Source organism: Athene noctua, chromosome 4 (genome assembly GCF_965140245.1).
Source record: "Athene noctua chromosome 4, bAthNoc1.hap1.1, whole genome shotgun sequence".
Taxonomy (NCBI): domain Eukaryota; kingdom Metazoa; phylum Chordata; class Aves; order Strigiformes; family Strigidae; genus Athene; species Athene noctua.
The window spans coordinates 9,854,237-9,981,854 of NC_134040.1; the positions used below are offsets into that span (position 1 = coordinate 9,854,237).

Sequence of the window (127,618 nt, forward strand, 5' to 3'; positions counted from 1 at the left end):
CAACATTCAAGATCAGAGTCCCACCATGCCACAGTGGTACATGGACATGAAAAGATTCAAGCCCTGAGCAGATATGTATTGGTCATGCCATGCCCATGAAAATGCCAGCAAATAGCTGTGCTGTTCCATTTCTCACAGACACTGAGTTAAAGTGTTTTAAAATAGCATTTCTTCCCTACTACTCCACATGTCAAACAAAAGATTTACAGATGATCTAAGGGAAAATTCAGGCCACGAAAGACACAACTGAAATCAAACCCAAAGAAACCCAAAGAGACAAATTGGTTCAAAAGGGGTTATTACTGTGCTCAGAGAATCAATTAATGAGATTTCTGCCCACAAAAGATAACTGAAGCTACACAGAGCCAGCTATTTGTGTCTCCCCATCTATTCTACGATCTCCCACACTCATTGATCAGTACTTTAGTAGGGTTCTGTAGTTTTGTTTCTTGCTCTCCCAGTATCTCTTCATAGGTTGTGAGAAAAAGGGAATAATTTTAGAGATCAAATGGAGATTTTTAAGAATTAAAAAGGGCTCTTATGATTGCTCCTACTCCAACATACCCATGTTCTACAGTCCCTTTCACAAACAACCAAAATAACCCGAAAAGGTGGTTATTTATTATAATAAGAGTCTTGAGTTCTCCAGTGTGAAATTATTGTCCCACCCAAAAGGAATTCCTGGCAGTCATCAAATACAGAATATTTTCACCTGTATTTATTTGGGAGGAAACCTGTGGTCAGGACTGGCCTTGACTTCCTATAATGGCTCTTTAGATTCAAGCATACTGCAGGGTAGCTTGCCTAGGGTTTGGAAAAACTGCACTGCCTTGATTTTATAGTTGTACATAAAACAGCACACAGTGTGGTAAAACTGATGCCTTGTCCAGAGGACCTTGTTGGGAAATGAATTGCAAACACTACCCTATTTCAAGCAGCTTGTTCAAGGAAAACACTGCCATGCTAAAGAGATATATACTTCTGCAATTCTGTAATTTGAAAAATACAACTGTTTCTAAAACCTGTATTGCCATACAGGATGGAAGACAGTGGGAATGGATTGCAAAGTTAAAAAAAAAAAGTCCCGAAGATTCAGCACTCTTCTCAATATCTGTGATCATGTGAGTTAAAAACTGAGGAACTTTGAAGTCAAAGCACTTCAGCGAGGTCTGAGAAATCTAGTAATCCACAAGATCTATACCTTAACACAGTAGTACAGGGTAGATAGTGAAGACTAGACACTCACCTGGCTATCCAAGGTGAACAGAACCAAACAACTGGAGAACACGACCCAGTATTTGTAATTCATAGTAGAGCAGACGCTGTACATCAAAGAGTTCTGGTCTCCACCTAGCTAAGACACAAATCCATATATGATAATTCACTCACAGGCTGCAATTAGAAGAAAACACGGTTTCTTTACTGGAGAATCTGGAGCACTGGAAAGATATCCTGAGTTCATCATATGCATCCTGTAAGTTCTGGGGACACAAACTGCACCAAGTCCTGAGGTCTTGGTCATCAACAATCCTCAAAGATTATGCCAGTTTGCCTTTTGCCCTCACCCAGTGAATGCAGAATGACCCCTCAGACATGTGTGATAAAGCAGTGCCCTTATTGCTTGCTTCTCTTCCTTTTGTTAGCTGACTCTTTGGAAATTTAAAACTAAGAAGAAAAGTTGTAAAAGCAGAAGGGGCAAACCTGGTATCCACAGGCATTCCCAGTCCCTCTCTGTGACACAATGAGAACAAAATATTAACTCTGACCACTGTATGACAACCTATACAAAGTGCACACGCCTAGGGAACTGTGACTGACAGTCTTTTGTGAAAGGCTGTGTTTGAAAATTTGTTCTGTATGGTGACCTCTGCATTTCTGTAGCTTCATATTTGAACAGATGCCAATTCACAGGACAGGATCAAGCTTCTTTATGTTCTTAAGTGTGTGTGGGGGGTTTGTTAGGCTGAAGGGTATACCTAGTATTGTTCAGGTCTTGAAAAAGTACACTACTTATCTAGCTTAAAAGTATGCATCCTAAGAAACATACACAAGGTGGAAATCAGCTGGGAAATGTACAAAAAATGTTGACAACTTTAATATAGTTGTAAGGTTAGCAATGTAGCCTTAGAGAAGCAAGGCTTAATTAGTACAGGCCTCCTGAAAACAGTAGGTCTTCAAGAGGAGTGAAACAGATGAGAGAGTAGAACATTTCACACTTATTCAATGCCATTGCAAACACAGAAGGTTTGAAAATGGCAAAAAGCAGAAGAAAATTCGTGCAACCTGTTCTCTGTTGGTAAGGCAGAATCAGACTTTCTGCTCACATGACCAGACACGGTGTTACAGCAAGGCAGGCTGGATTCTCCCCCAACCAGATCTGACCCCCAATTAATATGTAGAAGGTTCTGACTTTGCTTACATGATCACTGCTAATTTTATAACTATAAGAAACAATTTTTAGAAATGACCGACTCACTTCAGCTGACAGATTATGTATGATTAATATGCAATATATTAAATGTTTAATAGTTTAATGCCTTTAAGTGCAATGAAAAATTGTTTAATGATACAAATTAAAACTGCTGCAAAATCTCTGTAACTATACACTTTAAAAATCTAAATCAATATTACTTTGATCATTTGAAGTCTGATGCTGAAAGATACTGAACATCTCTTAAAAGTTTTGTGCCTGACATCTAAATAATTAGTTGACTTTCAGAACAGTTTCATATTCCACAAGCACAGAGGCAGAATTTGACAACAAGTAATGTTATGAAACAAACTAATTTAAAGAATAAACTCTACAGAAAACCAAAATATCAATAACAAATCCAAACATTAAAGTAGAAGCCTGAATCCTAAAAAGTATAAGGCTGAATCCTAAAATTTATCTAAACAATATTTAGCATTATATCAATAATAAAACTAATAGATTGTGCAAAACTACAATACTTCCTCTAAAGTATGCTAAGGTTGCAGTCTATAAACTGAGTTTGAAATTAATTTAATTGACAACAATCTGGTTATTTTTAACGCATTTAGGCATCCAGTTTTGTTTACCTATTTTGTTCCAAAATCATAAAGTGGAGACTCTTCATTTCCAAAGAACTCTTTTTCTAAGTCTATGTAACATGACTTTTAATACGTGATACAAACCAAGCAGCTGCCTTCTACTCACAAAATATAAAATAAGCTGAACACAACAGTTAAGCACTTGCTGATGCAGTTCAAATAGTGCCAGAAGTATTTTTACACAAGCACTTCACAAAATATTTAACATTAAAGTCTAAACATCCATCTAACTCAAATATATGTCATGTTCCCAAAGGGTTAATATTGTCTTGCTTCATTTCTTACATGTAGTAATTTAGTTCTGAACAAAAGCAGCTCCCTGCTGGTTACCTTGGCTAAAGGAAACACAATGAACTGGTAAAAACCAGTTTTATCTCACTGCTGTTGCCTAGGGCTACAGACAAAATGAAGTAAAAAAATTCACATGCAGAGTATTAGGTGCTTATGAAAGATCCAGCAGCGCTGTTGCCTAGTGATTCAGTGAGGAATCAGCATAGGCCAATGAGGTGTACGGGTACTGAATAACATCCCCGATGACTGCTTTACATCTCCTGCAATTCTGTCATACACCCCCATGATTTCCCAGTGGTAAGAATCACTTTCAAGGGAACCTGTCAGAAAAAAAAGAAAAAAAATTAAACAAACAAACACATCATATATAGCAAGATTACTATTTTTGCTTTTCCCTTTGGATGTTGATACTGCTCTAGATTACACGCCTATCCAATATGAAATGTTCTTCATATCTATTAATACTTAATTATCACTACAATCTTGATTAAAATAGCTTAACAATTAAGACTAACCTTCAGTTCTGAAATTGCAAATACATGTTACTGAATTGCTAGGAATATGCTAGGGCAAAATTCATCTTATTATGCTTTTCAAAAGAGATACAGAATCGGAGTGTTTATAATCAGCAACTTTGTCAGTAATGCATAAAGGTACTAGGGGTTTTTACCATCCAGTTTTCCAATTCTGGGGCATTTTTGTTGTTGTTTTGGTTATATTTCAGTTTGTTTTGCAGTTACTGCTGCTCTGTTACACATCAGACTTTCTGACATGAAAGATGCCTCATTAGCAAAGACTGTATTTTGGAAAAGAAGCTACTTCAAAGATAAAGCATATTTTCCTCAAAGAAGAAAAATAAATCTTTCCCCATTAAGACTCTACTTTAGTGACATTTTTCCACCATATTAAAAATTAATATTCATATTAACAGAGCACATAATACATATTTAGTTGAAACAAATGTGCTGAAGGACAGCAGGAGCATTTCAGAAAAATCTTTTCATCTTTAACATCTCTAGTCCTAAAAGACATCTTCTTACTCTATAGAAGGGTAAACAGCATGAACAAAAATACAGATTTTTTTTAAAAGATCACTCGATTTCTTCTCTGAGATCAAGCTGTTGGTTCTTTATGTTTTCTATCTGGCCTCTGCCATCAATCCATTTGTGATGCTTCAGAGAAAGATGAAGTATGCATTTAGTCTACAGTGCAGTAGGAGTAGAAGTTTGTCATGACTCCTACAGTAATTTGCTCAGGAAAAGGAGACCAAAACAAGGGTAGTAAAACGTATCTTCAAATACTTCTACTGCCTATTAAAAAGTCGTAATCTTTGAAAATCCCAGAGAACTACCTAATATCCAAGATTGTGGTTTTTCTCACCTATTAAAATGTAGTTGTTGTTTAACAGAGAATTACTGTTCTCATAGGAACAACATGTTGAATCCATTTGTTAACACACTGAGATGAGTTTGTCATAGTAGACACCTTAGACAGAGGTGAAAGAAACTGTGTTCTAAGAGGGTGTGTCCCATTTTGTCCATAGGATATTAAAGCCTTCAGACAGTTAATGGTTAGTCTGAAATATATAACACTAAAACGATATTCTGCCCATGTAACTATGAACACTCTCATTAACCATGTAAACATTTGTCTTTCTTAGAAACCTATTAAAGTGCTCATATTTTATCTCATGGCAATGTCTTCCTCAGGCAAAGTATGAACAATGTTGTCTCTGACAGTTGCCAAAAGGAGTCTCCTAAAACTATCAAGGAGGATTATAGTGTTGTTATTCACTTTATATACCATCAATAATACTATATTTGATTATTTTACTGAACCTTACAGCAGCATGAGTGCCATGGGTCTAATACTGTGATTAAAAATATTTGCATGTAGTATACCTTGAAAAACAGTCTTGCTTCTTTTTTCAAGGAATTTCTAACAAAAGGAGCTAGGCAAGCACAGGTGTATACTGTAATCAACCTACAGAAATGCAGTTTATAAAGCTTGGGAGTATCAGTGCAAGAAACGTATAACCCAGTATGGCCAAAAGGTCTCCCTTGACCAAATCTGGTAAAGAGCAGTGCAAGTTCTTACAAGGGTTAAGTGAGCAGCAAGGGGGTGATTCCAGCACAGGAAGGAGAAAGCGTAATTTAGATCTCAGATACTCCTCATTATGTTCTTTCAGCTTCTGTGAGAAAGATGGGCTCCATAAGGACCCAGAAATATATAACTGCAAGACCTCCAGAGAAGGAGCTCACAAAGAGCTGAGATGCTGAAATAGACATAGAAGATCTGGAGAATGAAATGCAAGCTAGAATTTATCTAGTAGTTTTCTTTTCCAACAGTTTCCATTAGTGCAACTCTGTATGTTGTAACCACTTCTGAAATAAGCAGAATAGACTTTTTTCTGTTCCCCAATCTTGTTCAGTAATACTGCTGAATGAGTTGTCTGGCAACGCCAAGTACTCCATTCCTCAGGAAACTGGAAACCCTTGGACTGCTGCTCACTTAATAAGTTTGGGTATTCCCAGGAACTATGGTCCTTTATTAAGCAACAAAAGTTGAGCGGTAGTTAGAGTGAAGGGTGTCAATCTTGTAGAGAGAAAAATATAATTATTTTATAAAATAATTATAATTAGGTCCAATATAGATAGGTACAATAGCTGTATAGCTATCTACTCAGTTTTTACAAATGTTCAGTCAGATTACGTCCTATACTTTAAACAGTGACCAATGATTTTGTCTGCTTTATATATTAGGCATCCACACAGAAATGTTAAGAAGACCAATTTTCTAAGTGAAAATTACTGAAGAAAGATCTTTTGCAACAATTTTTCAGCAGTAATGAATGCTTGGCACATTTAGAAAGCCTATTAAAGGCACATGTTTCTCACTCTACCACACCCAACAGAAATTTCATGGCAATGAACAAAATAGATTTTGAAATTATCATACTGCATTGCTAAGACAAAGAGTAGATGACAATCACACTTTCCAAAATGGAGGTTGAGTTTCTTTCAGTTATTTTCCTTTAGAATTTTTATAGTAATTTAAAAAGCGATTACCTGCAAATATGAAAACGAAACTATTGAAGTGAAAGTCAAAATAGTTGTCTCTAGATTCTTAATATGATGATGACAACATACAAAGCTAAGTATGCCTGAGACAGTAATGGAAATTCAGAATTGTCCCTACCTTTAGTGGCACTTCCAAGGATGTGGTTTGCTGCAGGGATTCCATTGTTCTTTTCACCAGCACTGTAAGGTAAATGTGAAAACTTACAGTTTTGTATTCCATGCTAGAATTGTTATATATATTAAAAAAACCCACATGCTTCATATTCTGTTATATAACACCTGTATTTCTACATTTTAAAAAATTAACCATTTACAATGGTTTCAGATTTTTCTTTTAAGTTAAATTTTAATCTCTTGTGGAAGGTTCAATTCCTTATTTTAAGTTGAATTATTGACTTTTAGGGTGAAACTTGGAGAATTATTTAACTTATATATCCCATAAATAAAGAAGTACAGCACTAATGTATTTTATATAGAGGTACAGCATGTCTGAGTGCTGTGTTTCTCAGCTTTCAAGTACTCTTAACTATATGCTGGTGACATTTTATATAATTTAATTTTCTTGTGCAGAAAAAAAAATCTTTAAAAAAAGCTAAGAAAAAAATACTGAACTGTCTAAAATATATTATCCTTCAAAGTAAAAAGATCAGAGCCAAATTTTAAAAAAAATCTTCCCTGTGGGATAGTGGAACTATGAAGAATCTAAACAATTAAAACTTCAGTATGATTTATGTAACTTAACAACTCATCATGTCATAACACTATGCTCACTATTACTGTGAAAATGCATCTATAATTATTCCAAATCAATCATTTGGGATCAGATTTGTCATCCTTGGTTATGCCAATTAGTGTTTTGCTTGACAAAGATTGCTGCTGCAACACCATATTGTTCTAATAAAACTCAAAGAGAGATTCAATGGATAAATGGCTTTTAAAAAAGAAGTAACTTCTGGTTAGTGAAAGTGAAATAGGAATACCAGGCAGCCCCAGTACAAAAAATATTGAGCAACCTTCAATGCTTTGACAGGATCGCTGACTAAATAATGTATGTCATCATGTGCCTCACAGAATTGAGAAATATCAGGGTACATAAGATGTGGTGATAACTGCTAGACCGAAAACCACATGATTACTTAGAAGTTTTCTTTGAAGTTACCCCTTGAGGCACATCACTGTTCTTTTGCAGCTGAGGTTAGATGCAAAGGAGCGACAAGAACTCTAAGAAGCTGCGTATGGTTGTTGCTCTGGCTGCTTCCAAAACCTTTTCTAATGATGCCAGCAATGAAGAGTAGTATGTAATGTTTTGTGTCACATCTGTGACACTGAGGCTGGCTTGATAATAATGATGAGGATAACTAGCTTCTGCCTGAACAGAAGTGGAGTGCTCAGACTGTGCTGGCTCACTCAGACTTGCGTGCTAATGAGCTGTCAGAAGATTTTCCATGAAGTCCAAATTATGCAGGAACTCAGAAGATCAGCAGCTGAAGTGCCAAGGCTGAGTGAACTGAGACATTTGTTGACACTTCTATGTACAGCTACACCTATGTATTTGCTTCATGTTAGATTTGAGGCAGTTTATGGTTCAGTGTAGGACATAGCATCATTTTTGGAGAGCAGAAACAAACATTGCAATGACAGATTGTGAAAGAGGAAGCACTGGCTTAAATAATTACCCACTTAAAATCCCGTCCAAGTCAACATGGCTATTAACAGAGGAGTGCTGGACTGCCTCTGTCCTGAGAAGCCCACTCTGAATTTCAACAAGCTGCCAGCCCCAGGAGGTCAGCAATGCAGCAGACGTTGGGGCACTCCAACCAGGTGGCATGCTTTCAGAAGGCTAAGTGCTTTGCCAGTCAGTCCCTGGGTAAACATTTCTTCCATTGGTAAGCTCCTTACCAGGCTATGACTGCACAAAGCTTTTGTGCAAGAGTAACATCTGGATTCTGCACTTCTCATGCAGAATCACTCTGCTCTCTATGTTCCACCAAAGCACTCATAAAGGGCAGACTCAACTCTGTGCAACTTAAAACTTTTTGAGCTGTTAGACAAAAAAACAGCAATAGAGCATCAGGGCAATGGGAAGAATAGGTCTTTTTGACAAAAAGAGCTCCAACGGACAAAAAAAGATGGAGTGTAAGTCAACAGCATCAATTCATGGGTTGAAAGATAGGAGTGGTATGATAAAGGGTGCTGTCTGCATATGCACTGAGTTAGACCAGTTTTTCCCTAGTTCTCCAGACCTCTGAATTTGACTAGTTCTCTCCCATGAAACTATTATCCCCAAAAGGAGATTCATGATGGCAGCAATGATTGCAACATCTTTCTCTGTTGGTTCACATAGTTTTCGCTTAAATGCATCTGGCACATTCAGAATTCTGCTGCATTCTTAACTGCTCTAAATTTTAAAAAGCACAGATTAAAGTGGCCACATCAGTGAACAAACCTAATGGTTCCTCATTCACTCTGACAACCCATTAAAAACCTCTCCATGGGTTTGCTCCATTTTCTTCATTGTTTTTTTCTGTGTCAGTTTGGCTCCCTGTTCTCTTTCTCATATCACACTGACTTTTCCATCTCTTCCCAGAGTTTAGTGAGTGGCAGAGTAAAACCATTCATTTCAAGCAATCTGAAGTTTGCTTGCACTTCAGCCTTTTGAAATCATACCTCTGCAAGTATCTGAAAGATTTGCCTACATGTACTTTACAACAGATTTTGAATGAAATAATAACTATATAATGAAAACAGAAATACCGAGAAAAATCAGCTGGGTTACCATTCCTGTTCAGTAGTCTGCTAAGACAGTAAACAGTGAAGGAAGCATTTAAACTTAACGACAGTTTTTGCGTAGAAATAAATAGGTAAACTGGCTGAATACATCTAGGCTGGAAATGTAAAGCTCTAGATTTTGGTGAGATTAAATTCTGGAACAGTCTCCCAGTGGAAGTAATTTTTCATATGGAGATGTCTATTTATAAGAGGCCTTATGGCATGGTGGCATGTAATTGCAGGAGAGGTCCCCTTTAGTCCTATGTATACAATATCTGATTCTCCCACTACTCTCTCAAATCTCCTTAAAAACTCTCTCAAGGCTCAAAATAAACAATCCAGACATAAACAACTGTATCTTCTTTACCTCATACACATTATAGAGTGTGGTCCCTAACAAAAGCGACCACAGTATTTAAATAGATCTGTCTCTACCACTTTTTTTTTTTTTTCCTAAGATTGAATTTGGAGGCATTTGGGATAATGATTATTTCTGTTCAGTCAAGAATCTAGTATATCTAGGGCACATAAATTATTAATTTTAAAACGTTCCTTTGCAGCCAGCCATATACTGCAATGGCATGTGTTAAATGCTGTCCTCCCAACCTTTGCAACTTATCTCTCAAAACACATAGTCAGCAATTACGAGATTTGTTGATTATACCCATCCTGGAATGCTTTGTATGTGCTAAGTATGTCATGCTAAAATACTATGTATGAAAAAAAAGACAGCAAAGTGAAGAGGACACAGGGAACTGAAATTTTAACATATGTTTGAACATATATGAGATTTTCTTGATACTGACCAGAATAAATATGAAAGTTTTGGGAATAGGAGCAAAGAAAAGACATGCATGCCTGCTGTGGAACAAAAGCTTATTTGTCCCTATTGAACTGAAGACATTTTTCATGCTCACTCACCTATGAAATTATGACTTCAGAAACATGTCAAAGCTGGCCAGACATATGATCTATGGAATAGGGAATTTTGCAAATTGAAAGCTATCTGGAGGCATCTTTAGTTTATGCACCAGTGTTTTTCATGTAAGGAAAAAGCAGCTCTGAGGACAGAAAATGTCACTAACTTGTGATGACCAGTTCATTCTTTTGTTCTTCTGTTACTTGAGTCCCCTTTTGAACATGTGCACATTTTTATGCAGCTGCCTTAGTACTCATTAAGTGAGAAGTTGTATCAGAATAAAATGCAATTTCACGGAATTTGTACATGAGTCAAAAATTTGTATTGGCAGATTTAAAACAAAAGACTAAGATAAAGTTGTTTAGGTAGTAATAATCTTAGTTGATCTTAATATCAAAATAAATAGGCTTGATTTATTCTGATTTTATTTCTTAGACTGGTCCTTTTTATCTTCTTACATTTAAAGTATTTCAGCTGAAATATTTTATACCTGGTAAAATATCAGAAAAATTGTTTTAAACTGTATGTTTTACATGTATCAAATGTAAGAATGGATGCAGAAATTAACTTATTTAATTCTATCAATAATGTATGATTATAAATGACTTCTAAAAAAAAACCTTCTAAAAATTACCCTAATGCACTGTGATATTGAACACAAAGTACTGGAATACACATATTTCTACAAAAATATGTTATTTCAAGTACCAAGTGCCTGTCATTTAATTATGCTTCTCACTAATGGATGCAATTAAGCAAGCATAGTGACAAGGAACAATCCACAGTAATCACCACCGGCAAAGTTCACCTTTCAAATCCAGCAGGTATATATGGAATACACATAAGAAGCCAGATCTTACAGTTGTAACGACAGGTATCCCTGTAGTTTTTGTAAAAAAAAAAAAAAATTCTTCTGCATTTCTTCACCCCAAAGTGTATTACCCCTTTTAGCAGCTATATATTCAGAGTAATCCAAGGGCAAAGAGGCATTTCAAACAGCATGGAGAGGTAGTCTCAGAAATAGTCTCCACAAAATGAAAAATTGGGTTCTGCAATTCCTGAATACTCTTCCAGAGTCCCTAGAGAGACTCACAGTTTGATTTGGGGACAGTCTGTCTACCTGATTACACAGACTTCAGAACTCAGAGATGCTGAGCTCTTTCAGATCCAAGAGCCCAGTTTTTGGCATTCCCAAAATATCATCTGCTTTTCTGCTTCCTGGGCTGCTGGAGGGCTCAGGATGAGAGGAAGCCAGGCAGGCAAACTGGCTAGAAACCAGGCAGATTATTGGTGGTAAAGCTGACAGTCTTCTGCCAAAACCAAACCAATTTCTGCCAAATGTTTTGATTTGATCTTTCCAGGCAGCCTCTGATAGAAAATGAGGATTTAAAAAAAAGCTCTTTTGCTGTCTTGTTCTTGTCCTAACCAGAGAATTGAGGCAAATAATATGCCATTATTTGTTGAAAATTACACAGTTCAAAGTAGTTGCTTTATTGTATTTCAAAGTATGTCAAAATTTGTACACTCAAAGTCTTTTGTAAATAAATTATGTTTTGCCTTGTCCATTCAGAGTGAACCGTATGCATACTATAAACCTACGGGTGATGGATTCTGAAGAAGGTATTCTTCACAGATAACATCTACAGTTACGTGCAGTATTTGGTGCGAAAGTAGGTATTAGAAAAAAAGAACACCTTATTGCTTGCCCCTTGTTTATCAAATTCAAAAGATTCAAAAACATCTGTTGGGCATAGGTTATTAGGTGCACTATAAATTGGATTTCTGTATACTGAAAAGTACGGAAAATTCTTATTGTGGCCTATGAAGTTCTAAGCAGGAATAGAGAAAGCACCAGCATTATGATTGCCTTGTGGCAATTCTCAGTCTCTACTCAGGAGAGTCTTAGAAGCAAATAGACATTTTAATGTTGTAAAACAATACAAAAGAGACAATTCCATAAGGGAAATGCTGCTGAGAAGGCTTATGTTCTGCACTATGATCTAATTGAAATAATGTTATTTACCTTTATGTTCTTCATATATAAATCTTACAAGTATTTTAAGATTTCATATCCATTTGCAAAAAAACCCAACAAACTGTCACACATATATTTGTTGTTAGTTTCCTTAGAAAGTAGATCAGAAACATGACTGGAATCAGAATGCAAACACACTGAATAATAGGCCAGTGCTTCTTGGATCACACTAAATGCAGGAGAGTAACACAGCACTGAACTGTAGTCCATTAAAGCCATCAAAGTCCACTCTCCCCTTACTGAGCTTTGTGACTGTACGACTGAGATTTCTCTCTGGATCATTAAGCTGCAGGCTGGAAACTGCAAGTCAGCAGATTCTGTAAATTAGTTTCTGAATGGACAAAAGCTCATTAGATATGTAAAGACAAAGCTGACAGCTAAAGAATGTCAGCAAATAAAAGTAAGAAGTGTAACGGCTTAAAAAAAATGTAAGAAAGAAGTTTGAGTAAAGAAGGGATGAAAACCCTATTTGGAGTTTCAAAGCACTAAAGTGAATTAGGAGCACACATCCTACTGACACTCCTTTGGTTTAAAACTCACATACCTAATTTGTTACCTCAGTTAGCAGCTCCTGAAATAATTTGAAAAGGTTAGGAGAAAAGAGTCTTCCTATTTAGTTTCATCTGAAAGGAATCTAGGTCAACTGCTCTCAGACTGCTCTGTGATATGAACCAAAACTGTTCACACCATGGACTGGGGACAACAGGGAGATCTGTTTCATCATCACACTTCTGACTGGAAGTTACATGCTAGTGCAGATGCACTCTTTCTCTGCCTATTCAGACCAAGCAAAATCCTCATTAATGACACTGAAGGAAGAGCCAGCTTCAGTCACTTTTAAGACAACTTGGATTAGTTCTTTTACCAGTGGCAAAACACAGAATGGCTGAAGTTGGAAGGGACCTCTGGAGGTCATCTGGTCCAACCCTGCTGCTCAACAGGGTCATCTAGAACCAGCTGCCCAGGACTGTGTCCAGATGGCTTTTGAGTATCTCCAGGGATGGAGACTCCACAACCTCTCTGAGCAACCTGTGCCAGTGCTTAGTCACACTCATAGTAAAAAAGTGTCTCCCGATGTTTACAGGGAACCTCCTGTGTTACAGTTAGTGCCCATTGCCTCTAGTCCTGTCAGTAGGCACCACTGGAAAGATCCTGGCTCTGTCCTCTGTGCCTCATCCCTTCAGGTATGCATATATATTAATGAGATCCCCCTGAGCCTTCTCTTCTCCCAGCTGAACAGTCCCTTCACAGGGGACTCAGGCTCTCTCAGCCTTTCTTCACAGGAGAAGTGCTCCAGTCCCTTCATCATCTTTGTGGCCCTTAGTTGGACTTTCTCCAGTTTGTCCATATCTCTCTTGTACTGGGGAGCCCAGAACTGGATGCAGTACCCCACGTGTGGCCTCACCAGTGATGAATAAAGGGGAAGGAAATGAATGAATGAAGAAGTGAATAAGGAAATTAATGTCTTAGGTTGGTCTTTAGAGTTAAGAAAAAGATATTTCATCACTCTTCTATTCTGAGGTAAGTGAGTATATCTGAAAGTTACTGTAATGCAGAATTTTCTTTTTTTCTTTGCCTCCTAGGGCAAAGTAGAGACAAAACTAAAAATCAGTCTTCAATCAGGAGAATGAAACAAACTTCCACCTTGAACACTCAAGCTTGGCAGCCTCTGTTAAGTGCAATGACAATTTCCAAGTTATCTCAGACCTCTTGAGTGCCCAGGTTCATTTCCTAAAGATCATTTTAGCAACTTCAATTACACGGTGATAACTTTGAAGCAGAGAAAGGAATTTACAGGTATGTTTGTTCTGCACACTGCAGCTAGATGTGGAGATATGCAAACTAGTTACACTGTTGTGTGTAGAACAGACACATCTTGAGGATTTGAACTGGACTCTTTGTTTTCAGAAGAAAGCCTCTAGCCACCATGTTTCTATACTGGGATAATTTATTACTGTCATTTATACAATGGCTAGAGGTGTTTTCTGTTATACTGGAAAAGTACTGATTTTGCTGAATTTACTACAAATTCATACTAGTAACAGAGATCAGAATTTCACCCAGTGAGGGCAGAATCTGTGATTTTCTATGTGTATAAGCTACCATGAATAATTTTTACCTTTTGGGTATAATATTAGCTCTGTACTTAATGCAAATTGACGTAAAACAAGATAATAAAAAACCTTCTATGTTGTTTTACAGATCTCAGTCAATATCCTATGTTTTCTGACTGAAACTATGGCTCTTTTAGACATTGGCCTTTTCTGAGTAGATACTTCAATCTTTGGTAAATTGTATGGCATTTTTAAAATTTAAGCCAGATTTGAACTCCTGTATTTAGAAATCAAGTGTTAATACATTAGCCTAATTCATTACAATGCTCCTAATATACTGAACTTAAATATTTCCCAGGTTCTTTATTTTGATTAGATGGAGGTTTAATGTTCTCATTATGAACTAATACTCACAAGAGGGATCAGTGATGAAAGGAGACTAATACAGCGAATTGTACTGTTTAAATGAACGCAATGCAGGAAAGTGAAATTTTTTTTCTTAGATGCTTAGCTTATACTAGAAGATATTTCTTGTACTGGTTCATTTAAAATATTTGCAACACTATGCTAATTGTTTTAGCCAAAGGTATTGTTGAGCTTCAACTAGACCAAAGTTTGTGAACAAATGTTTGGTGCCTACAGGAATAAATCCACTACTTACTGGAGAAGAGACCCAACAGCCTCCTATGTGCCCTTGTTTGCTAGCTAAATTTGTACCAGATGCTGAGCCACAAACGCTGGAAGGAAATAAAGTCTGGAAGTAATTCAGACAGAGGATAAAAATGTAGGCAGGAACTTTTACTAACCCTTAACCTTGAAAGTTCCATCATAAAGTTCTCTTAATATAAAAAAAGCAGTTAACTAACCTAGAAATTACAGTACATTATATTCTTACATAAAGAATTTCATCCTTTATGTAACAGGATCCAATCATAAGTATTTAGGAAGCTACTTTCCAAGCCATTATTTTTAAGCTGGTTTATTTCCCTCTAAACCCTTTGAAACCTTGGAGAAAGTATTACTATTTAGCTTTACAGAATTTGCACACTGGATGAGGGAATCTTGATGAGAAAACTTAACACAAATAAGCATGTTGATGAACTCCAGATGAGGAGTGTATCACATTTTATCTACATAAGAGCCAGTGGTTTAAAACACTCAGAAAAATCTGCTTAGTATACATTTTCTTAATCATGAGAATCAATGTGCTGCTTCTTGTTATATTAATTATTTATCATATGAGAAATCACAGGTTATATGGAGAAAAAAGGGAGTGGGGGAGAAAGAGCATGAGAAATTATATTTACCTGAAAATTCCTGGATTTGAGAATCTTCTACTTCAAACAACAACTCGTCATGAATCTGGGCAATTAACCTAAAAAATTTCAGAGACTTTAGGTAACATATGTAAGAAATTTCTAACAGTGGTTTCCATTCATATCATCAACTCATTGTCACATGCACAATGGATATGTTAAAGTGAAAATAAACAACCTAAGAAAATGAAAAAATCATTAACGGAGTTAAAAGGATTGCCATTCCACATATTCTCAAAACATAAAGGCAATGGTCATAAACCCAAACTGCTTGCTCTCTTATAAATGTCATCCAGGGATTTGATGATGTGACGAGGTATTACTTAAAACCAATGTAATTTGCAGAAAATTGCAAGAAATTATAGACAGGACATATTTTGTTAATATAGCTTGTTTTATGCAAGTTGAGCTGGAATAAATGTGGTTGCAAATGGGAGGTTTTACTAGTGCAAATTAGTTCAATACTAAGAGTATTTGGCTCACTGGTAGACCAACATCCACTCCTAGTTGGCCAGTGGCTTGAGTCCTTTCCAGGAAATAATCTTTTAAAGTAGGTGTTCTCATGCTGACAAACAAGCGGGTTGCAGAATGAAAATGTAGTCAGAGATACACAATCTGATCTGTTGCCTCTGCAATCGGGACAGCTGCCTTTGTAAGGACAGAGTGTACAGCTGAAAGCAGTCGCATCTTGAAAGCCATGCAACTACGTGTACCTGAGCTCTTCAGTTAGAGCTGTTATGTAATGAATTTATATGCTGCTTTGTTTTTCTCTTTGTCTGTATTATTTCTATATCGATAGGTCTGTTGCATATGGACTGTGACTTAGTTGTTCAGTGCTTACAGGACTAGCAGTCTAAATTGTTGGTTTGGGTGCAAAAGTACTTTCACAATGGAAATGACAAATGTATTTGATTGAATGAAGTCCATGGCAGAATAAACATAATCTACCACATATAATCCCTGAGTGTGGTTCTCACTCAGAAGGAAAAATACTGCAAATCTGATCAGACTGCATTCCTACTAGGTTTATTTTATTACTTCTTTAATTATTGTAGCTGGGATTCTAAGTCATGAAACTGTACCACTTGTTTCCAAATTGTTTTGCAATTTGTATATGATGTTTAAATTAAATGCCCACTGTAGACTTTTCTTAATACCTAGCAGTTATTCAAGTAAATAATTCTTTACAAATGACTGAAACATCAGTATGGTTACTACTTATAACTTTTCACAGCTTTCAGGAAAATATCCTAAGATAGTTTCACACTGCCTTAAATTACAATGTGACATTGACTAACAGTGTGGTAAGCTCTAATAATAGATCTTAAATTATTAGTCACTTACAACACAGTCAGAAGCAGAGTGAAACAGATTAACATATTTCTAACAGGAAATTGGAACACAGGATACAAAAAGAAATAGATAAAAAGACCACAATCATCTGTAGCAAGAGAATACACTTACATGAAAAGTTATAATATCCAATGCAAGTAAAATAATTAAAGCAAGAGATTTCTTACAATCATTGAAATGACAAGTAAAAAGATATAAATCAGAACGAACTGTGAACATTAAATATGAATATACTGTGAATCAATGGAATAAGAGAAAATAATCTCATTGATTAAACTAGTGCAATAAAAATACGACAGACTGGTTATTACTTGTACCAGAGTAGTGTCTCATGCCTTCAGCCAGGATTAGAGCAAATTCTGAATATTTAGTAGGAAAAGTCCTTCCTTAGAAGAACTTACAATATACATTTAAAAATTTATAATAAATTTATCAGGATTTAGGAATGGAGGAAAAATAACTGGATTTTCAAAACCACTCAGCATTCGATCAAATGATCACCTCATCTTCATGCTAAAAGTAAAGCTGAGTTCAGGAGGAGCAGGGTTGGACCAGAGATGTGTCAGACCACCTTATGTGTCAGAAAACCTGTGGAAGTAATGTGAACTGAACTCAAAATTTCTGTCTGGACAGCACAATAGACTTGACACAACTCTACATGCTCCAGTTCAGCTACTGAAAGCAGCACAGCGATTTCAGCTCAGTTCTCCATCCTCTTTCTCACTGCTTATCATCCTGAATAGCACTGCCTATCAGCTCAGTTATATTGCCAGTTAACTGAGGAACAGCACGGAGTTGCAGAATTACATCTACTCCATCTTAAACATCTAGTGGTTAATTTGAAGCTCAGAATATTCTGTCTGCTAAAATAGAGAACTATAAGTTAGCATTGCTGGTTCTCTGTCTAGCCCTGATGCTCTCCTTCTAAGCAATGCACAATTAGAAAATGTGGACAATATTTAACTCAGAGATGCGAGGTCTAAGAAATAAGTATTTCTAATGCACTCCTATTTTCGAGTAAAAGATATTAAGTAAGTTTTAATTAATGCTAAACATGACTTCCTATCTTGACGCCAAGAAGTAGACTGGTATAGTCTATTTCCTTCATAATGTTCATCAAACAAGCTATATTTTTTTTTATGATCTCTTATCTCTTTTTCTTATTCACCTCACATCAACCTAATGGATTCTACTCTTACAGGTTTACAGTACAAGGTCACCTGTATTTTTTCAGGGTTGTTAAAGTAATAATACTTGCATGCAATATGCTGTTCCAAAGAAGGAAGAACTCAATTTGACATCAATGCAGATGAAAGAAAAAATCAAAGCAATTTTTACATTCAAAATTCATAGCTTTCACCATGCCAGTGCATGCACCCACCCACTCTTGAGTGAAAGAAGTTTGAAAAAAACCCTATACTTTTGCTTAATAGCTTAATTGAAGCATCTTCACTTTGAAGGAATATTGAAATTGCAAGTTCCTCTCATTATCTCTTGCTAAAAGGTATGGTAAACTAGATTAGAAACTGAAAACTAGGCAGAGACTAGTATTTTTCTTGTTATACAGCTGATAAGAATGCCTTTGATTTACAAGCTAATATTTTATTAACTATTTTCTTGATTGCCTGCAGATTAGGCATAATTTTTGACGAATACACACTTGATTTCTTTTACTGAGAAACATAACCTGCGTCTGACTGTGGTGTGGAATGGAGATACTGCTACAACCTGCACCTCCAAATGCAGAATTATTTCTGTAATTGCCAGTCTGAACGTGGCTTTTGACATCATTTTTTTGACACCATATCTTTCTTAAACTATTACGCTACACTATAGAATTTAAAAAAGAAAATCTTTTTTATTCTCTTCAACACTACATTCATCATTCTTCCCGTTTCCTATGAAACAATACAGAGACTTCCCAGGCCTTCAATGGATCCAGGCAGTTATCAATTACTATATCATAATCATTGACATATATGCCAAAACAAATTAAACTATCAAGATATTTTTTTTCATAGTTTTCTATTTATGAGGCCATATTGCCTCCTTATATAATAGTATATTTTTTTCCTAGTACCAGGCCAGTTTGTCTAATATAAGAATAAATGGCGATTTTGTTTGTTACTGTAAAGCAATAGATTCCCAATCTGGACCTCTGTGTTCTAAAGTACAGAATGGCAAGTTTTTCCATCACTACTTCAAATGTATTGCCTAGAAGTAAGTACACTATTGAACTGACTTCAACAAAACAGCTATTACCTTATTGGCAAGCAATTGTATTTCTTTACCATTAAAGGAAACAACATTTGTCTGAACTGCAAATGAGAGCACTGTGGCATGACATGCTGCAGACTCTATTGTAGGAATACTCCGTAGAAGAGGACAGTGCAGGACAAGGAAAAAAAGACAAGATCGTCATAGTAGTCTTTCTCAGAAGCTGTTTTTTAACAGCCATGTGCAGTGTTTCAGGCGATTACAGTGTGCCAAGAGATGCTCAGACTAATTAATTAAATTTATGCTCCTATAGTCAAGGGATGAAGGTAGGTTCTGACTTAGATGTTTTGAACTGACATCTGGAAAACTCCAACTATGTATTGGCTTTGTGGGGGTACCACCTCCTAAAACAGCTACCTACATTGGACACCTGAAATTAGACTAAGAATAATCCTCTGTACATTTTTGTGATACATTTTTGTACCAACGGGGAAATTTTTGCTGCTGTTAACACAACCAAAGCATATCATGGTCTTGTCTTCCAGACTGGTCTGCATGAAGATAATACAAAATATAAATCACCAATGAATTTCTACAGACCAAGTGTTGGTTAATTTACTCCATCATTTGGTAGCAGGCAAGCTAAACCCACCACATGCCATTTCAGACCCCTCAAGACTCACCTCAGTCTCAGAGACTCACCTCAACCTCAGTTGCTGTCTGTATCCCTCACCACAGCCCCTGACACTCCCATGGGAGGTCTAACTAAGAGCAAACAGCATGAAGGCAGGGCTAAGGCATATGTGTAAGATGCCAAGTATATTGCTTTAAAAATGTCTGAGAGTAGCTCACATATTATATTTAACTGGCTGGTTTAAGCATATGAACAGAAAATAAATTAAAATAAGGTTTAAAATTAGCTAACTGGGAAAGCTTTAAGTAAGAGGATAATACAGTTGCACTCGATGATCTTAAGGGTCTTTTCCAATCTAATTGATTCTATGATTCTATAAGGAATTAAGGGCACCTTATTCTGACTAAGAATGGGACGGAGAGCCCAGACTAAAATAGTTTAAGATGCTTTCTCTTGGCTAACTCTACCAGGAGGTTTCTAGAATGAACTGATGATAACTTCCTTCTCCAAGTGATAGAGGACCCAACACAGAGAGGTGCTGTGCCGGACCTTGTTCTCACCAACAAGGAGGGGCTGGTGGGGAATGTGAAGCTCAAGGGCAGCCTTGGCTGCAGTGACCATGAAATGGTGGAGTTCAAGATCCTTGGGGCAGCGAGGAGGGTGCACAAGCAAGCTCACTACCCTGGACTTCAGGAGAGCAAACTTTGGCCTCTTCAGGAATCTGCTTGGCAGAGTAGCACAGGATAAAGCCCTGGAGGGAAGAGGGATCCAAAAAACCTGGTTAATGTTCAAGGATCATCTCCTCCAAGCTCAGGAGCAATGCATCCCGACAAAGAGTAAGTGAGCTAAGAATGCCAGGAGGCCTGCATGGATGAACAGGGAACTCCTGGATAAACTCAAGTACAAACCAGAAACCTGTAGAAGGTGGAAGCAAGGGCAGATAGCCTGTGAGGAATACAGAGAAACTGTCCAAGCAGCCAGCGATCAGCTTAGGAAAGCTAAAGCCCTGATAGAATTAAATCTGGCCAGGGATGTCAAGGGCAACAAGAAAAGCTTCTATAGGTACATCAGTGATAAAAGGAAGACTAGGGAAAAGGAAGACTAGGGAAAAAGACTAGGGAACACTGTGGAAGGAAATGGTAGACTTGGTTACCTGGCATATGGTGAAGGTTGATATACTCAATTACTTTTTTTGCCTCAGTCTGCACCAGCAAGTGCTTCAGCCACACCACCCAAGACACACAAGGTAAAGGCAGGCACTGGGAGAATGAAGAACTGCCCACTGTAAGAGAAGAGCAGGTCTGAGATCATCTAAGGAACCTGAAGGTGCACAAGTCCATGGGACCTAATGAGATGCATCTGTGGGTCCTGAGGGAAGTGGCAGATGAAGTGGCTAAACCACTATCCATCATATATGAGAAGTTGTGGCAGTCTGGTGAGGTTCCCACTGACTGGAAAAGGGGAAACATAACCCCCATTTTTAAAAACAGAAAAAAGGAAGACCCAGAGAAGTTCAGTCAGTGTCACCTCTGTGCCTGGCAAGATCATAAAGTGGATCCTCCTGGAAACTATGCTGGGGACTTGGAAAATCAGGAGGTCACTGGTGATAGTCAGCGTGGCTTCACTAAGGGCAAACTGTGCCTGACAAATTTGGTGGCCTTCTATGATGGGGTTACACTATTGGTGGATAAAGGAAGAGCAAACTGACATAATCTACCTGGACTTGTGTAAAGCATATGACAGTGTTCTGTATGACACCCTTGCCTCTAAATTGAAGAGACATGGATCTGATGGATGGACCACTCGGTGGATGAGGAATTGGCTGGATGGTCACACTCAAAGAGTCGTGGTCAATGGCTCGATGTCCAAGTGGAGACCAGTGACGAGTGGCATCCCTCAGGGGTTGGTACTGGGGCCAGTGCTGTTTAACATCTTTGTTAATGACATGGACAGTGGGACTGAGTGCACCCTCAGCGAGCTTGCTGATGGCAGCAAGCTGTGTGGTGCAGTCGACATGCTGGAGAGAATGGATGACATCCAGAGGGACATGGACAAGACGGAGAGGCCCATGAAAATCTCATTAAATTTAATAAGACCAAGTGCAAGATCCTGCACATGGGTTGGGGCAATCCCAGGCACAAATACAGACTGAGTGATGAGTGGATTGAGAGCAGCCCTGCAGAGAAGGACTTGGGGTATTGGTGGGTAAAGAACTGAATACGAGCCAGAAATGTGCACTCACGTTTCTCACAGCCCGGAAAGCCAACTATATCCTGAGCTGCTTCAAGAGAAGTGTGGCCAGCAGGTCCCTGGCCTCTACTCCACTCTCATGAGACCCCACCTGCAGTGCTGTGTTCAGCTCTGGGTCCCCCAACAACAGAAGGACATGGAGCTGCTCAAGCAGGTCCAGAGGAGGTCACAAAGATGCTCAGGGGCTGGAGCACCTCCCCTGTGAGGACAGGCTGAGAGAGTTGGGGTTGTTCAGCCTGGAGAAGAGAAGGCTCTAGAGAGACCTCATAGCAGCCTTCCAGTACTTAAAGGGGCTACAGGAAGGATGGGGAGGGACTCTTGATCAAGGAGGGTAGTGATAGGATGAGGGGTAATGGTTTTAAACTGAAAGAGGGTATATGTAGATCTGATGTAAGGAAGAAATCTTCACTGTGAGCGTGGTGAGGCCCTGGCCCAGGTTGCCCAGAGAAGCTGTGGCTGCCCCCTCCCTGGCAGTGCTCAAGGCCAGGTTGGACGGGGCTTTGGGCAACCTGGGCTAGTGGAAGGTGTCCCTGCCCAGGGCAGGAGGGTGGGACTAGATGAGCTTTAAGATTCCTTCCAACCCAAACCATTGTACGATTCTATGATCTTCAGAAAGAAAATGGTGTGGCACCAACAGGTTGTCTAATTCTGAGCTAGAGTATCAAATTTAAAATTTCCATGCAAAATTACCCATTTTATTTCTAATTTGAAGTCATGATGAAAATTAAATCATAACTGAACAAGAGATTTCCTGAAGGCAAAGGATTATCTTTGGAGAAGGTGCAAAAAAGGTGAGTTATTTGAAATCCATCATACTTACTTGTTTGTGTAAAAATTCTAGTTAAAATTAAAAACCTATAATCCATTACTTAAGAACATAAGACAATGTTAATAGTTAAGGTTTTATATGGGTACAATAAAAAATTCATAAACATAAAAAAAGTTACTAAAAACACACTATTTTTAAAAGGGTATTAATGATCACTTGGTAGCACAATAAACATTTAGAGATACTTTTAAAAATTAGTCCTTATCTGTTCACACGGTTTTTTTTTCTCATTTAAAAAAGCACTATTTCACTGATAATTGAAATTAATACCATTTTCTGATGCAACAGTATCAGATTTTATATCCCAAATATTAATATCCTTGTCTGTTATCCTATGTTATCTCATTTTTTGATTAAAAGAATAATCACTCAACTAGTAACATTACATTTTTTCATTTTGCATTTGAAACCTCTAAATGCATAACGGGAGACGTCGAAGTTGTAGATAGGAGGGTACATGGTTAAAAGCTCTGTATATAATGGTCAGTTTAAAAAAATTCCCAAAAGAGCATAAAAGCTGTTAAGTGGTTAGAAAAAAAAACAGTAAGAAGAATAAGATATTTTGAAATTAGATAAATGGGCAATATGAAAAAAATAATAACAAATGAAAAGAGGTTTTATGTTCTGTAACTGAAAAACAAGAACTTAATGACTTGAAAATTTGAGAAATTCCTACTTAATAATATTGGTTTAAAAGGAATGTAATGAAACACATTGCCAGAAAAAGCCAGAATAGTTGCTTATGTAACACACACTTGTATGGATTTTAAGAACATTTAGAGATTATGACATACAATGATTTGGGGTGAAGACTTTTAAATCTTCTGTTTCAGAACTTAGACTCATCCCCACAATCAGAGCAAGTTGAAAATCTGCAGGCAGACAGGCTATCCTACTACAAATTTTACACCTTCCTCCTGAAGCATCTGCTACTGGCCACACTCAGCAATAATGGACCAGATGGATGCTGGATCCGATTCTTCTTAGAAATTTCTATGTTCCCTACACTGAAATGGTATTAATTTTTTTCTGATACTACCTGTTAATTAATTGTGTCAGTTTCCCCACAATGCACACAGATTCCGGTGGAAAGAATGCCTATTAAGTTGTCATGTAACTAAGGAACAAGGTTATGATAATTTTGTAACATTTTGTAGATTTTTCAAATTTCTCGTGAAGGATTCCTAATGCCATAGTATAAAAGCTATAGCTTAAGATATATCATGTCTCCATAGACGTTACCTTCATTAACTTTAAGCCACCTCTTTCAGTGTTTCCATAATAAAGACTAAGATATTTTGACATTTTAACATTTTAACTATAAAAATTTACCTAACTTGTGAAATTTGTTTTTTTACCATCTACATCATGAAGAGCAGGAAGCTGAACAGATGGTTAATTAAAGAGAATAGAGTTTTTGCATGTACTCAAAAGTGTTTTAAAACATACCAGTCTAAAAGGTGACCTACAAAAGATTTTTATAAATGCAAAGTATTTACTTCTGTTGAAAGAACCATATAAAGTAACATTGAAAAACCTGATACATCATGAATGTCCTCTTTGGCTGTGATATTTAGGCATATTAAATACATTTAGCTCTTTCTATAAAGAATAAATCATTCTGACTTGTTCTGGCTCACTGTGCATGAAGTGTTCAGGTAACAGTTCACCATCTTGTGGATATGAGTGAAATACTGCTTTGAATGCTTGAGGAGAGTTAAGATTTTGTTAAATCACACCACACCTAGAAATACAATGTTATTTTGCCACTTTGGGAAGCAAAGAACTACATACTGGATTGGGACAGCAGCTATGGAAAGCTCACAGTAACTTCTGACATAGCAATATGATCTAGGATGTTTCCTTCTGCTATTGAAACGAGAGCATATGTCCGTGAAACAAAAATCTTACTCTCCTCTCAAGCAGAATCCAAAGCTTTTATCTTTTCCCTATTCTATTTCTCCAGTGTTAGGCTAAGGATAAAAGTTGACCATCTTGCTAGAGTTAATCCTTCAGAGCAGATCTGCAACCATATACTGGGAATTGTGGGCAAAGTACCAGAGCAATAAGCATTTACTTGAAAAACCTGAATAACTGCTACAGGAGAAACATGAATCAAAACAATTCTTTAAGTCCTGAAGAAACAGATAAAAGGACATAAGATTTTTGCCCAGAATTAAAGAATATCATCACACATAGAAGCCGCACTAAGCAGTTTATGGAATGTATTTGGTGAAGTTGGTTTTATTAGTATGTCCTCTTGTATGAATCCGAGAAACAATAAGCAGTCAATAAAGTACTAAAGCTTGAATCCCTACACACCTTATAAAAATGCCACTAGGTTCTTGTGTCTAACTAAAACTTGAAGCCACTTCCAACAAATGAATTTGTAATTTATCACATGATTTGTATCTGAAAAAAATCTAGGTCACACAACACAATGCTTGTTCCTGGGACGATTAGGGCTGTTTCTTAACTAATTTAGCTATCTGTGTAGAAGCAAGCTGCATTTACAGTTCACCAACTCAGAAGATCATTAGGTTGATTAAAGTGTTTGTTCCTTGAGGAAGACATACAAAATCTCCAACATCATTGCTACTGAAAAGCAGCTGGGACCAAGAAAATAAGATGTGCCTTTTCCTTCTATTTGCTGGTGGCTCCTCCTTTTCGGATCATTCATTTCTATCTGGCCTCTTTGCTGAACCTGTCTCTTTAACTAGACTCTGCACATGCTGAGAAGTAAAGCTGTGTGTTTGTGGCACAGGTTCAGTGCTGAAGGAACAATAAATTGGTGAGAAAGCAGAATTGCTGGATTCGCACCAAATTACTCAATAGTTCCGTAGACTTGTTAAATTTAATTTGCATGTTGTTGGGATATTATAATCTTTAATGACTTTCTGAGAAGTCCATGTAGCAGCAGATAGACTTTGAGTAATGCCAGTGCATTTTCAGCTTACAAAGTGATAATTTTTATAGGAATTGCTATAGGCAGCAGTTCTTCCACAATTTGCCAGCTATTTTTCTTCCTTACCAAGTTTCCATGTGTCTTTCACTGCAATGATGTTCTAAACACTGAAAATAACTACAACTGTCCACTCGAGTACCTTTCCACTCTCATCAATTCCATCAATCTTTCTTTCAGCTGCTACTGTATGCCTTGATCTCACTTCAGAAGTTTCTTTGCTATCATCTGCCTGCAGAAAACATTCTGTGGGGGTTCTGTGAATTGTATCAGACAGGTAAAAGCTGGCACTTGAATAATTTATGTCAGCAGCACATTTTCAGTAAGCAGCTTGGCCATCAGCAGCAGAACAGCATCTTAACAAAGATCTAGGTAATATGGAAGAAGTCTGAAGAAATAATTTCGATTACTCACCAGTGTCACACAAAATGCAGAGATGTTAACACTGATGCCAGTAGCTAACCCATACTAATATCAGTTCCTTATCATATGTATTACATTTAATGCCACTCTTCCCTATTTCTGTAAAATTATTTCCAAGTAACTGATTGACTTTTTATTGTCAACAGCATAAGATGCTAGGCTGGCATTTGAAATAAAAGATGAAGAAACACAAAGAGACAAAGGAGACTGCTGGATGACAGAACAGCCATTGATCAGTCACAGTGCACTATACTGTGGTTGTCAAGAAGGCGTCTCTGATGAAGCATCATGAAAATGTAACTTGATTACTTTTGCCTGGCTTCCAAATGCAGTATCATATGTGCAAACAATAACTGAAAATCTTCTGACTAATAGTCCTACAAAAATGAAGCTTCCTACTGTTGGATCAGAGCTTGATCACAGCTGAACAGCTTACAGTGTTTGAAAAATGAATGCAGTGCTGTCAGTGGAGAAGACTGCAAACATACCTGCAAACTAACACTAAAAACTGTAAGGCCTTATTTAGAATTTACTTTATTTTCTTTTTATTTCCAAGGTAAGGAAGACAAAATGTTGAGTGCTAGTCACTACTTGGCTACGCCTAATAGGATACTGTCTCCCAGTGTAATTGTGGGGTTCATAATTACTTCTAACGTATATATATATATATAAAAGATACTTCTCTTTGATATGCTGTTCAAAGTGAACAGAATTTCCAAAATTAGAAGTTCTAATAGAGAAAAAAAAAATACAAAGGAGGTGAGGACAGAAGAAAAGATAGTACTGTGCTATCTTTGGAATGAATACGATCTGATGTGATGATAATAGGAGATTGATTATATTTCTCATTTTGGAAGAGCTACCGTGCATTCCTGCTGTTACAACAACAGCACCAATTATGTACACACTTCCTTTTAACAATATTGTTCAAAGTGCTTTACAAAGGATGTTAGGATCGTTATCTTGATTTAACTGATAAGAAAATCAAGAAACAGACCACTGAAAAAATAACTAACTGAACGTCACCTAGCAGACAAGTGGAAACACAAATTTTCAAGTTTCAGTCCTGTACTCTTTTGGCAAGACTACAGTGATGCTTTCAAATGCCACCATCCAAACAGGTACTCACCGAATTTATAAAGGCACTGATTGTGCTTTTCTGACAAGCCTGGCTTGTAAGTACCTACTAAATATTACAGCAAGGAGCCATTAGTGACTATTAAAAGGCCCTCCTTTAGCAAAGCCATCCAGTTGTTAATGGCTGGCAGGAGTTCAAAATTCCAGTTTAAAACAGTCTGTCTCCTTTAGATGCCTTTGTAGTCATCTTTTCCAGCTGTGACATTTATGATAGGAATAAGGATAGGCGGTGATACTTTTCTGACGTCTGGTGTAGCCATTCCCCTATGCTTTCACAACACAAGGAAATTCAACATGTAATACTTCAATACTTCCCCATGTCTGTTACCTCCTTAGCCATTTGCTGATACTATTCTAAAAGAAACAGTTTTGGGAAAGGACAACCCAAGTAAAATCTTCCGTTGAGAGAAGAAAACATTCACAAGCTTTATCAGACGCAGCGCTGATCGCAAAAAACTTCGGCTTTCTCAGAATTACAAGAAACAGCTAGTTATTGAACCTAAAGATCTGTGTGTTAGGTAGGAACTGCAGAATTGAGTATGTTCTTTGCCCTCTCACCACCTCCACTTGTCTCCTCCATTAAAGACTGTTGGCTGTTTGTCCCAGAAGGCAGCTGCTCTATCACTAATGTAACACAAAGTTACGCCTACTACAGAAATTTTCAACCAGGTCACAGCTGCCATTCTGGTCTCTTTGGATAACTCAGGCAGCAGAAAGAATTATAATCAGCACAGAGAATCTGCCCCAAAATGGATAATGCAATATGTACATCATCCAACATTTAGTACATAAATGTATCATTGTCTGAATGCATGCAGGATCTCCACCAAAGAACCATTTCCCATTTCAGATTTGTTCTGGTGGGCCACTTTTTTTGTTTTGTTTTGTTTTGGTAATAGTTCAACAGTATTTTGCTCAAAAAGTTGCAAGAACACATAAGATTGTTATTCAGAATGAATTTTATTTTTGGTATAGGAGTGATTCTACCTTTGAATTCAATATAAATGCAATTTATATTTGTAGTTAGAAATTACATTTTGAAACACTGATCAAATAAGGCAACACTGCTGTGTGTAAATCATACGCACACACACAGAGTATCAATAGGGTTAGATATTACACATAATTGCAAAGTATGTTTGGAAGGCCAAACACTGTTCCTTTGTACTGACATAAACTCCCACTGAAGTCCCTGATACATGATTGGTACAGCTAAGTTTTTATGATTTCTTCTTCTGGATGACAACAGAAACACTGATGTTCTGCACTACCTGCTATCTCCGCTTTTATCTGAACTTCTGCAAAAATCCATGTTCTGGATTATTTACTACAGCGTTACAAAAGATGAGAATCTATTTGTTTGGGGTTTTTTTCTGCCTTTTTGCCTTCAAAGTATCTTTCTATTGCAGCAAATAATAATGCTCAGTCTCTGCACCATCCCCTCCATCCTTTATTACAGCAAAAGTAGACTTCATTCTTTCTGCTAGTGGCATAAAAATATTGAGGACGTTCTGTGATCTTCTACCCAACTATGAGCTGTCACAACAGAAGAGAATCATGACAACCTAGCTTTTCTTTAGCAAAGCAAAGCCATTTATACAAGAATAAAAAATGTTCATTTATTTTGCTTGAGCACTGGTTTCCTGAATCCTGTTTTTTTCCCAGCCCATTGAATGTTCAATTCCCATTGTACAGTACACTCAAAATACAGGAAGGATATGATCAGTGGGCATGATTTCAAAGATGCAGAGCTACCACTGAACTAGATCTGACTGAGTTTAAATGGCCCCAGGGCACTTCATCGCCTTGGGATGGATTTACAGATCTAACCGTTTAAGCACAAAGATAAAACTTTGAATGTATAAAACCATCCCACAAGTCCTTGCTTGTTAAAAGATTCAGAGGCACATATGATATTTCTACAGCTGCTTAAAATGCCAGATACACTTTCACATTTCAGCTAATTTTGGTTTAAAATCAAACAGTTTTGCACTCATTCATTACTAACCTGGCTGTTAAAGTCGGAGAAATGGCAACAGAGGTAAAAATCTCCACCATAGCCATTTTACAAAGATCAGCTGCAGATCCTGTGAAAGAAAGTAATCTGCTTTTAATTTAAAGCATGCAAAAGGAAAATGTTCTTCTTGGAACTATGGCATAGGAGTGAAAGACATCTGAAGATTGTGAACTACAAGAATTTGCAAAACTAGCAGATTAAACTCATGTAATATGTGAAAGAGATCATGAGATTAATAAATAACAAACTAAATAATTACATGATAATTAAAACTAGAAAAGAATAATAAAAAATCATGTGTTAATTAAAGGTGAATTTGTCAGTCATGGCCATGAGTTGAAAAACTGCTTTTTATAAAAAATGTCTGAAATTATCTAACTTTAAATTGGAATTAAGATCTACCTATAAATAAATTAAAATTTAATGTCACAAAGTGTTAGAACATTGTTTCAGTGCCAGATTTCCATTTGGAAACTTAATTTTATGCTTTTTCATATTTCCATGTGTATGTAATGTATATTTATTATATTACAGTGTTAAGAGCAGTGGTGCATAAAACAGTGTCATGTTACATAATAGATGACACATTTCTGGTGATCAAGAGGCAGAACGATTCTCCAGGCCTGCAGTTTGGTGAAGGGGTCTGTTCTGAATCATACAACAGGGGTTTAATACATTTTACATAAAGATTTATGAGATAAAATGCAGAAACAATCCTTTAAGTAAGGATTGGAAGCCATAATTCTCCTTGTCCCATCAGATATCCTAAATGTACTAGAAGGTTGACATCTTCCTTTTCACTCCCCCTCACTCAATTAATTTTGAATTCTTTCTTCCAAATGGTTCACCTTTCAGAGTAAGGATAAAGAACAGCCAGGCAGGCAAATGGTAAGGATACTCTGCTGGGATATAACTGTAGAATAACAGAATATCTCAAGTTAAAAGGGACCCATAAGGATCATCAAGTTCAACTGCCAGTTCCTCACAGGACTACCTAAAAATAAACCCTATGACTAACAGCATCATCCAGATGCTCCTTGAACTCTGACAGACTTGGTGCCATGACCACTTCCCTGGGGAGCCTGTTCCAGTGACCAACCACCCTCTCAGTAAAGAATCTTTTCCTAACATCCAATCTGAACTTCCCTTGATGCAGCTTCATTCCATTTCCTTGTGTCCTATCACTGGACCACCGGAGAGAGGAGATCAGCACTTCTCCCTCTGCTGCCTGCCTTAAGGAAGTGATAGACTGTGATGAGGTCACCCCTCAGCCTTCTCTTCTCCAAGCCAAACAAACTAAGTGACCTCAGCTGCTCCTCATAAGTCTTGCCCTCAAGACCTTTCAATGTCTTGGTCACCCTCCTTTGGACACACTCTGATAGTCTGATGTCCTTCTTATATCGAGGTGCCCAAAACTGCACACAGTACTCAAGGTGGGGCTGCACCAGTGCAGTGTTGAGAGGGACAAACACCTCCCTGGACTAGCTAGTTATGCTGTACTTGATGCACCCCAGGAAACGGTTGACCCTTTTACCCAATAGAGAGTATCTAAGAGATTGAGGAGACAGACTTAACACCTCTTTCTTCTTCATGGCTGTCTATGACAAACTGCTTCTCCGAATTCCATACTGAAGAGTCTGTTCTACACATTAACTACATCAAGTGCAGATCCACAGCTGATTATAGATGGCTATGTCTAATTGCAAATTTAGCCTCAAATACCTACCTTGTTTTCCTGTTCAAATGATGTGTCAAACTAAATCAATACCAACAAAAAGGAACACATTGGTATAAAAAGTAAGAAAGGATGTTTCAGCAAAGGTCAGAGAACTATCTTCTTAGTGATTGTGAGAATAAGATGATATAATTAAGCACTAAGTCCATCACAATTCATATGTTCTATATGTATTCTTCATGAATCAATGTAAAGTCATAAAATACAAAAGAATTCTCAAAATATTTTTTCTCTGAGATGTTTTTAAGGATATGCTATTTTAAATATTTAAAAAGAAAATAATTATATCCTTCTGGTTGATCTTGCCACAGTTATAAATAAATAATGTAAATGGTTTGCTCTATGTGGTTAGGTAGAGCTGAATTATAACTGAAGAATATTATCTTGTACATTGGTAAAGACTATTGAAGTAGGAAATATTCAAAAAGAGAAAAAACACTATGAAAGAACTGTGGAAATCCACTTGAAGTTAAAGCTGGAACTCTATGTTCCTCTCAATATTGTCATGCATCAGAAGAAGTCTTCTGCTATCAGTTGATGCTACTATAATCAAAATGCACACTGCTTTAATTAGACTATTAGATATAATTATAAAACACATATATTAAATACAGTTTTGTATACTGTGATAAAATGTTTTAGCATAATTTAGAAAGTTTTTACAGTCTTAAAGTATTATCTCATAGCTGAAATCCTGAAATTAAAATACCATTGTCACTGAGAATATTTTTTTTATAAAATTTGGGATTACTGAATATTTTAGAGTTTTTAATCCTTGCTTCATCACACTTTCTAATATTACATGCTTTTAATACCAGTATTTTTCATTCAATTTGTCCTCCAATATTATCTGAACTGACAATGAAATATGATAATCATTATTGCAGATACACATAAGTGAGTGTTTCACAGACAGTCCTGTGATGGCTCTGCCTCAGCTCCAAGCTCTCTGGACAGATGGACATAAGCAAGTGCTGCTCAGAAGGCCATGTAGCTTTATTAATGCTACACTGTACACTCAGCAGGACTCGCTGTATTAGCTCAAGCATTGTGCCTTCAACTGGAGAGGCCTGCTGGCCAGCTGGATGGAAACCCAGGTAAACTGAACACAAGTGGCTGGAGAAGGTTATACAGACATGCCCTGTGTGTTACAAATATGCAAGCTTTGCTGTGGATTTTATAAGGGTATTTTAAAATTCTACAGCTGGGTGCCTACTACAGCAAAGCAACCATCACGAGCACAAGTATTATTGAAGCAACGGGGTATATTTTAGAATTCTAGATCCGTACATACCCTTGCAGTGGCAGTACTTAAATTCAGTTACTAATTATAAGGGGTGTCAAACAAGACATAAATACTTAAGTAATTTTTAAAATGAAACATTAAAATGAATAATATTTGGAAAAAAAAAAAAAAAGAAAAAAAATCCATGATTCTTTCAAAAGGAAAATTCAAATCACTTTATAAAAAGCATGCCCTCACCATGTATAGAAAGCACTTTTTACTTGCCTGTAAATTGTATGCTTCCAATATAACTTAATAAAAAACTGTCAGCATCATCCAATTAATAAAATAATTCTTCCAAGGGGTAACGTGGTATGGGGGATCTCAGTCTTGGACTGCCAGCTCAGTTTTAATTTTTTCCTTTAGGTAGCTAAATTCTGACAAGACTGAGCCCCAAATGATTTTAAAAGAGTATGTTAATGTATCAGACTAACTAACACTTGAGCACTTTATGCTGTTAAGTTTCCAACCTACATGGCAAATTTGCAATGCTCTTCTGTGAAAAAACACCTTTTTTCTTGGCCTCTACAGATTTAAGTTTGAATGTTCCTTACAAAGAATGAGTTTGGTTTCAAATCAAATAACAACAATGCACAGTTCTTGCAATGTTGTATATTTCTTAAACTTAAGCTATCTGGTAAAAAAAAGGCTAGATTCTGTGAGCAGCATAATCACAGAAACCCGTCTGAAGTAACAGACTATCAAAACCAGAAAGGAAAATGTTTTAAGACAACAATATATCTGAAGCACTGAATTCTAGATATTCTCTCTATATACAATTTGTATCTATACCTATATTTAACTACCACAGAGCACTACAGTGTATTAGAACATTGATACTGTTATTGTTGCTATTATGATACTCTTTACTAGTAATTTCCAAGGTAGAAAGAACACATCATTTAAACTTCTTTTTTGTAGTGAAATTCATGCCTCAGCAGTGTACTCTAGTAAACTACTAGAATATTAATTCTTTTGAGATTATCAGAGTTGTTGTCCACTGAAGCCAAGCAGAGATAAAGAGACAGGTAGGTAAGCAGGAAGGTAGGCAGGCAGGGTTTTTTACCTTGAACAACAAAATTGACAGCCTGTCTCTCCGCTTGAGTGCGTAGTTTGTAATCCTGTGCATTGATATTAGGCAGTGGTCTTTTACGTCCCATTATGGAAACCACATAACCTTGTAGGATTTAAATAGAAATTAGTACTCTTAGAGTGATTAAAATTAAATTTCAAAAATTATTTTTGAAAATAATTCAGATTTTTGTAATTACGTGCTGCCTGAGTCAATTTAATATTTTGCCCTCTGAATATAATAGTCAGAGCTTCTTTCATTTAAACCTTAAATGCTTATTGTATTTTTGGTATAAGAATTATTTCATTCAGAGAATTGGTACATATTATACAAGGAAAACTTCTGTTCATTAAAGCTGTAGCTTTATTAGGAATGTCTACTGAAATACCAGCAAACTCTCTCTATGGCAGATGAAACTATATATACCTAGCAGAATTAGCTATCTATTAGCAGCCATAATTAGCTTTCCATGCAATGAATCGTTTGCTTGGGAATAGCAAAGAAAAATCAATTTATAGAGTAATTAAATAATAATTATAATTAATTAATATTTTCCAAAATTATCAAATAGTTTTGGGGAAAAAAACAACCTTATAACTTTTTTTCCATTTTCTTTCACATATATATATAATATTATTTTATATATATATATAATATATATTTTCATGTCCCTTTCACAGACAAACTTCCTTAACTCTAGTGTGGTGGGGTTTTTAGGTTTAAAAGAAATGCATGAGAATACAGTTAAAGCTTTATGTTAGGCCCAATGGCATATTTTGCCAAAACAACTATTTTGGAGGGCAGGTGAGAGAGCAAAAGAGATGTGAGGATCTTCTTGTCAAAATAACACACACACAAAACCTTACCACAACTTATCTTCAAAACTAAATTTTTCTTATTTTAAGAAAAATGAAAAATCATCCATGTTAAAAATATATCTTTACAAAATCCTTCATTATACTTCTGATCACCCTGTCTATTCATGAATTGTCATTATATACAGAGACTGCCACAGAGTTTCATCTCCTCTTTGTCAACCAAAATATGCAAGCACATGTGGTAAGGAGACCTCTTCAAACACAGTTATAACCTTTACTATGGACAACACATACCCAGACTTAGGTGCAAATGATGAAGATGGTTCTGATGGACTAATACAGCTTTCTGAGAATTAGTATATTTCCAGGAGCACTGATAGCAGAAGTACTAGTTTTGGAACAAGAAGCTGAATTAATCTGGCGGTTAGGTTATTCTTTGGCAAATCAGTTCTCCCAATTTAACTAAGATTTTTCATGAAGAACAGCATGTAAAGATGGAATTCTTGAAACATTGGATTCTCTTGGGAAAACAGATTATATTCCTGTGTGGTGTGTCTCCACAACAGAATCACCCTTGCAATACTCAGCTGATTAGCATCCCCAAATAAATACCATCTTTCATATAATAGTGGCAGAGCATGCTTCTGGGGTCAAAGATTAATCTGCAAATACATATTTGAATGAGGTCTTACAGTTATCTTTTTAATATGTTGATAATGTCATTAAAAAACAACAATATAATAACATATATACTTATATAACTAACAAAAATATCTTCATCACAAATTAGTATTATTTATATGCTTATCATGTCTACATGGAGTATCAGATATCCATAACACCAAAATTATATTGCTCAGGTGGGTGTTGTTCACCTTTGAACTGCCGATAAGTAAAGAAAAGTTACTTTATAATGAGCTCACTATGTTGGAATGTTTTTGTTGGAAAGTTGTAATCTGAGGTGGATTGATGAGAAAAATATTAAATAAAGTTGACATGCTACAGTTTTTTTGAGCTTGTACAATCAAAACAGATTGTTCTTCTCCCATTAACAGTTTATAAAATGGTTGATAGATGGGAGTGAGAGGAGTAGTAAGTACTAATTAGACAAGTGTGTTCTGATAACAATCCAGGACATTAGTTATGACACTCTTATCTACTAAATTCATAAGCCAGATTCTTTATCACAGAAGTCTAGTTATTGAAATTCATTTATCCTTAAGAGAATAATGCTGCGTTATTTTAAATAGATGAAAAACATATAACAGTTTTTTAATATTTTACTAGATATTTTATGTTGGGTTAAAAACAAATTTTTAGTGACTTCACTTTTCTTTAGTAATATTAATGAATGAAGGAATGCAACTGCATGACACAATGACAGTTCATGCGTCCAGTAGATTTTTAAGCCCTGCAAAGTACAGAAAAAGGAATACTACCCATTTTCATGACTGGAAATCAGTTACATGTTTCTATCATGACACTCATTCATACAATGACAGTTAAATTTACTATTTATTTCTACAAAATGTCTTAGTACTGTATACCCCATTAAGAAACAAAAGAAATAAATTTTGACAGTTCTGCTAATTAACTTTTAAGAGACAATATTTCAAACAGCTATATTTTCTGTCTTCAAATTACAGCACTCCTAGGATTCACTAAATATAAATGAATATGTAGACTAACAACAAATTTGATGCAAGAAGAGTTTGCAGCTGCTAGCTCCAAGAAGTACTCTGCACACATCTGTCATCTCAGATACCACCTGAACTTCAAGAACACAAATTCTGACTGATGCAAAGAAAAAATACTTTAAAAAAATGACTCTCTAAATTGACTCTTTGACTAAATGGCTGAACTTCCATGGTCCAGCAGTCATGTAGCACATTTATTAAGTAAAAGATTCCTCAGGCTTTTTTGCGTTGTACATTGTGTGTCAAAATGATGCAGTGTAACTTGACATTAAGTAAGGTTCACTCTGAGAACACACATCTTATTCTGTTAGCATCTTTCTGAGAAAAGGCAGACAGGTTTAACCAGTTCCTCTTAGTGTTAAGAAAGAAGAAAACCCAGATCATCAAGAAATGATATTCCATCTTTTTCCTTGTCCCATATCTATCTGTATAGATCTATATACAACAATATATATTAGATAGCTATATATAATATATATATATATAATATATATATAATATATATATATCTATAATATAGATATATTGGGTCAAGCTGAATCCTTGTTTTCACCACTGTCACATAGTGCTGATCAGTAAACAAAAATATGCTTACACATTTTGGATTACCTTTATTTCGGCACTGTTCAATGGTTTTCTTTGTAAATTCATGTACTTTTTTGTATTTCTGCATAAAACTCTCTATAAATTGACTGGCTTCAAGAGGAGTAATTCCCAGGCAGTCAGCAAGACGTTCTTTACCTGGTGGTAAAGAAATTACTTCATTATGCAATATAGCAGAACAGAAATCCACTACATACAATAGCACTGTTACATTCACAGCAGAATTAGTTAACTTTGCTTATCTCTATTAAAGAGGATGGTTCTGATATACTACAACTATATTTCAACAGAGCAAATGTTTAACTTTGTGCTTGAATGTTTTACTGAAGTTACTGGATTAAGAATATACTTAATAAGGAGTATATAAGAAGTATGTAATTAAGAAATTCCTAGTTATAATTTATACCTATAATGTGGTTGAAATCTCTTTTGTTCACAGAATAACTTTTGTTGCTTTAAGTATCATTTTACTAGTTCAGTGTTGAAATCTGCAAACTTTGAGGAGCAGATAAAGAGTTTGAAATCAATTTTAAACAAGCACAAATGTGAATGAACGTCTAAAAATGGATGGAGATGTGCCTGGCTGAGTTTAGCTAGAAGCTTCAGATTTGGTGCAGAAGTCACAGAAAAACTTAACTGTTGAAGCAATCAGACCAAGTAGTCTGATTTTGTAAAGGCCATTAGGAGTCTCATGGATTTCAAACAGTCTTAGGCTCCTCAATGTCTGTAAAAATCTGGGTCCAAGTTGTGAGATAAAAGGGTTGGAAAAAGAAAAAACAGAAGTCTTTCAACAGAGAAATGAATAATAGCTTTTGGATAGGATATAGGTGCACAATATGTATTACGCTGGATCTAAGAGCAGTTATAAAACAAGGTGGAAAAAAGCTGAAGACAGTTTTCCGGAGTGTGAAAACATAAAGAGCGAGCTACAGTTTAAACAGTTTCAGTAAAAATAAAACATACATCAACATTATTCATATGAGGCTTGAAAGACAGATATATTTATGTCAGCTGCACAGTAACACAAAACCAGCACTGTGTCTGCAAATAACATAGAGGTGATGTCTCAAGGCACCGAAGGCACGGAATAGTTATTGTCACAGTAATACTGTCAAGAACAATTATCTAGCATCTTTGAAAGAGAGAAGATTTCAGCCACCTAAATGCCATCCCTGTCAGTCTGATGTGCATTTCAGAACAATTCTGTAGCATTTGTTCTCAGTCATGCCAGGATCTGCACTGAGCTGCAGGAACACCGGTTTGGACAAGGTGCTGGAAGAAGAAATTCACAAGACATCCAGGATGGCTCTTGCTGAGCTATTATAGGTCTGTACTTTTATTTGACATCTAATTAATCTGAGTTTTCTTTCTGGGTCAGCAAATGACAAATCTATCTGCTAAAGCACATATTGTTAACAGTTAGGAGACTGCTGTGGCTTCCTTAGAGAACTGTAACATCTAAGTTTGTCCATGTTATCCATTTAAAGAACTACTGATATACAGAACAAAGTATTGCATAAAATAGTAAGAAAATTAAGCCACAATATCAGTAAGGAAGTCTGAAAGGTTCCAGGGAAATGCAGTTCCTGGGAAGCAAAAAGAGAGGAATGTACAACCTCATAATTTTGTCAGATCATGTTCCATAATGCAGGAACATTGGCTATGTGAAGCAACACTCCGGAGTGGACTAAGGCTTCCCTGAGCACTCTCCTTGAGTTATGTGTGGCAGGGGAATTGATAGCAGCAGCTCAGGAGTTTTAGTGTTCTCCATTCTGTAATATCATCTTTCAAAACTGAAAATATCATTAGTTTCTTTGCTTTTCATTTAAACACCTTGACATCCCTCTGTGCCGATTCAGGGCTTGAACATACTACCATTGAATGGAATTAATTCCTTACTTTATAGATGTTTAAGTTGTCTGTGCTTTAGTTTTACAAGATGACTGAGGCAGAAGCAGGTAAATTGAACTGCTCCAAACCAAGCAAAAGACAGTAATACTGTCATCCCTCTCAATATTTGGTGTATTTATTAAAGTACCAACTCCTAGACATAATGAAATTCTTCTTTATTATACTATTTTCTATCCTCTAGGATTATAGAAAACACGTTGAAAATATGAACCAAGTGTAATCTAAAGCTAAGAAAACAAAAAGATTACTATTTACTACATGAAAGATTTTCATTAACTCCTGTAAGCATAATACAGGCAACTCCTCAGGGAACGCCTCTGTATTTTTCAGTCCCCAAAGAAGTGAAATAAATATTATTCACACTCTTCAACTGTATCAAAATATCTCCTTAATGAAAAGTTAGCCATCTTTCGAAGGGAGACAAACTGTGGGTGGAATTCAGTCCATCAATTTCCGGTATCTATTTTTTGTCACCCCAGTTTCCACCTAAATAGTTCAATATTGCTCCATGTTATGTCATAATTAGGATCTGATAATGCTGCTAATGAACTGAACCATCTTCTTATCTTTCAGGTGCTTCAACTGACCTCAGTTGAGAGAGATGCAAAACACAAACAAGCAAAGGGAGATACTTAAGAGAAGCACTGTGCACGGCAATGTTTAATGCATGGTATGGACCAAGTGAGGGAGTGCCAATACTCTGCTTAATCTAATCACTTACATTCTCTATAGCATGAGTAGACAGACACAGGCTCTACTGAGGGAGGCTCTAGCCCCACTAACTGAGGCATTTCCTTCTCTCCAGACTATACACAGAACTACAGGGCACTCAACCAGTGATGATTCAGTCTGATTAAGTCAGGTATCTGCCTGTTCTACCCAGAGCGAAGGGAACAGATAGGAAATGTGTAACATCTTCATGGACCAAGGGGCAGGGGTGGTAATGCTTGTATTTTGTAAAATAATCTAGTGATGAAAACATTCAGGCTGGAAATGGGAGTTTGATTCCAGTCTCAGCATGGGAAGATCTGAATTTACACTGCAGGGAGCTAGTGCTGGGCTTTTTTAATACAGATTTTAAACACAGATGTTTAAAAGGCAATACAGCTTAATGTAAAAATGCACACGTGTGTGTATATGTACTTATCTGTATATTTGTATATAATCGACACATTCCCTATACATAAAATAGATACTCCTGAGAGCTGAAATAGAGGTGGTTTTCTCCCCCTCCTAGTTGAATGCCCTAAACAATAAATTGGATGCCCTTGGCCAACTCTGCCTTTGGTTCAAGGACTATTGATGACTCACTGCAAAAGATGGTTTAGACAGCATTCTCATCCAGGAACCCAAGATATAGTTTTAAGTGTTTCTGTGTTAAATAAAGCCTGCAACCTAGGACTCTCATTTCCTAAATGAGTTTTCCAAGTACTCATCTTCAGTAGACCTTTTGGATTTCTCCAAAAGACTTACATAAAGTTTAGTTAGCTGTCCACTCAAACAAATTCACAAGAGCTTGCTGGCTGATGACACATGCGCATCTGTCTTCCCAGAAAAGGTAATTCTAAGCGTGTATGAAGCACAAGGAGAGTTGGACATCATTTAAGAAATGGTAGGCAGTTTTAGAAAGTATGCAGAATGTTTTGATTTATCTAGGACCTGGACAGGATTTAGGCAGAATAGGTAACAGTGTGGATTTTTGAAGGTTTTCCACAGTTGTGAAGAAATGGCAGCAAACATTAAGATCTAAAGTAAGGAAACACTTTTATACTGTGAGTGTGGCTGAGCACTGGCAGATGTTGCCCAGGGAGGTTGTGGAGTCTCCATCCTTGGAGACAGTCAAAAGCCATCTGGACACAGTCCTGGGCAAAGGACTCTAGATGGCTGGACCTCATGACCTCCAGAAGAGTTCCATTCCAACCTCAGCCATTCTGTGATTCTATAAATGTGTTTTGAGACAATATTGGAGTTCTTTTAACTACAGTGCAGTTATTCTCATCTCCGTCTATACACTGACAGAATGCAAAGTCTATTCAAAATTAAACTCATTTTAGATAGACAAATGCTTCAGTTACATCATCAACAAATGAATACATAACCGGACTAATATTTGTATATGTCAATGTGGCTGTATTAATTTGACAATTTTGATACTGGGTAGATCATTTAATAATCCTTGATAAAAATAAAAAGGTAATACCCTGACAAACTTATATTCACCTTTAGAAATTTGGTCTACTTATATAAATTATGTATAAAGTATGAATCTAGTATAGCTGTGTGGTTTTTTTTTTTTTTCTAAAAATGCCTACCTGCTCCATAAACCACTGAATAAACTATACGCTTTGCTTGTTCTCTATCAGCGTGTTTCACTTGTTCACTTGGAATCCCCTTCCTAAATAAACAAACAAACAAATCAATCATTTTCAGTTAAAACCAATTTAAATTGTTATCCCCACAGAAAATGTATTTAAAGTCAATAACCATTTAATATCTACAGACTTGTAAGATACAAACAGAAGCACTTAAGGGCTTTCATCTTCAGCCAGGAATGCACAACTTCCTTACATATTTTGGTGACGATAGTCCATAGTAAATGAAACTCTTTATTTTAATCTCCATCTTCTCCTTTCCTTTTATTTTCATCAAATTCTTGGCTAGGAAAAGTCCTGCTACTATATTATTAGTTCTTTGGGTTGAAGAGGATTCAATATTGACACACGAGAAACATGAAATGCAGTCTTCAAGACTGATGTATATAGAGACTAGAAGCATAAATCTGACCTAAAGCTTATTTAAACAAAGGTTATATCAGGGCTTCACTAATAGGAATATCCAACCTTTTATCAAGAATAATGACTGATAAAAACATGCACTGAATCTCTTCATATGTCTTACAGAGCTCCACAATAGAGATGCTTTATAAAACTGGCTGTTTCGTAACTAGAGAGTGTAGCTCGTTTACTCCCAGTGAAGTATCATCCTGGTTCCCATTCACTCACCAACTGATGTAAACAGTCCTACAAAAGGGCTAATGGATTTAGCAATTTGCAAATCAAAATCTAGGACTCTGCTATCATCAAGCACATGCCACCTATGCTTTTCCTTATCCAAATGGAGCTTCAGAAAGAATGTTGACACTATTGACAAATAAAAATACTGAAGAATATTGATCATCTGGTTTAAATGGAAGTGCATTGGGGGAAAACTTGATCATCTACTCACATTCTGAAAACAAATACCTACACAAATTGTATTTGGAACACAGATATGAATTGTTATCAGAGATGCCTGACAACATATGCACAATTTGTGAATAAGTCTCCTCATGAATCTGTTCATGATGATTAGGTTGCATTTTTAAAAACACTTTACTAATGTTTGTTATGAAAGCTTTTTTCCATGAAATATGCTTTGTTGTGAAAGTTTTGGCTGAGGAGCTTTTACGTAATGGTATATTTTTGTGTATCTTCTTCAAGAAGGGTCTTTCACCATCATTATGATATTCAAACACCTAGAAAATCAGCAGAGCCAAAAATCTGTGGTTGCTTGGCCCATACACTGACTTTAGCCAAGCCTATGCACAGTGCTGGCACTCTCAGTGATAAACAGTAGACCTTGACTGCAATCAGATTCAGGCAAGCCTTTATGGCAGTACAGAGTTTTTGAAGAGGAAAAATAAATTGAAAATTATTTCAAATCTTCATTGGGCAAATAGGCTTCAGTTTTGTAGAAGCTCACATTGTTCCTTTGAATGCTACTAATTGCTCAAAGATAAAGTGGACTTTTCATTGCTTGTTTTAGGCTGAGAAACATGAAGAACTGAATAATCTAATACATAGTGTTTTCCATCTGTAATGGAGATTATTCCCACTTCAGTCAATCATTCTTGTGGTTGGAGACTTAGAATTTGCCTTCTTAGTTATGCCAGGTCAAAAGTTCATGGCTCTTTTGAATAAAGTAGGTTGAGATCCCCAAATGTACCTGAATAAGAGGACAGAGTGGCAAGAGAAACTAGTAAGTGCAGAATTAGGAAACTAGACATCATTAAGGATTTCCTGAGGCAACCTCTGGCAGAAAGTCTGCAGGAATTTCCTGAAGAACCTGGCAGAAAGCTACATATAGAGAAAGTATCTATCCAGAACCAGGAGGGAAAATAGAATCTGTTAAGAGAGTAGATCTTATCTGAGGACATTTCTGAGATAAAGAACCAAGACTGAATAATGCTGAAACTAGGGAAACAGTAAAAAATGTAATACTGCTTTCCTAATACTGCATAATTCAAACTAGAGGCCTGGAGAAGGCAAGAGATAGAAGTACAGCAACAGAGTTTACTTGAAGATTTACTTAAGTCTGAGGTAAAGACAACTGAGAGCCAAGGGGTCGCCAGATGGTGAGTATGTTAGCTGCTCACTTCTCTGAAAAAGAAGGACTATAATATCATAGAAAGAACACAGTGGATAAGAAGTCATGGAGATCTGTAGAGGAACAGATATAATTATCAGATCATGGTACTGAGGAAGACACAAGATATGGGAAATGGTGTCAAAGGCCTTACTGAAGTCAAAGTACACAACATCTACAGCCTTTCCCTCATCCAATAAGCAGGTCAGAGCTTTATGTGAAATATTTATTTCAATATAACACTAAAACCAAAATGGTCAGTCAACACCTCCTACTGTGTCAGAGTGGGAAATGTGAGCACTTGGCAGAGAGGCATTACATCTAACACTGCGTATGTGTAAATTTATGTACCACATTCAAGAATCTGGAATAATAAAGTATGAAATTGCCATATAAATCAAAAGTGCTTGAGCAAACAGAAGTCATTAATCAAAACTATACCTTTTTTTTCTAATAATGAAAATGTTTTTTTTCCTGTTTATACTGACAATGATTAGTTTCTACCTAGGATGCTTGATTCCTTCTGTAATATAGAGTGGCATTCCTGCAGTTTGAGGTGAAGACTATTTATTCCTTTGAGTAACAAAGGGGGAAGCGGGGGGGGAGCAATTTCTCAGAAACACAGCAGCCATGGTAGAAATTCCCAGTGGGATTTCTTCTTCAGCCTGTTTCCTCTACAAACAAATTTATATTTGTTTTACTGAGTACTGTGCAAATTTATCATGGAATACCATGATACTGAGAAGGAGTCATTGTTATCTGTTTGTTTGTGTAATAAATTTTTAAGCTACGATCACTAAGCAAGCTATCTAATGCATGAAAATACTCAGTGCTCGGTTGTGGTATGATGTAAAATAGATCTATGGTGGACATGCATTGTTTTCGAATAAACTTGAATCTGAAAAAGGAAGCTGAATAGGCATAAAAAAGCCTTAGCTGCTGGACCCAGACAGTGACATGGAGGCAGACTTCAGCTCACCCAGTACTGTATGTACATCTGGAGGAACAGGAAGAACATTAATGCAATGTAATAGAAACTGATGCAGAAAACAAAGCTCAAGAGAAAAAAGAATTTGCTGCAGGTTTTGTTGTGAAAATAGCACAATTTCTGAAGTCCTTCAGGAAATATATATTCAGTAGTAGTTCCAGCATGAAACATATTTTTCCATTTTATGACAACATTCTCATTACTCTCTCTCTCATAAATATATTTGTTCAAGTCTGTAATCAATATTATCATCATCTTCAAATTCCTTCTGACTTGTCATCTCCAAATGTGCAATATTTCACCTCCTACATCCCTGTCCTTGCCTGCATATTTGTCTTAGTCTATTTCCACATCTCTGATTTGTCTGTCCTTTATCTTTCTTTGTTTAGTACTGCTTTACAAGTACTTTGCTTTATAGTACTTTACTTGATAGACATCTATTAGGTAGAATAAAGAGTGGACTTCAGTGCTGGAACACGTTCAGATTAACCGTCATTTTTCTTGGAAGGAGTTAGCAGAGCTAAACAATCTGGAAAGGTCTGTGAGGACAGCAAAACAACTTACAGTTGAAAATTGTAGAAAGTTTGACAAACATAGTCAGTGGTGAGACATGAGACATACAAACTCTTTAAAAAGGTGGTTCTACTACAGACTGGGCTGTATGCCCAAAAGGGAATAAATGCTTGATTCTTAGAGTGAAAAAAAAATGGAGAAAAATTTTCTAGTGAAACAGTGAAGAAAGATAACATCAAATTATTAGTAAAAAACATATAATGCAGATATGAAACTTAAAAACAGGCATATGCAATTTATTACTTTTTTCAGAGATAATATCTTGAATATTTTCTATTATTTCTCAAAAATTTTCTATATGTTTTCATATATTAATGGAGTCTAATGGATATCTCAGTTTCTGCTGAATTAATTCTTAGATCTTTAAAACACATAAATACCAAGTTTCTTTATACTCAAGAAAAATATGGCAAACATATCTGTAATTTTTAAAAGCTTAACTATAAATTAGAATAACACATTTAATACAGAGTAGAGATCCAGATGGATTTATTTTTAACCTGTAGAGAATGTTAAAAAGAAAGTATTAACACAAAATTTAGTATACTGAAATGAGCACACATGGCATAAAGTATATGAACACAGGCCACAGGGCATAAAGCTTGAGTAATGCCAAAATAAAACTTTGAGAACAGGTAGAAATGAAAGGAAATCAGTCTTAAAAGAATGTGATAAGACATTTCACCATTTCTGGGAAATGCTGCATGGTGACGGAAGTCGTCTGTTTGCATACAGGAAAAGGCAGAACAAACTTCTCCCACACAATATCTGGCAGACATGCATTGCCTTGATCTGCACTACATTCCAGCCCAGCTAAGCTCAGTCATAAAAGCCACAAAGCTCTTGGCCACTCTCCTGTATCTGCCAATTAATCCAAGTCCTAGTTGTGAGTTGTTGATGTGGAAAACAAGACGAAGTTCCATTAAATTCATTTTATACATGGTTATTAATATACAATTAAATGAGCGAACACACATTCATTCATCTGATTGCTTTTACAGCTTTTTAAAATTTCATCAGTGAACTATACAATGCTCTCATTTTAAATCACCTTTTGCTATTTAATAGCAGATGAGAGTTGTGTTTTGTAAGTTTGTACCTGGAACTTTGTGTTGGCATATGGAACTGCTACAGACAATTTATGTAATTAGTGACAACTGCAAAGCTTTAGAAAAGCAGTTTTACAGCGGTATTGCCACTGGATAGATCATATAGGAAGTAAATTCTGAGAGATTTTTTTTTCCAGCTACATTGGCCTTATTATACCTAAGGCAAGCAGAACATATACCACAATGTATGTGAGCATCCTAAACATATGGAAAAGATTGGCAACACATAAACTAGTCTGCTCACTGCTAATGCAATGTGCAAGAATAAGCAGGTTTTTTGAAAGCTGCTATTCCATGACTAATGGAAAATGCTGACAAGGCTGAGGCATAAGTTGTCTCAGACATTTTTAAGGTAACATGTGGAAGCGATCTTGGAAAAACTTTTGCCTGGCTAATCTTTGTTAAAAAATGCAATTAGTCCATCTAGATATTTTTATTATACACGGTTTTAATGTATGGTTTGATATAGAATGTCCAATGAAAAATACATATATAGCTGCATATATATGCCTTCCATAACTATGAAGCATTTACACAATTATGTTCTAAACAAAAAGTAGCTAGATGTCTTCGTCATAAGAAGAGCATAGACACATCAGGATGAAAAATGAAATTTGTCTGGACTACCCAGAAGAGTGGAAATAAAGTTAAGACACTTTTCTAAAAAAAGGAAAGAAGCATCTACAAAGACTGAAATGCAGACTGACATCAGAAGGGAAGCAGCAGGTGAAATGTCTAACAGAGACATTTCTGATTTAGCTTAAGTATATATTATTATTTCTTTTATTTTTTTTAATCTATGTGACTTCTAAACACTTCTTATGTGATTCAGAAGTTATGTCAAATGTTTGTATTCGCATTTTTTCATAATCCAGTTTGCATAACTGAGAGATAAGATTACAGAATAACACAAAGAAACTCCTCACCCAGGGATAAATAAATGAACCAACAAACTAGGGCACTGGGATATCTTAAGTAGTACACCATATTCCTCACATCTCCTTATCTAAAGGGTAATACACAGGGTCCCCATTTCATGTATACTTATTCCCATCCTGGCATCAGGAGGGGCAGAGCTGTCTTCCAGTGACCACTGCACATGTTGGAGAATCTGGCATGGATCTCCCATGTAAATATAGAGGTCATGTACTTAAACACGGAGGGGAGAGTGTCACAGCCTCCCACTCACGGAGTTCAAATCTGTGTTTTATTTAGTTCAGAGGTTTTTATAAAAGCTTTTTAGTTGTGTTAAACTTCTCTGAATGAAACTACAGCACTGTTAGCTTGATGTCATCCTTCCTCTACTACAGCCAGATCTGTGACATTTTCATCATTGTGTCTCTCTTCCCTCTTTGTATGCCACCCTACGAAACTGCTTTTTAATTTGGTTTATATCTATTTAGCACCAGGAAAAGCTTTATAACCCCTATAAAATTCTTTTGCAAGACTCCAGAAGCACTTTAGGATTTTAAAAGTACTTCCAGTGGTTAATCATAAAATAATTTACTTTGAGTAGCCTCTATAGTCCATTACATAAAGATTTATTTCATTAGTCCTCAACCTCCTTTTAAAGAGCATGATATCTAGCTTTCATGTGTTTTACAGAAGAAAGACATGTCTTTGCAGTTGCTCTGTGGGCCAGAAGTTGCTACATTTTAAAATAGTAGAGAAGCAGATAACGAAACTTCAATGAGGTCATGTCATAAATTATAGCTATCATCAGTAACAATCTGCTGACAGATTCATTTGGGAGTAAAGTGATCCATTATCTTTATTAAGATATTTACCTGCATGTTGATGTCCCCCATATCAGATAATGAAGAGAAATTAGATAGCACTTTATTTCCAGTGCTCTTGACAAAAAAGGTCACTTGGAGATTTTTCTTTAAAAATGCACAATTCTGGACATCTGTCAGAACAGAAAGTCCTTGACATCAATGAAGGTGCTTGAAAGAGCACATCATACCCTGCAAGCTTCACTTTTCTCTCCTTCACTCCTGCAAGAACCAAAAAAAGGACTTTCTTCTTATATCTGTAGGGTCTCTTACATAGTGAATTACAAAGAGAAGTGATATTTATTTCTGAGTTGTGATTGCTGGAGGAATTAATTAACTAGAGGGCATTTTTATTTTAGGGTCTTTGGGTCTATGAGCACATAAGAGAAGGAAGTCAGGGTAACGAAATGCCAGCTTCAGGAGCCAGTGTGAACATCAACAGTGATAGGCACCATCGCTGAAAGAACAAATAAATCTAAACAGACTAAGGGATGATATAAAATTTGTCAAAGGTCATTTGTATAAAACAGTAAGGTCAGGGATCAAATGCAAATTAATGCTCTTAGAGTTCTTTTTTCACTTATCACATCTACTTTTCAAGCTTTTCTGTAGGAGGCTTCAAACAGTTAAGAAAGAACAGAAGCCATTTTGGGAGATGACAGCTGTAGCAGAGTATCAAATAATTACCCATCTTGGACCTGCTAGAAGTCTCATCACTTCATAAAGAAATAGATGGACCTTAAGAGCAGCCTTTAGACAAATACAAGCAAATTGAGACATAAGGAAACAAGAGTTCATAATATATAATCAAATGATGATGTAACTGCCATCTCAGATATGACACAGAACAAAACATGGAGCTATAATATTGTTACAACAATGTCCAGTTTGCTCAGGAAAAACAAGTAGCTGAAGCAGAGAGGAGATCTCACACTACATCAAACAGCATCTACATAGTTCAGAAAAAATAAGCAACAGGCTTGGTAGGGCAATAAGAGGAAGAAATCAGTCATGCTATACATGAGGGTCTTGAACAAATGGGTTCTGCAGAGAGGGATGAGATACTTCACATCCCATCTCTTTCAATCTTCACTAAAAACTCCTCTTGCAGCTTAAATTTCTATTATGCCTGTGATCACAGTGAAATAAAGGCAAAAGGGAAGAATAAATTGCCCTTGCATTCTTGATTTCACCAAGATTTAGCTTGACACTAAAGTTAAAGTTAATTGAATTAAATGGAACCATTTTACTAAGCTGCTCTAGAGTGCACTCATAAAATGTAATATTTTATCAAAGTCACTCTAGGAGATGACTATTTGAAGACAGCTTTTCACAGAATCATAGAATGTTTTGGGTTGGAAGGGACCTTAAAGATGATCTAGTTCCAACCCTCCTGCCCTGGGCAGGGACACCTTCCACTAGCCCAGGTTGTTCAAAGCCCCGTCCAACCTGGCCTTGAGCACTGCCAGGGAGGGGGCAGCCAGCTTCTCTGGGCAACCTCTGCCAGGGCCTCACCACCCTCACAGTAAAGAAGTTCTTCCTTATATCTAGTCTAAATCTACCATCTTTCAGTTTAAAACCATTACCTTCATTCTATCACTGTGTTCCCTAATCAAGAGTTCCTCCCCATCTTTCCCATAGCCCCCTTTAAGTACTGGAAGGCTGCTGTAAGGTCTCCCCAGAGCCTTCTCTTCTCCAGGCTGAACAACCTCAACTCTCTCAGCCTGTCCTCACAGGGGAGGGGCTCCAGCCCCCTGAGCATCTTTGTGGCCTCCTCTGGATCTGCTCAAGCAGCTTCATGTCTTTCTTATGTTGGTGCCCCCCGAGCTGGACACAGCACTGCAGGTGGGGTCTCATGAGAGTGGAGTAGAGGGGGAGAATCCCCTCCCTCGCCCTGCTGGCCACACTGCTCTTGATGCAGCCCAGGATCGGGATGGCTTTCTGGGCTGTGAGTGCACATTGCTGGGTCATAGTCAGTTTTTTACCCACTAATACCCCAAGTCCTTCTCTGCAGGGCTGCTCTCAATCCACTTATCACCCAGCCTGTATTTGTGCATGGGATTGCCTCGACTCATGTGCCGGACCATACGCTTTTTACACAAGAGGAAGTCTCTCTGTAAAACTAGGAGAGCCACCACAATACAACTGAGAACTGTCCAACCTCCTCAGAGCTTGCTTTTTCACTGGTTTGTGTGTTAGTAGTGGTAGTGACAATTCTAAAATTTATTTTCATCTATTTTAGAATGCTAAGAAAGCATTTAATGTGTAATAATAATAAGCTTCCAGTGTGACATAAAATTAAGCTGTATTGTTAAACTTGTAGTTAACAACCTGCTTTATTAAAAGCTATTGTTTAGCTCTTCTAAAAAACAAGTCATTGTGCTTCCTGAAGACTTTATTCCCTCTACCTTATTATCTGAGTCTAAACAACTGTCACAGCTGCACTTCTCCAAGGAACTGTAAACTACAAGGTGAAATTTCCATAAGCTGCCATACAGACAATCTGTCTGAGTGCAAAGCAAGTGTTAAATTTCATTAATATCAGCTACTGCAAGCGAGATTTCAAAACAGATAGAAATTGCTCTGCTGCAAAACTGTTAAAATATTCCACACCAACACCCATGAGGCGCTGAACTTGGAGATTAAAATGTTTTAAAACTCTGATTCTGAGAAGGCAAACTCGACATCCTTCCTTCTACTAAATTTCAGCATTTACAGTAGTTTGGGGGGGGTGGGGTGGGGGTCGGGGAGGGATGGGACAGGGGAGTAGAAGGGAGTAGGTGAAGAAAGCGATAGCTAGTTAAACCACTGCATGAATGCTCTTCGAAAAACATACTGCAATAATTAAACATCACAAGCCAAAACCTAGGCCTGTCTCCTATATCTCAACTGAAAAGTTCATATTTAAGCCCTCATTTGTGGAGGCAGAGCTACCTAACAAAGGTATTCCAAAGGCAAAAGAGAAATTATTACAGCTGCCATGCACAATGTATTTGTAAATGCCACAATTTTCAAGTGTTTCCTGTCAGAATCTTTAGAGGAGTACCCTTTAGTACAATTCTTTTATTATGCAAAAATGTAACCATTACTACAATAATTCATTAAGAAACAGACATTTCTCAAGTGATTGATATGGAGAGAGGGATGAATATCTCAATCTAGAATCAGTGCTTTTTGCCTAATGCAAACAAACATGATTTAAATAATGATGCTTCTTCAGAACAATGATTTAATCTGTTAGCCTTACAGAAATTTAAGTAAAAGCAATGAACTTTACCATTAATGATATACCAAGCTAAATACTCCTAGGCCAAAACTGGAGACATAATCTGAGGATACAATTACATCTGATTTCACAATGTTTTCAAGCAGATAAGAGACTGCCTAATCCCAAAGTGAGTATAATAATAGGACAGAAAAGAGAAACAGAAATGTGATATACAGAGATCTTAGAGGTTGTCTTCCAAGCTGTATCACAACAAACTCTTCTACAAAACACAGCAGAGGAGCAAAATTAGATAGCACCCTGACACCATTTCCCCGCTCCAGACAGTAGTAACTGTGAACCTATCCCTACATGCTACACCTTCCGAGAAATAAACCCTTTCACGGAGTCTAAAGAATAATAGAGTCTATTGCTTTTCTGCAAGCTATTTTACTTGCAAATAAGAATTATTAAAGTATAGAGGTTTTTTATAAAGTAGGGAATGAGGAATTAGAAACAGAGAAAGGATGAAGTAATTGCTCATGGAACAACTAGGAAACAGTGTGGTTTGGCTGTGGAAAACCAAATGCAATTTCAGGATGTGTCAAGTGAGCTATTTCCAATGACAGGACAATATTAGTACTGCTGTACAATATAGTGATGAGATTTTATCTGGGGTAGTTAACATAATTTGGTTATGTTCAAGAAACATGAATTTGGTGGTAGTAGGCTACTAGAATACTAAACAGAGAAAAAAAATCAACCATGTGAAAGGAGACACTATGTCAATATTTAAGAAATTAAGCCTGCCCATAACACTCTACAGGAACGGAGCTTACTGGAAAACAATATCACATACCCATACTTTAAAACTCTCTTACCATCCAAACATGGTGCTACATCTAGCAGCCTGGTGGAAATAATCTGTGACTCATAATAATTCAGGAACTGTGCCCAGAAACTGTTTGGTCCAGAGAGACTACCACAATAGGGACCAATTCACCAACCCAGATTTTGAGTGCCAGCAACCAGGAATATCCCTGACACCAAATTTGTTCAAATAAAGGTAGCCTCTTAAGTCATTATTTCTTTGTTTCATTCATCATTCTGCTAGTCCAGTTTCATGGCTGTTCCAAAATTAAGTTCTGTTTCTGGACCATGACTGAGTCCGTGCTCTGGTGCTGAGATTTCAGAGCTAGCTTAACTAAAGCAGTTTAGTGTAACAGTCAGTCAGTGCCACAGAAGCTCATTTTCCTTGTCAAGCAGAAATACAGTTTAAGGTACATGGAATTCCATGTAGTCATAACTAGCTGCACATAATACTAGTTCATTAAGATATTTTGGTTTCCTTAAAGAACCAGGGTTGAGAACATTGCCTTCCTGAAGTATTTATACAAAGCAAACACTGGGGGGCAAGGAGACCTGATAAAGTTAATGGGCAACATTAGCAAGAATAATTTGGGTATATAAACTGTAGGAACAAATATAAGATATAAAGTAAAATGAGTTGTCTAGCTAGAAGAAAAATGGGGAAATCAACAGGTCTTCATTAGCATTATGTAGCTTAAAACTAGTTCTAAATTGAGACCCCACCAATCTAGGAAAGGGAGTTTATGACATTGTCACCTGCAACAATTTTATGACCAAAACCGTCCTTGTAGTCTTATTCTCCTGTGTAAGACCAGGCATACTCTTGCCAAGCATAAACTACTAACCAGCAGTGGGAGATTCTGCCTTACTTTTTCTTAGAGATTCTCTTCTGAATGCTTCTCTGTTTCTTAATAACTGCTGACACCTTGTCAGCATCTTTTTCTACCATAACAGACCACATCTATTCTCACAGGAATTCAAGTTTATACTATAGTACCTCACAGGTTTAACAAATTTCTCAAGAAGCATCCTAAGAAATCTGCAGCAATACAGCAGCAGGAGCTGCAGAAGAGCCTCATTCACAACTATTTTATCAGATAAGTTATTATTAAACACCAGATTCATAATGAGCAGTTATCTCCACAATTAGACCTTCTGCCACAGAATACCTGCCCCTGAAGAGCATGCCTTCCCATTCAAACTGAAATTGTGTCTCTCTCTGAACTGCATATATGAAACAAATTCTGGATTCCTCACTTTTTATCAGTAATACTCTGAATAATAAAAAAAAAAAAAAGATACAGAGAGATATTTTAGATATTGATCAGAACAGAAATGATACATAAACAATGAGACAATGGATAAGTACTAATAATTATTCAGTTAAAAATACTGAAAAAATCGTTTCTTTGGAATCTCACAAAAGAAAAACAAGCAGAAGCTTTGAAACTAATTAAAACAATAACAAAATCAGGTAATTCAATGATAATGAAAGAAATGTTATGTTAACCCTTAGTGAGACTCCTAGCAGGTAGCACTGAGTTTAGGACTTCCAGATTTACAGCGAACCAATACTGGCTGTGTTAGATAGCCAAACCTCAGAGCTGAAAGATCACAACACAGTCATATATTTCTAAATGGAGACTCCAGCAGGGATATTCAGTTACACTTATTTAAGGGGACTGCCATATAATACACATGAAAACCTTTCTCCACTCTCTTCAAAGGCAGGATTCTAGAAGTAACCCTAAGTACTCCATGGTGAAAAGCAGGTATGCCTGTAATTTATTGTAATACTGCAAAAGATAGTTTCACAATCTGGTATGTGCTCAATGGCATGGAATGACTCTTCTTCATTGCAACTCCTAAAATCAAAGATTTAATAATTTTGCAATGTATAAAGTAAAATGAACTAATCCAAATTCATTCTAGCCTTGACATTAAACTCACAAAAAGTGGAGAAATTAATCCAAGAGACTACATGTTCTAATATCTGATTAGAAGTGTATGAAATAGCCTGGACTACCTAAAAAATCTTTAGATAAAGACGGAGTTCTAAGAGTCCTAAGCTGGTGTATCTCATTATTTAGACAATGAACAAAACGTAAAGATCTCAAACTGGTAGAAAGGCAGCTGTGTAACCCTGTGGCTGCATCTTGTAACCATATGTCTCCTAACAGGGATGGGAGGAGAGCTAAAGCTCTCACTTGGATAAGCATGATTATTCCATTATTCCTTAATCACTTAACAAACAGCCAGGTGACATCTCTTAATATTTGTTAATTAATGATTAATAATGACCCTTTAAAGAGCTTGTTGATAATATTTTCATGAAATTAATAAAGAAGCACAAATATTCATACCTGTTTAAAAACCATTTAGCTACAGATGTGGTTTTCCCTTCTCAAAAATCTATTTATCTCATTCCTGATTTCCTGGCCTTCACTCTTGCTACTTAAGGGAGTAGGCAGCTTAACTGAATCAATGTCTGCTATACCATACATTTATATGCAGTAACCTAATAAGAAGACTGTGTTTTGCTGAGGATGAATCTCTAATCTATGTGATACAAAGAATGTATTTGAAAGAAGTTTGTATGAAACAGTTATGGGCAAGTGTATATATAATTTAGTCAGCCTATTACCAAGCATTTGTGCACACTTGACCTTATCTTTTTCAAACAGACCCATTACAGTACTTTTTTGTATAATTCAGCCCATGAGGACTTATTTTGACTTATTTCAGGAATATCCAAAATACCTCTGCTTATTTCCTGTGTTCTTCAGAACTCAGCAGGGTATCAACAGATAGAGCTATTGTCAGGAAGTATCATGAATTGCCAAGTGGCTGGAAAAACAAGACTCCCTATTTTGCTATAGTTCCCGCTGGACCAACTGCCAGTATGCAACAGTTTGGCTCACCTTGTCATTATTAGATATAATCAGTTCCTTGAGTCCCCTGCTTGGCAGATGGTAAAGAAATAAAATTTTCCCACTTCCTGGAGGAAGACAGTCTGTGAAGAACAAAACAAACCTTTCTGCACTGTGGTCTTTTTATTCAAATCTGGTTGAACCTATCTTTTGTTGCTTATTTGGGGTTTTTTTAAAAAAGACCTTTGTCCTTCCAATATGGTAATCACAGTAGTTCTCTCTGCTTTGTTTCTCTTTAGGCTTTTTCTCATGTAATTTTCAAAATTAGCATGTTTGTCCCTTACCAAAACAGTTCACAAAAGATATTACCATAATCCCACATACATAACAGCCGAGAAAAGATGAACTTTTATGTTCAGTACATTTTATAAACAGCCTGCAGTTCCAAAGATTATTGGAAATCAAGCGTTCAGGTTCCTCTGATTCTGGCCAGGACAGTGTATGCTGAAGATAATTCCATGTCTTAAATTGTCAGCTAACCAAGCCTACATAATAAAAAAAGAATGTTCTTCAAAAGATTAGTGGTAAAGAATTTATAAATCCCTTGTAATTCCATGATAGTGACACACTTATTTTAGATATTAACTGTCATTGCTACAAAGTAATAACAAGATATGTTTCCTCTTCAAAGGCAGGATTCTAGAAGTAACCTAAGTACTGCAGCTGGGTTTTTTTAACTCCCTGAAAGTCACGTAGACTCAGAAGAACAATTATTATATCCAGTACTTACTAGAAGGGAAATTCAATACCTAGAAGAAGGACATGTATTCGTGCTTTTCTCCATCATCACACAAAAGAAAGCACTAATAGCACGAATACAAGGAAGCAGATGGCAGCTGAGAGAGAAAGAAATATTTTGTAATTTGGATTTTACAAAACTCAGATCTCAAAGTGAAACAGGAGCAACTAGAACACTATCAAATCCTCCAGCCTTCTTTCAAGCATACCTTAAGTGTAAGCATTGTACACAACTGTCATAAATTGTCCTTCCATTGGTATAATCAGAGTAAATATCATCCTTAAAAAGTATCCGCTAATTACCTTGTTACTTTAATTCACCTTCAGCAGTTAATGTGTACTGGTTAAACTGTAGTTTAGAGGTAGAAATTGATAGTTTAAAGAGAATGCCTGTTTTCAAATGACAATGGTGGTTGATATCAGATTATTCAGGTAATTATCTTTTAATACACAATACAGCTGCATATTAAACAGTATTACAGATATTCCTCTACTACATAGTACTACATAAGTATTTTAATAGAGATTATTAAAATTTCTATATTCTCTTTTTGTGTGTTCTCTGATTCATATACTATAATTTCCAAACTGAAAAGAGTTACAGAGTACCAAAGCTAAAATACTAAGTCACAACTGTCCAACAGTCTCACCTATAAAGGGATTTTTCTGAGGCACAGATCAACATGGATTTCATTACACGGGTTCTATACTGGCTCAACAGACAAATTATGACACACAATATATGAAAGAAAATGCCTAGGTAATTTATCACTGCATGGAAATCTTGTGCACAGGCACAATTATCTTTCTGCTCTCAGAAATGAAAATACACAGTTTATAGTAGTAATAGATGTATGATCACAATTAGATCATACTGTAAACAATTTACTAAAGACCCTTCTGAATTCCTCCCCTTCTCACATAGTAAATATAATCTACCAAAAATGTAGAAAAAACAACATTTAATAGTGTTTCTAGATTAAGATTTCATTTATTTAATCTCAGAGAGATAATGCGGTCAAGAGAATGTTCTTTGTTTCATATGCTAATACTGTTCCTAGAGACTATAAATCACCTGGGTACTCCCATACCTAAATTTCTGGATATAGAAGTACTGGACTTTCACTTCAATCCATTTGTAACTAACCTACTTACAGGGTCTCTTCCTCTGAACCTCTTGGTTTATGAGGATATATAGTCTACATGTTTTAACATCTTAGTTCAGAGTTATAATTTAGAAAGGGCAAAATGTTTTCATAAATCTGCTAGGACATTTATGACATAAACACATCTAAATAGAAACTAAGATTAGAGGCTGCAAACATACCTGTACTACCTTGTTGGTGCTTTCCAATGTGTGCCTTAGGAATCACTCACTAGATAACAGCATAACCCAGTAATAATTTTCAACAGACTAAAACATAAAGTAGATACCTGAAGCTCAATCTACCCATTTAGTTTAAGTGACTTGTCTACTGGGATAATTCTTACCTCAGAACAATAATCCTGCATTTATTTTTTGGCCAGTTCTCTATTACATGATCTCAGTGGAAGTCCATCTCTCACAAATCTATTTTGGCAATTCCATAAGGAACTCTAACACCCAGGCAAAACTCAGGAAATTAACGTGGATGACTATATTCAAAACTGCAGATGAACCCTTTTCATTCCACTAAATGGCCCCTTAATCCTAGATGTCATTGAATTCTCTGAGTACCTCAGGGAACCCATCCCTCCTGACAGTTCAACAGGCCCCCCAAATCCTGCATTGTTCACATGCTCATCACAGATCCACTCTGAGCCCACCTGACCTCCTCTGTGATTCCTGTAGGGCCCAATTTAGGAAATATCATCTGATTGTGTCATTATTCACACTGACATTTTCTGGCTATCAGGTTTGGATTTGTTGGCTTTTTCTTAGTATAAGGTCGAGGCGGTAGCACCCTGGAACAGTTGCCTGGCTACTGAGGGATAGCAACTCAGTTGTCTCTTCATGTGATGGGCTTCACAGCCACAACTCTGCCTCCCAGTGACATGGAATTAAAGCATGCTCCAATTTCAAGGCCACAAGCTAGGCTTGGCATCCTCCAAGATCAAACAGAAATGGGACTACTGTGAAAAAGAAAAGCCCAAGCCACCCCAAAACAACAACAATAAAAAGCAAAATTATGAGATCAGAAGGAAAGCAAACATGAAAGTACTCGCTATTCTATTAAGAGTACTCAGGTGAGAGTCATAACTGTTTGACTTTTGTCCCTGTGGCTACTACTAGCAAACAGAATTAAACAATCACTAAGTAAAAACCAAATAATCCCCCAAATGGTACTGAAATAAAGAAACCTCTTTTCCAACTGAATGCTCTAAGCAATCTGCAATAAAATCATAGTGGCATAAAAATATGGTTGTGAAACAGACTGAGAAACCACCTCAGCTATCCTTGGAAATATTTGTCTAATTGTCTCATTCCTTCCAGTGATGGAAATTCGACAGACTTCATAGGTAACCCGCCTCCATATTTATTGACCTCTAGTATTCAAAAGATTTCTTTAACTGACTCATCTCTTACAACAGTGTAAGCCCATTATGCTTCGTTCACTCTCAGCCCAACTCTCTGCAATAACCTTGTATATATTTGAAGACTTTTATCATGTTTTTCCTAAATCATATCTTCTCTCAACTAAACAAATCCAATTATTTAAACTTTACAATATTTGCTGAACAGAATCTCAGCTGCCACACACAAAGTCTATCCTTGCTTTGGATTTTCCTGGGAGGAGAGATGTGGAGTTGAATACTCTATAATGTTTTAAAAGTTGAACTGAGGTCTCCTAGGTCTTATGTAAAAGCTGGGCAACACAGCCACCTGAAAAGATGGAATCCTGATCACCTTTTTTCAGAGAACACTACCTATCTAGCAGGTATCTTCAGATATGGACTTTGGACAACTGGTTGTCCTTGTTATTTTGTTCCAGCTTTCTAAGAGGAGTTCAAATGCAAACTTCTGTGATTAGAATTTCTCATTAACTTCTCTCAGATGGCTCTGTGGTCAGCACATAGCCTTTTTCACTCTCTGAGATGCATACTTTGGCAACGTACATGGAGCTTGGCAACCCAAAGTTGCATTTTGTCTTCTATTTCAGATTCAGGAACTTAAAATATAGGAAGTAAGTGTAATTTGCAGATATCAGAGAGGTCTGTCATTAAACATTGGAACACAGTGATGATATCGAGACTAAAATGACTAAGCTAGTTTCAGAGATATAAATAATATAGTTGCATTTGTATGGTTAGGTTGCCCTCAGGATCCTTGATGGATGGTATCACTATGCTCTGCTGAATGCAGCTGAACTCATCACTGCTACAGATCTCCAGTTCTCTAAGGCAGATTCTAAAGAAGCAGGGGAAAAGATTTATCCAAACATTATAAGTTCAGCTTGCTTAATGCTCGAGTCATAAGAACTCTGAAGCATCACTATCCCAATTCAAAAATGCACTCAGGCAGGAAAGTTGGCACCAGTCAGGTAGGATGAAATCACATACTTATGGCGTGCTTAAGTGTTTAGCTAAATCAAGACACTTTTCCTGGGTTTTGACCCCATATGGTCAATATGTGTATACATTATGACAGAGGAACAACAGCCTACTGAGAACGGTGAAAAATGAAGTTTGAAAGAGATTGCTAGTCACTGCACCTCTAATTAAGAAAGAAATTTCAGGCTATCTAAAAGACTGTAAACTTATTTTTCAGCCTCTAGATTTGAAAGTGATTTTAAGATATGCCCATCAACAGCATTTTAAATACAATTACTTAATTTTCATTTACCATGTAAAAGCTAGATTATAGAAGTGAGAGCAATTTCATTCTGAAATTTGTTGTCATTTGGATGTCTCATGGCAGGTAGGTCTCTTGGCTGGACAGAGAGCTGCCAAGACAGCTCTCATCATCTTCAACACTGGGATGATGATTTGGCTTTAAAAGGACTATAACTGCCATAGGAGATCAAGACAATATAACACAAGGTGAATCTTGCAGGTAGCTGGAATCCGTTATATGATGAATTTCAAAAGTTTAGGCAAGCCTTGAAACTTTACTATGTGTTCAGTAGCAAGCAGGTCATTAATGTAATGCACTCTTGGTGTTCTTGTAACAGCAGGTGTTGACCTGTCATTTAAGGCTTATTCTTCATAGGCCATAACATAGTACTCACTGTCAGATAGTGTTGGTCATTACATCACTGGCATATGATCATCATTACAGACAGGATAAGAGTAGAAATAGTATTAAGCATATACAAGTGAACATTAAAATCTATTTATATCATCTTAGTTTTAGCTGGGGTAACTATGTTAGATGATCAGAAAATATATTGAATGTATAAAGCAAAGATGAGCTTGGACTTTTCACTAACAAAAAGAGCCAACAGAAGCAAATTCACTGCAAAGTGGCCAACAGACACCATTTTTATTTTACTCTGTGAATTCCATGAAATAAAATTCTGTGAACTTTATTCCCGTATGAAAAAAGCACTTTAATAAGAAAAAATATGAGACCAAGCATGATGTTATCCAGAAACTTGCACTAAGTGACTAGTTAACACTGGCTTCTGAGAGTTTTATCTGAATAGAAATTTCAAGACAGTTCTGTCAAAAAGAACACACAATACTTAAACTATCTAAGGCAAGCAGTATCTACAGTATCTATAGCAAACAGCTGAGCATAGTGCAGGGAAGCCCAGACTGGTGTAGGCTATGTTACTTCTGAAATGAACTATCACTGTAAACTAGCCAGAGGAGCACAAGATGACAGCCTAGTCTTGCAGAGAGGATTGCCTCTCAGCTAGGTTTACTGGGTTGGGTATGGTGTTGCACATGACACTGAATCTTAGCATAAAAGTTAGTATCTCCATTCAGCCTTTTGCTGTAATGTATAGACATAGTTTGGTTTGACACATACTTATGCATCTCTACAATGCAATGTTGACCAGTGTAGATTCCATATGAATGATGTTTAATAGAAACACAGGTCCAACAGGTTTCCAAGAGAGACACAACTCTAAGGTCCCAGAGACTGTGCTGAGTCATGGTAGAGTATGCCTAACCTAATTATGAAAGGAAAGCTTTTATACATAAGAGATCTTAATTCAATCAGAAACTCATACAGCTAATCTCTTTACAGAAACTGCCCACCATCTGTATTTGTTGCCAAATGCTATAAAAACCCTGTAAAGGTTTTCCAAAAGGTTGGACTTCAGATAGAAGGCTTTACCCTGAAGGACAGCTAAGGAATAGATGTACATTCCAGTGGAGAAGACATGAAGCTTAGATTTTAAAAAGGGAATAAGTTGGTATAAAACTTGGCTGGACTCTGGGGGGTGGCTCAGGTTTTGTCCAATAATATATTCATTAGTCTAAGTATTTTTAGATGCAGAAAAGCTGCTAAAAGATACCAACTGACATGCACTCAGAAGCTGGAATGCTATCAGACACTGACATTGACTTAATTTTTTTCTTCTGAGAAGGAGCTTCAGAAACTAATTCATTTTTTATAGATTTCTTAAAGAAAAAAACTTTTTTGTCAAGGTTTTCCAACTGTCCAAAATGTGTTAGAAAAGATTTACAAATAGCAACAACATACAATTCCTTCAAACAGAACAGAACATTTAGTATGCTACCTGGTAAATCACTTGCACAAATTTTAAAGGATTAAAACCCAGAGAAAACCAGAAGACCAAGAGGCGATAAAATGTTTATTGTTTATTTTGATTGTCCTTCTCAATATCTTTTTTAATACCAGTGGTAGGGAATCAATTACAATAACCTACATTAGGTTAATGGTTGGACTAGATGATCTTCAAGGTCTTTTCCAACCTAGATGAATCTGTGATTCTGTGAAAGTCAGTGAACTAATTGTTTGTCCTAAAGATTTTAGTTATCAATAGTGGACTATGAGAGATGAGTAATTGCCTGAAATAGGAAAGTATCTGTGAAGCTTGTGATTTTATGTCTCCTCTTTGGCGCTAAATAAATTAAGGACAAAATTCCAAAAGTCAACGTGAATTCACTCGGAACTGATCCAATAGGAGGAATTGAATTTGTCAGAACAAATACAGATGGTCTACATGTGAGCTGGCTACCCCAGACCTGCTTTGTTCTCAGTGGTGAGAAGTCAACACTTTTAACGTACGATTGATCTTATTACACAGGGGACATCAACAATAGGTCAAATGAATCTTTCCAGGTATACAATAGGTGTCCAAGGTTAGATGAGATTAAACACATCCTTTGTGTTTCTGTAATTAATGAGTCATATAATAGATTCAACAGAAAGTTACTTCCAAGCACCAGCTTTCCTGAAGCTTAAAAGAAGAGTCAGCAGAATCATTATGTAATGATTTTGTAGACACACCATGACACTTCTGTCTGATAAAAATATTTGCCTGTAATATTTCATTAAATTTAAAGTTACTGTGTAGCAACTATAAGAGGTTGATGGCTGCCAAGAGCTGTGAGGTTGCCGAATAGAATGGTATTTCTGGAGTCTTGCCCAGAGTTGAGACAAAATGTGACTCATCTTCATGCATACATTTGCAATATACCTCCAAACTAAAATAAGGATTTAACTCCATCACGAGGTTCTAGTGATATCATGTTAGAGCTGAGAATTTATTATAGTATCAGTGCTTCTAAGCAACTCTAAAAAAAAAAAAAGGTGGTCTTTCTGTAGCTATAATCATTGCATGTTTGTGACCTCAAGTTGTGTTCTCCCAGAATGCACAGGCCTCAAGCGCTGATTGAGTTGTTGGTAGCAAGATACTTATAATTTGAGCTCCATTTTGTTTCTTTGTACTGCTTCAAAGTATATTAGCAAATATTGCAGCGAGTAGGAAATACTGTGGTTGGGAAGGCTATGCCTGCAAAAATTTAGAAACTGTAGGATAGGAATTGAGCTAGATCGGGATTGATGAATTCACATCTATTTTTGCTTTCATTTGCAGCTAACAATCTTCCAACTAAAATGGAGATAAAATATTAAAAGAGAGAAACAAAGAGAAAATGTGAAAATTGCCTGACATTTACATGACATCATCCTGTTCAATTTGCTTATATGTTACAGCATTTTATTCAACCTTTTGCTGACCTATCTGTTCAAACTGTAAGCTGCTTGACCTCTATCCTGTCACTTATTGAATGATCATGCACTTTTGAGTACAAGGGAAGACAAAAGTCTTAAGTAAGATTTTTAGGCACCATGATACAAACAGTAATAAGAAATACGTTCAAACAGTTAGGTAACTAATATTCCATCTTTTTTGACAGTTAATCTTTTAATCTGCATGCTGAAGAGCATCAGTAAATAATATGGGAATGAAGAAATCTCTTTTTTAATTACTGAAGTACCACTTTTTACAAGTATCACATCATCCCTATGAGTTCAAAGGAATCCCATGAGTTCTAGTCTCTCTGTTTCTTGTACATATGTAATTACATATGTAATTTGATTCCAATACTTCTGCTGGATAACCAAGCAGATTTCAAAAATGCTCGTACATTTACTGAGAAAAGTCGTTCTGCAATTTTTCATATGGATATTCTACTTAACTTGCTCTGGATTTTTAAAAAGAATTGGTGAACAACAATACAGTGAGAAAGTTATCAGCATGCACTGTTCACAATATATAACTGCACGAGCTTTAGTCACAATGCTCATACTGGTCAGTTGGATTGCAGCATTTTGACATATGGTAATTACCACAGTGGAGAAGAAAAGGCTCAGAAAGACAGAAAGGCATTATAATTCAGTGTTAAAACAGTATAAACAATAGATACTGTAGTAAAAACCTGTTTTTTGTTATCACTACAGAGTAATATAATAGTTCAAGTTATTCTTACTATCTTGTCTAAATACTATTAAAAAAATTTCAACATTTCCTCTTACCACTGAGAAGCCAGTGTGGAAAAGATATCAGTGTTTTCAGGTTCTTGGAACAGTTTCAGAAGTTCTGGTTCAGATGACAAATCAGCAAGAATCCTTAACTCAATATGGGAAAAATCTAGAAAACAGAGTGTTAAAATCAATCTAGTGCTCTAAAATGAAAGCATTACCTGCATTTTAATCAAACTATCACAAATTAAAAAGCAAGCCTGGACTGTTCAGTCATTTCCTCATGCTCAAAAAACCAGATGCCTGTAAAAAACTCATACTGAATAAGTTATATTCCAGCTACAGATCACAAGGTGTCTGATACCTTCATTATCTTCAGGTGTCAATCTTCCTAGCTTCTACTGACACTGCTTACATATCATCCACTTCCAAGGCACACTAAGAAGTATACATCATATAACAGTATTAATTGATACTAAGGGATTTGACAGACTTGTAAAATATCCAAAGGAGAGGGAACAAAGAAATGACAAAAATGCAAACATTAATACGTATGAGAATAATAATACATACTATCTTACCTGCTGCTAAAAATGTGTATCCTTGTTTTGAAACAAACAATGTTCTTGGGGAAATCGTTATAATTTCCTCTTCTTTTCCTAGAGAGGAGACAGACATTTAAGTCCAAAAATATTTTGTTGCAAACCATAAAAGGTTGTAAACAACATACCAAACACACAACTAAAGCCACACAAATTGCAACATAAGCAACCTACCAGAGCACTATCAGCATCACAATTATTTTACTCTATTAGTCATGTACAACATCTTTATCTGCCATCCCTGAAGTGCCACTTAGTTTTCCTTTTTTGAAATCAAACCCTTCCCAAAACACTAGCTAACAAATATCTGAAATGACTAACATTATTCACAGATCACTTAGAAATACTTTTTTGAGAAGCACATATTGTAAGATCAGTAACAAAACTGATTGGCCTATGTGCCACAGTTATGCACAGAAGCTCAGGTTTACACAGCCACTGTTCACATTTTTATTTTTTTTTATAGCAACTTTTAAAAAGTAATTATAAAAATGAATCAGGTAGATAAAATAAAACTGCTGTCAGTTTTACACTGTCTTCAACAGACTCCTGTTTTATGATCTGTATTATTTCAAATGCATGGAGTGAATAGCTGTGAAAAGGCAAGCCTGCCCTTAACTGGGAACCAAGTGCAACAAATGAGAAGCATTTCCCAGCTATGGCTGTAGGTATTCAAGGAGAGTTTATGTTGGCAAATCTCTCTCTTATTTTTGAGTCTACTATTGTAGACTCTCTTTATCATTTGGGTCATGCTTTTCTAGACTTTACTTGGATTCTCTCTGAATCATCTGCTTTAAATCTGCTTCTGTTATCACAAACAACACATCTGACTAACTATTGGTGTTAGTCGCGAGTTTCACAAAAATGACCCAGTTTTAACATCTCCTCAGAAAAAGCCTTATGAGCTGAATGCGCACAAAATCTTCCCTAGGATATTTAATGGAGTGAAGATGCATAATTTCATCTGGAAAAAGGAAGAGTGAGATAGTCAAGGGAAAGAAAAAAATCTAGAAGTTTGTGACTATTTAGATGAGCGGTGAAACAGCAAATTTTTTTCAGGAACAACCAGCAAAAAGTAATTGGTTTAAATCATAATGTATAATTAAGCATCAATAATCTATTCTATCCTTTAATGCTGGAGTTATTGGTCTGCTTTTAAATATAACTCAGTAAAATAATTAGATAAAATTGCCTCTTCATGTTAATGAAAATATATTTTACCTTTTATGTACTGCTTCTTTGTAATTCTAACTGGATGTTTAGAGATACCTTGAATGTTCTACAAATAAGAATAAAAATCCTTAGTAAGTTAAAGTTTATGAAAATATGAACAGTTTATAAGCAGCATAAGAACATTAGTGATGCTAATGCCAACAAGCTTTTCCCATATAATAAATGATTAACCACTTTGCCTTTCAAAGGAATCTTCACACTTCTGTAATGATAGATACTTCTGAATATTTGCTCTTCCTTGAAAAGTGGAAGCTTGTAAGAACAAATTATCACTGGAAGCCTTTCCAAATCCTAATTTCTGGATGCATCATAGAACATAATTAGCAATCCAATGAAAATAATTTTCTTATTTTAACCTTTATTTTTGAGATATTGTACATCACTTCCAAGAAAAGAATACACGTGAACACTGCCTTAAGCTAAAGGGAAGATTCTTCTTCAGCCTCTAGAAATTCTTCTAATATTTAGAAGCCTTCCAAGTAACAGCTTTAAACCTGAAAGAGGGTAGATTCAGATTACATATAAGGAAGAAATTCTTTAATGTGAGGGTGGTGAGACACTGGCCCAGGTTGCCCAGAGAAGCTGTGGCTGCCCCCTCCCTGGCAGTGCTCAAGGCCAGGTTGGACGGGGCTTTGGACAACCTGGGCTAGTGGAAGGTGTCCCTGCCCAGGGCAGGGGGTTGGAACTAGATGAGCTTTAAGGTCCCTTCCAACCCAAAACATTCTATGATCTATTCCCACCTTCTTTGAAATGCATGATAAAATAAAGAAGGAGCTTTTTATTAACTACAGCACATCAGTTAAGGTTAAAAGTGAGAACTAAGTTTATCAATAAATATGCAGGACTAGGAATAATAGATTTTTCTCTAAAGATCTGGGTTCATACACCTCCAGTAAAGTTTGAAACATGACACATGATAGCTTCCTTCTGTTATTTAATGTCATTATGCCTCTTCATCTAGAAAGGTAACACATGACAAGAGATAATGTGTATCAAGCTCAATTTTCATAATTCCACACAATTAATTTGCAAGAGGTTCAGGAATTAGATGAACACACTAATATTATGTAATACTGTGAATTCAGAAGATGGGAATAGTGATATATAATTTCCAAATCAGAATGATAATTTTCTATGTAATTTTGAAATCAAAATTGTTATTTTAAACTTGAGGGATGTGATCAGACTGCAAAAGCTGTTGAAATTTAAAGCAGAAGTAAAAGCATAAAACCCCCAAACCAGAACAGTATCATTTCTAGTCTTAGTACCACCTTTAAAGATTTACAATTAAACGTATTAAAGTTGAACACCTGCCACAGCACCACACACAAATAGAAATGACTACACAATACACATAATATTTTCACAACATGGGTAAACTAGGAACACTGCTCTCAATCCATCAATACGAAGTTTGACCCAGAAGAAACATTTGCCACCTTTAATATTTTATTCTTCAGTTTCTAGAAACATTTAAAAATAGTTGTAGCAATGCTTATTGTAATGCTATTAACCATATTTTGAAATAAGTGGTTATTTAACCTGTGCACAAAACTGATGTTTCTACTGATAACTATTGATTTCTACTGATAACCAGTTGGAAAGCATCAGTGCTTGTTCATATGAATAATATGAAGTTTAAGTAGCCATGGAAGCGAATACATCCTCACACGTTTTGAAAATGAAGTCCTTATATTAAGTACCTGGACATGAATGTGGGAGCCTAATTTTACACATTTAAAAAACAAAATCACAACATTTGAGATAATTGTATGGACTTTTCATTGGGCTCTATACTGATATTGACACGTACTTAATAAGATAACCTCCAGCCCAGGTTAAAGAGTTGTTTACAGTTACTCTCACTAATTATTGTTCCTTAACTCATTAGCTTCAAAAACCTGAACAAAGTTAAATAAATATCTATTTCAAAATCTATCTACAATGGTAAAAATAAATCCCTATATTGCCATCTTGTTTCCACTTGACAGCATATGCAGAAAGTCTGCTTCTAATGCAAATTTAGAAGTGTTACTAATAATTATGAAAAACACTAGTAAATAATTGCAAGTGCAAAATGTACTTTAACTTGTAAATTAGTTAACTCATAATTTGAATAAATCTTCAGAGAAGTAACTCAGGAAACATGAAAGTGGTAGTGCTCATCTTTAAGCTATTGGAACAGCTTAATAGATTCCTCCCATCTGAACTTAGACATCTTTAGGCTAGTCGTTAGTCTAAACTAGCTGTCTAGAATCCACCTATAGTCTGCAGACAAAGACAAGAAGATTGAACTACCCACTGAAGATATCTGTTGTGTATGACACATTTACAACAAAGTGACCTAAGATTCCCCTGGAAATGATGCTTTCTAGGATTTAGACTATCCAATCTGATGAGATAAATTTACTTTAGATATTTAGAAGGATGAAGAAATAAGGAGACAATCTCAGAACAGTCTTCCGAATAGAAAGCTTTTCTCTGCTTGAGTTGAAAATTAGGTGACATTTTTATTGTATCAAAAATGGAAGTCTATTTCGCTTTGGTAAATGACTATTACCAACTTAGACTACATAATACAGTCTGTATTTTTGCTTTCATGTATTTATTTCAAGTATACTTTTGTAAAACCTTCACAGATCCAATCTGAGATGTGACTGTTATCCCTTACTGTTAGAGAAGGGCATCCACATGTTGTTAGTTACAGAGGAACAGATTTGCTCTCTCTGAACAATCACGCTCCAACAGACAAGAAGGAATATACTTGAAACAGTGTGATGGAAAATCTGGTTGTGAAAGTTAAATATTAATACTTCTCTTCATTGTTTTGGGGCGGGAATCTAGCTATTCTAGTGGACGATTAACAAGAAAACCCTGCCATAGGTTAAAAAAACCCAACATATTAACAAACAACACCATAATCCAAAATACATTTCCAGAGGTTCCAATGGACAGAAGGATAGATGAAGCCAAGGTCCCAGTTTCAGTTATGTTTGAAAGGCTGTGATGATCAGGGGAGGTTTGTGAGTGATGGAAGAAAGCAAGTGTTGCTCCTTTTTTCCAGGAGGGCAAGAAGGAGGATTCAGAAAACTACAGGCCAATCAGCCTATCCTCAATTCCTGGGAAGGTGATGCAGCAACTAATCCTAGAAAACATTTGCAAATATTAAAGTCAGGAAGATGATCTGGGCTAGTCGGCATGGATTTACAAAGGGGAAATTGTGCCTAATCTACAATAGTCTTCTGCGATGAAGTGACTAGCTCAGTGAATGAAGGGAGAGCAGCAGATGTTGTTTACCTTGACTTTAGCAAGGCTTTCAAAACAATCTCTCATAAAAGCCTCATAGAGAAGCTGATGAAGTACAAGCTAGACAAGTGGACAGTGAGGTGGACTGAAAACTGGCTGAACTGCCAGGTTCAAAGTGTTATGAGTGACACAAAGATCAGCTGGAGGCCAGGCACTAGAGGAGTGCCCCAGTGACCAATACTGCTCAACACCTCCATTAATGACCTGGGTAACAGGACTGAGCACAACTCAGTAAAACGGCAGACAATCCAAAACTGAGAAGAATGCCTGATATACCAGATGGCTGCTCTGTGATTCAGAGGGACCTCAAGAGTCAGGAGAAATGGGCTATCAGGATCTCATAGGATTCACAGTCTCAAAAGCAGCTTTGCAGAAAAGGTCCTGTGGATCCTGGTGAAAAACAAGTTGAACATGAACCAGCAATGAACCTTTGAACCTAGGAAGGCCAACAGCATCCTGGGCTGCATCAGAAAGGGCATCACCAGCAGGTCAAGAGAGGTGATCCTTCCCCTCTGCTCAGAATACCTGACACTGTAAAGAATATGGAACCAGATTCTTCTCACCGGTGCCCTATGACAAGACAAGAGGCAGTGGTCATAAGCAACTACAGGAAATTCCATTTAATTATAAGAAAAACTTTTCTGCTGTGACAGTGGTCAAACAATGGAACAGATTGCACAGAGAGGTTGTAAGGCTTCTATCCTTGGATATATTCAAACTCCAATCAGACATGGTACCAAGAAACCTGCTCTAGTGATTTGAGCAGGGAAGGTTTGACTAGACAATCTCTAGTGATCCCATCCAAACTCAACTATCTGGTGATTCTGTGATTCTGACTTTATAACATTACTGTAGTTGATTACTCTGTGTATCCCAGTGCCAATCCATTGCCTTCTCTCTACTTCATATGATTTCTGATTGAGATAGAATTGAAGCCTTCAGTGGTATGAGGCAATGGAAAGACAGACTCTGGTTTCATTCCCAAGCATTTTTTTAAGAAAAAGTATATACCTATTTTATATATATATATATATAATGTATAAAGTACACTTGTAGCATAACATTCAGATTTAAATATTAAAGACAGAAAAAAATATTTTGCAGAAATTGTAGTCAGTTGGTGCATCATGTCTTAAAATGCAAGCTCTAAGAAAAAGAATTGTATTGTTTTGATTATGGAAAATGAATTCAAAAACTTACATCCAACCTGCAACACAATTAGTAAGAACTGCTTGACTGTATAAATGGAAATTTCAATTTTTTGAAGTTTTCATAAAATTGTAGAATCATTTAGGTTGGAAAAGATGTTTAGGATCATTGAGGAAAATATCCTTAGGATTGAGTCCAACCATTAACCTAACACTGCCAAGTCCATCCCTAAACCATGACCCTAAGTGTCACATCTACACATCTTTTAAATGCCTCCAGGGATGGAGACTCGACCACTTCCCTGGGCAGCCTGTTCCAGTGCTTGACAACCCTTTCAGTGAAGAAATTTTTCCCAATATCCAATCTAAACCTCCCCTGGCACAACTTGAGGCTGTTTCCTCTTGCCCTGTTGCTCATTACTTGGAGAAGAGACTGACACTCACCTCACTACAACCTCCTTTCAGGTAACTGTGGAGAACAATAAGGGCTCCCCTGAGCCTCCTTTTCTCCAGACTAAACACCCCCAGTTCCCTCAGATGCTCCTCACAGGACTTGTGCTCTGGACCCTTCACCATTTTCATTGCTCTTCTTTGGACACACTCCAGCACCTCAGTGTCTTTCTTGTAGTGAGGGGCCCAAAACTGAACACAGGATTTGAGGTGCGGCCTCACCAGTGGCGAGTACAGGGGTAAGATCACTTCCCTAGTCCTGCTGGCCACGCTATTTCTCATACAAGCCAAGATGCCACTGGCCTTCTTGGCCACACACCGCTGGCTCATACTCCCCATGATCCTTTTCTGTCAGGCAGCTTTCCAGTTAATCTTCCCAGAGTCTGTAGCAATGCATGGGGTTGTTGTGACCCAGGTGCAGGACCTGGCATTTGCCCTTGCTGAATCTCAGGTCATGACTGGTAGAAAGCTGAAAAAAACCACGCCCTTACAATGATACCCTTTTCTTTTTCACACTTTTGTTGTCAGTGAAACCCTTCCACCCCACCCAAAGCATTAAATCATTAAAGATTAAATTTAGCAATATAGTTGCCAAATTTAAAAGAAAAAAGTACTGAATCTGATCTGCACTAAAGTGACTTCAGGTATTATAAACGCAGGCTGTCTGTCTTTTTCCTGGGTGTCCAAAGATGACACCGCTTTTGGCAGTGGACCTGCCACACAGGGACCTAGCACTCCAACAATTCACCGCCTCTTTTACAATTTCAGTTATTTGACACATTTTCCCAGCACCTAGATGGTTGTTGGATCTCTTTTTTTTTTAGTTAAACTCTTCAGAAAACATTATGTTGGAAAAGCAGGGAGCACGGGCATGGCACAACAGCCCCCCACCTCACTAGAAACACAAGATTAAAACTGTACATGATGAAAAACAAACTGCCAATTTCTTTCCTCCTACCTCCATAATCTGATTTTTCTGCCACTATAATCCATCCTGAAGTATTCCTTAATCTGGTGTTTTAGCACGGGTTAGAATTCTGTTCTCTTGGTTCTGAAAATACCTCTGTTAAAAGTTGTTCTACTTTTGTGTGTTGTTTCAGGTGAAGACAGCGTAGATTCTTGTCTATGCTGTTACCTTCTGTATACAGAGCCATTCAGAAACAATGACAGACTTCACGCTGGCAAGACGACTCAGAATTTATGGACCCTTGAAATGTCTGTTAGAATCTCACAAACACAGATTTCTCATCAAGCATTCAAGGCTTTCAAAAAGGATGCCCTTATCCATGAGGAAAGTCATTGTATCAAAGAAGAGTAGAATTACCAATGAAAACAAAACCTAATCAAAATCCAGCAAATAATATACAGTTCCCAGTTTGATGAGTTTAGTCCCCGTCATTTACATTTTCTATTGAGCTTTCCATTTTTGGAATCCAAAATTGCAATTGATCTTTGATTCCTTCCTAGGTTAAAAACCAGTATATTATTTTGGTTCTTTCAAAGGATTACAGTATACAGATATATATTGGATAAATTACCTTTTAAGCTGGTATAGCTAGATGTCACCTAATCACAGAGGCTGGTGGTGCATTTTATTTCTTACTCTATGTCAACTAGGTTTGTGGATCATATTTCCTATGTTAAATTCCCCTTTCAGTTATTTATATTGATTCAGCTAACCCATATGTCTGTTTTCCTCTCCATATACATTTTCAGTAGCATAAATTGCCTTTTTTTTTTTTTTTTTTTAAATAACCTCAGTCAACCCTGGCAATTCCCTAGAAATAGATGTCTATAATGTATATAATGGCATCTATAGCTATATATTATTTTTTAATAAAAAATGGCTCAATCTACTAACTGCTCAGATCTGCATTTCTAAAGATCTGTGGAATATATCTGAAGATATATTCACAAACTGCAGGGAGGAGAACAGGAAAAAAACCCAACAGTAACCTATTGAAATAAATGGAAATGCACAGAGGTGACTGCAGGCTATTCTATGGACATTTGATTCTGATTAATTCCTGCACTGATCTAAGAACTTATTTAAGAATAAAAACAGAGACAAAACTTAGTACCAATATAAGAGTATGCATTCATGTATACACAGTATGGAAGTGTCATGAGGGAAGGTCAAAAACAATCAAGGAGTTAGACTGAACAGATATAAGGAAACAGTTAGACCAGGTAAAGTTATATTGTATACATCCTTTGATGTGGTGACTAAACCACCTGTTGTTACAGTGAGGCATAGTGCCAAACACTAGAGCAAAATAAAGACAATAGAGGAATTAAATATTGGTTTATTGTGGCTACTATTGCTAGCAAATAGGAAAAACTAGCGGTATTTCTTACAAGAAAGAATACTTACTGGGACTATGGTCTTGTCAGATTTAATTACTGTAATAGCTGTTGCTTCAGAAAAATCAATTATTTCCTAATACTTGAGAAAAACACAGATTTTCTCTTCTGTTTGAAAAAAGTTCAGAGCAGCAAAATTCTAGTTTATCTCATGAAATGTAGCACTCCAGCAAAAACTAAAGTATTATAAGTCTAAAAGGTTCTGGAGTTTCTCTCAGTATCTTTTTCTCCAGAAAGTTTATGAAAATAATTAGGCCACAACTGTTCTCTTTGAACAAGAACTCAGCTCTACACAATGATAAACAAAGTAAGCTTTTAAATTCATGGCATCTGTTTGATGACTAGCATTGTATTACTTTTGGAGCAGAAGTAATACGCTGGTCTGCAAGACCAGACTTCATTCATTACAATGATAATAGATAGGTAGATGACAACTCCTTTGAGCTTTATATTCTATATCTCTCTGTTTTTCTTGTCGATTTTTTCCCTGTTTATTTGCTTCTTAAAAATTTTCTCACTCCTTTTCCTTTTTTTTTTTTCCAGTTGTTTTTCTTGCTCTACATAGGACTGCACCTATTGATAAATTGTGCTCTCATGGGTGAGTTAATCAATTTGAGAAGAAACGTAAGCACAGGTTCAGTGAGCTACTCCCTTTCCTGTCAACACTCTGCTCGCTCCTTTGTTAAAGGCCAAAGTTGCTGGAGAAATAATGAGGAAAACTGCACTCTGCCCAAAGTAGTATTCTTGCAATGCAGAACAAGACTTCAAGTCCTCACAACATCAAATTCACTCAATTTGTCTGGCACCTCCAAAGTTGGTGGCAACTCACTCATGACAAATTACACAGCAGATATAAAAAACCTTCATGATTTATCTTCTGGAAAACTGTTGTATTTAATTATTGTCCATAGCAGCATTTATTTATTATTGTAAAGGAATAAACAGTTATTTTCTGGGACTTATATTAAGACACAATTTCAAGACAGTCTGAAGATCTAATTTTAAAAATACAGCATGTAGCTCAGTATTTTAAATAGAGAAAATATGAAAATTAACAAGGTCACCATAGCAATGCCAGCATGGTATGTATGTGTACATGCATTCCTAAGCAAATCTTGACTTGTCTGCAATTGCCACCTAGTGGTTAGTAAAAATTAAACCCACCTTCTTGTCAAAAACACAGAATGACACAGACTTCTGGTAAAGGATTTCTTCATTTTCGGTACTAGTTACTGTTTTTCAGCCATGAACAGTTATTCAAAGGTAATGTGCTGCCCTCTTGCCTTATCCAGTAGCACAGAATTATCAAGGCTTTAGATGTCAGTCAAGTGGGATACTTAGAAGTAATACATCACTTTCCTACAAGCTTAAGCAGCTTTCAAAGTGAATACAAGGGAAGAGGAAAACGGCAACCAAAAATACCGACTCCTCACTTTAGAAAGTTGGCCATGAGACTAGCATATTTGATTTCCTACAACTAATTCTTTTTCTGTTGTATTTTTTGAAATTTAGACCTCAGGTAATAATGCTGTAGCAGCACATGAGAAAGGACTCAATAAGTGATTTCTAAAATAACAAAAAAAAATTTAATTTACTAACTTATTGATTTGACATGTTCTGTGACAAATTATTTTGTCAAATCATGGGGTCAGCCCAGATGCTTGGCTATATACTGACAGATTTCTAACCTTTGCACAGCAAGCAAGGGAATTTGCATATATACAGCTCTACACATGTTTCAAAGAGACAAAGACTGCTTTTTGTTTCCATATATAAATTGACTATTTTTTATTATTTATTTAAATTCATTTTCCCGAAAGAAAATTATACTCAGAACATAAGCTCTGTTAAACTAATGTTCATTAATATGGGAGGCTGTTAAGCTCTGGGATGAAATCCAGGAAGATACAATTTGGTTTTGGTGAAAAACCAGTGCCAAGACATAGAGATAACAACCCTGTGAGTCGCAGTCGGAGCTATTAAATATTGTACTAGTTGTATATTAGCTGTATATTACAGCTTTAAAGTAAAGAGTGTCAAAGGAATATTGCTCAAAGGTACAAATACTAGACCTTTAAATACATGAAAAATGACAAGATTTCCAGACTGGAGGAAACTTTCTTTAGAAAGATGTAACAGTTGTTTTACGAAAGGGTAAAATTTAGCATCTCAAACAAGATTGTTCCACATACTGAGGAATTTACTGAGCATATGTTAGCAGGGAATTCCTCTTAAAAGGCTCCAAAAGGAGCCTGAACAGGAGGCTAATTGAAGGAGCTGAAGGAAACCTAAATAACCAATGTCTCTTTCTTTGCTCACAGTGAGGAAAGGACAACTTTTGATTTGATAGAAGTGGTCCTACAAGTTCCTGAGCCACAGCCAGCAGATGATCATGTTAGTACAGGAGAACTAGGGACAAGGCCACGTGGGAGTGAGAAGATGACCTCTGTCCTGTTCTGTCTATCCTCAGTGACCCTTACACAAACCACTTTTTTGTTGTTGTTCCAAATCTGAAAGAGTGCAGCCATCTTCAAAACTCTGTGTGAAATTTCCTGAGGGTTATGAAAGGATGCTGAGGGAATAAAGAATTGGCAAATTTTCCACTCATTGATAGAAAAAAAGAACTGTCATCAGAGAAAACAATGTAATAGGGATGTAGAGCTACAGAGATAATTTTCATGAAATTCTTTGGGATGCCAACAACAAAAATTTTGAAACTGAAATATTTGGAAAATGTCTGAAAACTGGACCATCCAAGAAAAGAAATCTCTTTTGCTGTACCTAACTTTTGATCCGCCCCTATAACCCATTCTCTTTTTATCATTCTTCATTTCTGTCTCCTCCATTTTTTGTCTTGTCAGAATTCTCAAATTTTTTGAAGTAATTTTTGCTGACAGAGATACAGAATGGGAAAAGAATGATGTAGAGCAGAAGAACACTGTATAACAAAATAAACTATTTAAATACTTCTGTTATGTTAAAACATAATGAAACCTACACCATCAGACTATATTTTGTCCTTGCAAAAAGGAATTCAGCCATTAGAGGAATATGCTAACACCTCTCACTTTTGAGAGGTTGTAAGACAAGACAAAATCTGTGTGCCTGAAATTTTTTTTTTTAATTGCCCTCTCAGAGCATAAGTTTCCAAGCTTTGAGTATTTCCTAAAAATGTATAACTAAAAATCCCACTAATGGAATACTTCATATGAAGGATAAAAAACATCTTCAAGCAGAATTTCTAAAATCTTAATCAACTCACAAGAGGTACCAACAGACAACTTCATAACAAAAAGGCACACAAATATCTCAGCTAATATAGAGACCATACATGCATTTCTGCACATTGACGAAGATTCAATCTGAGTAACTGTCTTACAGATGAGGACAGTGAAAATGAACTCAGTAGGACACGGGCTCTGTTAAACTCCTCAGTACAGAGGTACAATGACTGTGACCACATTGAGACTTCAGGGGATGCGAGCATATGCCAGTCTCAAGCATAAGAAAAGTGCTCAGCCAGGAGTTGAAATTTGTTTGGATAAACAGTGGAAGAATGAAGGCTGTGACAGACTACAAGTGAATAGCACTATTTGTTTCTTGTAACCACATACCATGCTCACATTGCTCTTAAACTATTCTAAAATTACATGGAATCAGACTTCCTAAAATTCCAAAAGACACAACACATTGTATAGATTAACTTCTGTAACAGAATACTCTTAAGTAATAGATACTACTATAATTACTTCACTTTAAAACAACTTTTAATTTGTAAGGTAGTGAAAGCTACATGTCTAAAAACCCACTTGTTTTGGTCAAAGATGACACTAATTTTTGTTCTTGTTAGCTATGTGCTCCAGTCACATTCATATTAGAGAAAAATAACCTGTCAGTAGCACTAGCTATATTCCAATATCGATTTCTAAAACATGATCAGTGCATAGTTTTGGCTTCTACCTGCAGCATTCCCAAAATGTTGCTGGCAAAGGCCATTCAAACCATAAAATAAATCAGCATATAACTATCTTAACAAAGCCCACTCAACAGCAGTAGGCACTCAAGGGCTGACCATTTAATTTATACATAGTGTACTGAACTATAGCATCTTCAAATTTTAATGAAACAAATGGAAGTAAACAGTGTCATCCTCTCTCTAGCACAGGAAAATTTTCTAGGAACTTTTTCTCTCCTATTTCTAGAAGTCTAAGCTTCTCTGAGGAGCTTTTTGCCAGAAACTAAAGGAGAGTGAAGGAAGAATTCAGCCTCCACAGTTAGGATTTCATAATGTGCTAAAAATACTTTAGCTGATATTATTCTGAGTTTTGAGTTGTTAATTTTAGCTGCTCTATATATTTCTGTGCTTATGTTCAATCATATACATGATTGAACTGCTCTTGTTACTACAGAATTACAGCCCAGATGATGTTCCAAGCTTTACTGAGCCAAATGGAAAACATTATGCTATAAAATGTAGTCCATGTATTGGATACACCGCACTCACCATGAGATTAATGAATTTATACAAATCAGGAGCATCACTACAAAGAATGCCAAAGACATGCATATATCATAAAAAAAGGATACTATGGGTACTCAAGATGTTAAGAGAACAAAGGTCTGGGATACAGAAACCTTATTTCTGCATTTGGATATTAAAACAACATGATGTTCTGGAGCATCAGATGTGAGTGTTAGGATACAACTAACAGTGACTTTTTATACTGTAGTTGTCAAACCAGTAACTAAGAACATCCTATGGTAATGTTAACGTAGTGCAAATTTTTGTCATGAATGCAATTTAACTAAAGTCTTGTCAACATGCTCATTTACTAATTTTTAAGGGAAATTTCCTTATGAAACAAAAACTGTGATGAGTGAGGAAGAAAGAAAGGAAATAGAGAACTTCATTGTAAAAAATAGTTTCTTTAAATGCTAAAGTCTTCACTAAAATATACTTCTAAATACAGCAACAAAAAAAGGGATTGTAAAAACATCAAAACTCCAAGTAGTCATAAAATGAGATACTGTTTTAGTGCTATTAGTGAAGTCATAATCAACAGATGATTCAAGAGTACTGGAATAAATATACTGAAAAGAAACATTGTACAAAACCACATTCTGAATGCAAGAGATACTCAGGGAACACAGACCAACCATAACAAACGGCATGCATGCTCTGACTTTCTCTAATAGCGCATCAGCTCATCTGAGCGATAGTTGTTTGTAATGACTAGAAAATATGACACTAAATTGCTTTGATGCAAAGGTCCAAGAAAACATAGACATTCTCATCTCTGTTAAGACAACCTACCATTATTTTAGTGAAGCCCACATCAGAGCATACTCACCTAGAAACGATTTTGTCAGCCTAGATGACATTATAAAGGAATTTTGACAAGATGTTTTATATGAACCTGTAATGTCTGACTTGTCTCTATTGCTAGTTCTTTCCAATAAACATACTTTAAAAACAAAACAGAAAACACACTCAAGTAAGATCAATGCAAATATAAGACCAACATTCATTTCAGTAGGACAGTGTATGAAAACAAGTTTACAAAAATTATATTCCTAATAGTGTAGTTTCGAAAGGAGCCAAAGCACCGGTCCATTTCTACCAAAAAAAAATTTTAAAAAAGGAAGATGTCATCACATCCCTGCTCCCAGACCTGGTGTCTGGCTCTCTACATTGCATCAGCTCTGTCAAAGCCTGCTAAAACCTGTGAAGGAAAGGGACAGGGGAAAAACAGGATCCTTCAAATTTGTACAGCAGCTCACCACTACTGAAAGACCCTGTAGAACACCCTGTTTGTGCTGCAATCCAATTGTGACTATAGACTACAAACTTTCAGAAAGAGTATTGGTAGTATCACCGATCAGCCTGTAGCCTTAATGAGGCTGGGGACAAAATGCGTAAAATTTGATAGCTGTGACAATAGTTTTGAGAGCATGGTTCTGACAGTCTGCCTTGCTTGGTGTGTGCTTGTGGCCACGCTAAGGATGTAAAACCTATTGGGATAGTGTTATGAAAGGGAGACAAACAGACAGCATCTCATCCACACTGTCCATAATCCCCAAACTATTCCAAAACTACATTTGAGTTTCATCTCAGAATTAGTCCATTCACTCCAGAAGACAGCCCAGAAGCCAAGTAATACAGATACAGTGTGGATAATCAGAAAAACTGGTTGCTAAGTTAACTGACAGAACTGGCTCATTTTTGATGGTAATTGCTGAAGGGCCTCTATTTCAAGAGATTGTCTCTCCCATTAGAATGAATACCAGATAGGTAATTTATTATTCATAATCCAAGCACTATTAGTAACACACATTTTCTAATAAAGAAGCATGCAATTCTCTGTCATGCATTCACTATCAGAAAATATTAGTTGTATCTGTTGGAGACACTGAGGTATATTCAATATTTCAGATTTTTTATGGTCCTTCTTTGACCACATTAACATTTAACATATCCTAATTAGTTTCTCTTTCAAATTACATTCCTGCTTCCACATTAAAGGTTAATGTGCTTCTTTGATTGACAGGTTAAATTATTTTATTTCTTTACCTTTTTGGACAAGCTGGTAAAAACATTTTTCCTGGGGAATAATAGGAAACCTTTTATTTTTTTTTTTCACTCGGTCTGGGAAGTAAAAAAATTGTATTTATCTTCAGCATAACTTTTTGTTACTAAAAGGAAGGAAAATCCCCCTGAAGCCCACCACTTTATGCTTTTTAGTTTGATGATACAAACATCTTCAGAAGTATAGAAGTGTAAACTCATTAGAAGCATTTCAGTTCTCTCTGCTGCAGAAGCCTGGAGGAAAGAAACCTTAATACAGAATATCTGATTCTAGCACTGAAGTTTACATCTTAAACCAAATTATAACATTCAATTACACGCAATCTTTACATCTCAAGTTTGGTTTTCTCTCTGTTCATTCTGAAAGAGGCTTAATCTTAATTGGCTTTATGTCTTTCCACCTCTGTCATGACTTATTTTTGCTGTAAAGGGTGAGAAGCTATAAAGTGGTATTTCAAGGTACATTTGGAAAACATAAACTAAGTCCTCGGAAATGTAATAAATATATTTAATAGTAAAGTTATCTATGAGCAATATAATAAAGGAGTTTTCTAATGGAGACAAGACTACTATATTTATACAAAAAAAAATTAAAAATAACATATTCAAATAATAAACCTAATTAACTTCCCCAAATAGTCATAAGCAATCCATCACAGAGTGGAAAAAATAACTAGCCTATGGATATATTACAAAATAACTTGACTGAGAATTTTAGGTTTTACATTGTTTAGGTTTCAGCTATGCAGATTCTCATGGAGTAGCAAATAGACAGTTACAATGCTACAGCAGGAGACTACAATACCAAATGTGTCCCTGTTTAATGATGTACTATATTATTATGTAAGACTTCATTATTTGTGAAAAATGCATTAATTATGCATCACACATATTGTAGAAGAAACCAAATGAGAAGAAATGGGGTGCAGAGTTAAACTAAAATAGATGTATACATGGAGAGCCACTGAAGTAAAGTTATACCAAGAAACCCCCTCTAAACTGCTGCAACACGGAAGTCATAAAAATTCATGTGAATAAGCTTATCTATTGAGAGAAACCCACATAAAGCTAAAAATATACATCATCCATACATCAGATGTGGCTTTGTCTTAAAGAAGATGACAGAAGAGTTTATCTGAAAAGTAAGTGCTGCTCTGTACCTAATGTCTGGTCATTTTCCCTTAAACCTATGAGAGTAAATCCCAGACTCCATTTAATGCCTTAAAGGAAAGAGGACAGATAGATTCATTACCTTTACAAAACAAATGAAAGATAAAGAAACCTTTGTTTGGAACCCCATCTCCCACAATCACTGCAGCAAAATGGGATGCTTTTTCTATTTGTCTTCTCACTTTATCTGATTTAAACTTATATTTTGCTTTAATCACTCCTTAAAGCATTTCAAAACACAGTTAAAATAAAACACCTCAGCAAATATTCAGCTAAAATTTGACATAACATCATAGTAACTGCAAAAATATCTACAATATTTATGATTTCTGGCATGAATCTTTCTAATCCTTTAACACTTAGTAAAGTGACTGGGCACTGCAGTACACCTTCTGTATCAATAAATGATTCAGAAACAGATGGTATAAATTCCATAAACATCTCACACAAAAAAAGGCATGCCAATATTTTTCCTTATAAGGAAAAGCCAGCCTTAGGCAACCCTGGATGCTAACTTTAGCAGTATTATTTTTGAGAAAAACAACCTTTAAGAAAAGTAGATTTTGTGTCATTTTTAGCATGATGGGGCAAGGTCACCTTGTGTTGTATGTGGTTGTTCAAGGCAGATGTCTGTTCAGCTCTGACTTGTAAATTCCTGTGCATCACATCAGAATATTTAGCAAACTGACCTTCATGATCATCTTTCCTATTCTCTCCCATCACTTTCCCCCATCTGGGTGTATGAGAAGTGGGAGCAGCAGTAACACTCCTGCATTCCATTGTTAACTCAGAATCTAGACACTGGGTTTTACTCAGCAAATCACAAGCACTTCCTATAAATTGTTTGATGACAAACGGTATGGAAATAAGTACCATGAGGGTAGGAAGACATAAATGAAACATAAAATGTGAAGACAGGTAAAAGAAGAGCTAAGGAAGTCACCAATATTGTGAGGATGAGAACCTCCCAGGACAGGTTTCTGCCAGAACTCCCGAAGTTACCATACCAGTCAGGACTTGCAGGGAGCCACCTGAGCTCACCCCTGCGAAGTGGTCACAACATAACTGTTATGTCTAACAGCTTTACTCCTAGATAGAACTGTGGAAGACCATGGCCTTTCTTCCAAGACTACAGAAAGCTTCTAATGCCATTTGTACCCATGAAGCTTAAGGCTAAGCAGTACCAAAACTTGCACGGTTAAGAACTGACAATACTTTTGGGCACAAGTTAGAAGGACAACCACCTTGTGGATTCCCTCTAGCCTTCATGAACCAAGTCTCAGTTCTGCATCTATTCCCTCCCTCCCACAGGGCTAGAGGTCAGGTCTTTGCTAAGAAAGGCCATGATTAAACCAAACAGAAGATTTCGGCAGGTAGGCAGTGACTCTTTTCTACTGCTATTCTCCCGCCTATGCCTTGAGCCGCTGAAGCAGTCTGCAGTCCTGTTTCCTCCCACAGCAGGTCCTGTACACTCAGCTATGAAACCATGGGCTGCGAGAGTAGTGGAACGCAAAAGGTCTCACCAGTCCCTACCATCAAAGGCCAGTATGCTTCCTAAACTCCAAATAAAAATATGTAATAAAACATATTAAAATATGCCCTTAAAAGGGCCACTTTGACAATAAAAACCCCAACCAAGCCTCGAGCAGTCCAGAAAGTCAAATAAAACACATTCCAGCCACAAGCATGTACATGGAGATCACTATAGCCGAAGACAAGAGAGGAAGCACAAAGAACCCAAGTGTCTCGGCCATGTAAGCTTCTGGCAAGACTTTCAAAGCAACAGCATGACCAGTTTAGCTCTTCACTGCTAAGAGGCCTTAAGCCAAATTCCAGAAGAAAAGAGCTTCCTTTTTTTTCCATAAACCCCAGGGCACCTTCCAGATCTCACCAATCTTTTACAAGGAGTGGCTGATAAACACCAGGAATTCATTGCTAAGAAGTATTCAGTGGAAGTCTAGAGGGTGCATGCCTGGCTCACAATTCTATCCCTCTGTTTCAGGTAAACTTCAGGTAGTAATATTAAATTCTGATCCAAGAATAACAGAAAATATTCATAAGAATAAGTGTTCTACAGCAAAACGCCCATTTAATAAGCTTTTTCTGTCCACCATTTACATACAATTCGGCAACTGCTATACTTAGATGAAAACGAACATTACATTGATGTTAAAAATACTACATATTTCATATAAAGAATATAAATAATATTATTTTAAAATTCTAATTAAAATGTAAGTCTTCTAATAGGCTCACTTACTGGATGTTTGGATGAAAGTCTGCCAGTCACAGTTCCTGTCTGATTCCATGTAGAGGAAATAAATCCCTGTAGTCAAGTAAAAATCCCCCAAAATAAAAGGATGAAGACATATATCTAAATTTTGTTGAATGTAAGTATCAGTAGTAAAAACTCACTGCAACCAGGACTACAAAATCAAAAATAAACACTTTTATAATTTTTCATAAAGTTCTTAAACCCTGCCATCATTTCACATCTTTTTATTATTTATTTTAAATACCGTATGTTACAGGCTACTTTTTGTATTTCTACCTTTCTCATGCACGTTCGTAGTCCATCCACATAAGTTGACTTCATCTTATGAACCTAAATTACATAAAAGTTTAGATAAATGCTTATTTATAAAAGTAAGAAATTTTCAAATTAAAGATTTCAATTTCCAAATGCATATTAACTTGTTTTGTAGACTTTTTTTAAAAGACACTTTTATCTTAGTAAATAATCGATGTATACTCACTAATAGCTGATCTGTCAGCATAAGTTAGGTAAGTGCTTGGTTATACCCTAAAGCCAAGTCTTTGCAGATATTAGCAAGTTGGAATTTATTCTTTTACATTTTATATCCCCAGGTCAATAAACGACACAAAAAAGCCACATGCCCACAAAAATAACCCCCACCCACTTTTTTTGGTTTTAGATCCTGGAAACTCATCCACTGAAAACTCAAACATTAAAGTGTGAGAGCAGACTAACTAGGTCATTTGGATTTTCAGGAGGCTCATCACCTAAAAACCCCCTAACTAGTTATCTCCTTCACTTTCTGCAGAATATTTCTTCAGAAATCAAAAATAAATGTTTTGCTATACAAGCGTGCTTTATAGCACTAGACATATTTAACAGCGAAGTTTTCCAGTTGTTTTTGCAAGAGTTGTTTGCTAGCTATAAACTAACACAGTGCAAAACAGAAGTATAACATTAAATTTAAAAACTCTTAAGAAAACCTACATCAAAATTTATATGAGAATTTGAATGAATTTACATTAGAGACAACTTTTTATTTATTTAGCTGTGAATATGTTATCTTTCTTGCTAATTTTGCTTCAGTGAAACTACATTATGTGAAAAATATCAGCTCACCTGACGGTATTCTAAAATTATTTTAGGCAAAGGATGAAGATCTTGCAACTTATTTAGCTGCAAAATAAAGAATATGAATTACTGGTAAACTTTATTGTTAAGGTACATTATTTAACATCTTAACACAGTAATTTCTGGAGAAAGAAATTTTCCCAACAAGCTGAATGGACAATATACTAAAAGAATTGTGTCCTTCAAGCAATCTCACCCTAGGCCCAAGTAAGCCTTCTTTCCTGCTTTCAGCAGGAGGGCTGGAGATTACCCTCTCTCCCAGTTCATTTCCCTTCCTGTTCCAGACAGGGACAAAAAGACATGCAGGCATAAAAACTATTCCACAACAACTTTGAAAATGCTCGGGCATAGGGTGGGGAGCTACTTATGGTCCTTTATTTTTTGTGCTAGACAGCATCATTGCAAGAGAGAACATGATAAAAGTATACAAAGTAATACATATACATACACATACATATTTATACACACACACAAAACCCAACAGGAGAATTTCTTCTGTTTGTCCCCTAATACAAGTTCCAGGGGACCTTCAAGAAAAACTGAAATTGTAAAATTCAAAAGCAATAAAATAAAGCATATTTCAGATTACTATGACTGTAAATTGCCATAAAAATTTGATAAGAATTAAATTATTAAAATAGAAATTGGATATTTATAAGCACAACAAAAATATCTGGAACTACAACAGTTCGGTGTAAAAAATAGATGCAACTGTACAATAACGGAGATTTAAAAGCATAAGTCTTTTTCTTGCTACCACAGGAAGACAACACATTAAGATTAATTATGTAGTACTTAGCCTACCTTTCTCTAAATAACCAAGTCTCCGCAGTTGTTGAAAAGAGAGCACTGGACTAAATGAAAGCATTGCTTTGATTACTGCAACAAGTCTTATGCTCCCACAAAAAGATGAAATGCATTTTATGCCACTGATCCCTCCCATCTCCCACGGCTCTCTGTCACTGTCCAAGATTATATATCTGATCTATGAAACCTTCTTCTCCTTGAGTTGTGTGTGGGTTTTATGGTTATACTGTTACTTTACCTCAAAAATCATATCCAGTAGTTCAGCCACTTGGTCCAAAAGTTGAATTTTCTCTTTCACACGTGAGAAACAAATACTACTTTTCTACCTTACCGAGAGGTGTTCATTCTCAGCAATGGTGTGAGTCCCATGTAAACTAAAGCAATACAGTTGTGGCACCAAATCAGAAACAGGTGCAGCCACACAGAGGCTTCTTCTCTAAGGAGAAATTCAATTACTATTACCTTAACAAAATAATCCATTAATGATCTGGATGAGGGGATCGAGTGCACCCTCAGTAAATTTGCAGATGACACTGAGTGCAGTGTTAATCTGCTTGAGGGCAGAAAGGCTCTACAGAGGGACCTGGACAGGCTGGATCGATGAGCCAAGGCCGATTGTATGAGGCTCAAAAAGTCCAAGTGCCAGGTCCTGCATTTGAGTCATAACAACTGCATGCAATGCTACAGGCTTGGGGAGGAGTGCCTGGAAAGCTGCCTGACAGAAAAGGACCTGGAGGTGTTGGTCAACAGCTGGCTGAATATGATCCAGCAGTGTGTCCAGGTGGTCAAGAAGGCCAATGGCATCCTGGCTTGTATGAGACATAGTGTGGCCAGCAGGACTAGGGAAGTGATCATCCCCTTGCACTCTGCACTCGATTCCTGTGTTCAGTTTTGGGCCCCTCACTACAAGACATTGAGGTGCTGGAGCGTGTCCAAAGAGCAATGAAACTGGTGAAGGGTCTAGAGCACAAGTCCTGTGAGGAGCGGCTGAGGGAACTGGGGTTGTTTAGTCTGAAGAAAAGGAGGCTGAGGGGAGACCTTACTGCTCTCTACAGTTACTTGAAAGGAGGTTGTAGCAAGGTCAGTGTCAGTCTCTTCTCCTAAGTAATGAGCAATAGGGCAAGTGGAAACAGCCTCAAGTTGTGCCAGGGGAGTTGTAGATTGGATATTAGGAAAAATTTCTTCACTGAAAGGGTTTTCAAGCACTGGAACAGGCTGCCCAGGGAAGTGGTCGAGTCTCCATCCCTGGAGGTATTTAAAAGATGTGTAGATGTGACACTTAGGGTCATGGTTTAGGGATGGACTTGGCAGTGTTAGGTTAATGGTTGGACTCAATGATTCTAAAGGTCTTTTCCATCTTAAATAATTCTATGAGTCTGTGAAAAGGAAGGGGCATCTACGTTTGCCTCAAGTTACCAAGAAGTCTGCAGTTTGATCCTGACTTCATTGATTTGAGACAAATGTTTTTAGCAGGTTTCTGCACTTGTGTGGGATCACAAATGAACATTTGTATTGCTGAAAATTATCTGCTCCAACACTAACAGAAGAAAGAACTGGAGAAGGTTCATATACGTAATATTATTGCACTGAATCTGAAGGTAGATTTGATCTCTTGTATAGGTATATCAAATTATCTAAACTGTTTGGTTATTATTGCTCTAAAGGAACAAGATTCTATCAAGATCCTGCAGATCTGACTTCAAATGCAACAGCTCTTACTGAAGACAAGCATCTCCACAGAGGGGGAAAAAAAAGCCTTAGGAAAATTCAGGTACACAAGTAAAACACTGGACTATACAAAAAAAGTGACAACTCTCAATTCAAACCACAGATATCAAATAATTTCCTACATGCCTTTCTACCTAGCATGAATAAATGAGTTAAATGCTCATAAGAAGATGACAACATGTTTTTAGCCCAAATCTCCCGATGGCAAAGAGAGAGTCTGGAATGCTATTTCCTTCACCAACAGATTTTACATTAATGTTGTTTTCTTTCACCACTGGTCTCTTCACCCAATCAGTCAGTCATATCGAGCCACCAAAATCTGACCAGTAAGAAAGACTCCCTCGTTTGAAGAACACGGTCATACATGCATGTTGGTGCTAAAGTTTTTAACCCTGGTTTATAGCTAAAGTTTAGCTTTAGTAGCTAGTTTGGTTTTCCCCATCATGGACTGCAACTTTCATTTCTGGCATAAGTAAATGAAATGTGAGTAGTACAACACAAAAATAAATCAAGATTGTTAGGAAAACTTTAGACAAATAACAATTTCACTGGAATATAACTTAGAAGTTTTCCTAAATCATGCAGATGGTTTTAAAACCCTTCCCCATCTCACCACAATTTCTGAGGTGGACACAAGTTGCTGTATTTCAGTTCTGTGAACTTTCTCACATAGTGCATGCAGTTTTAACTTTTCAAATAGTACCTATAGTAAGAAAAAACACATAAGAGTTTTCAGTGTTTCAAGTGCTGAAACAGAAAGGAAAATTATTGGTGCCTGATCTTAAGTCTAGAAAACAGATTTCAAGGAAAACAGAGCATACTGCAGAAAAGAAATCTAACTCAGAATTGAAAGGATCAGATCTTTATTTCTGAGCTATTGAAAAAGTAGTGTGTTTCCTAAAATAATATGCATAATTTATGTAAATATGTTCCAATACAGATTATCCCACATTGCTAGATTTATGAAAAACTGATATATCCCCTGTTAAAATAAGAAAATAAGATAATTAATATCGAAGAAAAATATTCTGAAGTTGTAAGGACAATTTTGTATGCTTTATAATTCTTCTGTATCAATAACAATTTACAGAATTTACAACTTATATAATAATAGGAGCATAAATATTACCTCTCTGAGTTGACTGCTACTGGTCAAAAGGAATCGTTCTCCAGCAACCTGATGAGCTTCGTGTTCAAGCTCTTTGAGTCGCAACTATAAATCAGTACATCAGAATTATTCTGTTTATATTATAATTTTCTTCAGTATCTCCTACTTCCTAGGTTAACAGGTATACTGGACTTCTAGTTAAAGATAGGGTACTTGATAATGTGTAATCATTGCTGGCTATCAACATTTGGTTTAGTAGATTGGTTATATACTCTTTAACCTGTATTTCTTCATGCTCTGGGAATGGGTTTTACTGTAGTAAAGAGTACCAAAATTTGTGGGAAAATAAATTAGGTTGCTGAAGAATATAGAGATGTGTGACAAACAGAGATATGCAAATTATTATGCTAAATTAATAATCTGTCAGACCATTATGATTATCTAGTCAGATTTTATGCTACAAAATAGTATTCTCTTGCAGCTATTTTTATCCATGGGGAAATGGCAAATTTAGAACTCTCAGAGCATGTAAGTTGTAGAGTGTTTTATTTACAAAGAGAGAGAAATATCTATCACTTCTCAGGAATATTATTACTGATAACTGTAGGTTCAGAAAGAGCCATTACGTTTTTTACTCTACAACACATAACCTAAAACGACTGAATTTTGCAAAGCAATCTCAGTTCTGAGGCAAGGCTAAAGAAGCAGAAGTCTTTTTGCTTGCCTAAATAAACATGGAAGTATTCTAAAATGAAAATACCATTAGTTATATTTATTATAATCATAATAAAAGAAACTCCAAACTGTCATGTAAAACGCAACAAAGCAAAAAGATTCCTCATCTTTTTAATCAGTTATCCTCAGTAAAAGCAAAAAGCTATACAATTTCCAAAAGAAAAAATAAAGACAAAGGTTACCCCCAGAATCTCTGATGTTTTTTTCAGTTCTCGTTTGTTCACATGTATTTTGTGTGTTTCCATCACTGTAAATACAATTACATAGTGAGAACACTTAAAACTGACAATTTCGATTTATATGCTTCTTAGACTGTAAAATGGAAACTCAAACAGCTGTTATGAGGCTAAAATAACATTTACTATTCTGAGGTATAACATTCTACTTGAGCATAGTCAGCAGCTGTGTAAAAACAGTGAAGATTCATATTTTGAAGTGAACTTTCATACCTGCCAGAATTTTGATAAGTGGAAGCTCTAATGTGCAAAATAATTTCCACAAACCTTGAACCTGTAAAGCAAGATACAAATAAATTCTTCAGTACCAGCCAATTTTAATCTTAAAGCATACAATATTGTCATTATGTGGATCTAATTTCCAGTAAGCAGTATTTAACTTTCTGTATAATCCCTTTTTACACGACAACACTGTCTGTGGAATGAAATACTATTTAGTGTGAATTATAGTATCTAAATACTGTAGCCCATTATCACTTCATTTTGAGGGGAACAGCAATACATTTTTTAATAGGAATCATTCTGTACAGGAATGAAGAAATATATATACCCCATTTTTCCAAATGGTTTATTTTTAGAGCAAGTTCCATTGTAATAGAACATCAGTTACCCCTTTTTCTTTATTCACTTGAACAATTAAGCAACCATTTAGAATTCATAACTTTATTTTCATTAGGAAGAAAATAAAAGATGATAGGGTTATGTACCCAATTTAGTTACAAAGAACAGGAGGCCTGTTTTTTCTTCAACCACTGAAGTAATTGGACAGCAGTACTTGTCTAAAAACTCCTCCTACAGGCTGGCTCTCAGTGTTTCTGTGCCTTTGGTACTTCTGTGCCTTTGGTGTTTCCCTGTTGCCTGCCTTCACAGATTGTTTCATCATACTGCTGGCTGCTTAGATATCCAGATTAATACAGCTCCATCAACTAATGCTTTAAGACCTACACTTGATACCATCAATTTCAAAACCCCTAGAACTCTACGACGTACCTTCCACCAGAACCTGAGGATATCCCTAAATCGTGACACTTTTCCAGGTATATGATTACAGGGAGAAAACAAACACACACAAAAAAACCATTAAAAGACTTCCTGAGATGCATTCTGAACTGTAATAAAGGCTAAAATAGAATAAAATAGTTCACTTGGAAGAGACCTACAACAATCATCTAGTCCAACTTCCTAGCCACTTCAGGGCTGACCAAAAGTTACAGCATTATCCTAGTGGCTCTTAAACATTTGACAGGATTGAGGCATTGACCACCTCTCTAGGAAGCCTGTGTTTGACCAGTGTTAGGCTAAAACAACTTAGAGCAAAAGATATGCTGAGAGTTTTTGTACCCAAGCAATGCATCAAAAAAAAAAATCCAGCTACACTCTGTTTTAACTCTTAACACTTTTTAGATTGTTTCATATAGCTTAAAGACACCAGAAGGTCATAATATTCCAAACATTTCCCTTTCTTAGAATCTTCATTTAAATATTTAGTTGACTGTTGCAGAGGAGAAGTTGCTTCTGAAGATTAACCTTGAGTCTAACCATTTTCATCTTCTGGAAAAAAATGACAAATTTGATAGGCAACTTTATTTTAAATGTTGACCAGCACTATACACCAGTAAGGACTGGAGCTGTCTGTTTAACTCCAGCAGAGATTCTGATTTGAATGAGAAACACATCACTAACTCTCTTCAATTCATGATAGTTATATCTAACTACTTTTTATATCTTACCTGTAAGTCATGAACAAGGTCCATCATTACATTATAAAGCTTCTCCAAGTTGACACCTATGTTTTGATCCTAATATAAATAAATTTTAAAAACACCAATAGTTTTAATGCCAGCTTAAAAATATTTAAAATGCTATTTTAAAAGGGATTAAACAACATATTTTTCTGTATGTCTCCTGTTATATTTAACATTTTAGCAGTGTTCTTAGACCTCTGACAAACACAATTCATGAACAGAGCAGTACAGATCCTGAATATTCAAGATTTTACCTGTTCCTTTATTTACATTTTGTACAGACCAAGCATGGAGAAATAGTATCACTACAATCAATGCTTTTGACATTGAAGTCAGAATTTTATTACTACTTGTAAAATGAGAAAAAATTCCTTGCAATTTACTATCTCCTATCAGTACTGCCACTCTTCTGTGCCTGAACTATTCAGTTCCTTCCCTTCTATTCCAGAGATATTCTGCACAGAGCATGTCACCACATTCAGGTGGCTAGAAGACCATTTTGAAATGCATACAGACACTGACAATATGATTGTTAGCTCCAAGAACACAGCCACTTAAAATAAACTTAATATCAACCTATTACATTTATCAAGCTAATACACAAAATATTAACAATAAATTGCTGCTTTTCATTACTAAATTCCTGTGAGGAAAGATGGGAATGAAAGAAATGCTGCAGATGTAGATTTGCTTTCCTGCAGCCTGTATCTTCAATGACAGCTGAACCACCAAAATTATGGAATAAATTTACATCCAAGGCATTATGTGCAAATACACTAGCACTGCCCTGTAAAATTCCTGGCCACAAATCATAGAACCTAGGACAGCATTCCACAGGACTAAAGTTATGCACTTGCCTGTCCATATACTCTTCCCCAAGAATCACATACTGGTCTCTGCTGGAAGCAGGACAACAGATTATGTGGAATTAAGTATGACATGTTATGATAGTTCTTGGGTTTTTTATGTAAAAGTGAAACTAAGCTAAGAGTTGTTTGGGTAAAAAGAGGCATTTACTCTATGTTAATAAATACTTCTGAGGATATAGCTGAAGTATGGGGGCAACTTGGCCATAATACTTTCGAAAAGACATCAAGAAATATCAGATAGGCTGATAAGAGAACCAAAAATAATAGTCAGCTTAGAAAACCTCACCTACAGAGAAAGAGATTAATAAGGTTTATTTAGTTTAGAAGAACATGTTGAAGGAGGAGAACATAACAGTTTTTATAAACAGAATCACTAAGATGGGCTCTCATGCTATGATCTGCAGAAGCCTCTCTTTCCTCTATAGACCTGCTCCTTTTCTACAGGTTTCTCACCTTACTGGTCTCATGAAATACCGACAGTTGGGAGAAGAAATCTGCTCCAAAACAAACACATTCTACTTTCTCCACTCAAACTGAGCTAGAAAGCATTTTCCTTAACAGAGTAAGTTCTCAGAAATCATGCTACCAAATCTGAATTTGCTGCCCATTGCACAGTTTCATGGTTTTTATTTGATATATTCAGAATCTTTCCTTTGGTCCTTCTCTGATGAGGACAGAAAGGATGTTTCTACTTGTTATCAGATTTACACTATCCTCTAAGATAGTATAGAAAAATAAGACAATGCTTCCATTTGAATGAAACATCCAGTATTTTGTAAAGAACAAGACCACAATTCTATCATCTGGAAGAGTAATGTAATGTGATACCACTCTACTAAACTGGATGTCATTAAACTATGAATTATGGACTAAACCAGAAAGATTGCCACTGAAATAGTTTCCAAGAATATTTTCTTAACAACGGGCCTGATACCAGTATACTATAATCCTTTAGAGTTTTTAATCTCCCCAGATAGAACAGTAGTTACTTTGAAGCAAAAGCAGGTAAAATTAATCAAAGTGGTTGGGAAATCTTAAAAATCCTTCCTAAAGGAGGGTCTGTATAATCTGAACAGATGTCCAAATTAAGGATTTTTCTAAAATTAAAAAATTATATTAATATAAAAATTAATGGATGGTAGAGGATCCTACTCTCTCTTCATGGAGGTAAGAACCCTCTGAGTTTGTGAGAAGGTATCTCTGGACACCCTTTTCCACCTGAACAGCGTCTTTTGCAGGAATTGCTCCCCGAGTTAGATGCCACTATCTACCCCTTGTCTTCAGGATGACTCTCAGAAGCTCCTGGCTGCGTTTCTAGAGAATGAGGGTAGGCATGGACTGAGACACCAGTACATCTAAATACTTGATCCTGTGCCCTCACGTGTTGGCTTTGGTTGGGATAGAGTTAATTTTCTTCATAGTAGTTGCTTTGGGGCTATGGTTTGGATTTGTGCTGGAAACAGTGTTGATAACACAGGGATGTTTTAGTTACTGTTGAGTAGTGCTGACACAGAGTCAAGGCCTTTTCTGCCTCTCACCCACCCCACCAGTGAGTAGTCTGGGGATGCACAGGGAGCTGGGAGGGTGCGCAGCTGGGACAGCTGACCCCAACTGACCCAAGGGGTATCCCACACCCCATGACATCATGCTCAGCATATAAACCTGTGGGAATAAGGAGGAAGGGGGGGACATTTGGAGCAATGGTGTTTGTCTTCCCGAGTACCTGTTACACACGATGGAGCCTGGCATTCCTGCAGATGGCTGAACCCCTGGCCTGCCGATGGGAAGAAGTGAATTAATTCCTTGGTTTGCTTGCACACATGGCTTGTTTTACCTATTAAACTGCCTTTATCTCCCCCCACAAGTTTTCTTACTTTTACCCTTCTCATTCTATGCCCCATCCCACTGGGGGGAGTGAGTGAGCAGCTACATGGGGCTCAGTTGCCAGCTGGGGTTAAGCCATAACACCTCTCAGTGTAAAAGTCAGCTGTAAATCAACAGGTAAACATAATCCATCCTCCAAACAGTGTATAAAAACTTGCCTTGTACACAAAACTCACAATTTTGGCCTACTGTTTGTAAAACAAGCCCCATTATTTGAAGAAAAACAGAAGTCTGGAACCAAAGCATTACAGCAGATGCAGACTGACAAGAGCAATGCTTCATCCATTATTCGATCCAAACAGAATGCAGAAGGAATCCAAATTACTTGTCGCTGCACAAACACAATAGAACCAGAACTGACTGAAAATTAGTTTATTAGCACAAATTATAACACATTATTGCTACAGAGGCCTGCATTCTGGTACACAGCTGGGGAAGAACCATCACAGGAACTGTATTATACTGGTCCAACTAATTTTTAAAAGAAGTGCCGAGGATAACAGAAGCGTTGGAGACACCTAGTAGTTACAAGAAGTTATGTTTCATGCTAAAACAGAATTACCTGAGTTTTGGGATAATCTTTGCTGTAGACACATTTTCCTGCCATATACCATAAAAAAAGGGGCACTAGTGTGGCAGTCATTCAGAACATACTTGAGCCTAGACCATGATTGTTTTTATCTTGAAATGACCACATGACTCAAGATAACAGCAGATAAAATTAAACAGATTCTGCATAAGCTGATGTTTGTTAGTGGGAATTTTGTCCCAGCAAAGCCCCAGCAGCAGGAAAGAGTTAAAATGGGATAATGAATTCCACTGACAGCACATGCAGGTTCCCCATCTGCTCAAGGGCAGATGTCTATTAGTCTATACAACTTCAGCACTGTTTGTGTTGGTCATCTGTGAGTAGACAATATGGTTATCTACCGTACAGGCCTCCCCTCAGCCTACAGCAGACTTGAGCACTGCAAGACTGAGAAACGGTAGGCCCTTGAAGTTAGGATGCAGAAGGCTCTCTTCAAAACTGAAATATCTAGACCCACTGGTGGTCATCCTTGTTTTATAACAGTCTAGTCCCATCAGTGAGGGCTTCTCTCTACCCCAAATAGATTAATTTAAGCAGGCCCATACTCCAGTGAAAAGCCATCAGCCCGTCTCCCAGAAGACAGTCCATACCCACTGGTTCTGGAACAAAAGAGCTGTCTATGAAATACTATGCTTTCAGCAGACAACTTGATCCCATTCTGGAGGTGGAAGTACACTCAGTGACAGGCTTCAACTGACACCAAGATCACTCATCAGCAAATGGAGCAATGACAAGTTTAGCACCTGTTTCAGTAAAAGTTTCAAGATATATGGACTACGACCCCTTATACTGAGCCTTTTGGAACAGCATCAAATATACAGACAGGGAACAAGTAGCACATATTCTATACTAAGAGGTGTATGGCAAGGGCTTGGTTCCTTGTAGAGTAGAGGGCCTCAGAGTAAAATAGCAGTCATTCCAAGCACTATGCCAGGTGGACAAAACTAGCACAATACAGAGGGAGCTTAACTGAAGTAGTGGGGCACAAGACAGGAAATATCATCTGGCATGGATCCCTCTGGGAGTGCAGACAACCATTAGGAACCTACCAGTAAAGACAGAGCAAGAAGGATGAAGAGAGAAATCTGGCAAAGAGCTAGGTTTCGCAGGAAGAACTGGGACTCACTGAGCCAAAAAGCAATTGGGAGAGTCCAGGGAACAAATTAGTTGCATAAGGAATGGGGAGAATAATCACAGGATGTTAGAGGGAGGCATTAACTGGGACTTGGGTGAACAAGTCAGCATAAAACCACTGGACATGACTGGGGCAAGGAAACAAACTAGACCTGAAGTAAGGCAGGAAGGAAGTAAGACTTCAATATTGAACTCGGAGATGGAAATCCGGATAACAAAGTTGAGAAATGATAACTAAGAATAGGTGTGATCTATGAAGAACAAAAGACTGAGTCAGGCTAAGGAAACAGAGAAGATTAAGGATGCTGAGTCACAGGAGGGGGCACCATATATAGAAATAACCAACAGTTTATAGCTTCTGCCTGTTTGCCTGTCCATTCCCTACTCTAATTGCTTAATTTGTGAAGTAGCTTCTGAACAGTTGCAGTTTACGGCTAGTGTTTTAAAGTGAACTGGCTCTGTTTTTTCTCAGAAATGTCTACATTGATGGGTATGTGCTGACACAACTGACCTCTGCCCATGGTCTAAGCCAAATTGACATCTGTGGATTTGTATCCTAGAAGCACTATAATCATGTTATGATACTTGTGTCTGAACAAGCAAGGCCTCTGAAAAGCAAAAGGTTTCAAAACCACCATCATTGAGGTTGCTGCATATCTATTTTTATAATTCAAACTACCTCTGGCGGCTAATGTGTGCAGAGTAGATCACCATGGCCCAAAATACAAATACCAAAACTCTGTAACATTCAGTAAATAAGTTTCAACAGGCAGTAAGACATTTCTATAATGCTGTAAATAACTTAAAAGTTCATCATGCATTCTCTCTTACTGAGAATAAAAACTCACAGATTTTTCATACACATGCTTGAAGGTTTACATTTGACTCCCTACTGTTCCTCAGCCTATGATGTGGTGTCCACCAGCTGTGAGATTCAGCAAAATTGTTAATTACAATTAACTAAATATAGGCTACAATTTCAGAGGAATTAGAGAACAAGACATTAGGCATTTTGAAAAGGAAAGTTGAAAATCAGTTTGCAGGGAGGTGGAAAGAAAAAAGATCAGATCATACATTAATATTGTTACTGAACTTTTTGGTTTTGAAGCAGAATTTTACAGCTGTTCCTGGAGAATATGATCCCATCTCAGTAGAATGCTGTTAACCCTTCCACTTTCCCCTTTAAAATCAGATTTCCAACAAGTGGTAGTAGTAAAATAATTTTCTTCCATTAGAAAAGCATTATCTATAATATTTTTTTTGCAATATTTTGTAAGCAAAAGCAATTGTTTCATTCCCTTCCCCTTTTAACCCAACCATAAACAATTTAAAACAAACTACTTACTGATGCGTTTCCCAAAGTGCTGGTATCTGTATTTACAATTCCCATAGAAAAAGGCTTTTCAAAATACTTCTGTATTAAACATTCAAAAGAGGGAACTGTGTCGCTGGGGTTTATCAGCCATGCTGCAATCCTTGGATCTAACACGACACTATCAGCAACTACAAAAATAAATTATTTCTGACAATCAAAATATTTCAATTACCTCCCATACCAAGAAATACCTCTAAAGTTTTGCCCACTTTCCTGTAGAGATACGTTATAAATAGACAAGTATTTACACTACAAAAATGTTAAATATTGAATTCACAGCTCTAATAAATGGTTGATTTCATGACTACATAGAAGTTCAATATTGAATATTTTTAAGAGGGTTTTTGTGGCTTTTTTGTTGTGTTTTTTCAAGTTTTAAAATGTGAGTAAACCTTTGGTTCTCAAGATTCACTGTAAAGGCCTCTCTTTCTTATCACTGAAAAATTTCATATTGAAGTTTTTCTTGTCTCCCCCTCTGGTACAGTTTTGTTGTTGCTGTTAACTTGAGTTACATCCACAAAATTGCTCTTGGGTGTCAGGGGAGAGAAGATTTACTTCCTAGCAATCAGAATTCTGGGATCCTTAATGTGTATATGAATTCACATATGGGTGCATAATGCACTGTTCCCAAAAATCAGAACTTTTTGTCCTATAAGATCATACGTGCTTGCACTGTACTTTCATGTTAACGTAGATACACAGGATGGAGCAAGCGTTTTAACTACAATCTCAATGTATGTACTGTAGTACTACAAAGAAGAGCAGAGAGAAACTCATAACTAGAATGCTTTGTGATATATTCAAAGATAGATCTAAGTATCTTCTTTAGTAACCCCTAAGTACTTTCAAATGCCAACCCGTAAGTGCATGATAGAGCACTCCATGATACACAACTTTAAAGACCCAGTTACCTGGAAGCAAACTTAAATGTCCATAATGCAAGTTACAGCTGCAAGACTATTCTAAAGAGAACCAGGCTTATTTACCTCCACAGAAACCACTGCTGCTGAAAAGAACCTGATGAGGATGCTCAGCAGATGCTAGGGAAAATGTCTTGCCCCTAAATCAGCTTGAGCTCTGCTGGAGTGGCCAGACAATTGAAAGATACTTCATTTGCATGGTCTCACACCAGGATTTTACATAGCTCACTATCCTATTCTCTGACTGTAAACAGCTATTCACCTCAAAAGCTAACAGATGCTAAGAAACAGCCTCAGAAACTGTCTCAAGGATACCCTCCTGAAAGTACCACTAAGAGTCTTTCTGCGAGTGGAAGGACACTCTTAGCCTTGGAATTGTGCAGTTTAAGAAAGTATGTCAAACTCTGCATCCACTCCAAAACCAAACTTTGGATGTATCCACAGAATTTCCACTGCTCTTTCAGCAGAAAGTAATCTCTACGGGGATTAAATGAAACTTTGACAACTGTAACAGACACATTTGCCATGAATTCAAATGATGCACTGTGAAAAGGCAGACTAAGCACCTCGGCCTCACTGATGGGCAGTAACACTTGACAGCTGATGGCTGCTGGAAAATGCCCAGAGGCTGCAGGAAGGCTCTGCCTAGTGAGATGCTGGACATTCACAAGCTCATGTGAAGACTGCATGAAATAAACACTGATTTTTCTCATAATAACAACTACATCTTACCAAGGATACATGGAAGAAGAGAATCCTGTTACCAAATAGTCTCTGAGATACCTCAAAGATACTTTTCTCATATCTCTATTTACAATGAGCACAAGACAGTCTCTAGCTGAAAAAGGATAAAGAATCAAATCCTCCACTGACCCATCCATCCCTCCCTCCCCAACTAAAATTTTCACCCAAGTTGAGGGTAACAATGATGAGTTATAGCCACCAATTCAGTCCTGAAAAAAGGATGACACCTTCAAGGTGAGAAGGCAGCACATATGGAACTGAAACAGAACAAAGCTGAAAGGAATGAAACAAAAACAGGGTCAAACTGGGATGAAGAGTCTGTGCTGATAAAAACACACTTTCCTCACGACTGTGAAATGGTTCTCAAGTCCTTCCTCCTCCTGCTCCAAAACATTAGTGAATCCCAATGACAATGTGCCATATTTTACTAGCCAGGGCTCACGTATCCAAATGTATTCCACTGGTTAGTAGACTAGTTTGGGAATGAGTGCAATCATTCAAGTGATTGCTGTCAACACAACAAACAAATTTCAGTGTTTGATTGATTTACAATGATGGGATTTTCTACCTTAAAAAAAGGCAGAGGTTTTAAAGGGTTTTGGTTTGGGTTTTTCTACCATAGCAGAAATAATGAGTGAGGAAGCACCAACTTCCAAAGTTTAAAAAAACCTATACAGGAATTCTTTTGGATACTAGAAACTTCAGATTCAAATCTTATGCATCAGACAGGATCTAACCTAGATCTAGTATTTCCTGTGTGCACGTTATAAAACTGTCACTAGTGTCAGTACCATCATGATGTTTCTTCCCCGCCTTTCCCATTCCCAAGGCTGTCTTTTGTGTAGATATTCACACCAGAATCTAAATCATCACCAGTTTACTGTGATTTACTGATTAAATGTTTCAGATGCTGAACACAAGCTGAAGACTGCATAGAGGGAGTCCTTCCTGAAAGGTCACACTTATTTTCATAATTTTCTCAGCAAAATCCAATACACAGAGCCAAGAAAAAAACTCATTATATTTACATCTTGTATCTTCTGTCTGTAGTTGCTTTTAAATCCATACAAAGGAGTCTTATTTGTTCCTATCAAAATAACAAGGACCCATTCAAGTGATGCCTAATTCTGACAACTATGAGCACCTCTGGAATTTATTTTAGTCTCTCCTCTTGAGTAGAGAAAGTTTTTCCAGGGAACGTGAAACAAGAAGCAGTGTGACCTTTTCAGCTATAGTCAGTACTGTGTTGGGAGCTTTTGTTTCCACTGGAAGCTATCCTTAAATCATTCAATGATTTGACTCCTACCCTGAGAAGAAATACATCATCTCGACATGCCAAGCCTCTGGACACAACCTCCCCCAAGAAGGGTTGGGTTTTTTCCATGGTACTAAAACTCAGTTCTCCAATATGTTACTTAACCACCAATCTAGCAATTTTAACAGAAACATCAAAAGCACAGAGATTATAGGATTAGATCATAGTTTAGACTATTTACCTTGTTTCCAGCTAATTTCATTACCATAAATTTGAAGTAGAGTCCTCAGGAAATCTTTTGCATTGAAGCAAACAATCGGAACTTTGCGACGTAGCATTTGAAACAACACTTGCCTGCACAGAAGTAGTTCATTAACACACAGTATATTGCTAATAGATTTAGTGAATCTATTTAGAGATTTAATTAGTACCTAATACTAAACAGTTAACACAAGACATTTCTTTATTCTTGTAAGAACAGAATACAGTATCTGAATATTAAATTCTCAATTCAATAATACCTCAAGCTTCATTCCATAATAAACATCCTAGCAGATATGCCTTATCATGCATTCATAAAGAAAACAAATCCTTATTTGACACTCAAAATTAAATGCAATTTTAATTCAAAACAGCAACTGGCATCCCTGTAATACTTTAATATACCCACATAAGATCACAGAGGCTTCTGAGTTAATGCAGTATTCTAAAATAATGATTTAAAAGTTACTAGACAATCTAAATTGCCATAATTGCCTAGTGTTAAGACGCTATTTAAATCCAGAATGCTTCATCTTTGTCACATTTTTCCATTCCTTTTGAAAATGGCTATAGTTTCCACATCCATCCTACTTTAAATAGATTTTACCAATTATATATATTAGTATACCGATTTTACTAATTATTTGTGTATTTTTTTAATAAGCTCTATTTTGGGCAATATAGGAAAATAATTTTTTATAGAGCTTTCAAGTTTATTTATCTTTGGCAGCATGAAACAAAAGTATCAAGTTTTTGGACGTATTAGAAATTGTGTAGATCATAAGGTATTATTGTATACAATCTAGATCTATTAGACAACAGCACTATTCTTGCAACTAATAATTACCTATAGGTTTCACCTAAATGCTAATACACTTATTCAACTTGTTTATTATTCAGTTTTTACTGTTCATATGTACATGCTTTATTGATACGTTGTTCTCAATTCAGAACCACCTATATTCAAACTAACAAGTTATTAAACTAGTTGTCATATAATTCCAGTATTACAGCTGGAGAAGTACAGGTAAGTGAAATGATTTGTTTCAAGTCACAGTGAAGCAGCAGCAGATCCAACTAGCAACCAAGTCCAACATCTTGAAAATTAATGCTTTGTAATTTAATAACCCAAATTCAGCTGTTTACAATAAAGCAATTATTACTGAAAGTCATAAAATATTCTAATGAAGTTTTAACATGCAACTATTACATCTAAGAATCAGATTCAGTTCTCATTTCTCCCTTTATGGGATACTATTTCAGAGCTAATAGTAAGGATTAAAAATGGATTTTGGCTATATTATCTGGAATTTTAAAACATAGTCCAACCTTTCTAAAAATTTAGTCCAACTATTAAACAGATACATAAAGCATTTACTTTAAAAAAATCATCCTGTAATTTTGATGTACCATTATTACTGAATATTAGGAAAACTTCATTTGGGATCTCAAAAGTGATTAAAAAAGCCTATTGTGCCTGAAAAATTAAAAAAAATTAGCCCATTTCAAAAAGGAGGTTTACCATAATAACATCCATCAAAAATGTACTAGATAAGAAATGTAGTTGAGGCAATAGAAGATAGATACAAGAAAGATAAACCTGGATGAATCATATTTTTCAGTGCCATATAGCTGTAAGCTGTTCATAAAGGATTTCTAGGTAAACGTAAACAGATTCTACCAGAATCCCAACCTACTTCTGAGGAGCTGCAGTTAGTGATATGCTGAGCCCAAAGGAACAGCCTATCCTTTTTTGGTTTGTGTTATACCAGGCTTGACACAGAACTAATACAGCTAATAGGAAATTCAATCAGCTTTAAGCCTGTGCCATGTAACCAACATCACTGTTGCTAAAAAGCATAGATGAAGCAAACCAGTATTTATTCCTATGTACTCTCACCAAGCAAATTTCTTGTGAGCCTGCTGTTCTTGTTCCCAAAGAGATGACCATTCAGCTTTTAAATAAATTAATTTGTCGTTTTCATTAGCAGCATTCCAAGTATAGTCAGTTGGTGGGTAGCTGGGAGGGCAAAGAAGATCAGTCTGATTCTTCACTAACACAACAACTCCTTTTACTGATGAGGTTAAGACCTGTTAAGTGTAATTACAACAGTGTTTCCTCCGACCGATTTTATGCAATCCTATACAGAAAATTTCCCAAATATTTTATAATATGAAACCTATTATGTACACTAGTTATTGCATACACCACTGACACAGTAGAGGAGCATGCAAGCATTTCAGCCTTGAAACAAACATCCAATGACAGACAGTAAAAAGCAGAAAAAACATTTTAATTCAGTCTCACTTTAAGTATACAAATGCCTGTTTAGCCCAAGCAGGTGTTTTTTTGTTTTATTTTTTTTTTTTTTAAGTTGTACTTGGTAACTAAAAATAAGATCTAGTCAGAAGTATAAAGGCTTACCTCATTTTACATTTATATTTTGGTAAGCAATCCACAAAACTGGTCCAGATTCTAGGCTCCCAATGAACATGCTTTTGTGTTTACAGTCACATGCACAGTTCAAATGGTTCTTCAAAACTGACTCTAAACAAAACACATCATTCACTAACCTGCTCCGAGTTGAGCTGTGAAGAACCATCTTGAAATATCATAGTAGTTACAAAAGCCACTGCCTGTTCCATAGTTGCAAGCAATTCTCTTCTTTCTTCACATCCCAAACTCGTGATATCATAAGGACAATTTTCAGGAGACTCTGTTTTTCCAGAAGTACAGTTGTATCTTCTTTCACATGAAGATGCGTAGGTCTTTATAGATGGTCTTCTTGTTTTCTCTGAACAACACATAGGCACATTTTGCTTTCTTTTAAGGGGATTAGCTTTATTCTTTTCACCATCCTTCAGGTTCTTTGCCTCTACTGACAGATTTTTTTCTCTGTATCCCCATGTTGTCAAGTCTAAATCCTGGTAACAGCTCACTATTTTGGTATCTTGACAGCAAAGCATTTCATCAATATGTACTGTCCTGATTATCTGACCAGTGGTACTTTTTTCAGGGCTGACAGATGTTTTTAATAAAGAAATTGTGGAATCATGAATCTCCTGGAAAAATTTGAAAATTTTTAAGTGGACCAATTGTTCAATTTATTAGGAGAAATAAGAATAAATGTACATGAGTTAATTTAAATCGGCTTTGAAGGAAGGGATGCTCTATTAAAAAAATGTTGATACTAACAAAACAAAAGTTTAAGGGAACCACATAACATAAAACAAAACTTAAGTATTTAACAGTAAAGATTATTTTGTTGATTTATATTGCTTACATCCAAAACCACCAGTGGGTTTTTTAATCTAATCTTAGTCCAACGCTAAAAATGGCAAATTAACAACTGTAAGATGCATCTAGCCCAGTAGCCTGTCTTCCATAGTGACTAGGTTATAAGCGACCTTTGAAGAAAGAAGTGACCATTCATTTTCATCTTTAGCTTCAGTACCCAGAACTTTTTTCAAGACAGCTTAGTTTATTAAAGAACTATTGGCAAGTGATCATAATGACTGCTTTGGAAATTCAGGTACACTGAGTCAACTGGATCTCCACCAGTTTCTTTGAACAACTTACAAGATTGTAAGATATAACAAAAATATATATGAAAGTCGCACTGAAGTAGTATTATCAGGTGCATAAATATTACATTCTATTGTTTAATCCACTATGTCCAGAGCAGCTCTCCTACTTCAAATAGTCCCTGGATCTTTTTACAGCAGCATGCTACTGAATACCACTAAGGAAGAAGTTGCATGGTCATGTTACGATTCTACTCCTTCATCCTTGATTTCGTAGGTATGCTACTGGCCCTAGTATTTTCTTACTGTTTATTTTGCTAGTTTCTTCTACAATCTCTTCAGCTGAAATAGATCCTCTGTCTTGATTTCATAAACAAGGACTCTGGAATGGCAATAGGCAACCTTTCCAAGATTCCCCAGAGTAACTGTGTGTTTAACTATTTACAGATACAAAGAGTTGCATCTCCCCTCAATACTCCTTTACACCTTGATCATCAAAAGGTCTTACAGGAGTTGGCAAGCTTTTGACTCCCAAAGCATTTGAAGAAATGATGTATTATTAGTGATGCATTTGCAAGCTGTTTCTCAAAGTTTATTTGGACTATACTATTGTATATTTACATTTAACTTATTCAAATGAGGCAACTACAAAAGAATAAAAATTCTGGTAAGTTCAGCTTTTTGCATAATAACATGTTTTAGTAGTCTCCTTCATACTGTCACTTAGCCATACTTTTTTTTTTTCCTGACAGATTTTAGTATTTGTTTTAAAACTCTAATATTCTGTTTATAATAAATCCCCATACTAGCCACAAATGTTTTGGTTTTGGAAGGGAAATTCCATATGTTTTCTTTTAAAAAACTCTTTCATTTTGATGTAATTTCCTTTTTTGAAATGAAACATTCCTGTAGCAACTTATCTGTGTTTTAATGCCTTGGAAAGATCATAGTCTCTGTCAGAGCATCTTTCAGCAGTAAGATTTTGAACCTGATCTCACATAGAATCAAATAAAAAACAGTTTCTCTTGCGAGTTCTCTAACTGTTCCACAAAGCAGTTGTCTTCTCAGCATCATGCATAAGTGTAATCTTCACCCACTCCACTGAAAAGTAACTGAAGCTTCTCATAATTACTGTATTTTCTGCTCTTGTAGCACAGTCAGTCTCCTTCAATACTTCTGCTGTCATTACCATTCCAATAACTTAGGCCTTCTCACTTCAAAAGAACCACAAGTTACTGCTGTGCAGGGCTCCCATCCATTCCCCAAAACGACAATTTTAACTGATCAAAGGATATCACCCATCTCTATTCAATCTGTATTGATTGAGCAAGCCAGAATGACAAAGCAAATATTTTTTTTTCTTTTCTGCAGTACTTCTCAACCCAGTTCTCACACTGTCAAAGCTCAGAACTATGGAGTCAAAAGGTAAAAAAAGGCTTAGACTGCTTGAGATCATACTTCACAGGATCAACTCTACAGCAAAAGTAAAATTAACAGCTTCTAAGTAAATAGAAAAAGGGAGCTAATTAAGCTTTTGCTACTACCAAAATGAACAGTGGTTGTTCTGAATGAAGACAAATTATCTGGACTTTGGCAATGCTAATCAAAAAGTGGACAGTATAAAAAGTTGCCAGAAGTGGAAAAATAGTATCACAGAAGGACGAAATGTTTAAGACCTGTAAAAAGACAATTGATTTACTTAAGTGCATTCTCGAGTCAAGCTGCAAATGGTTTTATTGTTTAACACAGTAGAATTTGAATGAGGACACTCAAGTAATTATAGAATCAGGAATAAGCAATTCTCTTTTAAAGGTTCAAAAGAACAAAGCAATTTAATTATCAAGTCAGAATAATACAGCTAGAACCACAACTAGCCAAATAGAAGCAGCAGCTTCCAGGAAGAACTGATCTTTTACTAGAAATAATGACATGGCTGGAAGCAAACAACTCCCAGGATGTAGTTTCATAACTTATACAGATGCAGGAAAATTTCACTAGATGCATCGAGTAAAAATTAGCACTTCATCACAAAAAAGGGTTCCACTACTATTCATGTGCACCCACAGCTGCATGTCTATCTATGAGCCAATTTACTTTGTAGGAAACTATCCCACCCCATAAAAGAAATCAGTGTTCTGCATCTTAAGCAACCTGAATGGACTTGCTGAAGTGTGCAACATGGAGAGTCAGAATAAGGAAGGCTGTGAAATCTGCAGCTAGGACAGGAGTAAACTTCCAGTATCTGCAACTCATCGGTTAACTCGATAGATCTTACAATCACAGCTCAAGTTGGGACTGCCCTAGTTATCCATTCCCATTCTTGTCCTCACACTCACTGGCAGGCACATCAAACCAAATTCAGAGAGGTGATTAAAGCAAAAATTAAGCTTCCTAATACAAAAGTAATTTTTCATATGAATCAGCTCACTTTATGATTACGTACTAGTGATTGTTCAGTGACAGCGGTGTGAGAACATTTTTAAACCCTGGTAACCCTAAATGTGGCAGCCTCATTTATTTCTGATCAATCTGTCACAAACAACTAACTTCCTATAAAAAAAGATAACAGAAGTGAGGCCAAGACTCTTATAGGTAAATAGATGCTAAGTGCAAAATATGACAGAAGAAAGTTATCTGAACTCCAAGCGTATGTAATATATTGTGACAAAGCTTGTTACGAAAGAGCCAGTCTGTAACAACTTCAAACCTGCTATGAAAAGACTGTTTTTAGTGGTCTTCTATCTTAAAATATCCTTGCCTTTTCATTTTTCAGATGTGCATCCTTATCACCTCGTTTATTTTCCTTTGCCTTCTCTATACCTTTAAAAAAAGAATAGGAAACATTTACAAATGAATCTGGGAGCAGCATATGTAACTTAGGTTACATACAATGTTACATTACTGACACTTTTACCAAACCTAAAATAATTGCAATACAATTTTCCGTGACAACCATTTTCTTCAAATTAATATAATTCATGCTTAAAAGGGCCCTGCAGGTTCCTAAATATGCATACGTAAAAGTGTGCTCTGTCCCCATTAAGAAAAAATTAGTTCAAGTTTGCTACAAAGCAGACAAAACATTTTCCATGGCATTCAGAAGAGGCATTACTATAATACCATAAATATGCGTATTTCCTTCTTTCAAGAAAGCACATGCCATCTTAGTCAAAGTAAAACTGGGGGCATAGGCAAGAAGAAATAACAAAACCATAAACCAAACTCCAGACACCTCACAGTTTATCAGTTTTCTTGGAATTAGATAGTGTTATTCCACAAAATTTTCTTCAGTAAAACACTATTTGCATATACATCTTTAGTAAATCATGCCCTACAGAGAACTGTTTCATCTGCAGAGGATAAATTTTTCATTGTTCAACCTTCCAACAGAACAAGTATTGCAAGACCAGACATGAAGAGAGAGCAAGAATTCAGACTTACCAAGTTGTCAGAAAAATAAGGTAATAGCTAGCACCACAAGAGGCAGGATGGCTATCAGTGCTGGGTCTAAGATCATAGACTGGTTTAGGTTGGAAGGAACCTTAAAGATCATCTAGTTCCAACCCCCTGCTATGGGCAGGGACACCTTCCACTAGAGCAGGTTGCTCAAAGCCCCGTCCAACCTGGCCTTGAGCACTGCCAGGGAGGGGGCAGCCACAGCCTCTCTGAGCAACCTGGGCCAGGGCCTCACCACCCTCACAGTGAAGAATTTCTTCCTTACATCGGATCTAAATCTACCCTCTTTCAGTTTGAAACTGCTAAGATTCATCCTATCACTACAGTCCCTGATAAAGAGTCCCTCCCAATCCTTCCTGTAGCCCATTTAAGTACTGGAAGGCTGCTATATGGTCTCCCCGGAGCCTTCTCTTCTCCAGGCACAGGGGAGGGGCTCCAGCCCCTGATCATCTTCGTGGCCTCCTCTGGATCTGCTCAAGCAGCTTCATGTCTTTCTTATGTTGGTGCCCCCCGAGTTGGACACAGCACTGCAGGTGGGGTCTCATGAGAGTGGAGGGGGAGAATCCCCTCCCTCGCCCTGCTGGCCACACTTCTCTTGATGCAGCCCAGGATACAGTTGGCTTTCTGGGCTGCAAGCACACATTGCTGGGTCATAGTCAGTTTTCCATCCACTGATATCCCCAGGTCCTTCTTCACAGGCCGGCTCTCAATCGACTCATCACCCAGCCTGTGTTTGTGCGTGGGATTGCCCCAACCCATGTGCAGGACCTTGCACTTGGTCTTGCTGAACTTCATGAGGTTTCCCCAGGCTCACCTGTCAAGCCTGTGAAGGTCCCTCTGGATGGCTCATCCCTTCCCCTCCAGTGTCAGCTGCCTGGTCATTGTCAGCAAATTTGCTGAGGGTGCACTCAGTCCCACTGTCCATGTCATTAACAAAGATGTTAAACAGCACTGGCCCCAGTACAGACCCCTGAGGAATGTCACTCATCACTGCTCTCCACTTGGACATGGAGCCATTGACCACAACTCTTCGAGTGCGACCATCCAGCCAATTCCTTATAAACCAAGTGGTCCATATGTCAAACCCATGTCTCTCCAAATTTGAGACAACAAGGTCATGCAGGACAGTATTAAATGTCAAATTTGACAATGTCAAAAGTGTCAAATGCTTTGCACAAGTCCACGTGTGGGACTAAGATAGAGCCCTGTGCCACAGCACAGCTGTTAGCCTGGGCCCACCACTGAACCACCAGTGCTATTTTAGCCTACAGCTCTGAAAGCAGACAGATGCTGTAGTTTAAGGAAGGCTTTATAAATGAACCTCAGGACTCTGCACCATGCTAAATGAAACAGAACATGCTTTCTCTTTTCTGCCCTTGACACTATGCAGTAGCCTTGAGAAGCAAGTGAAGACTGGAATAAAAGAACAAGGGCAACAGGCTAGCAGTAATTACAAACTCAGTAGGTACAGGAAGAGGAATAGGGGGGGGAAAAAGAAAACTCCACTGAACTGTGGTTCTCTTCAGAGCTTTCAATTCGTTAGAACTCCTTTATCTCTAGAATCTTACTGCCCAGCCAAAAGACACCTCATGGGCAAAATACGTATTTTGTCCCCTTCTAACTCCTGGTCCATACCGAGTACAACACTCTACTACTGTTTTCAGCAATGAAATCTGCATTACCAGCAGCAAGACACCTTCTTAATCAAATGTGGCTATGACCAATATAAAACAAAACATAAGGTGATTTCTATTTACTGAAACTGTCTTAATTTTTTTTTTCTAGGCAAACCAGGACTCTGTACTTAAAATACTAGAAAAAAGCATTTTCAAAGACTCCAGAAGAAACTAAGCTTATTACTTCATAGTATTAAACACAAATTCATGTGGATGTATGTGTATAATCAGTTATTTGTCTCCAGCTGACTTGAGCTGTTAGAATAGCAAATATGGCACAGCTGTAATTCATAGCTTCAAACATTTTAGCTTTGGTTTTCCTGACACTTCCTACAACAATAAAATTGTAACTTAAGAATGATAGTAACTGTTTACATTCAGTGCTTTTAATTGTTTCACAGCTAGATCCCTTTTCTTGACAAATTCACCCTCCAGAGAAGACAATGAGGATTACATTTCTCTCCTTCAGCACACAGTATTCAGTATGACAGGTATCTAAAGAGCTATGCAACCTCAAATTTCTGGTTTATGAAAATGTATCACCAGATGGCAGTAGAAACCCATCCTTGCCTTCAAACTCCTTAAGTGATGGAACCATTACAAGCTCTACTGCCAAGATAACCCCAGAATTTCACCCACTAGTTCAACATCACAGATATTCGTCCCATTTGAACCCAATATTTACCTTCTAAATACAAACGGTTTTTCCAGTAAGTAGCATTTAATCTTTAAAGTTCTAACAATAAAATACAATTCGATACAGTTTGAAACAGACCAACATAACAGGTTTTAGTTTTTTTAAGGGAGGCAAAGTTCCTTCTCTCCAGATCCACAGTGATCAGCTAAAGCTATATATACAGGCAATTTCCTAAAAGCAATATAAATAAATTTTTTCTTAAGCCTGTACACTAGAAACAATTTTGAGTAATTACTACAAGGAAAAGAACAGCAAGAAAAGCTAGTCATGTGACCTGCCACCACTAAATGCCTGCCCTGTTCTTTCACTCCCCAGTAAGGATTTAGCAGCACTGCAAAGACAGTAAGCTCATTTGGTGAAAGATACCCAACACCTTCAAGGTGTTTTTTAAAAAAAAAGTATCTGTAATTTTACAGCTTGACAGAGACTGAATGGATCAAGAGCAGCCAACAAAACATGATATAGATATCACAGAATGCAGAGACTTCCCCAGTCTAAGCAAATTAAGGAAGGGAAAATGACAAGGCAATAAGAGAGGTTAACAGCAACTAAACTAAGGCAGAAGAGAAATCTGGGTTTTAGTCTAAATGTACCATATTAAATTAATGAACCTATCCCATATTTCTTCAAACGCATATCACCAATTCACACAGCAACGAACTATCACCCTTTTCACTGCTACACACCATGAGACTCCACTGATTCAACATTTACTACCAAAAAAAGAGCCTGAACTGTTACATAAATCTGAGGCTACAACAAACACCTTGTACACAAGAACAAATGCTAGATTTAAATCCTATCGATCAGATAATGTTCCAGAATCTAGTTCTCAGGAGAAAACAGACAGCTGAAACTGAGCAAAAAACTCTTAACTTGCTATCTACTTCTCTCCAGAGCTACAAGACTGGCAGACTACGAAACGTACAGAATCAAGAACAAAAATCCCATTTTGCAAAACCTTCCTAGTATCCACACCATTCTGAGTAAGATTTGCTGAACAGTCGAAGATCTGCTGAGGCACTTTTAACATTACCTAATTTGCTCTACCACTGGGACTTTTGTTCACTCTTCCCCCTAGAATTTCACAAGGAGTGAGTTGCTAATGAACATGTTTCAAGGACAGACATGAGTCTGGAGAGTTCACAGGCCTTCTGGCAAGTTTCCAGTACCTCTAGTGGTCTTTAAATTAATCTAGCCCAGAGTCAAGTTAGCATATACCTTTAGTATTAGTTAATTAACAGTTTGAAATTCTTATCTACTTCTATACCACATAGCAGGAACAGGGGGAAAAAAAAAAAAGAAATTGAGGGTACAGGTAATAGCCTAGTTTCTTGCACTCACAGAGTGTTATTTAATCAGAAAAGTCCCACCAAATGTCAGAGTTACAGCTTAATTCCTTTTCTAAACCTGGAAACCTAAACTCTCACTTTTTTTTTTCTTTTTAAATGGGGACTAGAGGTTTGATATTGTTTTGTTTGGGTTTCATGTTTGGAACTGAAAATAGAAACACTTAAATAGGCTAAGATTTACTCACTCTGGTTATTCTTTCTGCTAGTCTGAACTCCTCCTACAGGAATAGACTGCAAAGCTGTCATAATCCTCTGAGCAATATCAGATAAAGGCACTTTAGAAGTCTCACATCCTATGTATGAAGTGTACTGTTCCATTTTTAAGACTAAACCTAAACACAGAACATACACAAATTTAATGCATTATATCAGGGCCATAGAACAATCTGCACTTACATTCTGTTGAACATGTTCAGCCACTCATTCTCCATGACAGACAATGACATTTCCTCCCAGACATGCCTATCAGTTTTTAAGTATTGTAAATAAAAATTAGAAAATTGTAATAATTTATAAAAACCACTATGTGAAATTTCTTTGAAACTTCTTTGGTGTTTTAATACACCAATAAAAATTTAAGCAGTTGTATTAAGTAAAGCTAACTTATAATAAAAAAATCTGACAAAAGAATTATCACTTATGTCTGAAATACTCCCTCTCTCCTCAACATCTTTAAACTAGTCTATCTAGTATGTGCATCCATTTACTGTTATTGGTACTCAGATTTTATCATGAAAAAAAATATTTCAAGTAACTGCCAAATAGAGCTAACACAAGATGAAAGAAAAAAGTATTACTATCATGATATACAAACATTAGTGATGTGTTGTTTCAGAAAACACTTATCATAAAAGACCTCTTCTATTCCTTAAACTTTGTATAACTGATGTGCTCAAGTATTATGAAACAGTAATAACCATAAAATAGTTACTATAATTTGTCAATTTAAGAAACAGGTCAGCAACATCTGAAGTCTCTACAAGCTTTGACTGCAGCTACTGCTGTTGTATATACAAAGTACTTGGGAGAGCCCCTAGATACAATACATATGGGAGAATCAGAAACAACAGTGTCCATACTGATTACTTTGTTGCCTTTATATAGTTAGACCAGAACATAATGCATAACCAATGCATAAAACTTACCACAAACACAAAATGAATATCCAACATTTTCAAAATCTTTAAAGGATTCAAGCTGTACAAGCCAATTGCTCTATCAAAAACTGCTGTTCTGTAAATTATTCCTATACAAGTTAAATAAACAGAGTCCTGTTACTCTGGTCTTCTTCCACTAAATCCAGTGCCATGAGTAGACTTTCAAGTCAAGTTTAACCATCAAGTAAAGAATATTTCCTCTACTTAGATGGAAATATTTTTCTTTGCTCAAGACCACAGGCATACTGCAACTTTGAATACTTATAACAAGTACAAACATTTGTATGCAGGTTCAAAGAAAAACATCCATCAGACTGCATTAATATTGGCTATACCCACCTAGCTCAAATTTTACAGTAAGCACGAGGAAGGGAGAGAGATGCAGAATGGCATTCCTTTCCCTACATTCCAGAAGTATAATCCTTCCCCATGCACAACTACTCCTAACTTTTATAATTAAGAGCAACGCTTCTTTCCTACACGGGGTGAAAACATTCCCTGACTTCTCAAGGTGGGAAGCAGCAGTTTTCAAGCCTCAGAGGCAGATCAAAATGAGAACCTAGCAGACAAAATATAAACAAGACACTACCCATGAGAATGCACCTAAAATCAACACACAAATTCACCATAAATATTGACAACACTGAACTGAATTTAGAGTGCTTGGCATTTAATATTAAACACAATGTATAAAGTTAAGCAGGATGAAATCCAGAAATTAAGACATCCAACTATTAAGTTAAACACAAATTTTAAACACTGAAAAATAAAGTTATACTCACAAGTTAAAAGTCTGCCATCAAAAGAGTTTTAACACTGCTGTTACTGAAGTTTAAGCTAATTTACTAACCTTCATCAGTATGTACAACACTTGAAAACAAGCACAGATGATCCCATCAAAATGTGAAAGACTGAAGTTACACTATAAAAGCCTATTTAGTTCCATTGGTATATTAAGAAGCTATATAAAAATTTGATAAACAGTCAACAATGCACATGAAAGCGGAAGTATGAAAGCATCATCAGGACTCTGTACTGAAATGTCTATCATCATAAATTATAGGGCAGACTCAGAAGTCCCAAAGGTAAATTAAAAATTATTTTTCTTTGAAGAACCTAGTATGAGTAAGGACTGATTTCAACAGAGAAGATAGGCCATAAGTGAAATTAAGAGTTAACAGGATGGTCCTAAAACAGATGGCCTTGGTACTTCAAACAGATTCCGGCACATATTCCAACACACTTCTAACAAAACTAAATCTTCTTAGGAGACCTGTGAGGGAAACAATCATGTAATATCTGCCTTGGAGAACTCTCTTCTTCAGAATGAGCACATTACATTCATGTTGCAAAACCTGGAATGTTTTCTCCATATTTATTTTTCAGTTCACATATCAAAGGTTCTTAGCATGCAAGAAAACTTCTCAAGGGTATGAAACGCTCCTTTTTATGCTATGTGGTGTGCAGTGGAAATCAGAATACAGGCTAGCAGAAGAGCAGCCTGAATGTAATTCATTCAGATAACCAATGTATTACTTCACATCAAAGAACTTGAGTAAAACTGAGATCTGAACTCGGCGGGCAGGTGCCAAAAGCCATAAAGCAGTGTACAATCCAAATTTGGTAACTGTGGCAGTTAAACATAGCATTGCAACGATGGATAAATGTTAGCCTTGATAAGCCGATACTTATCATTCTATAAGCTTGTAGACAGTTTACATTAACATGTTTTCCTTTCTTAAGAGTACACTGAAGTTTAAACATTAAGAACTCCACCAGTGGTAAAACTCTAATCTTCCAGACCACTGGCTTTAGCCTCAGATTGCTGCTCAAGCTTCTCCACCACTTCTTTCAAGTGGGCTTCATCTTTGAAAAAATACACATACAGGTTTCTTTCCATCTGATGCAGCTTACTGGACTCTAAAAAGGTTCTCTTTGACTTCACATCAGCAATCAGATCCATAAGGAGTTGATTTAGTTTACTTAAATCAACTTCCAGTTGATGAAACTGCTCAGTAAGTTCCTAACAAAAAACACAAGACAAAAAAATTATTAGTTCCATATTGTTAATACCTGAGTTGAAGTAGAAATGTACAAGTTTTTTGCATTTGGAAGACACTTTCGTTTGCAATTGAAAAGTAATCACAAAAACCAGAAACACAGGCAATAAGGGATTCCACTCAATTTATATAACTTTTAAGCTCCATGTAACAGTACTCACATCAGGTTACAAAAATGTAATTTCATTTACTTGCTCACTAAACCAGCTGAGTTAAGGCTAAAAGAATCTGGCCCTCAACTAGATAGATGGTTGAATGACTCTTTCAATCAATTACAAGTCTTCATAGCTAGTCAAATCTTAAAAGGGAACAAGAAACAATGCCAAAAAAAATCAGTTTAAAAATTAAATCATTAATTACCAAATAGTTTTCCCAACTGTTGTTGTTATGATAGTTCAGTGTAAGCAGGCTAGTCATCTACTTGCACGATATTTTCTTACTAAAAGAATTACATTTCTTGAGAAACAGCAGCAATAGAAAATAGATGTCACTATGTTTTGGGAGGTAACTTGAATCAACAGAAAGGTATTTGGTTGATTTAATATCGTGTAATTCCTAAATATGTATTGCTGCAATTACAAAGTTTCTTTTTTTAATAAAAATCTATATGTTGCAAATTCACTTGACAGATGGAAGTGTTAAATATATTTGTATGTATTTAACCAAGGAAGTATTATGTAACAAAATACTTCCCTTAATCCACTTTTGAGGTATCTACAGTTATTTAAAAACCACAACAAGTTGCATTTAACAACCTTCTAAAACAGACAACACCTGGGAGCTCTGTAGCAGGGTTGTCCCGCTACAACTGTCCTTCAAAATTCTGATATTCTTATTTTGTTCAAATAAGCCACTCATGACCAAGCTTTTTAAGGGGCCAAACCACACTATTTGGGTGTTAACAGGAATGAACAGCCCATCTGAAATAAAGAGAAGTTTAACTGAGTTTTCCAGTAACACCATATCCAGATGACATATTTCCCACACCATAAACTTACTAGTAACACAAGACTGTGCATGCCTTTGAAAAATTAAGTTAGAGGCAATGATTTGCTCAGAAACAAAAATTACCTATCAACATTTACAAAAATCAACATTTGCTAAGAACTATATAAATAATGTGTCATCATTGTGCTAATAAATTTCTTGCTGACATGTGGGAGCCAGTCTGTGTCTACAGCCTTCATACACTTTTCTCAGTAAAATAACATGACACTCATTAATGTAATAATTTTAATAACTAGATAAGCTTACCTGACTGCTAAGTTGGATCTGATTTCCTCCATGATACAGAGCATCATAAAGGGTATTTACATCACTTTCTAGCTTGGACAAAAGGAGAGATTGTTCTTGAGAAGACGCTGCTAGCTCATCTTGTGCTGTAGCACAGTCCTGCTTTAACTTCTGAGCCATCTGCTCTAGGCTTTTGTACGTTTTAAACAATTGTTGTTGTTTATTTTCTCCTTCCAAAAGCTGATATAACCTGTAACAAGTGAAGTTAGACACACAAGCATTTTTAACTTTCCTAAGCACTCCCATCATTATTAGTCAAGAGAAGATTTTAATGTTGAGAAGTCAGAGGACTAGTAAAGGACAGTATTGCCCAGGGTACTCTTACTGCACTGCTGTATCACCCACTGATTTCATTATTCTATCTATATATAGCTAGTACGTGATTAATAAGACTCCAAAATATTTCAATATTAAATTAACAGCGATGAAATATCAAAGTAACAGTTAGTAAGTAACAATGAATGCAAACAAAAGTTGACAATGTGTTTTTGCCAACTATTTCCCGACACTTCAAGGACTGCAAAGACACAATTTTTTTAAGTGCTGAAAAACGCAGACTTCAAGGGCCAGTGAGAAGAGCAATCTTTATAACATTATCAAGCTTACTGGAGTATTTCCCATTTTCTATCTGTGAAAAGACTGTTGAGAAATTCTCCAATTAGCTATGAGTCATGCAAAAGACATCAATACTTGTTATACCAAACTGTACCCTTATACTGCGTCAGGAATAGCCTAACACGATTACAGATAACTTTGCTTTGTTGCTACTACCACCCCTACATATTAAAATATTCAGGAGTTGAGCCCCAATATAGAATCAGATTGGCTTTAATAAAAGCAAGAGCTATATTTCAAAAGTAACTGAGTTTCTTTCAAGTGTCTTCTGCTTACAAACCCTTTAGGGTTTATAATTCTCTCAACCTCCCTTTAAAAAAAAAAAATATGTGAAAAAGTAGACAGACAACATTCACTGATTTAGAGATTTAATAATAAACCTGAACAAAAATGTTACAAGTTGCCAATGCAAACACACAAAGGGAGCAAAATTAATGATGCCTATTTCTTGCAGTTATTCATTGTTCAAGGCCATACTCAGCTGTCACTTAGCAATTATTAAAAAAACCTTAAAAGCACCATTTTAAAAAAGGATAAAAAATCTGACATTAACACACCTATAATTATACAATACATCTCAACAAAAGCTTTAGTCTTAAGTGACAGCAACAAAGCACACACTCCTACTGTTACCTCCTGAGCTATGAGGAGACCTAATTACTTAGATGGTGAAAAACGAGACTCCTACATGGGTGACAGGACACTGAAGCCAGATGGCAAATCAAGCAGTAAAAAAGACCTAAACATGTTTCATATATTAATGGAGTCATTCCTCTATTCTACCACACGGGGGTTTTTGCAGGCTAAGCTGGTGAGGTCATGCATATGATCTGGGAAATCATTGGTATTAACAGCTCTCTATGTCTATACTTCCAGAATAACTTTTAAGAGGTCCTAGATCAGGGCACCATATAAGACAGGTTTGGCTTTAAACATTCATATTCAGGATATTGCTTAGGAATGCTTCAGCAATATTAACAAGACTGATAATTGAACAGTTTTTCCTCAGGCAAACCTGAAAATAGTTTCAAAGGATAAGCAAGAGGCAAATCTCCTATCTTGAATGCTCTAGTTCTGGAGAACTCAAAATACCAATTAGCAAGATACTAAGAATTTAGCAATAGAAAAGGTAATAGCTCACCTAGGCCTTTATCTCCCCAATATTTCAAAGTCAAAGTTCAGTAGTGACTATAAAGCTTACCTGCAAGAGAGACCATCCTTTGAACTAATAATGTTTCTTGGCTTTGCATGTTGAGTTTGCTCAGTTATCACCTGTAGTCTCCGCTGCAACTCATCACTGCTCTGTTGCAGAGATTTTACCAAATTCTCAAGCTGACAGCAGATCTCCTTGTGTTTCTTCAACTCCATTTCATAGGCTAGCTCAATAAGTTCAAATGACGCTTTTTGTCTTATCAAGTGCTTGCATATTTTATCTTGTCTTGAAGCATAATCATCATGCTGAGCAATCTGACAATCCAAGTACCCTTTCACCACTGGCGCGCACAAATGTTGTGCATTCTCTTTCAGAAGGGGAAGTAGCTCTTCATTGCTCATCCGAATTACATCTTGTTTAATTGTTGAAATGTCATCATTTAAACTAGATATTTTGGCATCAAGGTTTTCTTGTTTTCCAAAATCCTGCATAAACAAAAAAATTTGTTAAAAGTTCCCTCCAAGCCACTTCCCGAACACATTTCTTCAGTTCACACAAGATCCATGTACTTACGTTACATTAAAATCACTGCATCTTTTAGATCTACAAAATTAAATGAATACTCCACATGCAGTCTTACAGAGCTTTACAACATAAGGCAAAAGCAGAGTTACAAAGTAGATATCAAATAGATATATTTCAATAAACAGTAATTTCATTCTATTGCAGGGCCAGAAAACAGTTTATTGTGTTAAGAGAGCTGTATTTTACTTAGCAGCCAGACTTCAAGCATGTCCAACTGAAATCTCACATGCAAACCCAGGTTTTTATATTCAGTTGGGTGACTATCAACACTGCTATCAGAATCAATCTTTTCCAAATTACTCTAACCAATCAAGTCCTACATGCTAGTCATCCATAAATGAAAATATACAAACTGACATGATGCCTCAAGTAAGTCCATGAACAGAAGAAGCTAATATTTTTCCTTCCATTACAATTTCTTCACGTTCTTAAATTCCAGTAGCCATATCAGCCCATCACTCACGTTGAGAGATTTCTGGGGCTTCAACTATCAGATTCATTTATTTAGTACAAATACTTGAGTTTCAAAAGAGTCATAGAGATCTAAAACTTTTTAAGCTTATGCTACGGAATATATACAGAAATACATTTATCATATTAGCTCCTCGATACCACAAAATTTCAACCAAAGTTAAGCTTTAGTTTGCTGTACAGACAACTGAGAGCCAGTTATAATCTGAAATTTCAAAGTTAAACTAAACTAAAAAGGCCCCAGTAAGTTCTAGATTTTAACGCAGTAATTTTGGAAAGTAGAATTAATGGTACTCTGCCATACTGAAGAATTTCTAACCATAGAAACGGGAGATATTTCACAAGAGGAGTTTTGTGAGCAAGACTAGAACTTCATAAAAGTGCAATTTCACTATGTAAAAATAGCTGAAATAATAGTAACTCAGAGATTCCTTTTACTAGATGCAGTTGAACATGCCTGCCTCTTCAGAACTCTCCTACCTTCTATAACCTTCTGGGGCTTACCTTGTTTAGGGACTGCAGCATCCTCTCTGCACATTTTATAGCTGAATTCATGCTCTCCTCTTTAGCTTTCATCCGCATTAGCTGACATTGAGCACAAACATATGCTGTCTGGAGCCTGACCATCTCTTGACTCTCTTCACAAACTTCATTAGTCTCATCACAAGTGACTTGTTTGCTTCTATCTGCAAGCTGAAAGCTGCCTTCGTCTGAATTTTCAACCCATTCAGACATACCTTGATAAAAATGGTTTCTCATGTATGAGGCAAGTGCTGCAGTGCTTTGTTCTTCCTGAGACAAATACTTGTCCAAAGGAAGTTGGGAAAAAAACACTGGCTGTAGACCTGACCCTCGTTCTGAATCTGAAGCAGTGAAGAAAGAGGCCAGTTTCTTAGCTGCATCTATGAGAGACAGCAGTTCATCATTAAGCGTATTATTTGCTGCAGTAAACACTTGCAGTCCTTTTTTCAAATCTTTATGTGCCTCTTTTTCTTTGCTTTTTACTGTTTGCAGCATATGGCTATTGACAGAAACCATCATTTGAAGCTTATCATGACGATATATTTGAAGTTTTTTTAACTTCTGAAGAGCTTGAAGCTCATCCTCTAATTTCTTCAGTTCCTCCTCTTCTTCCTCCTCCTCCTCTTGGCTACTGTTCTTCGAATCCACAGGCTTCAAAGTTTTAAGGACTTCATCTAGTGCATTTCCTTCCAAAATGGGTTTACCAGACTCAAGAAGATTATCAAAATCCTGCAGTTCTTTTTCAGATACCACATGCTGCTCATTTACATCTCCACAAAACCACTCCAGAAATAATTTATCTTCTAAAGACTCAAACAGCCAATCAAAATCATCTCCATCAAGCTCATCAGCTTTTGGATATCCAATTTTCTTAAGAGTTTCCACAAAAGCATTTCCACAGCTCATGATAAAAATATTTTTTGTAAGCAGAAAAGATCCAAATACATAAAAAAATCTGGGGTATTATTCTAGTTGTATTTTTTTTGTCATTTTAAATGAATATTCAGTATTTTAATAAAAAGAGTCAACACTGGAAAAAGAAAGGGTCAGATCACACCAGAAAACTGAACGCTATTCTGGATTAGAGTGGCTATTCAAAGACTAGAAACCAATTTTTATTTCAGGGATATCTTAATATCATTTGTTCATCAAATCAGAACACATATTTTTACATCAGTTAAATCCCTGATCTTTGCAAGCAATTACGTTTTTCCTCAATTCACATAAGCTTACTATGAAAATAGAATACTACCATTAAAAGCAACAAATGTGAATATTAAGTAATTAATTGGCCTGCAAAAATGACTTTACTTATATAATTTTTTCTAACATCAAGTAAAAACCCCCACCCACAATCATTTTGTCTTCCAAAATGAGAGCTTTTAGCTTGTTCTAAAAACAAAATTAGTGATGTTACACTTGCACTTCAAGATCTTGTTTATAAAGACTTTTTTTACTTCAGCAGCAAGCAGAATCTTGTCTTCTAAACCTTCATAATAGTTTCCTCTGAAAATGGAACAAGAAACCCTTTAACATAAAGATATCTCAACATAATAATACAGGGTTTTGACCAATTATAAACAAATTAAGATCAGTGTAAATACTCGTGTGAAAATAATCACAACTTAAAAGTTACAAGAAAAAGGAGCTTGCTGGTTTGCTGTTTCCGGGCAAGTAAAACAACAACTCTGGGATTCTAAAGTGAGCGCAACAGATAGCAAAGAACAGGATAAATTACCAAGAAAGTGAGGATACTGACTGCAACACCCTGGTAATACCCAGTTAGGGGTTTTTTTAGTTTGGTATGACTTAATACTTTATTTCTAGAACATACATTCCACCAGAAAACCCGACTTTGCCAGCCGGACTGGAAGCCATAGGTGTTGAATAAGTAAACGCATGCTTCTAAAATTCTGTATTTAATTTAGCTTAGAGTTACAGGTTATATATGAAATTGAACTTGTTATGCAAGTTTCATGTCACAGGGCAGCCTTCCAACTGCCCTCTGCCTTCCCTGATAGAAAAAGGGCTGTCGTTAAAATAAATAAATAAGAAGGGGCGCACATAGGTTTATGTAGGTGTACGTCCACCATTAAAGCCCGCTGACACCGCCGCTCAAGCCGCCATCAAACATCACAAATAACACCTTCGGAGCCCTGAGGAGGCTACCCACGATCCCCGACCCCAGCGCCGGGACGCCCGATCGCCACCGCCACCTCAGCCCGCACGAGTGGCGCCCTCAGCGGCTTTCCCCCAGCGCCGAGGAGGCCGAACGCCCGCAGGCCAGGTCCCGGCTCCGGGACAGCTGCCGCCTACAGCCCCACGGGGAGCTCGGCTAAGAGCCGCCCCGGGGCAGAACAGGGCAGGGCGAGGAGACGGCGGGGAGAGGGGCCGCTGCGGCGGCGGCTGGGGGGAGCCCCGACCCCCAGCACTCGGTACTCACCACAGCGGAGGGGGAGAGACGCAGAAAATGGCGGGAAGACTGAGGGAGCGCGTCAGCAGCGTCCCCGCCCCACACAGCGGGAGCCGGGAGCGAGCCCCGCGCGGAAGGGGCGTGGCCGCCGGGGCGCCAGCGGCTCGAACCGCCCGCCACGCACCGCTCTCGCGCGGCCTGCCCGACGCAGCGGGCGGTGCGCCACGGCCCAGCCCCGCACTGCGCCTGCGCGGACACGCACCGCACCGCCCCGCCTCCCGCGCGCCCGAGGAGAGCGCGGGGATTGGCCGGCGCCGGCACGCTGGCTAGTGACGTCACGCGGCGGGGCGGGGCGGGGCTCTCCCGGGGAGTGGAGGCGGGGCCTGCGCGGCGGGGCCGTCCCTCGCCTCAGGGCGGGTCGCCTCAGCCCCGCTCCGCTGCGCTGCCCCGCCGCCGCTGTAGCCTCTCAGTGTTCCGGGGCACGGCGTCGCTGCAGGCTCCGTCCTGTCTGTGGCGGATGGGGGAGACCTGGCTACCGTTTGACGTTGGTCAGCTTTGACCAAAACCAGGCCTCAGAGACGAGTGTCCACTGGCCTCCCCGAAGCTGAGACACAGGGCTAGTGGTGGCCACCACCCTTCTGTCCACAGCTGCTGTATTAGCGAGTCATCCCTGCTTAGTCCTCTTAGTATTTTGTCACGGATTTCATGCCCATTAATTTGTCTAATCCCTTTTTAAATCTCCCAGTACCCACTAAAACCTGAGCTTGCTGATGCCCCCAAAACCTCACATGGAACAAATTTCAGAACGTCAATGCCTGTTGCTTAAAAATGCACTTTCTTACTTGTTTTCTAACCCTCTCTTAATTCCATCACACGATTCCTGCCTTGGCATTGCAGGATCTGGTGAATGCCACCTCTCTACCTTATCTGTGCCCTTTATAGCAATTTAGAAACCACCAGTACATTGCCCTTCGGCTTTCTCCTGTGCAGTTTGGAGAGTTCCAAAACTTGGTCTGTAAAGGAAGTGCTCCATTCCCCTGATGATTTCAGTTGTCCTCCTCTGTACCTTTCATCACATCGTTGCACCATGTTTGAGATGCAGAAACAAGACTGCACACAGCCCTCAAGCTGTGAGTGCACCAAGATTTTCTGCAAAATCCCTGTTTCCAACACCCTTCGTCATGATGTTCCCTGTTTTCTTGGCTTTTTGTCTGCTGCTGCCCAAGGAACCACCAGAAAGCTCTCAGCAAAGCTTGCAGGACCTCTTCTGCATTGTGAGGGCTGGTTCTGAGTCAAGCATCATGTAAACTTTTCACTGACAGTTTGAGCACCCTTTATCAGCCACTCCTCGAGTTTAGCCCTCATTGTTTCCTGTTTACATTTACAGCGCCAGGTTTTTCTGGGCTTCCTTACTTGCCTCGCGATAGCCTCCTTACTTTCTCATGGAGTCATGCAGGGGAGAGGTTTGGGCCGTGGTTTTCTATTTGTGTCAGACATTTTACCTGGGCTTCTACTACAGTATTTTTTAAACCTTCTGGGTGTTTGTAGGCTTATTGCTTCTGAACTACTCATTTATGGTTTTCTGGCATTTTTCCCCATTTTTGCATAGGTCGCTTACTTAAAATTGAGTATCTGTTTGCTTTATTTGTCTTGCTCTCTTCTTATAGTGTTAAGCTTAATTATATTGTGGTTGCTACTATGGAGTAGCTCACCCACCAATAGCTCTTGAATTAGATCCTCTGCACTGCTGAAGACTAAATTCAGAAAGACGTTTTTTTCTTCTGGGTTTTAAGGCCAGTTATTCTAGAAAGAAATCATTATTGCATCCAGAAATGTTATCTCTACATTTCACCCTGATGAAGCATTGACCCAGCTGTATGTGGGTGGCTGAGCCCACCCACTACATGTCCTAAATGTGCAGCTTCTCTCATCTCAATGCAGTTGTTGAAATGAATCAACACAAGGAAATGAGCAACCCAGCACACCTAACTTGCATGAGGTTTTCTAGATCAAAATCAGCAGTATCGCCTGCAAAGTGTAGTTTGTTGATTTCTGGTATAAATGAGGTCTGTGCCAGACGCTATTAAATTAAGCCCTGACCTGGCAGTGAGTTCTTATGGGTAAAAGGAGCTGTAGTGTTGAATTCCTCCCCATCAGATTACAGTCTGATATGCAGCTGCAATTTAGGCAAGCGGAAGTTTTCAAATCGTCTTGCAGATAGAGTGTGTTACGTCTTTCCGATGGGGAAGGAACAAAAGCATTCACTAGCTTATTTCATAAGACTGTGCTGCTTCAGTTCAGTTACTTGCACTAAAATCAACTTATTCCACAGTAGTATTCTGGAGGCTTGTGCTTCACAGTATTGTTTTTTTCTAAAATTTCATAAATATCAGTGCTACTCATGTAAAAAATGCCTGAGTAAAAGCAAACTTTAAATACCCAGAAAACTTTCTAAAATTCTGCTGTCTTGAGACCAATTCAGCTCTGCTACTGAAGTCCACATCCTAGATGAAAGAAGACACATCTGATAAAAGATTGTCTATCTTTTGTCTACCAAATTGTCTATCTGGATTGCTGCGACTAATGCCTTTGGTTCCCTGTGTGACCAGCTCCTCTCCCTCTTTCCAGACTTACATGTGTATGATGTCCCACCTCCCTCATGGCCTTTCACAAAACCTACGTCCCCATCTGTTTAGCTGGGCAGGCAGGACTATGTGCTCATCCTGTAGCTGGGTTGGAGCTACATGCATGCTGGCCAGTAGCCACCTCTCAAAAACAGTGTAGAGCTCAACTGGGCATGGTCAATGCAGAAAGTTATTTCTCCTTCTACCCAGACATGGAATTTTCCCAGAAATTTTCACCATGATTATGGTTGCAGCCTCCATCCTATCTCTGCTTTGTCAAATTTGGTGAAAATTAGCCTGAAAGTTCAAAAGTTACCAAGGAAAGGAGGAGTGGAACAGATGGATGAAAGAAGAGTTGACAGACAGCATGATCTCATAATTCCCACTGGTACAGGAATTCAGGCTAGAATTGAAATATTTTAGGTCAGAACATTATGCACTTAAAAATCTCATTTTGAAAGAACAAGCCTCTAATGTGAAACAAATTTTCATTTCTTAGTCCACTGATCGGCTTTTAGGGCAGAGATTAAACAACAGCATTCCCCTACAAACACGCTATAAGCATATCTTCAAAATTTCTTACAGCCCCTTTCCCCACTCAACCACAGTCCCCTGTGATTCAGTGTTTGCTTTTGTAACTCCTTATGGGTCAAGATTGTTTTTTCTCCGATTCATTTTTTTCTTGATTGCATTCAGTCAAAACATAATTAAAGGCTTACCTTACCCTTTTTTTCCATTCTTGGAGCAGTTGTTTTGCATCTGTGTCGGAGAACCGGAGAGGTTGCTTAGATAGCATATTGCCATTACAAGCCATTTTATGGTGGATTCCAGCAGATTAAGACATAGACATTTCTGGAAGGATGTCTGCACTATTCCATCAATGCCGTGTTGCGTTTGTTCCACTGCAAAATATGACATTGTTATGTCTGATACCTCAGAGAGAAGCTATCGGTTACCCCCTGGCCAAGGCTATAAAAAACAGCCCAGGAGTGCAGTTGCCACCATATAGGCATTGCAGCTGGCCAGTGTAAACCCTCCCACTGAGGTACATCTGTCAGTTGAAAAACTCCTGGTTTGGTTTAGTTTTATGTGGAAAAAAAAAAAAACAAACGCACAGAGAAGACATGGAAATAAGCTTTTAGCTGATGAACCATAACTGTATAGAAGCTTTTTCATTTTGCATCATACTGCACATCTGCTAGAAGCAGCAGGATGTTAGAGGTCCCTGCTGCACATTGCTGGAGTAGCAACCACTCTTCGGAAACACCCTGTCCTAAAAGGTAATTCATTCCTTTAAGCAAATTCACATTCTGAATTAAGCACAGCTTTTGAAGTGCCATGTGAACTTTTATTATAACAAAGTCAGAAGACAGGAATTTGGCACCGGTTTGCTTTCTCTTCCAAGCACATGTATCTTCTCTCTAGAGGAAGGGTAGATTTCATTCTGAGACCTTGTATTCCCAGAAAAGCAGGTCAAAGTGATTAGTTTTCTTCAGCTTTGTTGGATTCAATGCCATAAATACAAAAGAAGCACCTACACACTTGGGCTAACTACTAATGTATTAAGACATGTAATGCACAAGGTTATTTTTTTTCCAGAAAATTGTTTACTCTCCTGACCCTATTTTGGATTAAAACCTTGAGTGGGGCTGATCAGCCGGGCTGTCTGCAAGTGGGTTTTCTTCACAAGAAACTGAACCTTTGTGTGGGAACGTACACTAGGACTCAGCAGGAGCCTCAGCAGGGACTGTGACCACCAACCTGACCCCTCCCGGTTCCTTGCTCTGCTCCCCCTCTCCCATCAGGTGCCAGCTGGCTCTTCCCAGGGCAGTGGTTGCTTCCCACAGCTGTGACACAGGAGAGCCAGCGTTCAGGGGTCTTTTACAGAGCTGTGCCCTCAGCCTGGGAAGTGTAAAATCATAGTGGGCAAAAGGAAATCAGCCTTCTACCAGCAGCAATCTCTGCTCTCCCAAACCCAGCTCTTCTGGCAACAGTCATGCCAGCCACTCCTCTATAATCATACCCTTCTTGCCATGCCACGGTCCTTAAAAACACTGGGTAATTCACAGTTTTTAGAATAATAATAACTGAGAACTTTGCTACTGAAACCACATTAAACTACCTCTTTCAGAGGAAGCTGATGGTTATATCATCATGAATTTTATTATAATTCAAGGCTCTTTTCCATTTAAATAGGCTTTGAGAAAACATTTTCATTCTGATAGGCAAAGCAAGCTTCTGGACTTTTAATATTAAATTTGAAATATTCATCATTAGCAAAATGAGGAAACTTAATTTTCTTAGAAACAAATCATAAGACATTACAAATGTCATAAAAGAAGCTGTACAGGTCATAAACTGTACCAGATTTACAAAAATAGTGCCACCACATTTGTCATCATTCTGTTACCCCATGCAGTTCTTTCTTGTGCTGAGTAAAGTGGTGCTGTCCCAGAATACAGCATTGCTAAAAGTTTATTATAGCTTTTTTCCTGTTGGAGATTAATTTCTCGTAAGTTAGTAATGTGCTGGACTGTATTTTATACTTATTCTGTGACAGTAGTAATTTCAATGGAAGCTGGGATAAAGCTTACTATGCGCATGAATATTTTTACTGATTCAGCAGCTCAGCTTATTTGAATCAAACATAAACATATCGACAAGCTACTTGCCATGATTTCAACTGAAGTGCAACATGCGTGACAAACTGAAACAAAAACCAGTGGATGTCACACACTACAGCTGAGAGTATAACGATGGAATTTGCAAAAGCTTTTCAATTTTGTCCCTCCTCTCATCTCTCCTAGTAACAAACTAAAATGCTCATTTTTGTCTGGCTGTACATCACTTGTGATGTGACTTCCATATTCCACAAAATATACATGCAGAACTTGCAGGCTGTCTTTTAACGCTTTTTTTTTTTTTTTTTTTTTTGTCTTGTACAGAGCTGGAATGATTCCAAGTATAATTACTTAGAACAGACACTAATGCATTTCTATTTGCACTTTGTTTTACAGGTTGGTTTGTCTTCAGAAATGTAAGAGTGGAAATGTATACAGCATAACGTTAATGACTATTGGGGTTGCACTGGGCCAACATATGTAAAAGAACTTTAGTTTAAATAGCACTCTAACCTTCATACCATACTATTAATTTGAATCGCTAAAACTCAGCTCCTTATGAAATAGTCATTAAGCCTATATGTAAAGATTTGCAAAGTGAAGAAACACTATACACAAAAAAGAAATTATGAAAAAATAAAAAAAATAGAAAACCACAACAAAAAGGTATAAAAATTTGTATTTATATTATGACGAGATAATAATACAACACAATACTCTGTGTGCTACCAAAGGTAGCAAGCACCATGTACGTGTGTACAAATGAATCTGTACAGTATAATACATCTCACAGACTATGAACCATTCCTTTGGCTCTGGGACCCAGTGGCTTTGGCACAGAACACACTCACTAACACCTTTAGGTAACCATTTGACCAGTAAACAGCAGAAGGCTCTCTGCCAGTGCTTCACATGCACCAAAATTTCATCACTTAAAAATCCGTACTGCACAGACACTTGCAATGACAGAAATCGTGTGTAACTACATGTTATGCCTCTCGTGTAAAATGGAAGGAAGAAATTCTGAAACTGGAGCGCCTTCACTCTGCTTTGCCAAGGGGTGAGTGTCTGGCTGGATGTGCCTCCCCAGGAATACTTTGCTGGGGTTAATTTATAATATTTCAGGTAGAGAGAACACCCAAGGTGACTGAATGGTTTCTGGTCTTTTCTGTGTCACGTGTCTCCGCATTTTGATTCTAGGTGGTTACGCAACACGTTTGGATGTTTCTTTTGCAGCTGCCAATTAACAACATTGCATTTAGTCAGTCACTTAAGCAAACTGGCTCGTTTCATTGCTGGTGAAATTAATTTATGATACGTTTGCCCCATTACAATTGTAGGGAGTACAGCTCTTCTTTATAGAGTATCTAAAGGGATTCAATTCTCCTTTCACCAGTTTTGGAAAGTGCAAGTTAGTGGATTAAATATCAACACTTACTGGCTCTTACCACACACAACCAACGTCCTCTAATAGTTAAAAATAATTAACAGATTTCTGAAAGGGTGATCTGTTTTGCAGACATTCCTTTATCAACACCATCTTAAAATGAAGTGTATAAACTTAGTATTACTTGATTAAAAGCTGTGATGATGTGGTTCTTTTCAAAAATGTTTTTCTTTTCCACAGGGCTGATCTGCAAGGATGAAAAATTTCACCGCTAATTACCAGTCTGCTATAAAGTTGGTAAAATGGTGAAATAATCACTTGTCACAGTAGCAGAGGCTGCTGTAAATATCTCCAAGAAAAGCAGAAGTACATTCTGTGGCTAAACACACCCCAGGGCTCGGAACAGGAGCAGGTCTGCAGGCAGAGCTCCTGCAGACACAACTTCACCTCTTTCTGTTTCCCAGTTCTCTTCTTCTGGCATTTAAGTTCATCCACTGAAATGGGTTTATGCAGAGTATACGGTTGTATGCTCAGAATACTGCTATTTATCACAGTAATTATTTGCAGATCAATAGAAGTAATTTTTTTTTTTTTTAAATACAAAATGATGTTAGGCTGTATGTGGTATACCTGATCCCATACTCATCCATGTCAAGAAAAAAGCATTTAAGGTCAGAAAAAATCTTAATTCATTAAGTTAGATGCAGGTAGTATTAGATTTTAATTCTTTTTTTCCACCCCAAATTTTACACTAAGAAATTAATATTTAGGATAAAAACTCATCTGTAAACACCAGATGTAAACCTCTGTCCTTCTCATGGATTTTTTGGGGCCTTTTTATCTCTGCTTTGATCTGATAACACTCACTTTGAACTGGGTTTGTTTTTAGCACAAGACAATACAGGATCCGGTCTCTGGGTAGCGATGTCTTGTAGAGTTTCTACTGGCCAAACCCTGCTCTTTTCAGAAGATAAACAAATCAGCTGCAATGGGCAGAGAGGGGGAGCACAAGCTGGGCAGAGAGAGGATGGTAGTGAGGGAGGATTCATCCTCTGAATTGCAGGGGAAAATCTGCAGAAAAAGCTAACAATTTTAGGCTGTTTTTTTTTTTTTTTTTTATGCCTCTCTCCTGTGGTGACAGAGTGCACTCACAGAGCTAGGGGGAGAGCTAACCCAGGAGCAACGAAGAGGCGTATATCCTCCCAACACCTGCGTGCTGCAAGGGAAAGCCCTTCCTTTCTTCTCCCGTCAGGAAACAGGCCAAACCTCTACGTCTCCATAAAAAGAACTCCTCGATGACTTCATCTCTGCAGAGCCTCTTCCACAGAGGAAAAGACCTAACAGCCCTGTAATCTTGTCCCTACTCCTCCTTTTTCTATGTGGTAATTGCAGAGAAAATAGGTTAACTGAGCAGTAGTATC

The 127,618-nt window shown here is 37.0% G+C and overlaps 2 protein-coding genes across 2 annotated transcripts; both read right to left on the bottom strand.

The window, feature by feature from the left end:
* Positions 1–2,526: 2,526 nt before the first annotated feature.
* Positions 2,527–110,912, bottom strand: POLN (DNA polymerase nu). Its single transcript, XM_074904394.1, has 24 exons — positions 109,482–110,912; positions 104,874–104,935; positions 101,165–101,653; positions 100,491–100,681; positions 98,571–98,683; positions 95,381–95,538; positions 89,545–89,613; positions 88,028–88,088; positions 87,761–87,825; positions 86,865–86,948; positions 86,349–86,438; positions 83,189–83,245; positions 82,364–82,417; positions 82,073–82,138; positions 64,777–64,834; positions 63,535–63,612; positions 63,008–63,122; positions 40,792–40,874; positions 36,575–36,706; positions 33,445–33,555; positions 29,350–29,428; positions 15,528–15,595; positions 6,562–6,623; positions 2,527–3,683 (listed from the first exon to the last, which is right to left on the bottom strand). The coding sequence occupies exons 1-24, from the start codon at positions 109,612–109,614 to the stop codon at positions 3,615–3,617; spliced, it is 2,547 nt and encodes an 848-aa protein (XP_074760495.1). The 5' UTR covers positions 109,615–110,912; the 3' UTR covers positions 2,527–3,614.
* A 173-nt stretch (positions 110,913–111,085) lies between these two features.
* On the bottom strand, positions 111,086–119,736 carry HAUS3 (HAUS augmin like complex subunit 3). The gene is made up of 5 exons (XM_074904395.1): positions 119,596–119,736; positions 117,135–118,658; positions 115,623–116,059; positions 113,768–113,996; positions 111,086–112,476 (listed from the first exon to the last, which is right to left on the bottom strand). The coding sequence occupies exons 2-5, from the start codon at positions 118,056–118,058 to the stop codon at positions 112,243–112,245; spliced, it is 1,824 nt and encodes a 607-aa protein (XP_074760496.1). The 5' UTR covers positions 118,059–118,658; positions 119,596–119,736; the 3' UTR covers positions 111,086–112,242.
* Positions 119,737–127,618: the final 7,882 nt, after the last annotated feature.

What these genes read in the sequence shown, in the direction of transcription:
- HAUS3 (XM_074904395.1), bottom strand. Translation starts at nt 118,058, where the DNA reads ATGAGCTGTGGAAATGCTTTTGTGGAAACTCTTAAGAAAATTGGATAT. An exon ending in AAGGATGGTCTCTCTTGCAG is followed by an intron (nt 113,997 to 115,622) that starts GTAAGCTTTATA and finishes CACTTGTTACAG; the next exon opens with GTTATATCAGCTTTTGGAAG. An exon ending in AGATCCAACTTAGCAGTCAG is followed by an intron (nt 112,477 to 113,767) that starts GTAAGCTTATCT and finishes GTTTTTTGTTAG; the next exon opens with GAACTTACTGAGCAGTTTCA.
- POLN (XM_074904394.1), bottom strand. Translation starts at nt 109,614, where the DNA reads ATGGAACAGTACACTTCATACATAGGATGTGAGACTTCTAAAGTGCCT. An exon ending in TGAACAGTGCCGAAATAAAG is followed by an intron (nt 33,556 to 36,574) that starts GTAATCCAAAAT and finishes AAATCCTACAAG; the next exon opens with GTTATGTGGTTTCCATAATG. An exon ending in TCAAATCCAGGAATTTTCAG is followed by an intron (nt 6,624 to 15,527) that starts GTAAATATAATT and finishes TTTACCTTACAG; the next exon opens with TGCTGGTGAAAAGAACAATG.